Source organism: Melanerpes formicivorus, unplaced genomic scaffold (genome assembly GCF_026170545.1).
Source record: "Melanerpes formicivorus ecotype bairdi unplaced genomic scaffold, bMelFor1.0.p_v2 SCAF_120, whole genome shotgun sequence".
Taxonomy (NCBI): domain Eukaryota; kingdom Metazoa; phylum Chordata; class Aves; order Piciformes; family Picidae; genus Melanerpes; species Melanerpes formicivorus.
In genome coordinates this window covers 148,185-292,363 of record NW_027142472.1, presented here as the reverse complement: position 1 = coordinate 292,363, position 144,179 = coordinate 148,185, and the positions used below count along the sequence as shown (strand labels likewise).

Here is a 144,179-nt window from a genome sequence, read left to right as displayed (position 1 = left end):
TTTCCCTGTACTGTTACTAGCATGTGGAGCTGGTTTTTAGATTGTGCAGTTACATATGCACATATATACAAGTATATTTGTACACATATTGATATATGTACACCTTCTTTAATAGGCAAGACCTTTCCCCACCCCAAAATCCCAAACCCTGCCTGTGCAATGAATTGTATCATTGAAATACTTTACTGAGACCCAAGTATGTAAACTTAGACCTCACTAATCTTTTAAAACATATTGAAGAAAAAGGATTTAAGTATGTGGAGTCATACTGTGTTTTGATACATTTGTATAGGTTACACAGATTTTCTACAGTCATTGCACACTGGTGGAGGATGGAGGGAGTCCCATTGCACCCCTAAGCCGTGAAGGAATTCCTGGACTAAGCCCAAGGACTGCTGCACTTCAGGATCTGCTCAGAGCACCAATGATGCCCAAGGCCATGAACTTCCCAAAGCAGCAAGAAAACTACTTCGATTTTTTTTTTGTATGTGCAGCAAATAATTTGAGAGATTATTTACTGGAAATGTGTCAGTTTGTGCTCATCCAAATCACAGATGTGAAAAGTGCTCACAGGTCATGGCAGTAGAAGAGCCTGGAGCTGCCTTGGACAGAGAAACCAGAGACACCACACTGGCTAAGCCAGCAGGACAGGGTGAGCCACAGCCAAAGCTGCTTTCAGGAACACTGGTGTAAAAATGAGGTCTTGGGTGGTCCTTTATGGTTCAAGTAGTGGTTTATATATTTATTATAATTATACACAACCTTGACAATGTATATTGCCATTCAAAAATAAATTGAAGTATTGTCCATTTGCACATGATCTGTCACTAATCAGAATCCCATTTACATACAGAGGAAACACTTTGCATACTTAAAACACTGCTCTGAATTGTAACATGCCCATCTCTTCCCTCCCCCCCTCCTGTGGAGATATGTTTAGACTATGTAAGTGAATTTTTCCCACTAGGCAACATTCAGGGACTGCCACCTTTCTTTTTGAGTTAATTAAACCATTTCAGGACTTTGGAGAGGTGTCCAGTGGGTATACCTATTAATTGCATTTTTGTTTAAAATGATTCTTCACAGATGACAGTGCAGTGATTCCTGCTTTTCATTGCTGGATACACTTCCTTCTGACCAGGAAGATGTAGAACAGTTTACTATCTGTATCAGGTAAGTCACAAGACAGCAGTCCTAGTGTAGCATTCTGCGGTGGTAGTAGTCGCACTGAGCTGGTTACTGTTATTTACATGTGCAGTATGTGGCTGAAGTCTTCAGCTTTCAGCTGTAGAGAACTAAGAATTCAGCCAAGAGTTTGGCCACCAAACACTTTCTCTGTCCAACTGAGAATTTATATTGATGCTCCAAGTGGTACTTGGGGAATTGAAAATTTACAGGGCATTAACTGCCTTTAGTTAAGCATCAGTTTTTACTCTTTTGTCTGGGATAGTCTTCTGGTGCCTGAGAGGCTACAAAACTTAACAAAAAACCAAAGAAAGAATAGGAAGGTAATATTCCTCCATTAAGTTAAAGAAAACTCAGCCAGTAGTAGCTTATGTAAGCATCCTTCAAGTATGTGTACCCTACCCTGACCCACAACTATGAGCACCTAAGCTTCAGCCTGGAAGGGCTCACACCACTCAAATGAATCAATTTATTACAGCGTGGTAACATTAAAATGAAAACTCTGCGTTGAGAAACAAGGTTCATGCTGACACCAGTCTATAGGAAGTGGATTTAGCTTCCTTCTTACAGCAGCTGGCTTGGAGCTTTAGCACAGCCCCTGCAGTGTGTCAGAGGGTGAGTGGTTTGGTAAGCGAGTGTTGGTGAGCTGAAAGGCATGGACAACTGAGAGGTTTTGCTAAGGCTGTAAAGCTCCTAAGTACTTTTTGACACTAGTGTGAGGACAGAAGTCTCCTGCCAGCTTCTTGCCCCTTTCCTGAAATTACACTTAAATGTAATCCCTAAAGCATAAAACCCAAACACTTAAATATGGAGTATTTGAGAGCAGTAAGGAACAATAAGCATCTATAATTGAGTTCAGAGCACTGGCATGTTTGAAAACAGTATTAGATAATTTCAAATGCTGAAGACATAAAGGAATCTTGTCAACACACACTAGCTGCTTTCGAGTAACAGCTTTCACCTTTAAGTGAAACCTCCAAAACCTCCCTACTGCAGCACAGCAGGCATGCAGAATGCTGCACACTTCAGCAGCAGCACTGAAGTCTCAACCCACCACCCCACCCCCTCCAGCGCTGCAACAAGAACAGCTTCTCCACCTGCCCTGTGAATCCCAGCGGTAACACAAATTGGGTGCTTCACCTCAACTGCTAGGAAGGATTTGTTATGCAAGTGGCTAGTGCAAAGTGTTGCAAGCATGCCCCCCAAGGCAATATTTAAATGGTGAAAAGAAGGACACTGCCAGAAGGCAAGAAGGGAAAGGATTCTTCATTCCAATTCAGACACACATTCAAAGTCAGACCAAAAAAGGCAGGCAGCTGTTCTAGGTTATTTTGTCATGTAGCACCCTTGCCCATTTAAAGAATGAAGATTATAAAAAGTTTAACTTAAAGCAAGTGCTAAAAGTATTTGTTACATCTGAATGAAGTTCAAAGAAAATCCTGAAGCAATAAAAAATGTGGAAAGGAAGCCAGGAGTCAGTTGTAAACCAGCAACTTAGTGCAGTAAACTAATTTTGAAGCCATTTCTTGAGCAGGTCCATTAATACTTGAGAAAGGAGAGAAGTGTCTTCCTTAAAGAAATGAAGAAAGATGTCACTGGTAAAAGAAAACTGAAGTACAGATGCTGTTTGGTAGCTAAGCTTGTAGATTATGTTGTAGACTGAAAAACCTGACCAACCAGAAATATTTAAACTAAACTCCACTGCCTCTACAAGGTAGTGTTGCTTCCCAGTTTTTCTTTTTAAGGGCTAGAGGGATTATCTTCAAATGTTGGAATTATATCTTGCTCTCAACAAAAGTTTCAAGTAAAACACTCACAACAAATACCCACTTCTAAAATACAACCCACAGAATAGTGTACTACTGTTGGTTCCCTAACAAAACTCATTTATGTGGCAAGATACTTAGTCTGGTGCTGTCAGGGTAGCCACAGGGTAACACACTTTTTGAGTCCAACACACAAAACATCCCCTTCAAGTTGTGCATAGCTTTTGCAAGTACTCGAGAACTCTGAAGGCCCATTTGGCCTTTCCAAATGGAATTCTTAACATATCAGCAGCCAGTTGCTATGGGCAGCCTGCAAGTATCATTCCTCTTCACCAGGGATATGAGACAGAGCAGATGCCCAGGAAAAAACCCAACAAAACAACAACCCCTATTCTATTAAGAAAGCCCTACTCTAGTCACTTGTGTTAACCCCCTCTGCTTTTGATCTTGCTGTAGAATTATTCCAGCCTTTATGCACAAGAACTGCCTCAAACATTTGTAATTTAGCATTAAGCATCTGATGACCATCAGCAGAAGGCTTACACATGACCCTGTAGCTACTGGAGATTTCCACTGCTTGAGCTCTTCTGCCAAGTATCAGGAAGTCTGCTACACCAATTACTGTATAGACGGGTTTTAAGAAGCCAATATTTATGAATGTCATTCATTATACTGCTGAAGTGAAGCCACCAATGCATTCATGATGTTAAAGCCTATGGGACCAAAGCTGGCTCAGTCATGTATGACAAACTTAGGATAATGGCCACTGAAAGGCAGTCACCCCCGCAGCACCAGTGGTTACAGTGGCAGAATTCAAGACCAAGGTTGCGAGTAGCTGCAGTTCTATTCAAGGTCACGAAGTTTTTGTTCAAGGACTTCAAATACGTCAACTCAAGGTGCTAAATCGTCCCCCATTGACTGTGTAAGAGTAGGAATAATAAAGTATGTGCAGCTTGGCCACTTGCTATCAGTCATGAAGATGAAATTCTAACACTTGGGCTACTTGAGCCAGCTTATATACAGCTGCAAATGATGCTGCCTCTAGAAAACACTTTCCACAGCCAAGAGTAGCCCAGTCCTGTGCTGGTAATGGAAGAGCTGTTTCAAGTCAGCAGCAAAGTGACTTGCTTGAGCAAGTGCTTCAGCACCTCAGTGACTGACAGGACCATTCAGAATGTATGCACAGACACTGGACCTCAACAATATATAAGATGTATCAAAGAAAAATAGTGACTCAGCTGTGTAGTATGTTATAGACATTTTCATTTGATGAAGTTAATGACCAAAGGTAACTGGTAAGCTATGCAAGTTTCTCAAGTAGATTCCATCTTTGGGTAATAATATCCAGTTTGTAAGTATTTTGCTTCTATCCACGACAAAAGTATTTATGTGCTGAGTATTAAGGCCTAAATAAGCTCTCAGCATTTTCAAGTTTGCAACTAACAGCACAGACGCAACCTCAAACCCAGGGTGCTAATATCCAGGTCGTGCAGCACAATTTCTGTTGTTTCTCCTCCCCAGCTCAAGGTGTGATCAAGATACAGATTTCCTTCAAAACAAAAGCAGCAGGCATAGTAACACGTGCAGTAAGACATTTTCAAGGCAAAGCTATGCAACAGTCCTTGGATACTTCCTACCATTGCCACTAGCATCATCCTACCATAAGCAGAGTACCTTATGTACAGCGATGTGTGCTGAGACCTTGGATGATTTCAGCACAAGGCAGAGCCATTACGCCAGCATTCTGTAGCTAACATATTAGTGGTATGGGAAACTAAACCATGTTTAAGCTTGTATTATTCACTTTCTATGGAAAAGACCATACAATTCTCATGGTACATCAACAAGATGGACTACGTATGCCAACTAACCTCTATTTTAATATTTAAATTATAACAATACAATAACTAGAAAAGGTCAGTGCTTCAAGTGACAAGTTTTGCCACTTCAATTCCAATATTTTTCCAAAATAAAGATGCAATTAGATCTACACTTGAGCATCAGTAGTGCAATACAGTATCCTTTCCTGAATAAAGGAGCTGAGGTTTATCCACAAGAAAAGCTTTAAATAAGGTAGATTGTTGCCATTTATATATCAATTCTGTATGTTTGATATAAAATATATTGGGAAAGCTCAAACTGACTTATACAATCTACATTTGGCTAAAGCTCCACATAAGCAGCATCAGTGGAAATAAACATCAGAGGTGTACTTAATATAAAACACTTTCAAAACTACTCAGCAACAAATGACAGAAGGTTGGCTAAGAGTAACTGAACATCTGAGGTGTGTACCAGACAAAAAGAATGGACCCTGTGGTTACTTGCACTATTTTGATTAAGTAAAATAAATGCAAGGTTTAGTCCACTTCCATTTCTCCAGGGGGTTTGGTCTGCTGAGAATTGTCCTTCGCTGCTTCAGGTTTTGTTTCAGCACTGCTCTGTCCGTTCACTGGTCCATTGTGTTCACCATTAGCTTTTGACTGCCCATCGTTGGGAGGTTCTATCTTCGGCTTGGGCTTGTATATAATGGGATTACAGAAGCTATCCAATTCCTAGTTGTAACAGAAATGAGAGAGCAAGTTCATTTGGCTGCATAGTAACTGCACTGAACTGAACCAGAATGTCTCAAATTTGGTTTGGGTTTTTAATGACCTGCATTTAATTTTCAAGGGCTAGACTTCTCAATTCTATCCAGTCTTAGGAAATTAAAATAAAACCTTTCACTACCTAAAGAAGCCTAGGTGGTAACCCATTTTCTAGCCAGCCTGGTGCTCTAACTCAGGCTATTTTAAAAAGGGTTTGTCAGAGGCGCTGCTGTAAATCAAGAGCCAGAACTGAACATCAATACAACTGCAGCTGCCTCTGTACGAGTCTGTTCCGAGCTTTAAGATCTCTGCAGGTGTAATATTCTAGCTCAAGACAAAGGCCAAAACAACTTACTAAAATGTGACACATGCAATAATTTTTTGGGTTTACCTTAGATTTTGACATGATTTCTGCCACTTTGACAACTGGATCCTGAGTTAGACTTAGTTTGTTCTGAGCATTCATTTTGCTGTTCAACCAATTCATAGCCTCATTGACATATTTTTCAACTTTTTCCATCTCAGCAGGATCAAGGTGATCATACTTTTCATCCTAAGGAGAGAGAGATTACATCATCAATTAATATATACTTCTCACCCAGCTAAGAATTTCATGAACACCCAAATAGAATAGGGTAACACTGCCACAACCTACCAGAAGAGGTTTAAGCAGCTTTGCGTATAAAACAAGAATGTAGAACAGGACAGACAGGACATTATCTTAAGACATTTGAAATTTTGATCAGCAGTCTACATTGAAGCAGCACAGATTAATAAGGATGTTTGGGGGCAAAAAAAAAAGCACCCCAAATTTACTGTAGTTTTATTAATGAACTCCAAGAGACAGCTCTACATGTTAGAGAAACAATGGCAATAGCCATAACCTGGGATATCCATTTCAAGAGGTGCAGGTCGCCATAAAAATGCGACTATGTTCAATTCATGTCCTCATGCTAGCCTTTTATGCTAGCAATCCAGAACAGTTTCAGGAGCAGAAGCCATTTTACAGCAGCTTCACAAGTGTGGTGGGTTGAAATTTCCCCACCCCAACATTAAATTTTCCAGACCAGCTCAGTTGGAAGCAAATGAAAGCTGTATTGACAAGCAAAACTAAAATGGCATGCAATGAATATGTACAAAATGCACAGTATTTACAACACTTACAGCTATTTACAATTAATGAACAGCACAAGGACCCCCTAGTCAAAGACCAGGAGAAGCTAATAGCTTCTCCCACCCTGCCCCCCTTTACCCACCACCCACAAGAGAAAGGAGCAGAGAGACATTAGACTTAGACAAAACAATGCAGCCAAGCTCAAGCAGAAGCGAGTTAGTATCTCTCCCAGAGCTAAGTTGTTTACATGAGCAGCTTAAGTCTATTATCTTTCCAATGGGATTGTTTAGAACTGTCATTATTTGCCTTTTTATGCCTAGTATTGATTTATTTACATTTCACTACTTTCTGTTCAAGAACTGTAAAAAGTTTTTAAAGGCACAGCCTGAAACTACCACAAGAAGTAATCCTATAGGATTTAAACACCAAAAACCCCACAGCCAAATTCCAACACTTGTAATAGTTTATTCCTTTAGTAAATTGCCTATACCTTGTTTTTGTATGCTTCTACTGCTTTCATAAGGAGCTGAATCTTCTTTCCCAGTTCATTTAAAACTTTTGGTCTCTCTTCATGTTCCATGTATCTTTCCTGAATAGGCTGTCCAAATTTCTGGAAACATAAGCACAAAGATCTTGACAAATACAAATTTACTTCAGTCTGGCCCATTTGAATAGAAACAAGTCAGGATTTATATGGATGGTTTACAAGGAGTTCATATGAAAACATGTTGTTTTATCCATTGTCTATTTTTCCCTTCTCTTGAATACTGGCAACTACCTTCTTGCTTGCATGCCAGGATCTACACTACTGTTTTCATCCATTACTCTGCCTCAAAGGGAACCTGACTTGAGGGAAAGCAGTTTGAGCCCAAGAGCTGAAGACAAGCTTAAACTTACTATAGAGCAGTCATTCATAAGAATTCATGTTTTCCCATGAGCTTATTGAGACCTGGATTAATTTTTTTTTTGTCATTACTAGTAAATTGTTACAGTAAAGGTACTGTGAAAGAACCTTCAGCCTTTATCATCAGATATTAGACCAAAATATCAGTTTTACAATACAGCCACAAAAGATCTCTGAAAAGAGAAAAACCAGAGCAGCTATTTTAGAGTCTAATATTGAACACATGGGAGAGCAGTTGGACTACTCAGAAGCTTCTTTCAGATTCTAGCAAGACTGACAGAAAATTCCCAGGGCAATTAATCCTATTTGTCACCAGTGAGTCTGCTTCATTTTAAGTATTTCCAAGTTAGGAACATAACCGACATTGAAACAAGCTACATTTCTGACTATATTCCTAACTAAACTGCATCCAGATACAACCTGAACCTCCACACTTGAAAGTTCATGGATTTACACAGACAATTTTCCTAGAAATTTAGAACTTACTCTTAATTCCTGAAGTTTATCCATGTACACTTGTTTTGGCTGGTCCTCTCCATCTTCATAAAGCCAGTTTTCTGTGTCCTCCAGCATCAAAGTCAGCTTATTTGAATCCTATATAGCAAATGAGGAACATACTAGTTCAGATGGGAACACAACAAATGAGACTTCTCCTGCCAGCACACATAGAACACCCCCTACTGAAAGATGATGATTTCAGCAGTTTAAAATACTCACAAGTGACAGTGAAGTAGTTAACAGACTTTAAAGTCAAGATTTTACAGAATGGAAAAGGGGCTGGACACCCCCACACCTCCAATTTGTAGGTGAAGCTTATGGGACCTATTAAAACTGCTGCCTGACCTTTGTTCCCTCAACTGGTTGCTTGTGTACCAGCCACTTAGATGGCTATTGTGGAGAAACGATGACAGGATAAGTGTTCTTTCAATACTGCTTTTGCAGAGCCCAGTGTAGAGCTTTCTTCATCACCTTGTACTTGGAGTTCAATAGCATGCAGTGTTAAAATTACTTCTAGGTGAGGAAAAAAATTCTGTTCTTGAAAGTTAATTAAATTGGACAATAAAACAGAGCTACACCCACTCCCTTTCACCTCATTTTCATTTTATTCTGACCCACTCTTGCCATTTAGTGGCTCATGGTGCGTTGCCCTGCTTTCCTACCCCACCATAGGGTTTTGTGGCTACATCCAGAGTTTCTCCTTAGTACAGAGCAACTTCTTGGACTACAAACTACATATTTGCATGACAGATGCCAGGTCAAAGTGTACTTTGAACTTCACTTCTGTGAAGACAATTCTTGTCTTACTCTGAAATTACTCCAAGGGACCCCTGCAGCTTCCACATAACCCACACTCAAAACTTAGAAAGCAATTTGTTCCCACAGCTAACACACATAGGTGAATCTTACTTCTTCAGTGATGAATTTCTCAAAGACTCCACACAGCTTGTCTCTGAAATCATACACATACTCTTCAACAGCATTTTTAGCATCATTTCTTTCTTTCTCAAGTTTGTCTTGCATCATCATCTTCCCCTAGAGTGAAGAAAAACTCATTTAAAACTAAAAGCATATCAAGGGTCACGCTTAATGGATACTGTCTTGAAGCTCCACTGCAGAACTCTGCAGAAGCCTCCTACTTCAGTTAGTGATCAGGACTTTCACCTTTGGGTACATCATCTACACTGCAGGCAGAACTGCAATGGGGAGAGTTCATATTTGGGAGTTGTTTGGCAAGTGCTTCAGCATAAATGGGGCAGGTATCAATTATCATCTGACCACAACAGACAGGACTAGAAGTAGGCATGTCTCAACTCTGGCTTGGAAGTCATGAGGAATCATTCTGCCCTACCAAAAATATTTCCTACTTTCTTCTTCATACTGACCATCTTTCAGAGAAGAGCTTATGCGGTGGGATCTTCACAGACATTATACCTAGGAAGTTCAGAAAAGATTCTCTAAAGGCCAAGTTTTCTACATAATATTTTTCTGCTTATGTGGGACTTGGAAGGCCAAAAAGTGATAGAATCGAGGAGCCAGCTCCTGCAAAGCACCAGAACACAGGCAAATGCTACTCCTGATCAGTATCAGATCAGCCAGTAACCATTGGCATCACTGGAACATACTATGCAGCCTGTGCTGGCAATTCTCAGGTCAACATCAGACATGAGTAAGTTAAGCCTACTTAAGCTGATGAATTTCACCAAAAGACCTAAACAAACCCCCTTACAATTGAAGGCAAACCCCTCAAAGAATTCTCTATTAGACAAATGCGTTTACGGTTGCAAACACCTTCTGGACAATTATTTACAGCACCATTAATTTGAGTGGTCATCTGCTTATAATGCTTACCTCATTTTCTATATAGCAATTAATGAGATCTTGTCCCAGTTGTCTATAAAGGCTTGCCTGTATAGGTAGGTCAATACTCTTCACTTTTGCTTTAGCCTTTGGCTGGGCTGGATGATCTTGTTTGTCGCCTGAAGCAGCCTATAGAGATTACACTATTAATCTTTCAAGAAATGTTTCTACATTCATGCTCAAAAAAGACAAACAAAACTAGTAAGACAGCTACAAATAATTCATTTGTAAATGAAGCACCTAATTGTTGCTCTGCTGTTCAGAACCACCACTACTCTAGTTTTGATCTAAACTGGTGGAATTTAGTGTCTTTGAACATAACACAAAGAGCTTCTGAGAAAAACCTGTTCAAAAGCTAAAGGCACTGCATAGTGTTCTTGATAATGTTTCCTAACATTACCTAGATTCCATCTTCTCTGTAAAACTACATTACATAACAGGAACATACTTCCAAGACATTATCCTATTCTGTTTTGAAAATCCAAGTGCTAAGCTAGGATTCCTAACGTAACCATTTCAGTACAGCTGGATTATCTAAATACAGTCAATGTCTTTCAGCTAGCAAGAGTAACAACTTCAAGAATACAGGACAAAAACAGTCTAAGGGATGCAACAGGACATTTCCTTATCAATACTGAATACAAACTTTTGTTTCAGTTCCTGCATTTTCAGTTTCCTCATCTGCTTGGTTCTGCTGTTCAGCTTGATTTTTCTGAATACCTTCATCTTGATCAACCTGCATTTTATCCTAGAAAGAGAGTTACATAACTGAATGCAAAGGTTGGCTTTATGATTTTAGACTCAATCACAATAGATCACAGATAATATATGGACTTGATTTTTGATCCACCATTTTGAACAGGCATTTTGATACAGTACTTGCATTCATCTTTCTCAAATTAAATGAGAATTCCGTTTTGCCTGTCCCCTTGAAACAATCACAATGTTGCCATCTGTACCCAGTAGAAGTACACTAAGCCTTGTGAATATTCCATTTCAAATTAGAAATACATCTACAATGTATGCTAAGAACATTCTACAAACACACTCCTAACACAAGCAGTAACAATAGGTTCTCTGTGGAACAGCCAGAACTTCAGTCTCATACCATTTTTCATCTGAACCTTTGAAGTTTGTAAACCAAAGCAGAAGTAATTATCGTCATTGTTATCTGCATCTGTCTCACACAACCCTAAAAATTTGTTTCTGTACTAGTCTTAGAGCACAAAACCAACTGTCTTCCTTCCCTGACACCCCAAAGTGAGAAAGTTTCACTTCAATTTATCTGTAGATCACCTGTGCCTTGTTCTAAATGTAAGGATCTTGAAGACATCTCTAATTGCTACTGCTGATCACTTGATGTAGTTTAAGTAATACAATTCCTTGTATACATTGCAAAGAGCTTTTACTAACATTAATAGTGGATAAGCCTGAAGTTTTCAGGATGACTCCAATACTTGGACATCAATAACTAGTGAGCTGTAGCTGAGGTCTGAAGGGCCCAGGATTACTTCCATCACAAGGAATGAAGACTCCTGGATTCACTAACTCCTTATGCATGTAAAGTAATTCACTGCTAGTTCAAACTCTGGGGCAGATGCAGGTGTTGCAGTTTAGCTGCTGTAATTGAATCAACAAGTTTTTTAGATGTTGGAAACAGAAGAGCCACTTTTACCAAATTTAAGTTTTGTTACTTCAGAGGAGAAAATTAAAATTCTCCTTTTTACCATTCTTACTGTTCACACAGAAAAAGAACTGGAAGGAACCATTTCACCGACACAGAACATCTAGAGGGGGAAAATACATTATACACCACAAACCTCTTCCTCAGAGTTGAGGGTATCATCCTCAGTAATGAGAGGTAATTGCTGACAAGCACCATTGTAAGAAGGAAGATGTGTTAGATGGATGGAAGTATCACACTGAAAGCCTGAGGGTGGAAGTAGTTACTCTTGTACTGAACACAGTATACTTCCTAGTAACCTCCACCTGCAGTGTCCTATTGCACTGAACACCAACTCTGTTAACTTCCAGCTGTTTTCACTTACAAGCATCAGATGCAGAGCACATGTCTATATGGAACTACATCATGTCTGTATTTTCAAATACACTCAAAGTCTTTGAAAGCAGGGTAGAATGTAAGGAGTGGCTTCTATCAATTATGTAATGCTAATTGTGTAACCACTTGCCCCAGTTCCCAGAGTATATTTAACTGAAGTGGGAAAAGCTGCTGGGGACAGATTTTTGAAGACAACGACAAGAAAATACATTCACCCCTTCCTCCAAATAAAGCCACAGAGTGTTTGCTTACTTCCCAGTCTTACTCCCTAGGGAAACCTCCCTCCTCGGTACATCTGACAGCATGTGAGACCAGTAGCTCTGCTGACTACTTTGCAAGAGTGTTAATCACTAGCTTGTCCACTCCTTCATCCTCTTTTTCTCTATGCTATCATCTCTTTCCCCTGGGAGCTGTAACATAACCAAAAGCCCAAGCTATAGAAAGGCACAAGGAAAGGCTGCCAAGGCCAGCACTAGTGTGCTGGTCCTAGCTGCAAAGTGTTCCCTGCATCCAGTCCTCAACTGCACAGTGTCAAATGTAACAGCTGCACCTCACTACCTCAGTGATCTGCTTTCAATATGCAGTGCACTATCAAGAAAGGTGATCCTCCCTGCACTAGAATGAGAGAACATAAAATTTATTAGACTGCTCAGTATTAACAACAAAGCTGTTGCATATTTATTACCAGTCATTTCCCCTATGGACTTACAAGGCAGTTTGTAAGAACCACCGCTTTTGAAGTCTATGAAGAAGTGCCCTTAGTGAACAGATGTTTTTTTGAAGAATAAATTTTCCATACTTCGAAACATCAATTTTTTTTACTCAATGAAAATGCAGTACTTGAAGGAAAAACAACCAACCAAACCACTCCCCCACCCCCACCCCCTTTAGAATATGTTTGTCAACTCACTAAATACGCTGCCATTTGATAATAAGATTAGGTAAAACCAGGGCTAGCAGAGAGATGGTAAAGAATGAAAAAAATCACTTTCCTTTGCAACCAGGTGTTACACTTCTCTTTGCTTTCTTAGTGTAACACGTCACCAGTACTTTCATAATAAACATGAAGAAATGTTACATAACTGAAGAAATAATTTAAGGGTGGAGAAGCAGTACTTCTCAGAAGCCATACACTCTGACTTAATCTCCAGTTACTGGCTCTCTTGTCAGGATTATAAGGAGTGTAGGTTTTACAAGTTTACATACCAGCTCTTCATCTCTGCCTTGGTTCTTACTTGATGATTCAGTGTCCATAGGTGTATCATTGTGATCTCCCTCGACGTTCTGCCTCTCGATGATAGAAGCATTGGCCACGCTGAACAGGCCGTGGATATTGACGCGCACTTTGACCTTCACTTTGGAATTGTCACCATCGTGTTGGGGACCAACATTCTGAATAGTGAAACGCCCTTAAGAAACAAAGATGTTTTAATTGTTACTCCAGCAAAACAGTCAAAGAGGCAAGAGAGAAAATACATTCCTGGAGGGGTGTCAATTTAAATTGGGACTTTTAACGTAATTCAAGCTATCTGAACTTCCCACTTAGTTGTCAATTCTGCAACATAAAGCAACAGCTAAACCAAACTGATGCTTAAGTTCAGGAAAATGTCTGTCTTGTATGTTGAGTAGCAGAGTGACATGACAGATAGCTGCCTACTTCCAACAGCTCCTCTGATCCAATTTCTTTGAAATATCCAGGCTGGCAAGCACGTAAGATCCTTATCCATTTTATAGAGCTTGAAAGAAGCAGACAATAGAGAAGTACACTCTTTGTACCTCCTCATTTTTAAAGCATTCAGAAATGGTGCAGACAGAGTGAAAAAAGTGCAGTTTTTAAGGAGCTGCCAGAAAGATTATGTTGATACTGTTTGATCACTGCATCTAAACCAAGATGACTGTGCTGAGCCTAAGGAACCTAGGCTTTTCTATACCCTGGGAAATAGGGAAGTAACAGATCTTAAAACAACAAGAAACACTTTTCCCATTATCAACACAAGTTGGGTATGGGTGTTTTCTTCACAGAGCCTTACCTATTCTGGAGTCAGGATAAGGCACTTCATGTGGATGTGTATAGTAAGCTTCCAGGTCAAAAGGCTCTTTCTTGTGAAAAGTAATTACTTTTGAGAACGGAGCAGCATGGTTCTTACTGAAGACTTCACACTCCCTAAAGCAGTAAAATATTAAGTAAGGTTAAACTACTGAGTGTAAGGTAATGGATAATCAAAACCAAGGTGTGTTAAGGATCAGCAGCTGCAACACTAGTTTAAGTTAGGCTATAATAAGGGTTGCAGGTTGAGGGCCTTTGGGTCTCAGAGCTGGACTACACATTCTGTGTTACACATCTTAAGAGGCAATTTTGCACCAACATTTTTAAATTAAATACATTTCTAATTATTAAGCAGTAACTGGAAATCAAGAGGTATAATGCAAAAAAAGACAACTGAAACCATTTGACTGGATGAGAGCTTCCAGATCTGAGGCCTGGTCTTTTCCATAGCTCAACGTTTTTCATTACGTACACATACACACATTTTAGCAGTCACCATACAACTTACCCTGTTCCTTCTTCATAGGATGATTTCCATCTCAATGTTATAGAGTAAGGAACAACATCTGTGATGGAAAATTCACGGACCTTAAAAGCTGGGGAAAGAATTGCACACTAGAAAACAAAGACAAAGTTTTATTATAAGCAGGTAGTTAAACAATAGTAAGTGCTACAATTAATAACCAAGTGTAAAAAAGGCTGCAATTCCTATGAGGTCACATTGAAGTCACTGCATTTTTAACAGAAACTTCCTGTTCTTAGCAGAAAGTTAACTGAACTGAAAGACTCAACTGAAGTAATAGCAACAGATGCTAATTCCCCAGTGACTGTCAGTGAAGATATCCAGCAATGCTTCCAAATGACTACACACAGCACAACAGTGCAATTTGGGTCATCAAATCTAACAGCTCTCTCAACAAGACCATCCTTCTAACACGACACAGCAGCAAATAAACAAATGTAATGCAGTTATTTCTGACATGGCCAAAGAACAAGACTCTGCATCTTGTCTCAGCTGTAGCACACTTTGCCTTTGGTTAGCTGTATTTCATTAGTACATGATGTTAAAGAAGCAATACTCAAGTTTCATTTCAGTAACTATACCTGCAAGGCACAGCCTCTTGCAACAGCTTCATCAGCATTTAGCGTGGTGCTTATCTCTTTACAGAAAAAGTTAGAGATCTGTTCCTTCACTGCTGGAATTCTAGTAGCCCCACCTACTATTTCTATACTGTAGATATCTTCACGCTGAAGTTCTAGAAAAGAGAATGCATGGCCTTCAGTTACCATAGAGATACCAAAAACTGCCTTTGGACAACCAAAAAACAAAGATAAGGGTTCTTTCTCTTATGATCTGTGACAAGCACTGAATATATTCAATGGCTGACAAGATCTTTAAAAGCAGATTTGTCATGATGTGACCCAGTCAAACCCTTTGTCCCTCCTGCAGGCCAGGAAGTTTTCTAGTTGCATAATCCTGGAAAACGCAGAAACCAAGCATCAGTGAGGACAGCTGTTCTTAAAATGAGGCCCATGTGTATCCCCTTTCTGGTGTGCATAAACTCAGGGATAAAACTGGGTTTTCTTTGGCAGCCCTGCGCTGATAGACCCCTCCAAAATGAAAGCAAAATAAAACCTCTTACACCTCATTTTATGTCTGGTTTAGTTTTGGTTGCCAAAGAAAAGCAAACCCCTTAACTAAATGTATATACTCAGTATTAAACTGTTCTTGCAGGGTAACTCTAATTCTGAATCCAGCATATATGTATGAAATGATCTCAAACAACTGCTCTGCTCAGCATTCAGGTTCTTATTTCCCCTATTAGCTATCTAGCCAAGTCACAAGCTCAGCAGAACTCTTCCCTTTTAGTTGCAGGTGCTGGAATTTGGGCTAAAACCTTTTCCTGTGGAAGTCTAATTCTCTCCTTTATGCTACATTAGGCAAAAAATACATTAAAAAAGAATTGATTGTTATTGCACATGCTTCAGATAACTTATTTCAAGAATATACTGCCAAATTCTCAGGTCAGTGAGGACATGTATGAATTGTGTATGGAAAAGGCTGGCCAGACAGCTGCAGTAAATAATAGTAGTTTTTCCCATCGTGGTTTTGGCTTGGTTGTTTTATGTTTTTAAAGAACAATTTCAGGGCACCAACCTTTTCCATGACACAGGGTGAATTAGGGTCAATAAACCATGGTTGCAGAGTGGTATGTGCGCTCATGAGGCAGGAATGGGATCATGCATACATGACAGGCATATGAATGGAACTTACATTTAACTTTTCAGTACTTAGCTTTGCAATTCTAATAAATACAAAAATATATTGAAAAGATTATCATTAAAGAGATCTAGGATAACTGGATTACTAGTTACTTTCTTGAACCAGAAGTAGTACCTAAATTAACTTCTACTTACTAGCTTGATCCATGGCTGCTCTCAGAGGAGGTTCCACTCTGGACAGAAGGGCAGCACACAACTGCTCGAACTGAGCTCTGCAAGAACACAATGAAGTGTTTCACATTACCTGACAGCTCAGAGACCATACTTCATTTGAGTGGAAATAAGGCACAGTACCTGTTCATCTTACTGGAGACATCAAGGTCATTCATGAAGCACTCAATATTGAGTGGAAGGTCAGAAGCGTTTGCACTCATAAGCTTCTTCAGCTTTTCACATTCCTGATACAATCGTAACAGGGCTCGAGGATTCTCTTTTACATTCAGTTTGTATTTTGTCCTGAATTCTTCAGAGAAGTAGTCTACCAAAGCCTCATCAAAATTCCTACCACCTACAAATGGGTCAAAGGTAGTAGCCAAGACCTGCACAGAGTTAAACGGTATTAGACCATGTTTGTTTAGATACAGGGATAACTTTCATAAAGACACCAGTTTAAGTTAACACCTTTAATGACAGGTTTGATGTGAGAAAGTTCTTTGATTTTCCCACTATTGTCTGGTGCAGCTGCCAGACACAATGACTTGAAAAGACCACTGCTCAATTATTTAGTTTCTGCCCTCCCCAAATAAAATACTATCACATCTACCATGTTATTTTCTACCATGCTATAGCCCCTACCCTCTTTACTAGCTCCCAAAAGAAAAGGCTGAGTAGGATAGCCATTTCATCATCTGTTACTAGCTCAAACAGAAACATTTACCATCACCTTGCACATGACTTCAGACAGTTATATTTTGCTACCAAGGACAAGTTCACAAAAAACATTCAGCTATCAGTAGCTCAGACAAAAGCCTCCAAACCAGCAGTCAAGACAGTTCAGTTTTACTTCACATTCTATTGCAGTTAGGTTTTGAACCACCATGGGCAGCAGGAAAAAAAAAAATAATCCAAGTGCAGTTCCAGAGAGTTCAGCCATTTCCCATGAGTCAGCCGCACAACTACAATGCTTATGAGACTACCAGAATATGCCAGTATTTCAGTTACATAGCACAAAAATTGTGCAGTATGTTTAATTGTCAAGCACATTCCAGAACACACTTCGGGATACTTCCATTTCTGCATTGCATAAAAATTGCTTTGCTGAAACAACCGAAGAGTAACAGTTGTTGTGTTCAAGCATTTCAAAAATATTTGCTACAGACACTTACTGGTTTGGGGGGGTTTAAACTAATCTTTCCACACAACAGCATTCCAAGCATTGTTCACCTAAATACATAAGGATATTCAGGTATTTTATTGTACAGCTAAAAGATTACCTTCAATTTTCCCTTGTTAAAAGCACAGATTGAAACCTGATAAGCAGAATGCCCCATATCCACAAAGACCACGTTTCTTGGCTTCTCTTCCAAGGCTGGCAGATCTTGCTTGTATATTCCATAGGCCAGTGCAACTGAAAAACACCAACCCACAGGAGTTAGAACACCCCATACAGCTGTAATGCATGCTTTGAAAGTGCTACCTGAAGACAGACACTGCTTCTGTTTACTCTTTCTGAACACCTCCTTTACTCTGCTCAAACAGAACATAAGGATCAGGAGGGTCACAAGTTTTAGACCTTTGTAAGGTGCCGCATTTGTCCATTTCTTGCTGTTTCATTTCTAGCTTTACATTATCTCATGGTCATGCACACAACTGACTTTTTTGTATGCTGTGTAACTAGGCATCTCCTTCCAACAACTGCATGCTGTGCACCTTCAAAAACACTAGCTTACATTCAGCAGCATATGCACCACCAGAAGTTTAAATGTTTAGATCCTGGATTTATAAAATGGGTTATCTTTGTTTCCATTTAAGAATTACTGTTCATATATGAAGTAGCTCATTGCAAAGATAGTTATGTTGAATACATTTTTCACTGGCAAGGGAGGAAACAGATCCTGTGAAGATTTACTACTACTGAAGCATCACCCTTGTATTTCAGCTCCATTTGTAGCCAAATGAACATCTTAATTTGTGAAATACTGAAGTCTCATGCCTGCCCCACTCCTTTGAAATTCCTTACTTTTGGTGTTTTTTAGCTCAACTTGGCAAAATTCAAGCACATTCAAGAGTTCAAAAACTGTCTGAGAAGACTAGTTTATGCAAATCTAAGGTTTCAATATCAGCACTTGCTCAGAAGGTTGGTTTACACTTTCTAAAAGGAAAGAGGATTTAAATTAAAAAAACCAAAATGCTTTAAATGACTGCAGCCTTAGCTCCTGTGAAATGTACCCTGCTTTTGCACTCTGCCCTAAAATTCACCAAAACCAGAGGAGGGCAGTAAACAGATCATTTGACAGAAACAAGAGTTATGCTAATGCTACAGCTAATAGGACTGCCACAAGTTTAAACTGTCACTAACCTACAGACTCCTGCTTGACTTCATTTGGGCATTCAGGTGTTTTTTAAATATGAGGAAATCTGCTTTCAGAAAAAGCTCCATGAAAATGCAGTTCATATGAAAGCACACATTTAAGTAGTTACAAATGGAAAAGCCTTGGATTACACACTAACATTTCCTTTCAATGCATTTCACTTCAAATAAAAGAACTTCTCTAATACTTCCATAAAATTTTCATTTATTCCAGCACACACATCTTCCAGTAAGCTGGAAAGAAAATTAGAAGACCCCACTGCACACCAATGATAAATCATGTATGGATTGTGATCTATCAGACAGACACAGGATTTAATACAGCACTATACTATTATTTAATACAACAATTGAGAATTTAGGTCAGGTGCACACTGCAGCTGGATCACTGTGAGATTCTGGAAGTATTTCAGGGCCTTCCCAAAACAGCTGCTGTAGCTCCAGCTTTATTACAGAAGCACAGCAGCTATTTTCAAGTGGTGTTCAAGTTGGCAAGTCAAACTCTCATCTCAGTCTTGCAAGTGCTGAGCACCAGCTCACCAAAACAAGCTGCTGTGTTTCCAGTTTCCAAGCTGGATTGGCAGTGCTAGCCTGGGTAGCTTTTCCCAAGCTCCTGGTTGTGTAACAGGAATATGTCACTCTCAGAATGGGGTGGGGGGGGAAGAAAAGAGAGGTTGCTGCCCTTGCCCTTTACCTGCTGTAGTTTCATTCATCAGCTTCAGACAATTTAATCCTGCAATCTGTGCAGCTGCCATCACAGACCTCCTCTCAGCATCAGTAAAGAAACTGGGTACCTGTTTCCACAATAATAATTGCATAGGATATTATGAAATAGGAACTTTAACAAAAAGCAGCAGCCTGACTTACCCATGAAGCAACTCTGCAATTTAAACACCGTAAGGAACTGTATAAGCTAACCTCAGATGATTAAAGCAGTCTCAATGAAACAGCTAGGCAATTTTTAGTGCATATTTTGATTTAAATTTCAAAACATGACAAAACTGAAGTGACATCCAGAGTTGTTTTAAACAGAGTTAGGTTTATGTATTAAATAAATATGTATCTGGAAGTGTTTTCTCAGTCATTGATCTTAGAATTGTCACCAGTTTCTGAAAACATTTGTGCAGCACAAAATCAGCACAATTAATATTCAGACACAACTCCAAAATAAACGACTGCAGAAGCACTAGAGTGGTGCTGGAACTACACTTTGTGTTACAACTGAACCTGTAGCCATGTTTCAATTATCACTTCTACCACAGTGCCAGCTCACAGTCTGCTATATATTCACTTGCACCAAAAAAAGCCAAAGCACAATCAGAGCCCACTTAGAAACTGGCTGCAATCAGCTGGCACATCTTCAGCCTCAGTCAAGCTTAAGACACAGAACTACATTCATAGTGTATTTCATTAGCTACCACTGTGGCATATTACCAAGGATCCTTGTTTGTGTGGGAGGTATTCTCTGCATCTTTGTATACCATAAGGAAGCAAGGGAAAAGATCAAAGCAGATTTCTAACAGCTAAAGCACACAGCTTTCCTGTTTCCATGTCTGTCTGACAGAGAGATAACCACAATACTTCATGCCCAGACTTCTCACCACAGCTAGAGCAGAATTGAGTAGTAAACAAAGTCTTTGTGAAAAGAAAGCATTTAGCATTTTTTCATCAGGAACAAAAATTTCCTGTTCAAGATTCCCCCCATACACTCTCACCATGGGTGAGGTCACTAGCTAAGAGTACCTGACACAAGCAAACCAGCCAAATAAAAAGAACTTTATAAGAATGCAGGTAGTTTGGACTTCTCAAATTGCTGGTATGAGCCTCAGTGCTGTAAAGCTCAGGCAACTCAACTATACCACAACCCAACAGTGTTCAACTGTGAAGACATTTGGGAAGGTTCTTTGGAGCTGAGGAAGATAATGTTCACACACAGGACAGTTCCCATTTCTAACAGGAACTGAAGTAATCTGGGTTACTATACACAGCACTTGGTGTAAACCACTTGGGATCAGTTCAAGAAGTACTTTCTTTCTGAAAACATTCTTGATTTCACCCGTTTCCCATCTTCTCACACAGGATTACAGAATGGTCTCATTTGTAAGACCTACAATAAAGGCCTGTTTTGGGGAGGTGTGATTTCTGTCCACTACTTGTATCTCTTACCACTGCACTAAGACACAAGTGGTACCAGCTTACACAGTTATCTATGGAAAACTGCAATCAATACATCGCAACTCACTGAAATCACACAGTCTGCCACTGGTTTCTTCAAAGCACTTTCTGAAGTCTCCTTAAGCTTGGCCAGTAACATTCCTGTGATCTGTTCAATGGCAAACTGTCTCTCTTCATCTAGGTATCGCACCTGGAACAGAATTGCAGGGAAGAAATTGTTCTTCATCTCTTGGTAACAGCACATTTATTACACAGTCAATTGACTGTATTGAAGGTGAATTAAACAAACCCCTTTTTGAAGTGAGGGCCATTAACATTTTATAGCATGGGAGACTGTTTTATACACTGTGTTATTACTGGATGACATGAGTATGTAAGGCAGAATAAGTACTCTAGATCTTGAACACTTAAAGGGATTGAATTACAAGGACAAATGAAAAACATAGGTAACTATGCTACAACAGGTTCTGTGAAAACTCTGCTGCTTATCACCTGACATGTCTTTTAAAAATGAGTAAGAACACATGTAGAGTTTTCTTAAGGAAAGTAAGTCAGTTCAAGTAGGAAGTCAGGTGACAAAAGTCCAGAGTGCCCATCTCTACCACTAATGGTATTCTGCATACAGTTCTAACTCACCTTTACGCCTACAGAGCCATTCGGCATCTTCTGAAGTTCATAGGGAAGTTTGGCCCTTTCAGCTTGTATGTAAGGATCTTCAAACGCTCTTCCATGCAGTTTTTTGAAGCCATGCAATGTATTTTTTACATTTGTGACAATCTGTAGAAAGATTATTTTACTTTTTAATTACCCATGACATGCAGATTATAGAGGATCATCCAGAAAGGAACTCTTGTTACATTGGCCTTAATGCACATACTGAAAAGCCACGTCAAGCCCCACAGATTTACTGGAAAGCAGAGAGTAGGGTGAGAGAGGTCTCTTCCAACCAGATACATTCTGTAATTATTTTATTTTGTGGTCTCCATTAGGAAAAAAAAAAAAAAAATTAAAATTTCTCTCCCCTTTTACTATCCATTAGATTGCTGCCAAAAAAAAAAACCTATCACTGCATTTGTTATTTTAGAGGAGCATTCTGACAATGCAATATTTGAGACTGCACTGCCTACTGTTGCAATGGCTAGCTGAAGGACCAAATTAAGTTATTACCTACATTAACCTCAGCTGAAGTGTCTACATATTAACAAACATCACTTTAAAGTTCCCCTCCTCAACACCTACCTATTCTCTCACCACTGTTTCAACTTAATTATTTTAAGGACAGACTTTAAGTAAAGAACAAATACCAACACATACAATATTTAAGCTACCAAAGAAGTTACTCCAGAGTTATCCTCTCCAAGCTAACCTGGTCTAGTTTACTAAACAGCAAACTTGATAGATGGGAAAAGCACTGATGGGACACCCTCCCACCAGCAGAATTCAGGGGCTGACCTCACAGAGTAAATGTGAAGTTTGAGGACAGCAATGCAGCCTTTGCATATACTGACTGCTCACAGTGCTGCTGCTGGGCTCCATTACCTTGGTATCCGCCAAGCCAACTTCCAGTTAGCTATGCTCCACCCTACAGGGAAGGAAGCCCTCAGCGTGCCAACATGATGCATGGATGCAAAGAAAGAGGGTAACACCCAGTCTATTTGGAGTTTGTGGATTCACAGTGGCTATTATGAATTTTCACGCATTTTCCTTCCACAGGAAGGCTTTCCTAGGATGCAAGTGAATTCACAGGGAATAGAGAAATCTGACTTCTGTTCACAGTTTCAAATTGAGAGAGGAAATGGACAAGACACTTTTCTCTCACATTATCAGCAACGGCCAGTATCCATACCAAACTTCCACTGCTCAACTTCAGTTTTGACTCTTCTAAAACATAAGCACAGTACTCCTCCCCACCTCCAATGGAGATTTAACAATGAACTCTAGTCTTACTGTGAAAGAAGAAAAAAACCACCCTTCTGTTGAACAAGAAAGGTTTTCTGTTTCTTCCCATTCCTTACTCTTGACAAAGCAAAGCAGAAATACAGCTTCAGTTTTAGTACAGAGTATATACTACTGAAGCAATAACTATTATTGTGACATGTACACTTACTGTAGAAAAGCCTTTTTTAAAAACAGAAAAATACCAAAGTTATTCACTTTTATTTCCATAGTTCAACAGGAGAGAAGATATGCAAGTACTGTGCGAGTCTGTCATCCACTTACCTGGCTCTTTGCTGCATTCCCGATGGCCCGGGTCTTGGATCCTAAGGATATACATGCTCTAAGCAAAAGCAGAAAAAAAGAAGAGAAATTCAGCTTTAAAAGAAAACATCTCAAAATATTTCCATGGCACTTGAAAACACAAAACTTTACAAACATCAAGAAGGTATTTAACAACATTATTGCATGAAGCACCAGAGCTTCCAGTGACATTCCCGTAATTTCGGTATTTGCAAGTTGGTTTGGAAAGTGCAAGCAATCACAACTGCTCTCATTACAACTGCCTCTAAGGAGTTCTCTAAAAGATTGCACATTCTACAGGTCTTACCATGAAGGTAAGGCTTTCAGTTGCTTATAGCTAAAGAGGTCTGTGACATTTATTAAAACCACCTCAACTTCACCAGTCAGGTTTTCTTGCCTCAACAACCCCAAAGCCTGATACTACCATGTTCACACTGTAAGAGCCACTAACAATAAAGCCCATCTAAGCCCACAGTAGCCAAACAGCCCAACTCTACCAATGGATGAGCACTTCCTGTGACTGAGGAGTAACAGGTACATGCTGCAAACAGACAAAACAAGAGATGTCTGGGAACAGCTCCCAACCACGAAGGGCTTGGAAAGCTCTGGAGTAGTCCATGGCTCTAGCAAAGGCTACCCCAGTTTCCCAGCCACCATCTGTCCACCTGACTTACTGCCCTGGAAAAGTTGGTAGGTTTTTTTGAAGTTACTATTACCAAACCTTCATTTGAAAGATTTGAAACAGAACTCTCTCCCCAGAAAGGAAACCCAGCTGGTTAAACCATTCAGTAGTAAATAACAGTTACAACCCACATTTCATACAGTTGAAGTTGAATTGTTAATGAATGCATAAAGGTCACTGCAGTAGATTGCTTCCTGCCTCCTCTCCATCATCACCACAATCAGGGCACTGGATGCAATTTGATTGTATTATCCAGCAACCACCTCTGCTCTACCACCAGACTGAATGTGCACAACCTTCTCCAGATTTCACTGCTGAAGGCAGACAATGAATGCATTGCCCTACATTTGCCAGTCTGTACTTCAGCTTCCACAAACAGCTTTGACCATTTCTAGTGGTGCTTAACACTACAGCTCCCAATTACACTTTGTAACAGCAATTTTAAAAAATCAGATAGAAGAGCAATTCATAAAGGGTGCAAATGGTTTAGCAGACTTTACTTTATGGATTGTATATATACTTTATCACACCTTTCTGTTGTCAGAATTTGACTTTGCTGACGGACAGCACTACCTACTTACACATACCCCTCTGCAGAAGATGAAGCATTGAGTCAGAAGCTACTCAGCCCAGAGTTCCTGCTGTGACTTATTTCAATCACCCAGTGCCAGCGCAAGGAGACAGATGGTTCCTCTCTCCCTTGGCTGGGAAGCAGAGATGTCAAAGAATACGACATGCTCTCTTTGGCTCCAAACACTGCAGTTGTATCCAAGACAGCCCTTTAGGAAGCACAGAAGCCTGACAACTGAGCTGTCACCCACACTATGCTCAGCCTGCTTTTGAATGGTACTCTTCTAAAGGTAGCAACTCTTTTGACCAGAAAGACATTTTAGTCCTCTCCATACACTGGTTCTGAAGAAGATGCCACCTCAATTTTAATGACAGCTTGTGTTTACACTAATTACACATGGTCTGGAAAAAAGTTAGTAAAAAATGATGAACTATCAACAGTCAACTGCATTTTCACAAAATCACAGCACCTGAAAAGGACATCTGCCATGAGTTTAACACTCCCAGAACACTAGGAACAAATACAGCAGACTTGCTGGAGGTCCCAGCTCAGAAAAAGCCAAGTCTCAGTTAACATCCAAAGAGACACTAAGGCCAGAAGCCTTTTACTGAAATGGGTGGCTACTAAGCAGAATCTTGTTCCTTTCCTTCCAAAACACTTGTGCTAAAACATCAAAAACTATGCACATCTTACACTAACAATCCCATGCCTTAGATTATGGGATGTAGGCTCTAGCAAACAATAGCAAAGGATGACCTGAATGTTTTAACAACAGGCACACTGGATTTATGACTTAAGAATGCTGGTATTAAACTGTGATAAAACCCATCTTCTGCAAGTCTACACTGCTTTTGTCTGGAGCACTGAGGTATGTTTACACTAACGCTGTCATCTTCACAGCACTATCACTAGGATAACTGAACCAGTTCCAAAACTGGAAGCTGGCTTCACTAATTAGCCTTGCCCAGAAAGCACAATTAGCCCTGTAGAGCAGTCAGGACTGTCCTATCTTTAGGCCCTAACGCAGTATCTTTACATGGCTTAGTAACAACACACTGCACTGAAGTGTACTATCTTGGCCAGGGCTAGTCTGAGTATTTTTATACTGCACTACACAGACAACAAGCATTAACACTTTGCATTTCTGGGAGTAAGTGCCAAGTATTTGGGACATATCCAACCACTGTTATCTACTGGCAAACTTCAAGTGTCTCAACGGTGAGCAGGCACCTCCACAGAAACATATTAAAAAAGAGTTCATGTATTGTGTTGCTACGTGCAACAAGCAGAACTGACGATTAACAGTTAGATCTGCCTACATCACTCAAAGCCTGTTTGCAGTAAGGTTTAGTTACTGTGATACACTTTCCATAACATTAACAGACCTGACTTATTTCTCTTTACTTCTTCGGTTTGATTCAAAACAATGGCATTAGTAAAAACATTCCTTATGTTCTCCTATGTAACATTTTGGAGACAGGACAGAAAATAGCCAGGAAAATGTCACTTTAAGTGAGATTACTACTGCCTTTTAGTATCTGTGCAATCCAGCTGTGCCTCAAACTCCTATCATAATCACTTTGCCAACGTCTCCAAAGTACAGTTCCTCAGCTATTAGCATGGAAAATATTAAATGCAGGGAAACCTACATGAAGCCCACCTGCAAAGAGCACACTCCAAGAACAACTAAGAAATGGGAATGCTCTTCGTTTTAAGGGGAAAGGAAACTGCAGCTGCCTGAGAAGTCTTCAGGCAACAGTCTGAGGGAATTCCTTGCTCAGAATTTAAATGTTTCCGTTCTCACAACACGTGCACACAAATTGAAAGCCTTGATAGTTAACATAAGAAGTGTGTTTTTTTAAGTCGTGAGAAATTAAAGAGTGTTACCATGAATACAAAACATGCATTTCAGCAGTCAGCTATGCATTTCAAAACTTTTTTGAAAGCAAACCAAAACCTACATCTCTGTGGGATCAAGAAAACAGCAATACTGAAGTTACTATGGCCTCACAGCACCGAAACAACTTCTTGATGCTGGCTACAAATTCCTTTTGTACAAAGAAGCACCATCCAACTCCCATTTTTTTATGAGTATTACACACATTTCTGGGTTCTCCTTGAAAATTATGCACAGATGGAGCTCTAAAACCCCTAGACGTATCCCATAGAAACAGAGGAGAAGAATCTCCACCTACTCTTGCGTATCTCATCATCACGGACATTGCCCACTGCCCCCCCTTTCTTGCAAGACCTCGGTATTTCACGGGCAGCAGATGCAGGGCGGTGCAAGTAAGAACAGGTTTAAGAAGAAAGAACTCATCGCGCCACTTCCCTGTTTCCCCGGTGAATCAACGTCCTCCTCCTCCCCAGTCTCACCGCCACTCCATCACAACCTAGCTCGTGAAAATGCTTCGAGCCCTGGCAACCGGTCTGGAGCTCGGGAAACACATGCACTTAACCGAGATCTTTGCTACAAGAAAGTAGTGTCACAAGGACAGAAACATATTTCCATTGTGGCTCCAGAGCCGTGCGGCACATCCAGCACGGCGCGGGATTTCAAGGACACGCAAGAGTCAAAAGCCGGCGCGGGGCTGCAAGTGTTTGTCGGTCAGCCTCCGGCCCCAGCACACGCCTTTCTGCGCCCGCTCACAACGCTGCTCCCGTTACCGGAGAAGGGGCACTGGCCCGGCAAGAGAGGTCGCGCACGGCTCCGGAACGCTCGCCAGGCCACAGCCGCTGACCGACTCTCAGTGCCGGCCGGCAGCACCCCACACCTCTCCAGCTGAGAGCCGGGGAAGCAACCGGCGCCGGGCCGGGGCGATAGGACCGTGGAGAGAACAAGGCCCTACGGGGACACATACACGACTCCACCCGCCCTCCAGCAACCGGCCGCCTCGGGGAAGCCTGTACCGCCGATGGCAAAGGAGGAAGCAAGGAGGGCGCCTGGGTTCGCCGGTACGGCGATGGAACGTGGAAAAAGTGTAAGAGGCCAAGCGGCCCGGGAACGCCGGTACTTACGGGGTGCAGCGGTCGCTGTACTCATTGGCGATAGTCTCGATACCGCCGCTCCGCGCCACTCCGATGTAGCAGTTGAGGAAACCGAGGTCAATGCCAACCACGGACATGGCTGCACTCGGTACTTTCCGTTCCCCTCCGACCTGTGACTGCAGCGGCGAACGCCTAGGTTACTAGGACCCGGCTTCTCACCCGTCTCTCCCCCACTGCGGAGCACCGGCCACCAACCGGCAGCTACACTCCTGTGCGCAGGCGCGCTGTGCCGGCCGGCGGGGAATCCGCCAGGCGCCGGCTACGTTTTCGGCACTTTCCGGAAGGACTCGGGCTGTGCCGGCTGCGGGCGGCGCGCGTTCGAGAAGGATCTGGAAGGGGAGGGAGAAGACGCTCGCGACAGCGACACCCAGTGCCATGACGTCACAGCGCGGCGGGCCTCCCCTTAAAGGAGCCGGGGCGGCAGCGGCTGCTGCTCACCTGGCGGCAGGGAGGCCCCGAGGTCGTCTTGGAGTGCGGCGCCTGCCGTTTTTCTGTAACATTTGCTTGCGACACTCTGTAATTTAATGTGATTATAGCAATCTAGGGTAATCACCGCTGGGCGGTGGTTAGACCAATTAATACAATCATCCTCAGCAGCTGTGAGTGAGGGGTGGCCATCCTGCCCCCGAGGGTCCCTAGCCTGCTGGCCCCGGGCCCCGTCCGCTCAACACCATGGCAAGGAAAGGGGCAAAGAGCCCCAGTTCCCGGGAAGGATGGGTGACCAGGGCGTTGTGGAAAACCCTCAAGACTCTCAAGGCCTGGGACTTGCCTTGTATCGGAAATCCTAACGTGTTCAGAACAGATGTGGGGATTGTGCCTGGTGCGAGGGACAGGCAGAAACTGAAGGCCTACAGGTTCTTTCTCCTGCCACATACAGAAAAGCTGTCCCAGATTTGTGCCTGTGTATTCCCAGAAGTGCCTCATTTTGGTCATTTTTCTTTCCTAGAAAAAAACAAACGATGAAACCCGAATACTGCAGTTACACCACTTCCTGCGGGTGTCATTTTACGTATGGAGGATTGAAACTACAAAAGTTACCCACAAGCTAGAAATCTCTGTGAGTATTTGCTTCTAAAAACGACATCTGAGTTTTACACAGCAATAGGACATCTTTCTGCCACAGCACATGACTTTCAGCTGCACAGTTTTGTTCCACTGGAGAGACTAAAAATAAGCACTAAACTAGATTTGCATCCCTGTCAAAGAGTTGTTATTATCTCCCAATACGTTATTGTTTCAATGGTCGACTTCACAACTGGAATTTTCCTAGTGAAGACAAATTCAAGAAGCAAGAGAAGCCACTGTCATATGGCGTTATTTTTTAGAGTCACACAATGTTTTTTGTTTGGAAGGGAACCCTAAAGGTCACCTAGTCCAACTCCTCTGCAGTGAGAAGGGACATCTTCAACCAGAGCAGGTTGCTCAGAGCCCCATTCAACCTGACCTGGAATGTTTCCAGGGGTGGGGCTCCTGTCAATTCTGGACCACCTGTACCAGTGTTTGACCACCCACACAGTAAAGAATTCTTGCCTAATACCATATCTAAATTTCCCCTCTTTCAAGTTTAAAACCATTACCCCTTGTCTTTTCACTACACTCCCTAAGAAAGAATGGCTCCCTACTTGTCCTGTAGTGCCCCTTTTAAGTACTGAAAGGCAACCACATTTTCCGTGGAGCCTTCTCCAAACTGCACAATCCAAACTCTCTCAGTCCTGCAAAGGAGAGATTTTCTAGTCCCCATTCATAACACAACTACTATTTATTGGTAGAGGCAATTAACTATCTAATTTTCCTCATTAGTATTAGGATCAGAAAAGCATAACAGGTCCAGTTCCACCTGTAGTGTAGCTATGGAGACAAATCCCAGCTCAGGTTTCTGCTGTGCTGTTTCAATCCCTGTTACAAAACCAATTCTTTGTGATTCAAGGAATTGCAGCATTCCACTTCTGCAGTACCACCTGAAGCTAACTCCTGACTGAAAAGGAACCTTGGGCCAAGAGATTGTATGCAAATACTTCTGTGTAGCTATGCAACATTACTAAGCCAGGCCCAGAAATTGTGCAACCTTGGAGCAGGGGCACAAGCTGTCACTGCAGAAGTGCTGGCGTCTCACATCTCAGCAGGATAACTCAGTCTGTGTGCAGCTTCATACTGCCACTGCAGTCTTGTTTCTGGCAACCAAGCCAGCTGGTTTCAGGCTGCAGTCAGGAACACAGATGTGTGTAGATGTTCAGGACATCTACAGGTTCAGTTACAAGAAAGTGCCAATGGACTTTTTATTTGCTTTGTCAAGAGCAAGGCTGTTAGGAGATAGAGATGAGATTGTAAGCAGGATAAGCGATACTGTAGAGTATTACATACAAGTGTTACTTGCCTGCCTCAGTGTCATACTGACTGCCCAGTCTGCCAGTATGAACAAAATTCAGTCAAGCCAGATTAGTCACAAACTTGCCTGAGCATATCCCACCACCATTATATGCTTGCCACTGTAGCAATCTTACAATTGGCCTTGTCAGAGTCTTTCCAATTCTTGGCACGTGGATCACATCCAGTTCTTTAGCAGCTAAAAAAATATTTATACTAACTGGAGTAGTTTAGGTTTTTGTGTGAAACTCACTGGTTGTGGATAAATGTTACAAATGCTGCTAGCCTTAATTTCTTTGAAACCAAACTTCTAAATACAAGCCTCCTATATGCTGTCATTGTCCCTAAATTATCAACATTCCACAAGGTTTGTTCTCTGTCTCCTTTCCCCATTGAAAATTATGACATCAGAGTCTCATTTATGTATGCATTAAACCCTCAGTCATTTAAAATTTCCTCAAGAAATAATGTGGTAAGTGTTCTGAGGCTCTGGGTGCTTGGGTCTCCAAGGTTTTGGGCTATGTTTTGGCTTTTAAGTGCTGCCAGCCAGAAGACAGTTTTCTTGTTGTTTGAGGGATAGGTTAGAGAGAAAAGTGAGCTCCTGTGTTTTTTAACGCCAATTAAAAAAGCCCAAAGCCCATAAACTCCTTAGCTGTCTTGACTTGTGCTACTATGAAAACACTTCAATAGGCTAGGAACAGGTTTTGTTTTCACTGTGGTTCATGGCTGGTATATGCACATGCCTACAGTGGGCTCTGCTGTCAGGCCAGGGAAAATGCTGTTACCAAAAGATACTCAGATACATGCTGGAATTCCAAATGCAAGCTGTGTGGCATTTAGTAGGAATAAACCAGAAAGACTAAGAATTTTAAACAAGAGGCAAGTATTTCCTTGGATTAGTTTCCTGAATGAAATTGAAATAGTGCTTGCTAGTTCCCTGAAAACAAATTATTTCGTTGAGTACATGCTTAGCCACAAAAATATCCAAACAATTTCTTAAAAGTATTACTTGTATAGCATCCAAACTAAAAATAGGCAGTGAGAATTCTATCATGAGTACTGCACAGATTGTTCACTCACTATTTTAATCAGATTCTCAACTCTCTGAAACACTGAGATTTAAGATGTCCTTTCTTTTGTCAAAAACACTAAGGCTCTTCCTGTTCCATGAAGGATGTTGCAGGATGCTTCAAAGAGGAAAGCACTAAGCCCCTCTCATTCATCTGTGTTCATAAAGCAGCCAGTGATGCCTTTATATTGATATTTGGTCTCCCAGCTCTGCACACAAATAAAGACATATTATCACTGCAATGAGAAAGAAACTGAAGATGCCCAACCAAATTTGTCTTTCTTCAGTAAGGAACACTAAGGAACTTTCCTCATGTTTCACTTACTGCACAGGAGTGATCATTTAACTAATAAATATTTATCTGACGTAATGCTCTCTTAGCTGGTTCCAATAGCTAAATTTAGACAGGCTGTGATCCTTCTTCTGATGCTTCTTTTAAGCTTCACTGGGCAAGTAAAAGGCTTAGGAATTAAATCAGGTCACTCCAGTCCTAAGGGTGAACTGAATTGTTTCAATGCTATTAAAACTTTCACAGCTCAGTTTTCTCCTTCTTTAGTACCGCTGAAATATTTTTATACCAAGCAGATTTTGGTTCATTAATGATCCAGAGTCCCTTAAAAAATGTTAAGGCCTGCCTAGCCTGATAATGTATAAACATGGGAAGGCCAAGGAGCACAGTTCAGGTTTGATCTAGCCCATCTTGTTTCTGAGTGTTAATTTGATTGACAAACAAAAAACAAACAAAAAAATGGGATTTGCTGGAGACCTCAGCACCGTGGTCACTAAAACTTGCTTCAGTTGCCTTCAGGTGAAGGAAATAAAGGATGAGAGGCAGTGAATGCTCACATGTGCCCACACCACCAGTTTTGTACAAGTCAGAGCTGAAGTGCTGAACTCTCCCTTCAGCTTTTTCCAAGTGCTCTATGACTGAAAATTGTGCTTCCATTTTGAGCAGGGACAGCCCAGAGGAACATTGTGTAGCTGTTCTCTGCACAGCAAAGCAGAGGAAGAACTGAGGAAGTTCTCCTGCCCACTGTGGAACTTCACGCAATGATGACAGCGAAGCTCTCAGATAGTGCGAGTAGCACCGCAGCTCTGACAATGCAGCTCTCTGTGGATGTGCTTGGTGAGCTGTCAGATTTTAACTCCTGTGCTGGAACTGCAGTTGCTCCAGGATTTGAGCATAGTGTTAGGAACTGACACTGGGTTTTGTCTTCACTAACAAACACCAAGTACACTTTTTTCCTGGGAGAGATGAATCTAAAATCCCAATCTTTATGGGAAATTCTACTGGAAAGAAGACAGTAGCTTTTTTAAATGTTATGTTGAAGATTTGACATGATGCTACATCTTAAGCCAAATCCACCTGCAATGTGAAGGCAGGGTTCTGAACCATAATGGCATAGTTTTGCTTACTTTAGGCCTTTGAGGTACACTCTGCAGCTCAAATAAAGTGAGGTTTGAATTTTCTGATGAAGACAGTGTTGCTTTTTGTTACACCTGTTAGGACTCAAGGGTATGAGATCACAATAGTTTTTCTGAATGCAATACATGCAGGAAATACATTTTTTTTTAACATAGATCATATGCAAGCACAGTAACATAGCTAAAAATGCATTTAAGATAGTTTGGCTTGAATCCACACAAATGTGTGCAGAAGGGATATTTGGTAGTGGCTACTACAGCTTAGCTGACAGAAATCAGCTTTGCTGAAAGCAGTAACTGTACCGTACTCATTATTCCAGAAAGTTATCCCACCTGGCAATTATGCTTTTAATTGAAGAAATAAAAGGTGCTGCTTTCTGGAATACCAACACAAAACAAGAGACACCTGAAACAGAATGTAGAGACAGTTCTTTGGAACCAGCAACTCCTTTCTATTATCAGATGGCAAAACTTCCTCAGGGAATATAGGGAAGAATGTCTTGATTTTTCAAGGGCATCTTTGTGTTTATTTCCTGTTTGAGGATGATCTTCACAGCAAGAATTTATATTATTAAATGCACTTCAAATGGTACTGAACTACCTAGCAAGATTACCAAATAGCTAGCCACAAAATCCAGCATTAACTGCTAATAACACACTAGTGTGCTCACCACCTGAAGAACAGCTGTGTGCCATGAAGATCATTTTTCTAACTGCATTAGCTGGGCTAATAGGGGATATTATTCTAGAAACCTTACTCCAAATATCTGGCTTCTGAGTAGGAAAAGGAAAACAGATCTCGTCTTTCTACTGAAAGCTCTCGCCTTGCTGTGAACATACTTTTACCAGACTCTCACAATCCTGTTATTTGATTTTTCTTCTTATCTTTCTGGAGCTGTTTCCACTTGCTCTCTGAATAGTGACCTGCTGTAAGCCTATACAGTGCTTCCATTAGCACAACAAACTTCAAAAATCTAAGGAGTTTTGAGGAAAGGATTGCAAACTAGACTGTACCTGCATCATTCATCTCTTGACAGTGTCAAAAGGATAAGACAGCATTCCTGAGCAAGCAGTCACAAACCTAAGCAATGGGAAAGGAAGGCATAAACGGAGTTTGGCTTGGATTTGGCAATAGTCTCTCCAAAATAAAACAAAAATGGAAGCCTGTACAAATTCTTAAAAGTGCAGGTCAAATCCAACAACACTAAGTATAATTTTGACCTGTTAATCTTACTCCAGAATGACTTGGCTCCTCAGTAATAGCTTCTGCTGACCACAAATAACTGTGAAGACAAAACCTGTAACTAACACCAATGTTAGTCCATAAATACATAAAATACCATGACAAAGATTTAAAATGTGCATTTCTGTTTCTCAAAGTTGCCTTGATGGTGTTCTAACACCCAAAATAGAAGGTGTGACATACAGGGATTCCCTGACCTGAAACACCAAAAGCTTGGTACAGGCTGGGAAGCCCCTCTGCCTTTGTGGACAGCCCTGGAGCTCTCATGCAGCAGCACCTGTTATAAAATAAAGTTATGCACACCGTTATGCTTTACAGAAGCCCTTCTCTTTAGTGCAAACTGTTCTGTGTTATGGAAACATTTAACATTATCAAGATTACATGAAAACTGGTAGATCACTGTTTCCTTCACTTATGAAGGAAGCATAAAGAAGAACTCAGGACACAAGGATGGATCAAGACAGTTCATTCAGGTAGTGCTATCTAGTTGCTGAAATGCTTTTAGGTCAAGTAACTGCTACTCCAATTCTGACCTCATTCATCAGAACACTTAAGTCTGAATTCTCTTACCCTCTGTCTAGAAAGAATTTTTTTCTACATGCTTTCACTTCCTCTCCACAGATTCTCACTCAAATTTATTAGATGTGTTACTCATTTCAGCCTTTCCCCATAGTAAAACACTAGCCACAAGCTGTGACAGAGTTAAAATGTCCATATTTAATATCACATCTTTTGAATCACTTTCCATGTGCCACAGGGTAACTACATCCAAGCTCTTGGGATTCTGTACAGGTGCCAGTCTCTGAAGGAAGCACTACAAGCTGTGCACCTTTTTATATGGAAGGTATCAGAAGAATATTAATCAGTTTCAAGTGCAGGGCACAGAAAGCACTAAGTCAAGCAGCTAAGCAAAACCTAATGCGTGCAACCATACTGTCTTCTCCATTTCCTATCCTGCACAAAACATGTAAGAAAGCATCCAAAGACCCTGCACTTCAACAATGGCTATGCTGCTTTGCTAAATGCTGTGTTTCTAAAGAAAATTAATCTTGAGTGCTATTCATGGAATGTTTCTATAATTTCAGTCACAAGCCCATACAGATGTAAGGCATCTGGAAACATTTCTAGGAGACGGAAAGGAGATTTGAAGAACTATAAACACTGTTTACATCATGCATGTTTCACCTTTTCCATTGTAAGGACAAAGAAAACATCAACCTTAAAATCTTAACATACAAAATGACTGTAATTGAAAAAGGAGTGCTTAAGAATTTGCATGCAATACAAGCACATTAATCAAACTTTAATTTGACTGACAGCATTCCTCCGTGCCAGCACCACCAGAAAAAGGCTGTGGCAAGAAAAGTTTCTGGCACAGCAGTAAAAAGCTGTCAGCAAGAGAAAGCACAGAGCACTGGATTCTTGTTTAAATTTGCAAAACTTAACTAAAGAAATCCTAAAACAGATAACCTAAGACAGACACAAATAAAGCAGATTTCCCAGCTATTTTCACATGAAACCAATTAGATCTGAAGAACATACTTTCCATTCTACTGATAGGAATAATTTATATGTAATTTGTTAAATGCCAATATCAACATTTCACATTCCAAGACCAAGATTTCTTGTAATTAATTGCATGGGTGTAGACTTCTGTGTCTTTTTCCAATCAGTCCAAGGTAAGAGCCTTTTCCCAAGTACACAGAATGGCAAGGTAGGGCAGCAGAGCTCAGAAGTGTTATGGCCTTTCTGAGCTACAAACTGTCTCCTTTTCTGGTGCATTGTACAAAACATTTGAAATGCTTTAACTGTCCATAAGGATGTTTCTAGCTTAACATTTAACAAGAGATCACTTCTCAGTATGAAGTATTACTTATTTACAGCAGTAAGATGCATTTTGCTATCTATATTTTTTTCTGACAGTTGCATACTAATGGTTATCAAGAAAATAATGGGGAAAAAATGTCAATGGGACACAATGCAAGAACTACACACATTAGGAAAAAAAAATAAGGCAGCTGTAATTTCACCTGAGTGAAATTAATGAACACAAAGGGGTCTGAGATGAAACTACAGATTAATGCAGCCTCAACTGCGAGAATGTTTATTGAGGGTTTTGACCAAGCCCAGATGTCTAGGTCCATGATTTTTAATATCCATCTTAATGCTTGCAGCATTTACCTCTGAAATAATTACATAGCCTGAATAAAATGTTGAAAATTCTGACTGCAGTTATAAGCAGTTATTTACATGCGTGTCACAGAGTTATTAATCATTAAGTATCCAGCTATGGATTTTATTACCTTCAACAATAAGCTCCATAGTAAGCCATGCTCGCTGTTCCTCTTGTTACAAAATATGCTCATTATAAAATCTTATCAATATAATACCACTAATTACCAGTCATGGTGAGAGAAAGAATTGCACAGCCCTTGATCAGATCTGGTTCCTTCATAAAGCAGAATGAATATGCAAGAGAGTATCTACCCGTTTATCCACCTTTGAAGATGCAAATGCATTTGTATTTGTCCTTGAAAGCAAAGTTCAGAGTCTGCACTGGGAAATACTTTATAAAATTTGCCCCAAATGCCATGCCAAAAGCTGAAAAATCCTATAGAAAAAGAAATGGATCTTTAGAACACTTCCAAAGTGCATACCACACAATTATACAATATTTATCCTATTGGTTTTAGTTTAGTATGAGCTGTAACAAAGGCCCAAAATATTCACTTTCAGGACCTGTATTTTTCAGATACTTGGTGTTGGAATACCAGGGTTTATCCTGAAACCAGTTAGCACAAGAAAAGTCTAAAACTGCACGTGAAACATCCATAATGCTGAGAATGAGGTAAGATCTTTCAACTTCCTTCCTACATTTCTAAGATTAGAGATACCTATGTAAGCTGCAGTCAGGAAACAGAATGGTGTGAAACTGAACTGTAGAAATTGTTTTCCTGAAGGAGCCTGCCCACACATTTTCTTTTCCATAGGGGGTGCTCAGACTCCACATTACAGCAGTGATGAAGGGCTGATACAGCTATGAGACACTTGGTAGGGCTTTTGTAACTGTTCTTCTTCTAAATAAATCCCTATCCCTTTGGACACTAAGATAAATGCTTAAGAACCTAAATGGGGCTGAGGAGGAAGTGCAGGAGCAAGTCTAACGTGGATCATGAGGCAAAAAATCTCTATGGGGATTTTAACAGACATTGGAGACTGCTAAGCAGTGAGCACAAAATGATCTCTGTAATGTACAGCCGTGGTATTTAGTCAAACATTTTCATTTTCTTGTATTACCATAGATGAAGGGAAAGACTCCTTGAAGACAATGAAAACTCAAGCTTGAGTTTTCCTTGGTTGTTTTGATCATGCTTTTCCTATGCATTTACATGAGAAGACAAAGAAACACTGCTTTTGTAAAAGTAACAAAAGGAAAACACTGAGGATATTTCACACTGTCCATAAACACCGACATTTGCTATGACCAAATAAACCTAAAGAAGTACTGCTGGGATATCCCCAGCAGGTCCCTGCTTTGCTCCCTTGCTCCTTGTCCCACTCAGACTCACCTGCAGAAGGCCTGGACCTGGAGCAACAGTTTTTCACTTGCTCAACAGGCACCAGTCCCATGCCATCATGGAGATGGTGGCCCCCACACCACCCACTACTAGGAGAGGGGGGCATAGAGGTCTATGCCCTGCAGGGCAGTCATGGCACACAGCACTAACCCAGCCAGCCCCCCGTCTCTTTCCCTTTCTTCTCAAAAGCACAGGCTGGCAGGCACTGAAATGGCTTTTTTTCCTCAAAAGTTAAAAGCTGGTGGGTACCAGGAGCTCAGGGGACCAGGAGCTGAGCTGCCTCCCTCCCCTGCCTTGCGGCCAGGCCCAGGAACCCTTACATTTGCTTTATGATACATGGATCCCTTCAGAGAGGGCTACCATCCCTGAGCTGGCAGAAAGCTGTCAGAGCCATCAAGAACTTCTCAGAGGCTGCTGTAAGCAGCGGGAACTGGGCCCTCTCCCCCAACAAGCAACTAGAGAATGGAAAACCAGGTAACGGAGTAGCTGTTGGTCATGTTGAGTTATGAGTGAATAAACATATGTGACAAGGAAATGAATTTCACTTGTGTTATTTATACCCATTCCATTGCAGGTCAGAAGTACCACTTCCTTCTAGAATGCTGATAGCATTTATTTCTTTTAATTGCTTTACCTCCTCTACATCTCCTGCCCTCATGACTAATGGAGGCATGAAACATCCTATTTGTTCAAAGTGGTTTAATTGTTGATGGTTTTAAATGCTAACTTTTGTTTCTTGCATTCCCTTGACATAAGTAGTCTTAACCCTGGTGCTCCACTGGTTTGTTGTACACCATGTTGCTTTTCTAAGTTTTTATAAGTAATAATATAAAGGCAAAAGAAATCAATTTATTGTGAGACTCCCATCTCGAATACTGCAGCCAGTTCTGGTGTCCCCATAAGAAGGAGACAGAGTTGTTGGAGTGAGACCTGAGGAGGGCCACAAAGATGATCCAAGGGCTGGAGCACCTCTGCTAGAAGGATAGGCTGAGGGTGCTGGGGTTGTTCAGCCTTGGGAAGACTCATTCATGGGGGATCTTAGAGCTGCGTTCCAGTACCTGAAGGGACCCTACAGAAAGGCTGCAGAATGACTTTTCGTAAGGATGCCTAGCAACAGGACAAGAGGGAATGGTTTTAAGCTGAGGGAGAGTAAGTTTAGACTGGATCTTGGGAAGAAGTTCTTCAGTGTAAGGATGGTGAGACTCTGGAACAGGCTGCCCCAGGAGGTTGTGGATGCCTCCACCCTGGGGGTGTTCAGGGCCAGGCTGGATGAGGCTTTGAGCAGCCAAGTCTAGTTGTGAGGCCTCCCTGCCCACGGCAGAGAGGTTGGAGTAGATGATGTCTACGGTCCTTTTCAATCTGAGCCACTCCCTAAACCTGCTCTATTAAACCTGTTAAAAGCAGTGCAGCAGAGTGCTTGCTTTTCTGTGTTCCTTCCTCCATCTGCAACCAAATCTAGTACTCAAACTCCACATTCTTTTAGCCTTTTAAAAGATGCTGTTCAGATGTCATCCATACTATTAGAACATACGTTGTACCTCTCACATCACTAGATTTACAGATGGGAAACAAATCTAAATCACTGCTGATATAACTCAGGTTTATCTAAGTGAAATAGCGTCTCTCATCTTCTAGGAACCATAAATTCTATCTTGGCTGGTTAACATAACCTGAAATCATATGCTTAAGCTTCAGACCTAGGACTTGTACTGCTTGGAGTTAAAGCAACTATTGAGTGAATCACGACAAGCTGTGAATCACTCTGTGAGAGTGGGCAGTTACAGGCATTTGACTATTTTAGAACTACTCTAAACAGTGTAATTTACTAGTGAAAACAAGATCTAAGACTCCATCAGGAGAGCCTATGGAACTGGATTTGCTTTCCTGCATACTTAAAACTTTTTGATCCCATTGTTTAAAGTGCAACTTTAGTCATGCATTTTATGAAAAGCAATCATGACAAGCAAGTAGAAACAGCAGGAAGGAGAGAAAAATAAAATTCAAAATGCCCTTTTGACAAGGAGCACAATGAAAAGCTATGCAGGTGACCAGAGCTAAATGTGCTGGCTATGTGTAAAAACACTCCCCCAGATTCATCTGTTTTAAAGCACACTTTAAAAAGAACAAAAAATTCAGGAGCAGCTGGTCTGTAGGTCACAAACATTTTAATGATTTGTAGGAAAGCTAAATTGTGTAGAAGAAGTTTCATTTTGTAAACATCTTGCCTTACATGGATGTTGCTCTGTATTTTTTGTAAGAACTAGCTGTAAAGTATAGAAAACCTAGCTAAAGAAATACTGTTTAAATAAACAAAAGAGAAAATAGGCTAACCAAGAAAAGCAGACTAATGCTTTACTGGCCTTTGCCAAAGGCACTATTTTATTAAGAAATGATGAATAAAAAATTAGCTGAGTCCATGCACAGGCCTTAAAAACATCATCCCCTTCCCCCGCCTTGTCCCTCCCATCTTCTTCTGTGCCTTCAAAACTGCTTTTTTACAAATAGAAGTATTATTCATAGTAAAAACTCATGAATTAAAATGCCAACTATACTATTTTGCTTGAGTGTGCAGGAGACCATACTGGCAAAAATGGTTTTGTGTGGCTAAGTGCCATAAATTGGCTAAAAGATTTCTTTCTGTTCTGACTGGAAAAGAAACCCCACAACTTGTCTCTATCATCAGCTATCAGGTTTTCAGAGAGTACTTTGAAGATATCTACTTCAAATTTGACATTGCATATTATACACTGAACAGCAGTACAAATTATGTGATGTTTTCATATAGTAAAGTTATGATCAGGATAAATAAATTGACAATATATAAAAATAAGAACTTTGGTTGTCTTCAGTTGATGAGATCACAAAGCTGATCATCCCTGTGTCATACCACAAGGTAGATCTATTTCTTTTCTGAAAGATATACCATGGGTGGGCGCCACCACTGGGTTAATTACTCTTTATATTGAAGTACATCAAAGAGATGACAACACCCCACAGGATGGTTGAATGTTCAGGAAGTTCATCTATGTAGCTAAGCCAAAGGAAAGTTTGAAGGCCAGTTCAACAGCAGCTTCTGTGACTGAGTCATGAAAGCAGACATAACACTCCTGAGGTTTTGGATGCAGAATGAGTCTCCTGGAGACAAAAAAAAGAAGAAAAATAGAAGAAACAATGGGGAAAAAAAGAAAGACTCATCATCATAGGTGTTAGCTTTTTCTTCTCAATTGTTTGATACATTCTGGTGGCACTTTGCAGTTTCAGCAAGATGTCAGAACAACTGCTGTACAATACAGGTAGCAAATTTCTCCTGCGTTATTTTACTTCTTTCAATACCTCAGATTTTTAAATCTCTGCACAGTTTTCTCAAGAGTGTGTATGGAAAAAGTTCTTCAGGCTTTCAGGATCAGTTTGCATGGTAGTGCTATGTTTGCTGTAATCCAAGTTTCTTGGCTACAAGGTGCAATCAAGGCACTTGGGAGCAAACCCCAGTATTCACAAGTTTACTGATTTTTAAGCTTAGTGCCATCTAGGTATGTACATTCTCACACAACAATCTAATAAGCTCTTTTAGTGTTTCTGTGATGTGCTACTTAAATTTATTCTTAAAGAATATTCTATAAGGAAAACTTTGGGACAAACATTCGTTTGTCTTCAAACTCACCCCACAACCCAGTAACTCATTGTTGGTGGTGGTTTCTTCTGATCGGTCCAGTTATCAGGAGAGCACTCAAACAAAACGCCATGTTCTGTTATCAGATCCTGGTCCTCAGCTGCCTTACTAAATTCTGAAGTCCCACTGCCTGCTTTTTTCATTTTCTGTAAAACAACAAATGAAATATTAGTATAGACTGAAAGATTTTTACATACACACTAGCAAGTTTAAGTATGTGATTTCTTCAGGAATCTCTGAGCAATGACACTGCTGACACTTGGAAGAGAAAACTTGCTTACGTGATTCTCTACTCCACAGTTTTGTTACTTTGGCATCAACTGCCTTTCCCATTCTTATACAACTTGGAGGGAGACATGCTCCCTTTTTTGATTTTCTTTTTTCCCTCCTAGCTGAACACTGTTTCTCTAATAAGACATCTGAGATAAGACATCTTCTTCAAAACAACAACTAAAGGTTTCATCTTTCTTTGTATGCTTCTCTAATTAAGAACAGTGATGGTAAAGCCTGTTGAATAAACTTGGCCAGGGAGGAATTTCTTTTTGTAAATACCCAGATGAAGCACTTTGCTCACTGCATTTCCTTGCTCTTACTCAGTATCAGTGCGTAAGATATACAGAAAATAAAGACACATTCAAGTTTTGATGAGCTTTTAGGGCTATGTTTTGCCCAGAGCCTTTGAATAAGCCTTGCAGAAGTCCCAGTCATTTCTTAACTGAACTCCTGGTACCTGTTTGATGAGGAATCAAACTGCAGGCACTAAAACTACTTTTCTGTCTTAGCTGCCTTGGTGCACAACAGTGCATGAGTCCATGAAAGCCATGGTATCTTTCACCAGAAAGGGGAGGGGATAAAAGGCCCTTTGGAGATCAACACAGGAGGAATTTCAAAATTCCTTCCTTGCTCCTTCCCTACTGAAGTCAAAGGCAGTTCATTACCTTTTTGTAAATGTCACTGTAATAATGAATACCCAAAGCTTCAAATCTTTATTTGCTTTTGGAAGTATGAGAAGTGACATGAGATTATGGAAAGAGGCGTGGAAATCCCTTTGAAATAAATCTTATTTCAAAAAAATAACTAAGCTGGGGCATCTCTGGATCTATCAAGGAGAGTTCTGTTCCAATCAGTGGTTTCAAAGGTGAAGGAGAAGTTTTTTTACAAACTAAGTCAGTCAAGGAACTTCTGTCTGCCATGTGCAGAAGCAGAAACCACATCTCTCAATCTGCCAACAATACTGAAGATACGGTGCTGAAGATCTAGGGCCAACATGCAAAATACCCCAAACTTCTCTAAAAGTCAAACTTTGTTCTGTAGCACATGTTCATCAATTCTTTCTGATTTTCAGAGCAGAGGGAACCCAGCAGCTGCCTACTATACTCCCATCTGAAGAAGCCAGAAAAGCATGTGCTGAGGTAGCCATGGCCAAACCAGAAGCTGAAGTTCTGACTTTCAAGTGTGAGTTTTTCACTTTCTTTGAGCTAGATCTAATAGTAGACTGGTTTCTTTATTCAGTTCTTTGCCTTGAACTATAAGCTATTTAACAGTTGTCAGCATCAGAGGCAATTTGATAAGAAATATTTGTATATGCTCTCTGCTTGCTTTTGAGTTTCCACATCTCCCTGCAGAAGTGCCCAAAATACATGACTCACAGCCAAAGTCTACTCAGCCAAAGCCCAGTGTTACAAGAAGCTGACAAAACAATCCACTAAATTAACCTATTTTTCTAACACTTACAAATTCCTGGATGATTTACAAGGCACATCATTCTAACCAGAAGTGACATCTTCGGTAACTTCAAGAAAACATTAAGAACAATTATACTGCTATTTGCAAACTGTGTTCACTCAATTTGTGCTGCCATTCCCCATTTGTCATTTAATTCGCTTGGACTGTCACTTTAGGAGCTAAAAAATGGAACTGATAGGCAGTATTCCACTTTGGTTTATAGTTAATTATTTCTCTTCTGTTCCAAAATGATAAAACAGGTCACAAAATTAACAGAGATGAAACGTGACCCTAATTTGGTTCATGTCAATAAAAATCAGCTGTGCAGTTAACAATCCAGACTTTTAGCACCACACAGCGTGCACTGGACACAAAATGTCTGATCTGAAGAGAGCATCTCATGGATCTGTTCTTGTACCTATTGTTTAGATCTCTCTGGTGTTACCAGCATCTCACTCCAGATGGATTATGTGAAATAAACAGAAATCTGTAATCTAACAGAAGGCAGTACAGTTGCTGATATTAAACTTGAAAATGGACAGATCTGATCTAAATACGAAATACTCACATAAAGCTCTGGCACCTGGGATCAGACTTCAAGCCAAGCCTAGAACAAGGCTTGAATTAGTATCTTTGTAAAGGGAAAAAAGCCTTACCTGTTCTGGCATCCCACCTAATCTAAACTCCAAGAGATGTGGTAGCATAATTAAAAGGAATTGATCATTATAGCCAGTCTTCTGTTAGACCAATATCCACATGAACAAATGACTACAGACATTAGTGGACAGCCAATGTACAAGCAACCTTGGGTAGCATAAAGATGAAAGGCACTAAGAATGAAAAACTTGCCCACTGTCAGAGGCCCTCTCCAACTCATTGTTCAGACACACTGGCAGCACAGTGAAGGGTGACTGCCCTGTGACTGCTCATATGAAACACTTCCTGTGAAAATAAGGCACCCTAAATTCCCTTCTGCTGTCAATCTGAAATCCCCTCCCAGCAATTAAATGGTTAAAAAAATAATTTCCCTCTTTTGCTCCTTAACAGTTCTTGAACCCAGCACCTAAATCTTTTTGCTAAATGCTGCCCAGGGTGTGGATGATTCCTCCCTGGAGGTGTTCAAGGCCAGGCTGGATGAGGCCTCGAGCAGCCAGTTCTAGCTGATGTGGGGAGGTTGGAATATATGACCTCTTAAGGTCCCTTTCAGCCTGAACCATTCTATGAAATTGCAAACAAGACTCCCAATATGAAACAGACTAAGAAAATACTCTACTGGACACATGGAGTATGTACTGTGTGAGCATTTTTGTTGGGAGAGAGAGCCATCATTTCATACACACTTGGATGGACAGTGAGAAAAAGAACCTGCCCGTAATAGTAAAAATATAAGTAGCTTTAAAAACAACCAGACACATGTAAATGCTCCTGTTAGTGAACTACTTAATAAAGTGAAATACTGAGAATGTAAACAGAAAACAAAGCTTTCATACCTCTTTCCTCATGGACTGCTGAAAAACAGAACGAATCGAGAGACAGCAACGATAGAAATTCTCAATCAGCTGTGGGTGGATGGAGCCACCGAGCCGTGCTACTTCTTTGTGAGTTGGAGTAATAAAGATCCCTTGCATGGTTTCCAGAGATAGGTAGTGGAAGAGGGTATTCTCAGGACCAGATGTCAACCTTAATAAAAGAAAAAAACAGCAAAACCCACAGAAGAATTCACTTAATATTAAAATTATATGGAAAGAAGTTTTAGTTAAACAACACTTCTCTTTCTTACTCCAGAAGCATTTTTCTGGTAACTACAAAACAGCACAAAAAATGATGCAGACAATCAAAAGATGCTTATTTCTACAGCAAGGAAATACTGCTGACTTGGACTGCTCATACATTTGTTTTTAAAAGAAAGAAAAGTTTTTTAATCAGAGCTCAAACAAAAGACCAGAGCAGACTCTGCTGTCACAAGCGACAAATGGGAACTGGGCAGATCATGGCTTCTTGGTCCTTTGTACACCTGGGAGGTACAAGGTGTAGGTGTGGTTCAAAACCTCTTTTATTTGAGCTTCCAAGGTCATATAGATGTGGGACATGTGCAAGTATTCTACTGATATATTCTGGAGAAACAGTCATTTTATCTAACAAAGCTCTCCATCTGAGAGCTTCACTTCTGAGAAACTTTGCATAGAACAGTTTTAACTAGAATAAAATCATGCAGGAACTTCTGCAGTCTGTGCCTTTTCTAAACAACCCCAAACAACACAAGTGGGGCCTTAAAAAGAAATACTTAATGAAAAACAATTTCTTACTTGATAGCATTTAGAAGTTCTGTATCTTTCTCTGAAAGGTTCTTTTTGAGGCTTCCTAAATGAAAGGGGTTTGGTAAGGTATGTTTTTTCCTAGTGGCCTGAAAAACAAGCAGCTGGATGAGGTAACAAAGAAAACATAGCTCATGAAAAAACAGTCAAATCAATAAATCACCTACTCAGGAGAAATAGCATAGCAGTTTTAAAAGGCCCTAACAGTTGCATCAACTTATATACATGTGTTTTATAGCCTATTTTAGACTAAAATGGGGTAGAAGCAGTTGTACAACTGTAGAGCAATCTGTTCTGGCAACTTTTGTTTACACTGTTATTATTTTGGGGATATTTTCCACTTATTTCTGCTTATTCCAAAGCAGCCATATCCCCTTCACTCATGTGAAAAAACCTACATATTTACAAGTAATGATAAAATTTCAGAAGTGATGGCTCTGAGGCTGACCCAAAGCTTCCCAAGGCGGTATAGTTGTTTTCTACTGAATTCAGGAACTAGTACAACTATTCTTACAAGACCCCAAACCCACCAGGACCTTATCACAGAATATGAGGGATTGGAAGGGACCTCCAGAGAGTCCAACTCTCCTGCCAAAGCAGGATCACCTAGGGCAGTGTGCACAGGAACACATCCAGGCGGGCTTTGGAGGTCTTCAGAGAAGGAGACTCCACAACCCCTCTGGACAGCTGGCTCCAGCGCACCGTCACCCTCACTGTAAAGAGGTGTCTCCTCATGTTGAGATGGAACCTCCTGTGTTCTAGCTTGTACCTGTTGTTTCTTGTCCTATCACGGGGTACCACCTAAAAGAGCCTGGCACCTTCCTCTGGATACCCACTCCTCAGATATTTGTAGACATTGATGGGATCCCCTCTCAGCCTTCTCTTCTCAAGACTATCTTTCTTTAAAATCAATTTATCTATTTTTATCAATTATCTTTGTTCTCACACCTGATCTACAGAAGACTGTGGATTACTGCTCTCATCTTCCACAGGAGCTTCATTACCGTGGTCAGGTCCTCCACTGCTTCTTGTAGGGCTTGGCTTACGTGCCGTTAAGGAAGAGTCGCCAAACAGAGTCCTTTTGCTTGCTGGAGTGGTTACTGATTTGGAAGTACTTTGTAGCTTACTTAGGATGGGTGAGGTGGTCAAGATCTCCAGTTTGTCACGTGCAGCAGGAAGGAATGAGTCCGCACAAGCTAAAGGTGGAACAGAAGGAGAATCCAGCCTTTCCTCTATGCTGGCTTCTATGCCTTCCAGTTGAAGTATAGTGGCTTTGACTTGATCTACGTATATACAGTCTGGTCCTGGATTCCCAACAGCTTTTGATGCGCAGCCTCCTGCCTCCAGCAGGACACACAGCATGAAGTGTCTCTGAAAAGATGGAGGTAGCAGCATTAGCCTTTTGTTTCATGTACAGCACATGGTGTATTATATTTATGTCTCATACTTGGGCAAAATACAACACTGTATTTAACATTGCTGCCTCATCTCCAGAGGAGTCAGGGTTTTGTCCTAATTACTTCAGTTAATCATGCAAATGTAAAAGCTACACGTTAGAACGTTTTCAACTGAAGTGACAAGACATAAAAATAAGAATGTATACTTAAACTTTCAAGCTTTGCAAATGTATTAAAAATGCCACCTGCAGAGGTGTTGCATCCCATGAAACAGTTGTAATAGGAATAGTTTGTAAAAATTAGTAAATAAAATGCATGGAAACATTCACAGATTCTCAGATTGCATCAGGCTGGAAGGGACCCTCAAGGGTCATCTTATCCCACCTGCCTTCAGTGGGCAGGGACATCAACTAGATCAGGTTGCTCAGGGCCCCATCAAGTTTGACCTTGAATATCTCCAGGCATGGGGCACCAACCGCATCCCTGGGCAACCTGATCCAGTATTTCACTACTCTCATTTTGAATAACTTCTTCCTTATATCCAACCTAAATCAACCCTGCTGTTGATCTTACTGAACAATGGCAAAACAGAGTATCAGAGAATGAGCATACAGCAAACATGAACTCACCAAGCCAACTATCAGTAAAAAGTATCTTGCTTCAGGTTCCCTGTATCCTGTAAAACTTGAAATGTCACATGGCTGGATGTGGTGCTGTGGAAACACTTCTCGCCATATCACTAACTGACCAATCTTCTGCTCTGCTGCCAAGGGTAACAGACAATAGTGCCGACAATACAAACCTATATCAACAAGGTCTTCCTTTGGCAAGTGAGTGCCAATCAAGTAACCCTTAATACAACACAGAAAAGGAAGTGTATTCAGTAAGAAATACAACACTACCACTTCTCATTTCAGAGTACTTTCCATACAGAGGTATCTATGTTCTACATGCATTGAGACTGTAAAGCTTTCTGGGCAGAAAGCATCTTTTGGTATAGAGCTGGTATACAGGTAATAACCAAGCTTTTGAATCAAAGTACTGAAATATAACATCAGCATATATCAAAGTTATCAAAGGTGAGCTTTAACAGCTTGCAAAACAGCAACAGACTTAAGGTGCTTTAATTCTCATTTAGTTTTCTCTCAAAAACCACTCAGCTTTCACTGGAATTAGTAACACTTCCAGAGAAGACAGACAGTACAACAGTGCCTCTGGCACTAAGGGCATTACAGTTAGTGGTAGATACTCTGCAGTTCCAGTTGTGCTAACAGCTTAGTTTTGTAACACTACCAGCATAAAGAACAATTGCATGATAAAACTTGTTAAAAGATCAGTTTCCTTAAAGCAAAGCTGTTACCTTCCTCTTTATACTACTGAATGCACCATCTACTTTTAATGACAATACATTTACAAATGAGGCCAAGGTGAGGAAAGCTCTCAATCCAATTTTTCAAGCCTTTCATTTAAAGACAGATTCAAAACACATCACCTGTTATCTTTATTAAAAATGGCAAATGAACAAAATAATCCCTGTTAGAATATAACACAGTCTCATCTGAATTTACTCTTATTACACTCTTATTACTGTCTCTCTCCAGTCCTTGGATTGTACACCAGTTTCAAGCAAGCATTTTTATGTAGCTGATTCTCATTCTTAAATTTGCAGAAGACTTTTCTTGAATTAATGAACGTGAATTAGTGTACATCAGCTGTTTTACATTCCTTCTATGAGCTGAACCACAGCAATCTTACCACAGAATTGATGCTTTTGTTCAGTCTGAGGACAGCATTTTCCCCTTAGAATGTCATTCTGACAGGTCTTAAGTTATTATTTGCCATGTCAGATGAAGAACTCAACATGAACTCACCCACCACAAATCACTTCTGAGCATTAATGGTTTCTGTTACATTCTTTGAGTTCTAGGTCTGTTACTATGTATGCACATTTAAAGCACTCATACATCTTCATAATTGTGAGGTTCTGAAAAGAGTTACTCCATGCCTGGGTCAGACTTCTAGATAAATTTCCTCATCTTTAGGCCTTCATGGCTAATATTACCTTGTAGAAGAGACAAGAGCCCATAATCATATATAATCTTCTCATGTTGTAATAATCTTCAGACTGTGGGGGGGAAAAAAAGCATGACTTAACTTTTAAGTCAGATTTTTAATTTACCAAATGCAAGTCCACCAATTCCAGTCAATTTTAATCAATATCTTAACACTTTCATTTTTGACTACTTCTTATCATCAGTAGAGCAGATAATATGAACAGTACCAAGTTTTCATAGTTTCATAGTTTCATTCAGGGTTGAAAGGGACCACAAGGATCATCTAGTTCCAACCCCCCTGCCATGGGCAGGGACACCCTACACTAGATCAGGCTGGCCAGAGCCTCATCCAGCCTGCTCTTAAACACCCCCAGGGACGGGGCCTCGACCACCTCCCCGGACAACCCATTCCAGGGTCTCACCACTGAGTGACTTTTGAGTCACTAAAAAAAAACCCCAACAATTTTCACCTCAAAATAACAACTTGCTATTCAGTTCTTATCTGTCCATGACAGGTAACTCTCAATTGGTTAAAAAAACAAATGGATGAGTTTGAAATCAGTGGGGTTTTTAAGTCCTGAAAATGGCACCAAGGCAAAGAGATACTGTACAGTGCAAACAACAAAAATGTTTACCAGCTCTGCAAAGTCAGCTGCTTCCAGGTCACTCAGTGCTGTGTCAACTTCCACCTGAAATATTTAAGCAGTACATTTTTGTAGAGACTGCCAACACATCAACTTAACACTAACAGCAGTTCACTCTTGTCTTGCCTGTCTCAAAAGATTAGGGTCCACAAGTATAAAGTTAAGGGATAAAAGTTTGCACATGCTTTTTAGTAGCAATATCAACTATCAGGGACACCTCAATTCAGCAGAGGAAAGAAAAATCCTTCTTAATTGCTGTGTATTTCCCTCCTCTTTGAAACGGTAACAGTTCTTTGCTTGTGTGCCTGCTGAACCCACTGTTGGGTATAAAAGAGCTGTCACTCTTACTTTGTGTGCTTTAAAACATTGGGTCTAGAGACTGCCCCTTGAAGGCCAGAGACAGCTCTGAAATCTGGCAAGCTACTGTATCCAACTGAGTTATTAGAAAAATCTTTTTCACAATGGATTTAGGTTTTTGTCTCTATGGAAATTGCCAAAACTTTCTCACACATTTTCTTTGTTCTCCTGCACCACTTTCAGCTTGCCAATTTCTCTGTTAATGTAACTTTTACTAAAACCACTAAAGAACATGACACTGCTTAAAGTTTTGCTCTAGTGCTCTACAAAATCATTTCTTGGGGATGCTTTATTTATCCAAGTGGCTTGGACTGTCCCCCAAGCACTGGGCTTTCTAAGAAAACAGAAAAAACAACAAAACCAAACAGAAATAAACAAAATACCCACAAAAACAAAGAGGGAGAGATCTTTAATCTACTCTGTGCCAGAAGGTCTGTCTGATGAGAAACTTAGCTGCAATCATTTACCAATCATTAAGTCCTGAAAGTTCAAAAGCACGTTCCCATGGGAACAACTGAGCAGTTCCAAACTTAAATAAAGGATCTTGTAGGAAAATGAGTGGTCTGGGGTGGACAGAGCCCTTAGGTCAATTAACACAGTAACAGCAGAAGACACCTGCATCAATTTCCTGGCCTCTTGTACACACAAGTTTTTCTAGAGAGCTCTGAAAATGACATGACCTTGATTTCCTGAGGCAAGGTCAGCCAACGAAGGCCAGGCAGACTGTCACAGAATAAGGCACTGCAGGTATCGTAGTGCTGAGCGCTGGGGCTGCCGCTTGACCTGAGTCTCGCAGGCTGAAGTGCACGCTGGAAGAACAGGTTGAAAAAATGATCCAGGCGAGAAACATTTTCCACCTGGCAAAAGGCACTGAACAAACATGAACTCCAAGTTAGAATAACACTGAGAAACTTGTAGCTTGTTTAAATAACCCTCTGTGCCGCAGAAGTCTCTACAGCACAATACTATGGCTGGATTTTTTTTAAACGTTCATTTTAAACACGTAAACATGACAAAATCCACTAGGCTAACATCCAGGCAGTACCTGCAAACAAAGGAAAAACTACAGCCATATAGTATTACAGCAGGATGTCCTACAGCAACTTGAGACAGTGATCATCTTCATCCTTCTGGAAATGAACATTATTCTTTTTCTTTCTCTACAGCCTTCTCAACTCAACCCTGAATTGAATGCAAGCATATGAGTAGCCTACCTAAGCAATTTTATTTAGGTTACAGTCAGACAGAGAATTTTCTGTGCAATTTCCAACTGCAGAGAAAGACTCTGCCAAGCAAAGCTGAGAAGTCTGGAGTGTTTATTAAAATTACAACACTGATTCATATGCATGTCCTACAGGCTTGAGCACAAAGGGTAACATTTGCAGAGTGCTGCTGTCATCCACAGTGACTTAGGTTATGTGAATGATTTAACCTACTCAAGGACAACACTTTCTGAAGTAAAAAAGACTGTTTAAAAAAATATTGCTGGAGTTAAGACAAACAAAAGGCAGGAAGAACAGAATGATGTTTTTCCAATCATAGAATGGCTGAGATTGGAAGGGACCTTAGAGATTGTCTACTCCAACCTCCCTGCTATGGGCAGGGATACCTATCAACAAGACTCAGCTGTTCAAAGCCTCATCCAACCTGGCCTTGAACACCTCCAGGGAGGACACATCCACAACCTCCCTGAGCAGCCTATTCCAGAGTCCCACCACACTTGTACTGCAGCACTTCTTAAGATCCAGTTTAAACCTGCTCTCCCTCAGCTTAAAACCATTGTTCCCTGTTCTGTTGCTAGACACCCTTATGAAAAGTCCCTCTCCAGCCTTCCTGCAGGTTCCCTTCACATATTGGAAGGCAGCTGTAAGGTCCCCCTGGAGTCTTCTCTCTTTTTGTGTAAGCATAAAGGAACATTCAAAGGAATTCCATGTCAGGATTAAAATTAACACTACTAGCTCTCTTCTTCAGTGAGCATCAATGGAAAATTAGCAACTGAAAGCACTTTTGAAAGAACTCACATGTCTAAAGAACCATACATAAACTTCAAGGTCCTGACAACATCTTCAAGCATGTTCCTCAGCTGAGGAAGCGGAACACTGAAAAATAAAGAACACAGAGCTGTGGTTATAGCATCTTTAACATGAATAAGCATTTTCACTTTCTAAAGAGCTCTATTTTTAACTTGTTTTAGGCCAGAGAATACAAATTGAGGATGTATAATAGGAAACAAAATAAAATTAAAAGGAAAACAAAGCATTTTACTTTACACTCACTTTTCTTCAGGAAGGCCAATTACAAGCAACTTGTCAGATTCTTTCCAGTAAACAACTTGAACTAGTTTTTCGCACAAGAAAAGGGAGGAACTAGAACAAACAAACCAGAAGTACTTCTGTTAACACTTTGAAGTTGTAAAAGACCCCCATCATAAGCCAGAATGATTTATATGTTTTATATGCAAAGTCTCCTGCTCTCATGTATAATCATGTGCATGCAGCTAGGGGAGGTAATTATTCATTGTAACAGAACTCCAAGACTGACTGATTTCAATTCCAAACAGATCACACCAGTAGTAATATTTTCAAGGACACAAATATAAAGGATGAACAATCGCTACTGAAGCACCACAGTTGTCTTCTGCATGATTCAGATGCTCTTTAAAGGTCTTCCTGTCTAGCATTTAACACAGTCAGCTTAGGAAATGAATGCCATTTCAGATCACAGCGAGGTAACCGGGGGTACTAATGAAGGGTCTGAGCACAGCAAAATCTTTTTAGAAGACTCCAAGGGTTATTTGAAGATAATACCAGAGTAAGAAACAGACCTGAACTCTCAGGCTGTCTCCTTTTACAGAAACTCGCCCTATGAAGCTCAGCAATCCCAAAAGGCACAGAACTTTCATTTGAGCCGTTTAGTGGAATAGAACACGAAACAGAATTAGACTCAATGTTCTAATTAGCAGTAAACCATACATTGCACAGCAGATTATCAGATTAAAGGTACTGGTTGCTGCTAAAACTAAGGTCTGTAATGGTCTCAAACACTAAATTTATAGCAACACTTTCTTACTATCATGTAAGGGTGAGGACTCTAGTTTAAGCCTGAAAGATCAGCTTCACTGATTCACTCATACTGTAAAATTGACAGTACTGAATAAAACAATGCTGTCATTTAATTGCTTAAAAAATACCTTAGTATGTCCAGAAAGTTTTTATCCTTCACATAACCAAAGCTGCTTTCCAAACAAAACAAGTGATGGTTTTACAATGCAATTAAGTACAAAGAAACAAACTGCCATCCCAAGCCATACACAATACATGTGCAGACACGATCATAATTTACTCTCCTGATAGGAAAAGCTTCATAGGAGGCCTGGGCATTAGCTATTAAACTTTTTGAAGGGATGAGACAATTCAAGACCAGCAGAAATGCTTTTGTGTCTTAGAATTCAAAAATAAGAAAGTGAGAACCTTAACAGGGAAGGTGAATCTAAGCTATCAAGGATTTCTGTGTTGTTTTCTGATGATACCACAAACATAGTTCACCAAACAACGGATGGATTTGTCTGTTGGATGTTTTTAAAAGCTGGAGATGTCCAAAAATGCTTCTGTATGAGAGAGTCACCCTGGTTTTGTCTAGAACCTGATGCCTGGCCCATGTATGTACTTATCTATACAACAATAAAAGTAGGAATACATTAAATTTCAAACACTTTTACCTGATAATCTGGGTACCAGTAACACTTTCCAGTATGTCAGAGAGTGTGAGAAATATTCCTCTCACACTTTTCAGTTTTTGGGATGCTTCTGATATAGGGTACTGATAAAGAATTTCTTGCTGTGAAGAAAGTTAGCTGTTAGTTCAGTAAAGCAAAAATCAAAATCACCAATTAAGCCCAAGGAAAACAAAACAAGGGAATTTTTTTCCCCTGGCACCTATATGTTTTTTAAACCCCCATGAAAGGTTCTATCACATTTTCTGCCAAATCATGATGGGCCAGAAATAACGCATGGAGTACTAAGCACATCAAATGCAAAGAGTATAATAAATTATCTTTCTCCTCCAACACAAGAAATGCAGACACGATTAACTTTCCCATTTATGTCACTAAGCACATCCCTCCAGTGCCAACAGCAGTCAGAAAATTTTCCCTCATCGTGATTAAAAGGCGGCAGACTTTCAGTACAGAAGGACCTGACAAACTCTTTATTCTTACCCAGTTTAATTAGCTCTATTTTCAAATACTCATTAGTGACAAGGATTTTTTGCTTGAATCAATCCCTCAGCTGGAAAAAAAACTCTGCCATTTTCTAATTACAGCATGGCAAAGAACTAGAAAGAGCCTTTTTTTCCCCCCCCTTCACTATGAACTGGAGCCTTCACACAAAATTCATTTGAGAATTATCTGTGCGCTTTCCCAGGGAAAGAAAAGACAACTGTAACGAAAGGTCATAGCTGTATCACATCTATATATTAATGAGTTAGCAATGCTCAGCACAAACCACCACCCAAGTTCAGCTGTCTTCAAAGCAAGGTGAAAGTTCATAGGCCAGTAACAATAGAATTAATAAATGAGAAGTAGCTCATTTCTTACAAATGTAAACCCTCTTCCAACCCCCAAACCTGGAGAGACTCTCTAAACTATTGGCTTAGTGAACAGCTTCCCTTTTCTATTTTACTGATTTCTCAAACTGAACCTAAATAAGAGTTTTGAAAAATGAGTTAGTGCAGTCTTGACAACATTAAAAATGGCTAAAAGAAATTCAGTCCAAATGATGCTGACCAGGTAAAAATCTCTGATCTTCAAACCCAGTGCACTGACAGTAGGGGATTTTATTTGCAGCTTTCATAAGATTAAAAAAGAAACAGGAAATAAAGGACAACCATGACTTCTTAGAGATTAACATAGAAATCATAAAAACAAGGAGGAATGCTACAGGATGTGCAAGTCAGTGTCAGTATGAGCCAAGCTGTGAGCAGCTACTCAGCAGTGCCTGCTTTGCCAGGATGTTCAACACATGCTTCCAGTAACACTATCAGGTAGGAGGAATATGAACACAACTCCTTTTAGGACATGGCATCACCAGTATCAGTTCCAACACAAAGATGTTCTAGCTGTATGCTGGTACAAATAGCAGATGTTATCATCATCATACCCACCCTGATCTAAACCATGAAACCGACAAGTTCTACCTTACTCACTGAAACCATTACCACATGGGACACTCCCCACATGCATACAGACATTCCAAATGACTCCCAGTACTGCTTTCCTTTAGAGCTGACAGACCTTACAAGTTTCACAGCTCATTCATTCTATTTTTGGGTGCCAAAAGCCCACAAGTGAAAGCATTAGCTACTAGTTCTAGCTGCCATTGTTTACACGGATGCCATCTGCACCTCCTTTGGAGATGGGTAAAGAAGCTTGGTAAAGGATCATTACTGTTTATTGTGCAATATGGCATAGGTGTTTAATAACCTCACTGCTATTTTGAACTGCAGCTGTAAACTTAATCTGGAACAGTACATCTTCAGGAGAAATGTGGCTTACTGTTCACCAAATGAAACTAAATACAAATGCCTTGAAGAAGGCAACATTCTTTTGTTAGGAATCTTAACAAAAAAGCTTGGTTACATCAGCAAAGTGGCTCTCAAAATCAGAGACTAGGGGCCACATAACTGCCAAGACTTCTCAGGAAACAATTCTTCCATGGTATGAAGGGAGAACAAGTGCATTACAATCCCTCTTTTTACCTCTGCTCAACATTCAGGGTTAATCCTCTTTCTTGGGAGAGTGTAAAGAAATAATGGGGCAAGAAAGCAGTACTCCATTTACTCTGAAGTGCAGGACTTGTAACTAGATATTTGCATATCTATTCTACCAACAGAGGAGTCACAGGCCCTGGATTAAACTTTTCTTTTAGTATTTCATAAAGTTTGTATAAGTGATCAAGAAAACATTGGCCTTAAAGTCTGCAGCAACTGTCCATAGCTTTTCTTATAGTCTTGGACAACACAAGTGAAGAAATAAAGAACTATTTGCAATAAGTGAGTGAACCTTGAGAAAGCATCTTGTGTTTATTTGAAAAAACAAAGGAAAAAAAGAAGAAAAAAGAAGAGACACTTATATAAACTAAAGTTTTGCTGAAGGTACCTTCCATGAAAAAATGTAGTCTCTTAAATAGGCCTGGCAAGAACTGAAAATCAAAGCTCAGTGTCAGTATGCTTCATTGTGTATTACAGCAAGATACATACCTTAAAAAAATATATTAAAAGAGCATAATTCATATTACAAACTCAAGTGCTCCAGAATGATGAAGTACTGGATTTTTGGGTGCCTAATAGCCCTTCCTTATCCATACCCATCAGCCCATCTCGTCCTGGGCAAATATAATGCTTCAAGATGCCAGCCTATGCATGTACAAAAGGGCTGAGTTCAAGTTGCCCCAGTGGCCATAAATCTGTCATTTCCTAACTTTCAAGCACTTAACTCTGCAAACCTCACAACATTTTTAGCATGGTATTATGATACCATGTAATTTTCTACAGTTCTTGTCCCCAGTCCCTTCTACAGGCAATAACCTCCATTATGTGTAGCTGTCATATTTCACTGTACTACACATCACCAACAGAGCACTACAGACTTCCAGCAGTTGAAAAATAACATTAAAAACATAAAGACATGTCAGAAAAGGGATGGAGCATCAACTGGATCCAAGGATTAATTTCACGGGAGAGAAAACAAACACTTTCTTCTGCTCCCCACTCCATCACTGTCCCACTGTCCCAGCCCCTGGCAAACTAGCACTGATTCAATGTCTCTGCATCACAGATAATCTGAACCATGGGGGCACTGTGCTGTATCTAAGGAGCATTCACAGAAAGGGAAAAGAGTCCTTTTCCAAATATCTCTTCCTAAAATGTCCACTTTGTCCATTTGTCACTTTCAGATCAGGCAAAAGGCCAAATTCCGCTCTCCACTGTTCTGTGTCTTCCCTGTGTTCTGAGTGGAGTATCTGTGGCTATGGCTACATCATGAATAACATCTGCACAGACTTACAGAGAGTTATACATCCACTGGCAAAACAATTTTCTGAGGAACACAGAAAGGAAAGAGATGTGAAAGGAAGCTTTACAAGACAAAGCAAAAGTACTTCAGTAGCTCAAAAATGTTGCTCAGGCAAGAATCAACAGCTGACTGTGAACAGCAGACATGCAGAGTCCTCAAGGAAAGGCACATTAGCATTACACACCAGGAGGGGCTAGACAGATTGTGGATGGGGACTGCCAACAGCTCCTGCTGGGTAACATTTTCTTGGCTAGGCAGATTTCATAGTTCAGGTTTTAGAGGAGTATTGAAAACACCACAGCGAGCATCTGAGAGAGAATAATGAACATCTGATTTTCTCTCTGCTTTGTCTGTTAACACCTCTAGCCTGTTCTTCATGTAAAGACAGACAGCAGTACTGAATTGATTTCAAATCCAGTAAGTTTGTCGGCAGTGGTGCTAACTTTTTCCCCCCCTGGAATTTCAGGGCTTATTTCTGTCAAAATTTTACAGATTTTACAGACCAGTAAGGTTTTTTGTTTTGTTTGTCTGGGTTTTTTGTTACCTCAAAAGGCACAGCAGCTGCTGTTCTCAGTTGTTACCTTTCATCTTCAGTTGTATTTAGTTAGCCACATACCTCATCCTTAGATGTTTCCGAGTCCAGCTTCATTGTGAGCAACATAACAATGTGAGGCACATCTTGCACAGTGTGTTGGAGCTCTGTCCTATCTTCTCCCCACAAGAGCCGCACCAGATTGTTCATGCTTGACTGCGCCCGTTTATACCTTTGCTGAGAAGTTTCTTCCAGCTCAAATATTGATGTTTCGAGTGTGAGTTTAACCTATTAAGATATTGAATTATTCTGAAAATGAGACTGCATTTACAAATACCTTAGCTGAAACAGATGCAGTTTGAGCCCTTTAAGAGATTAGGTTTCGTTAGCTTTACTGACAAAGATGTAAGCGTTCCGAAATCCCTGCTGCTTCAAGAACGCCAATTACATATTCAGCATTACATAATCACCTATTATTAAGGACAAAGCCAGCTATTACATGCTCTGTGAACCATATGAGCAAGCATGTGGTTTGGTGTGTTTTCAGACTAAATTCTTACGGTTTTGAGGATGGAAAAAAATATACTTACTCTGCTGGGTTTGTTTGAACACAAACCCTATTACCATGCTTTCGAAACACACACACAATACTCAGCTTCTTTCAAAACCTCAGCACTTTCCTGAGTGGATATCCTCAAGGCTCTTCCATGAGAGCACACTGACAGGTACCTTTCCACAGGAAAATCAATTCACCTTAGACTGCAGAGGTCTGTTAGCACTCAGTAATTCTTTCAAGCTGCCAACACTTTAACTCTGTTAACTGTTCTTAAAAGTCAGCAAATAAGAGTTTTGTTGCCGTATTTAACAACTGGGCAGAGCTAGCAAGAAGCATAAGACTTTTTTATATGCCTTGCTGTGCTATGTCTTCAGAAGAAAAGAAAAAATTAAAATCAGAAGCATAGGCAGAGCATTTTCTCTTAAAAAGCAATTACAGAACAGAACAGAACAGAATAGAATATTCAGACCAGGTTGGAAGAGACTTTCAAGATCATCACATCCAACCTATCATCCAACACCGCCCAACCATCTAACCCATGCAACCAAGCACCCTGTCAAGTCTCCTCCTGAACACTTCCAGCGATGGTGACTCCACCACCTCCCCGGGCAGCCCATTCCAATGGGCAATCACTCTCTCTGTGTAAAACTTCCTCCTGACCTCCAACCTGAGCCTCCCCTGGTGCAGCCTGAGACTGTGTCCTCTTGTTCTGGTGCTGGCTGCCTGGGAGAAGAGCCCAACCTCTGCCTGTCTACAACCCCCCTTCAGGTAGTTGTAGACAGCAATAAGGTCACCCCTGAGTCTCCTTTTCTCCAGGCTGAGCAACCCCAGGTCCCTCAGCCTATCAGTTTAGATAATCAAGCTCACTTTGTCAAAAATTTGCATGTTTACTGTTACTTATTTTCCAAATGAAATTACAAAATGTGAATTTTAGAACAAATACATATATCCTGCTTCACAAGCAACACAAAACCCACATCTGCTGTGGAAGTGTTTCACTATTTGCTTTACAGACCTTTTTAAGAGCACTGCCTTACAAAAATTGTGTTTGTTAGTTGTGCCAGCAGTGAACAACTTCTTGTGAACGAACACTTCATCCTTAGTATGAAAGAAGGGTATGAGAGAAACACCTAACTCTTGACTAAGCATAAAGTTGTCATATCTGAGGAGAATACATTGATTTACTTCCTTGGCTGATACCTGATCATTGGTCAAGTGACTGAAAATACATCTATTTGAACTAAGTAGGCATGCTCTCAGTTCCCTCTTTCTTGAGTATGTTTTTGCTCAACATTGTCTGCCTTGAAGTATTCTTTATGTGCCTACTGACTGAGAAGTTCTAAACAGAAAACATCACACCAAATCCTGCTCTTTAAAGGCAGTGAGAATTTAGCCCAATGATTGATGCACCAAAAAAGGTTTATATTTTCCCAGTCACAGTAAGTTTTGAGAGCCCAAGCAGAGGTAATTTATACATTTAAATCTAGATCATTTACATGTCTGTAACTGTATGTGTATACACATACTTGAAGCGAGTAGTTCCAGCAAGCACTGATGCTTTTAAACACCCACTGCCTGTCAAACTAGATCAGAGGGAGAGGTGCCATCATCAGCTCTTCCAGCTACACTATGTCACTGGCTGTCACCTTCCCATTCAACTCCCTCCCAACACTTCTCAGCAATCTTTCCCTCTCCTATTTTGGCTGCTATCAGCTCTTTGCTCTTTTCTCTTCCTGTTCACTGGAACAACACTGCACTCAATCCTGCACTCTTGCCATGTGCTACCGCTTTCTCTTCTGACAGTAATTCATCCCTCACTCTCTCCTCATCATTTCAGTTTGAAATCATTACACTGCATATTAACAGGATTTGAGGAGCAGAAACACCCTGCTTAGGAGCAGTGGCTTTTTAAGACCCAGTAACTTGGTCATTCACAGTTTTATAGCTGCACATTTTCTTCTCCAGCACTTTGTGACCCAGTTCTCTTTCTTTGTCACGCCATCTGCATAGATTTCAAAGGATTTTCCTTGTACCCTCTTTAACTTTTTGCAGATTTCCTCAAGGCTCCAGTTCTTTTTCTTAACTTCTATTACATCTTGTCTGTGGACACTTACTGATGACACTTCAGCTACAGCCTCTACACTAATGATGCACAGATGTAATTCTTGCTGCAGTCTATCTTTTATTCTATTTAAAAAACAAATCCCAAACTCAGTCTGTCTTGTCCTAGAGATACAACCATATGGCCCTCCAAACAAGAGCTCAATACAAATTGGGCCAAACAGAACTCCGACTCTCCCTCCCCCTGCAGGCATCTGTGCTGCCTCTCACATCACTGTGGGCCAGACCACGCCACTCAGGTGTGAAGTCCCTGTATTTTGAGAAAGATGTCTCTACGTGTTCCTTTCCAAATCTTGATTCATTCTGGCAGCCTGAAACAGGACATTTTTGTGGTCCCCTTTACTTTTGTCAAAGTTCCAATATATTTCCTGCCTTAAAAAAACCCCAAACTGTGAAAGAGACCATCTAGGCTGGAAAATGCTGTGACAGAAAATTCCCAAGAGATTTCAGTTCTACATACCCTAAAATCTACTATGTTTTTGAGTGGAGGGGAGATGAGCAGTGCACAGGATCTCGTTAAATATGTGACTACTGAATTATCTTTTTGCAGACATCTTTCACAACTTCAATTTAATTTCTCTAAGAGGAAGATCAATTCAGTGCGCAGCAGAAAAGAATAGCAAAAGCTTAGAACATGTTTGTACTGCACAGCAGAAAAGGAAAGCATTTGGAGACACAGAAAATGTTTGTTTTCCACTCTATAAATACAGAGCATGAACACATTCTCCATACTCGCAACAGTTCTCACAAAGAATTTAATCAGAGTGCAAGAAGGCACTGATGAAGGTGACAGTAACAGCAAACTATGAGGTACACAGATGGGGATTTTTCCACTCAGGAAAGTAGAACATTTTGTGACTTTCCATAGTCACGAATTTCATGACTTTCATCCATTTCATGATTTTCTAAGGTCATGCAATGCTACAAAGAATAAGACATGGACAGTTAACTACTCATAACATAGACCTTGGGAATAACTCAAAATACTTAGTAAGATGGCAGTTTGAAAGCCAACTACAATGAATTTAGCACAGATCAGTTATGTAAAACACTGCCACAGAATGCTGTGAAGGTCAAAGGGATTTTAAGAACCAGACTTAAAAAGGAGAAGGTACAAACCTGTAAGTAATCCAACAGGACCTCAACTACTGACCACTGGAAGTTGGAAAAGTATGATGGGAAGGTCACTCTGTATTTATTTCTCAGTACTCTTTACTTACACATTTGTCAGTGTAAGAAACAGACAATGTGGCTGTTAGACTCTGGGTCTGCCCCCAAAGGCAGCTTTCTGCTTATCTGCAAGAAAGCTGCATGGCTTAGAACACGGATTTTATTAGGCAGAGCTGGTGGCACTGCCTGCCTTTTAAGATTGCCTGCCATTTCCTGCCTCGGGTCTTTGTTTTCCATGTGCTTATGGTTTGCACAACTGTAACTCAAAATTTCAGGCTGAGATATCTGATTCTGAATGCCTGCCTCACACTGATTACTTTTAGAAAGCTTTGGGTAAAATAGTTCTGCAACTTCCAGCTCTCATGGCAAGGAAAAATAATTTCTTTTAGCATAGTCCATCTTCTCTGTCTTGTGGTGGTAGAACACAGCAGCAGCTCTTTTGATTGCAGAAATGTAAAGCTGTATGGAGAGCAGAATCTAAGTTTATCACACTACCTCAGGCATTGATTGAGGGGCATGCTTTGGACGGTCACATTCACTGACTGCTATAGAACTGGGACTTTTCACTCATTAGGTGACATGTAAGCACACAAACAGAAACAGTTCTGCCATTAAAATGCTAAATGCCTGATGTAGCATTTGGACTGCTATTGCTCAATAAATACACTGAACTACCCCTTATATCCCTAGAATCTACAGCCTAAGGCAAGAAAACCAAATTCCAGCAATACAACAAGGTGAGATGTTACACCACTTGTTGCAACTGAGAGTATCTAGGTAGTTAGCTTTTGAAACGACTTCCAGTCATTTTTAGCACTGAACCCAGAAAAGCAGAAACTTCAGCCTATGGTAAACCAGCATCAAACTGCACCTTTTTTGATGTTTTGCAGTGTAGGATGAATGACAATACATTTAGAATTCTGCTGTCCAACAGCTGTCTTCATTTCTAAATCTCAGAAACAACAACCCTCTGTTCCTTCAGCAGCGTGAGCGCAGTGTTCCACACCACAAAAAAACCCTGAACTCTGTATTTAAATTCTCCACTGGCCTATTTCAGCAATCACTCTTCTGGCTTGACTCAAACTGCACAGTAAAAAAGGAGTAATTGCACTTTAATAAAAGGTTTTGGAAAGCCAACATGACAAACAGTTACACATTTCAAGTAATTGCTGTCTACTTGACAGATTTACTGACAACGTAAACATTAAATTTGCATTAAAACTAACTGCTGCATAAAGGTTTGCAATGCATTTTAGCCATGAGTAACATGCAAACGCTAATCTAGCAAGGATACAATTAAATAAACTATATAATCTCTGCTTTTTACAGAATTCTCCATTTAATAACAGTTACAGCAACTCCATATTTAGTCAAAGACAGGCAAGAGAAGGCTTTTCTACCATGGAGCTCTGCCAATACCTGACCACAACTCTGGTAGCTTAGGCAAGCTTTATACTGTCAAGTATCTTGGACAGCTTCCTAAACTGACAGACTAATACTGAATCTTACTGCAGCTGCAGATGTAGTTCTGCAGGCACACTACCTAAGTTGTGAACAGAAGCATGCTTAACAGAATCCAAAATTTCCACTTCTTTTTATCTATGGACAGCAAAAAAAAATCCTCTTATTATCACCTCATATATTCTACCTCAAAAAAACCCAACCTAACTACCCAGAGGTTACATACTGTAAGAGTCACCCTAATTTAACCTGCTCCATCTCATATCTATACATTGCAAATTTTACCTCATCTTCCTGTCCACCAGCCAGTGGATTGAAGCAGAATTACTCAAAATGCTTAATTTTTATGCTGCTGACATCCCAGACCATTGACACTCTCCTAGTTTCATTCTGAAACACCTAGCTAATTCTTTATTGGTTATTTAAGTCTTCATTATAGCTTCAAAATTATTATCCAGCTATAAGAAAAGAGAAATGCAGTAGATTTTGGGGAAAAAAAAAACATTAATCATGTCAGTTTTGAGGGGCTTTATGTATCAGTTTTTACTGCTGTCTACTGTCAAGCTTCATCACTTTGGTTTTGAAAGATGTAAACCATTTAAAAGCTTTTAAATAGTCAGTAATTATTTTTTCTCTTTAAATATGAAAGTGGTACCAACTTTTCTATTTCAATTCCCTGAAACAGCTTTATCAGCACTACTTGCTAACTCAGGCTTCTTTTTACTCTCTTGTGGTTTGTGTGTCTTTTATATTGATGGAGAGAGAATGATTTAAGTATTTCTGTAGTAATTATGACTGGCTTAAGAATGGCAATTGCCAACAAAGCCACTACTATTCTGTGGCAGGCACAGTCAGTATCTTACTTCTTACACACTATTGCCAGTTTGCACATCTCCAGCCCAACAACCCACACCATCAGAACATGACATACCTTGTCCTTCAGTTGCTGAGAACAGTGTTCAAAAACCCAACCCTCAAAGCAATCATACCTGCCATCTTTACCCACAACTACAACTACTGCTGCTTAGGAGTTTGTTCAGGTCTCAGAGGAGTGACTTCCCCGTATTCAACAGAAGTAATTTGTTTTGATACAAAGGTTACCATAACAATGAAGTTGTTTTCTGATCAAGAACAGTAATAAAATAGTTTTTTTCCCCCACATACATACATAGCAAAGGTCTCTTCCAACCTCAACAGTTCTATGAGTCTGTGAGTAGTTCTTATAGGGAGACATGAATACTCAGAATTCTGCAAGCATGAATACCTTCGTTCTCACACTGGACAAAAAGATCAGGTGTTACGGTTAGTCTAATCCTACAAGCATGCTGCTACCTCTTGCACAATGTTGAGTGTGTTTTCTGACTCTGGCTGATGACAACCCAAGTATAAAACAGATGGGCTGTACCTCATGTCCTTTAATGGGACACTGGCTTTTTGCAGAACTTCCCAGAATTAAACTCTGAAATTTGTACTCTGACTGACATCAACCAAGGTGTTCAAAAAGTAGATGAGGAGGTTCTATGAAAAAGATCACCTAAGTTCTGTTTCCTAAGGAAATAGGCTAGAAACAAGATGAATTTTTTCCAGAGGACATTTGAAATAAATGTTCAACTACTATACCTGCATAGGGCCTGGAATGCAAGACAAAACCCTTTCTATGTTTTCAGAATTCACATCAACATCATTTACAGCAACTAGAGCATCTCCTGGAGATAAAACAGACAAAACCAAGAGAAAGTTAGCTGGTATTACACCACAACACAAAAGCAAAGAGTGTTTTGTTTTACAAATTAACATGACAATCAAACAATCATAATTGTCATTTTGTTACATTACAGTAGGCGGTTTCTGTTATGTTGAGAAGCATAGCTGATTACCTCAGTGCTCTTAAGGCCTTACTGCTACAGTTGTATCATTTGACAAAAATACTTGTCAAAGCTACTCCCCTCCATCCAGACATATTCTTGTTACTTGACTGGAAAACACAAACTTCACCAATCAAGTTATGACCAAGAATTAGCTTTTTTCCTTCCAAAACCACTTCTGTTCACTTGTCAATCCGCTTCTCCAATACCACCTCCACTGATGCAAACACTACTGCTTCCAAAATCACTCAAAAACTCACTCTTCCTATAGCAGCTTACAAATTCTAAGCCATCACTTACACCAGAAGTTTCAAGCACTGGTTGAGTCTAGCCATCCCTGAAGAATCCCACTATCCCTGAGCCCCTCTCTTTGAACTTGCAGGGTTCAGGGAATAATATGAATTCTAGAAGCTGCAATGCTGACAGCCATCCTTTTCTCCTGCATCAGGATGTGAAAAGCCAGAGGAAGCATTACAGCACCGTTCAACTACACCTGCAAAGGAGAAGTCCTCAGCCAGGCAGCAGCAGTGACATCACTCTTTCAGGCAGTGAAAAGAGATTAGAAAAAGGATATGGGTTCACAGCAAATGTGCATGTTAGTGTAACTGTATTTCAGCCCTTGATTTGGCAACAATAACGTGCTCAGCTGCAGGACAAAAGCACTGAACAACTCTAAGGTTCAGTATGTATTTCAAGCTTTCTAGGGAGAAGACTTGCTCAGCTCTAACTAACAGTGGTGATAATGACGTGCATACCAAGGAAAAGCAGAATCTGGGTCTTTAAGATCTCTCCATTTCCTGAGAATCTAGTAAAGACAAAGGAATCTGAAAGTTTAGAAGTCTGACGGTTTAGCATTATTTCTCTCTTCTACCTTGTTAAATACCATCAAAACCAACTCAAATTCCTCCCAGGCACCAGGTCAGCTGCTGAAAATAGTTGCAAAAGACAATTAAGGCCAATGAGAGAAAGAATGTTAATGACTATCAGCAAGAAAATACTGGATCCCCCCAAAATGCAAGTCATATTCCTCTTTAACACACTAAGCAACAACCAACTGCTCACTTTTTTACATTGAAGTTCATCCCTACTCTTTCTCACAGCAAAGCCAAGAAGAGGTTAAGTTTGATTATACGCACACAGAAACATTCTTCCTTGGAATGGATTACATTGTGGTTTTTTGTCTATTTCAAGTAATTGTGGCTCTCTCCCTAACTTCTTTGTTTCCTGGTACACAGCACAGAGACGTTTTTGCCTATCAAATCTTCAGCACAACAATAATTCAAGGTCAGGAAAGCTCAGTAAGTCCACGCCAGAGCCCCAGGACTTGAAAACTAGTAATCAAAAGCAGAGAATTCACACTAATGTAACAAGGAATTACAAACAGGATTACTATGTCCTTTGTTGCAGAACACTACAAAGATCATCATCACAAATAGAAGACAAAGCATAAATTCCTCTTGTACTCATCTGGAGCACTGTCCAAACAACATTTGTTTGTGTTCTATTTGTTTTTCTAGAGACTTCCCAATTCCATTGTAAAGGCAACAGCTGAATTACCTACATGGCAAAGCCATTCAAAGGAGCTGCACACATGTTGTGAAGACACACAGTGGAATATACACGTTGAAAGGAGAAGATCCATCAGCATTTCCATGTTATATACTTAAAGTGTTTTATTTATTCAGTGCTTAATGTGCATATGTAAAACTTTCATTGCAGCAGTAAATATTTATTCCATTCAATTTGTAAAAATGTAATCATCTACCATAAATGGAACAGCTTTCCAGATGCCACAGCCAAAGCAGTCCTGCAGGGCTGCCTTCACTGTGCCAGAAAATGCTCTATCTTGATGTAAACTGAGAAAATGTACATGTAGCAGTATAGAATTCCCAGAATTGAGGGCAGTGTTTGTATTTTTCCCTCCTCCTCTTTTTGCCAAACACAATGGCATTCAGAGCATAGAGACTATGAAATAACAGGATGAAAGACATCACTGGCACAATAGGAAGTGTGTGAAATGATGAACACAGAATATCTTAAAGTAGAACATGACCACAAGATTGATCCAGTGTGATAATTATTGTCAGTTGATGTATGCAAATGTTTTTTTGTTAGAGTGACACACAGAATCACACAATGTCAGGGCTTGGAAGGGACCTCAGAAGATCCATCTAGTCCAACCCCTCTTCGAGAGCAGGTCACACACACTGGAAGGTAGATTTTATGTGTCTCCAGAGGAGATTCCACAATCTCTCTAGGCAGCCTGTTCCAGTGCTCTGTGATCCTGACAGACTCCTCCAAGCTAAAGAGACACAGCTCCCTCAGCCTTTCCTCATAAGGCAGTTCACACCTACATTTTCTTTGAGAATTGTTTGTTCCATTTTAGCAGTGTGAAAAACTTACAGAAAATGAGCTTGAAATTAAGTCCATCCAACAAAATAGTGCCAACGTACAAAGTTTAACCTACTTTCATTTGCTTAATACTCAATCAATCTAGGTTAAATGACATAAAAAGGGTAAATGGTGTTTGTAGTTGGTTAAAGCTGATCTAACTTGGTGGGCTTGCAAAAATCAAAATTTCCCAGGACTAAAACATTGGTGACTTTCATGTAGAGAGACATTTCACTAGCAGTAGAAAAAAGCTGAACAGATGGTACTGCACATACGTTTTTCAGTCATCCTTGTGCTCTATGAAGTGGGTGAAAGACCCCTCAGACTGGCTTTTCCTAAGTACAGAGATCAAAGGGAAGTTCTTCCTCTTCTCTGGATTAGATGTATACACTTACAGAGACAAGAAACAGCCTTTTTTCCCAAACCTGACATAAAAGAACATAAAATTATGCATTTTTGAAAGGCTTTTTAAACAAAACAGTTGCATACAAAAATTTTACTGTGTAACACTAGATAGAGTAACACTTGATCTTCTCTTACTAGCTGGCTTTTCTACCACCTATAATATCACTATTGTCTGTCATTAGAGTCACCAGCATGGAAGTTAAAAGATTAGAATGTCTCACTCGGTTCCATTTTTAGTCATAGTCAGCAGCTGCAGTAGAGGAAATTAATTGTCTTCAGGCAGCTCCAGGAGATCAGACCTTGAGTCAACATATTTATCTTTAGAAAAATATATGTGCTCTTCTTTTTAAGGAATAAAGTTAGCTTTTTATTTTTCTTATATTTTCTCTTAAATCTCACAATGATAATAAAGCTTTTTAATTCTCCCCCTTGTTATAAAGACTCTCAGTCCACAAAGAAACTGTAAGATGTCCATATATGTTCTCTAAACACTGAATTTTACTGAAGGAATTCCTTCATATTTTTCTTGTTCTGTCTTTGCCTCCTTAGAAAAGACTTCTCACATCCAGTCAGTAGTAGCTCAGAACAGTGTATATTGACCTCAAACACCTAGTTTGCACACAACTGAGGAAATTCTTCCTGCTTTTTAAAAGACACAGTTTAGAAAGTCTTTGGGACTGCTGGCATCCCTGAAATGTTTGTTTCAGAACTACCTATGGCTTTGCCATGAGGCACAGGCCTATTGCTTCTGTTAAATATTCATTCCCTAGAGATAAACCTCCAAACATCATTTCTAAAAGCAGATCTTTGCATTAAACCAGGAGAGACTGACTGATAAGTGAATACCACATCCACACTGTGAGGGGATGAGAACATTTTTGGCTGAATTAAAATCAGAACCACAGTGTTCACATGGGAGAGGACTGAGGGCACTTTTGCATGAAATCCTCTGTTCTTGGTAATGATTTGGTGGGAGTACTTATAAATGCTCACATATTCCTTTCCAAAAAAGGCAAAGTATGGAACACATTCTACTGAAAAAAGCCAGATCAATTACTTGCTTTCTATGTTAGCAGGCTGCTTTTACCCAAACCAATGCTGTTAAGCTTCAAGAGGAGATTAAAAGAACATAAATGACATCCCAAGCACCACAGTGAGAACACAGCAGAGCTTACGCAAGCTGTTTCTGTCTTGCGTGCCCAACATCTCGACTTTGGAAAGCCTCCTCAACAACTACACCATATGTGGTCATTCTTCATGAAAATCTCAAATTCTGACAGTATTTTGGTCCTTTCAGGGACATTTTTTTTCTGACAGGACTCTTAGTTCTATGGTTTGCAAATGACAAAAGCATCATTTATCACAGAATGGTTTAGGTTGGAAGAGACATTGAAGATCACCAAGTTCCAAACCCCCTGCCATAGGCAGGGACACCTTCCACTCGACCAGGCTGCTCAAGGCCCCATCCAGCCTGGCCTTGAACGCCTTCAGGGAGTGGGCATTCACAGCCTCCTTGGGCAACCTGCCCAGCTGGAGCATCTAAAAACCCCAAACCACAAAACCCATTGTCAGAAGTGGAGAAAAGGTCCCAAGAAACTCAAGGTTCAAGAATCTGGTGGGGTTGGTTTGAAATCAAAAGCTTTTTTATATCCTATCCTGTCCCACAAAGCTGTGGCTACTTGGTCTATAACTGCAAACACAAAATCACCTGGAGACACCTCAGAGAAGGAGATGCTTGGATCATTTGAATGAGAGCTGGAAGATGACTGCAAGTTGTTTCATTTTGTGAATGGATGACTATTTACACCACCGGTCAGTGCTTTACCACTCACTTGGCTTCCCAGCAGTCAGAGCCTTGTTTATCAAAACTACAGAATTCCAATGGCAATATCTATGTTTTTACTGTTAAAATTAAAATGATTGCTACTTAAACATTTCCTTATTTGGGAAACACAAGCAAATAACTCTCCCACATACAATCAATAAATTACTGGATCAGAAACCCTTAGAAAACCATTTGTCAGTAAATGGTGTTAGGGTCCAGACCTTTCAACTGAAGCTTGTAACAGCAGCCTGTGTCTCATGTGTACTTGTTCAAAACTGGATTATTTACTCTCATCTTGAATATCATCCAAGATTAATCCCTGTTCCTGGATACTTTTGAAAAAAAATTGACACCTGTACCTGCTGATCAGTTGAGAGAATTCATATAAAACCTTCAAGATGTTTGGTGACAAAAGCAGTAAGAACAGAAGATAATTTCAAAGAGGGCAACAATACAATGCTCTGCTACTGAAAAGAGCAAAGTCATTGAAATTACTATTTCATTTGTGCTACATTTTAATGAAGTATCCCCTGCTATGAATTGGGTAGGATTCAATGTGAAGAGAAGAGACCAAGTTTCGCATATTAGAATAGAATAGAATAAACCAGGTTGGAAGAGACCTTCAAGATCATCATGTCCAACCTATCATCCAACACCACCTAATCAACTAAACCATGCAACCAAGCACCCTGTCAAGTCTCCTCCTGAACACCTCCAGTGATGGCGACTCCACCACTTCCCCGGGCAGCCCATTCCAATGGGCAATCACTCTCTCTGTGTAAAACTTCCTCTTGACCTCCAGCCTGAAATTCCCCCGGCGCAGCCTGAGACTGTGTCCTCTTGTTCTGGTGCTGGCTGCCTGGGTGAAGAGACCAACCTCTGCCTGTTTACAACCCCCCTTCAGGTAGTTGTAGAGAGCAATAAGGTCACCCCTGAGTCCCCTCCTCTCCAGGCTAAGCAGCCCCAGCTCCCTCAGTCTCTCCTCATAGGGCTTGTTAATAAAGAACTCAAGCAAGGAAAGAATTTTGCCAGAAGTACAAAAGACCCTTAAAAATCCATGAGATAAAAGCAACTGTATTTCATTTTAATCAAAATGAAAGTGACAGCAAGAATTGAAAAATCAGTGAGGGCTTTTTAATTTTGCACATGTCAAGATGGATGCTGCACTATTAAATATAAACCAAAAAGAGCAATGAACTGATAACACAAGGATAGAGAGGCATCTTTTTACAGTTACAAAGAGGCAGGGTTTTTTTTTTAGCTTGCAAAAATGTTGTATTTACTTTCATCTGGTCAGTGCCTGCATTCTGCTTGGTTAATAAAATACAGCAACAAGGCTTATGACTTCCATATGCAATCTTAAAACAACACACCATAAAGTGTAGTGCATAAATAATAAACAGATGTTTTAAGTGTTCAAAGCTGTAAGGGAATCACATTTCAAAATAAATTGAAGAAGCCACCTGAGAAAAAGTGATTATTCAGGGAGGGGGAAAAAGAAGTTATTTCTGCTAAAAAATGTTTAAGCAATAACCACTTCATAACTGTTTATTCAGAGGGGAAAAAAAATGCAGAGAGTTTAGTCTCCCTTAAACTTGAACCTTGGTAGACACTGAAATGGCTACAGATTCACAGATTGCATTGGAGTGAAAGGGACCCTCAAAGGTCATCTTGCCCAACCCACCTCCAGTGAGCAGGGACACTACCATACTTACCACTGCCAAATTAACCAAGTTGCCAATGAAAATAATCAATTGATAATTTGGTTATTGTTTAGCATATTTCAAATCCAAGTCTTTGGAAAAATAGTATTAGTCAGGGTTGGAAGGGACCACAAGGATCATCTAGTTCCAACCTCCCTGCCATGGGCAGGGACACCCCACACTAGATCAGGCTGGCCAGAGCCTCATCCAGCCTGGTCCCAAACACCTCCAGGAATGGAGCCTCAACCACATCCCTGGACAACCCATTCCAGGGCTTCACCACTCTCATGGTGAAGAACCTCGTCCTCACATCCAGCCTGAATCTCCCCACCCAATAATCTAGGGAGCTCATAATCTAAATAAGATGGGAGAGTCAGTAAACTCCATTGGGCATAACCAGCAGGGTTTCGGTAATAGGATGCTGCAGGAGTGACCTGCATGGCAGGAGGTCATGAGCTGCCTTGTGCTGCTCATAGCCAGTTCTGAGGCTGTGTAAGCCACTCAACAGTGCATGAAAACATCACCATGAGATCACAACACACCATTTTAAAGCATGTATTTTAAAAAGGAAAACACAGTATTTGTTTGCCAGAAGACCACTGCAGAAAACAGTCTGCACCACTGATGGCTATTAAAGTATTAAAAAGCACCAGAACAGGTTAATTTCTATGCATATTCAGGTCCATATAGATGGACAAACTTATAACCAAACCAACCAGCAGGCATCACGCAATACTGATCAGCTGTTCCTCATTTATGATGGCTCAAGAAGCAGCTGAATTTTGTGCAAATACTTTAATTTTAGTCTAACCACAGGAATACTTTTTACTGACTGTTTCCACAATTCACAAGACGATTCCTAAAACTTACTTTGAAAACAACAACAACTAGCAAGGTTGTACTGTATTTTTGTTGAACTTTCTGTCCAACTTCAGATCACATAAGGATGTGGGGAGGCTATCTAATAAACCAGAGTTGCTGAGAGTTGCTGAATCAGGCTTTGGGTGTATACCATAGCTATCCCCTCCTCTGATGTACAATACTGAAGCAGTAAACCAGAGTGTTTTGACCAACACAACTTATTTTGTTTTTTCCTCTATATTCTTTATACAAACAGCACTGAAACCTGACCATCTAATTTATGCAATGCATCCCTAATTCTAAACACCACATAAAACCACAGAATACTCAGTGTTGACTACAAATACGTAATTGGAAAGTATTTTTATATGAAAATTATACATCTCATGCTGTTGGTACAGAATAGAGCTGAGGAACTGCAGTGTGCTTAAAGTCTCTGTTTCCCATGTGCATAAAGAGGGCAATACTGGTTGATGAGAGCCTAAGGCATGTTAAACTGCTAGACTCTTTAGATTAACTCATATGTTCTTTAATCTAAAAAAAAAACCAAACCAAAAACTCCACAGTTTTTGCCCTCACTAGTTTCAGGATGCATGAAGTGCTACAGATGAAGCATCATCTACAGTTAGAAAATTAGCCTTATCTCCTGCAATTGACTGTCCTGACGCCACACCTGCTTTTGCAAACTTGCAGTTGTGTGCAGATTTGTGTCCAAAAATTAACTTACAGGTTATAAATACCCACTCTCACACTAATGAGACTAAATACCAGTAAGCAGATCAAGCTGAAACTCACTCCCTCCTCCTTCTCTTCTGCCTCCTCCTCCTTCTCCTCAGTCTACGTCCCCTACTTCTTGACTAATCAGTTCTTTCTGGTAAAATCTGAAAGTTATCCAGCTCTCCCTCTGGAGTATTCTTTAGCATCCCCACCAAAAACACATGCTAGAAGAATCAGCTAGTCAAAGCACGATTTGCCTTTTTACACACAGAGTGATGGAATTTGAAAAGCACTCATGCTGACTTTGTGGGATCTGCATTACTACAGTGTTAAGATTTCCATGATCTTCTAACCAACATCACATCTTTGCTCTCTCCCCAACTTCAAGAGTAACTAAACCACCTTCTACCCTTTACAGATGTAGGCTAACTGTCTTACATTTACTGTCTCTGAGGTTGGAGTCTTGTGGGTACCAAGTCCTCTTACTAGCCTCTTGATGTTGGAAGTTGGAGTATTTCTGCTCCTTCACTACCAGCCACAAAAGTTCATTCCCCTCCACTCCTCATGCTCAGGTGCTTGTCAGACCTTCTCTGATCCAAGTTTACCTTACTACACCAGCAAAAACTAGAAAGGCAGCTTTTCTTCTGTGTTAGTTTTCTGCCAGATTATTTAGTTGCATCAGCTCATGGAAGTGTTTGACAACAGCCAAGTCAACAGAAAGGAGAGATGGTCAGCTGGCTCACTGCCTCCTCAAACTGCAGCCCCTCTACTATGCATTTGGAGGCCTTCCGATCATAACTGCTGAAGAAGCAGCTGTTACACTTGCTAAACAGAGGAATATCCAAACAAGGCTGTACTTAAAATTTCTAACACATGAATTTATCTCACTCAGTATTTATCTCTCATTTTAATGCTAAAAAATCCATTAAAAACCTTTAGAGTAAAGCTTTTATCTAAAGAGGATGGTGTGGAAAAGGATGGAAATAAAATCCAGTATTTGGCAGACTATAGCTTTTCCCCAGTCCCACTTATCTACTGATCAAAATCTGCATTAAAAGTGGTGGCACTGGGGCATTTGCTACTTCAGATTCAAGCTGCTCACTCCCTGTATGCTTAAAGGATTGTCATCTCCTTGCTCTGTTAACACCTCCTCCTTCATGTCATGTTCTTAAACCCACTAATACGGTAAAACCGAATAGATAACAAAACACCAGATGCAACGGCCTTTATTTCAAATAATTGCTCAAAAACTGACAAAACAGTTGCTATAAGTAATTGCTTCTGTCTTCCTAGAAATATTCCTAGAGTCAGCTGAGGAAAATAAAGAAGAAAACCTCTTCATATTAAAGGGAAACTCCAAAGGTAACTGTTCATCTGATTACTTACCGATCAAGATTTGACCTGTTTTCATCGCTGAACTACCTGGCACCAAGCCATGAACAACAAGCTTCTCTTCACTGATTCCTCTGGTGACTTTATCCTTCCTGCCTTGTTTTTCTGCCCTTCTGCTGTTCCATGAAGACTGATGGACAATCCCTACTAAAGCCTCCAGCAGCCTGTGCTGCTCATCTTCTCCAGCACTGTTCAGTTTTCTGGGATTTACATAGACACACACATCTTTGTATTTTTGTTGAACAGTCACACCCATTTTCTGAGTGGACTGGTGTTTCAGTATGGAAGTAGGGCCAGTGGAGTGCACATTACAGCTTCCACTGCCTTTCTTACCAGAATGCTTTGGCAAAAGATTCTTCTTTTTTAATATTTGGGTCAATTTCTTCAGTTCATACTTTCTTTCTTTTCGTGATCCCTCTTGAATAACTTCAGCTTCATTTTCACGAAACCTGACATGATTCACTGCTGGCAGTCCTGGGCAGCTGTTCTGCAGCAGAGCCTCTTCTTCACTTTCACTCAATTCTAAATAAAATAATTCTCCATTTTTCTGCACATCATCCAACCATTCAGGCTCAAGGTCACTGGGAAAGAAAGAAGAATGATAAGTGAGAGCTCTGATAGGGAGGCTGCTATACAAGTGACATCAGATTACTTCAAGTAAGGAGGGGATAGGGAGAGTGCAAGAGGAAAAAAAAAAGGTGAAAAAAATAAAAGTTGTCTCTTGAATGCTGAAAGCTCAACTGCTTTAGGTTTGCCATGAGGATGTGAGCTCTCCTAAAGCATACAATGGATGTGCAGGGAAAGACATCCCTCCCACATGTTAAAAGAGGTTCTTCACACGCCTTACCCGAAAACAGCTATTGCAAAAAGCACTACTGTCTTGTCTGCAAACACCCAAAAACTCAAACCCCAAACCATTTCTTCCACATACAGGTTTTAATTAATAATTGCATTCATAGCCATGACAGGGCTTTCTCTCACAGAAAAACTGACATCCTATTGGCTCATTCCTATTATTTTTTCCTTTACATATGTATAAGATGGATTGTAGTGCAAGACCTTTGGAAAGGCAAGATAAACATTTTAAAATCACCTCAATAACCAAACCAAAACAACAAAAAACCCCACCCAAGACAATATCTAGCTAACACTTATTAAGACAAGTTAAGACAAGTTCAAAACAGCATGCTCAAGTCCACATGCAATAAGACACCAAAAAAGTGAAGAGGCAGCACTACTACAACTCTTCCTGTAGCAGCTGGACTGGCTCACTAAGTCACTATCAACAAGCTGCTGCAAAGAAAAGGCAGCTACATGAGTACCCACTGCACAGCACAAAGATTTTGTCCTAATTTGGCAACAGCAACGTGTCAACCATATCCAGTTTTGCACAGTATATTTTAAGATGTAAGAACTGGAACAAGTCCACAGCACAAAGACAAAAGTAAGTACTTCATAAACACGTTTTAAAGGGAGACTGAAGGAAATTATACTCTTTTGGTTGAGGAAAAAAAGCCCAGATAGAAAATGCCCCAGATGAACAACACCATGTTGCTACAGAAGGATGAGAATCAATATGGTCAAAGCAGGAATACATAGTGGTTTAATTTACCTAAGCATTTAAGCTAAATATTAGGAGAGCTCTTTGATCTCACACACACAAAAATAATTGCCTTAGCAGGTGATGTAAGGAATACCTAGGATGTTCTGTATGCAGATTTTTAGGAACAAGGTCAGCTCATTCTTCCTGATGAGCTGACAAACAGAGCCTCCCTGAGTGTGCCTACACTGATAAAAATCAAATGAAGAAAAACTAGAATGGAGACTTACATGATAATTATTATAATGAATTGTTTGAAGCTCAAAGAGAGGACCTGGCTGGACTATGCATACAGAAAACACTGGCATTACTCTCCTCCTGGAGCCCCAGTGACATTAGAAGTCTACAGACATTAGATGCAGAGGGGAAGAAAGGTCAAGCACTTTCTCTGCATTTATTATTTTCCCTAAGTTGATAATTTTAAAAGAAAAGCCACCACCAGTGATAATTGGGCTATTCCTGATGGCCATGGCTAATACAGTCTTTGCATCTTCTACAGAGTCTTACTCAAGACCTTGAGTATCTTACTCAAGAAAGTGTTAGCACGACATCAACACCTAAAGGTTGTTAGGGCAGTTACCTGATTCAGCATCTCTCAAAATGTACAAAATAACTCTTATATGTACAAAATAACATGACAGCTTTTCCTCCTTGGTTTGTTTCTTAAGAAGTATTGCTGCATTCTGGTGCATGTAAGCAAAAACTCAGAAACCCCAAAGCTGATAAAGGAAACAGTAAGCAATTTACAAAGAAATAGCACTTGAGTTACCAGAAACTCCTGTGATCTCTGTTAGCCTTTTTATTTACCCATTGTAAGGGATTGTGCTTTTTGGAAAAGCTCTCTTCCTTGGGGTAGAAGTCCAAATTTCAGCTTGGATGTCAGTTCATACATCCATGGTCTCTAGCCTCACTGTCTATTTTTATTAGAACTCACTATATGGAGCAAGGGTAAAAAAAGGGGAGTCAGAGAGTAGTGTTTACACTGGCTCCACTCAAACAGAAGCACTCCACAGAGGTGGCTCCTCCTCGAGGAGGAGTGTGCATAACAAAATCACTATATGTAAATAAGCTTCCAAGGACAGAAGACTACAAAAGTGTCACAAGGACATGAAGTGCTCTCCTTGAAGGCATTTTCATGAGCATCCTGTAAAGGACCTATCACTTCCTCAATACAGATCCATACAGATATCTAAAAAAGTCAAATCTGAAACAAGAAATCTGCACTTCAGGGTGACAGGTTTTTTTTCCCTTAATGCAGTAGTTGCACAACAGATTTAAAACAAGCTTAAAAGAAAGAAATAATTAAAATACCATTTCCATGTCACCTCCCTTGTGCCTAAACAAGCATTCACACAATAACTTGAGCTTTTTATAGGCCTGGAAGCTTTAATGAAAGGATTGAATAATCTGGAAGACTCACATTCATCTAAGTGCAGTTCCACTGATCCCACACAAACACTTCTTTGCGGTAAATGTCTGAAAAACTGTGCCAATTGAACTTTTCCATGTATGGAAGAAACATACACTAGATATAAAGGATCCAAGTTCTGATTCTCAAGCAAGAGAAGCCTTTTCTCTCCCAACCATACTCAGAAACAATAAACAGTTAACATCTATGAGCCTTGCTTTAAAGCAATTAGAAAACAAATCAAGGGCTAACTATTTCATAGAATCACCAAGGTTGGAAGAGACCTCAAAGATCATCAAGTCCAACCTGTCACCACAGACCTCATGACTAAACCATGGTACCAAGTTCCACGTCCAATCCCCTCTTGAACATCTCCAGGGATGATGACTCCACCACCTCCCTGGGTGGCCCACTCCAATTGCTAACAACTCAGTGAAGAGCTTTCTCCTCACCTCGAGCCTAAACTTCCCCTGGCACAGCTTGAGACTGTGTCTTCTTGTTCTGGTGCTGGTTGCCTGGGAGAAGAGACCAACCCTCTCCTGGCTACAACCACCCTTCAGGTAGTTGTAGACAGCAATTATATGATGAAACACCACTCACATAAGTTTTTTTAAAGAAGTCAAGATCATAATATTTACTTTTCCTAAACTTTGCCTTCACAACAACCAAGTACAGCTTCAGACTGGGGCATCAATTCAGTGCAGGCAGAGCTGCCATCCACTGAATGGCTGTGGCAGCCTGGAGGGGTTCTGCCCCATCACAATTAGTGAAAGCGACAGCAAATGTTAAACTCTGTTAAAACAGACACAACTCTAACCCCCCAGCACACTACTTTTACACTGACATATGTAAACATTCACTTAACAGCTCTCTCAGAAAATAGACCTTGCTGACAAAGCAGCACTCCCAGCACACCCCTATTTCTACCCTTGCATGAATGCTCCTCAGTTTATCTGGGGTTTGTCACATTAGCTGCAATATCTAGCACAGTTTCAACTGTCAGATGTTTGTTCTGGTAGGCAGTAAGCTTTAATTCAGAAACCCATTCACAGGTTTTTCTCTCTTTAATAAAACATAGCTCATTCAAAAACCACACAGATTATCTAGACAGGCACAAATGCTATTATCATAAAATGGCTACTTTTCAAAACTGTCCTGCTTCTGCCTCCCTTTTCATTACAAGACACATCTTAACCTCTTGTATCTGTACGCAGAAGGTTGGAGAGTTATAAATCCAACAGAAGTTACTTGGACAGCAAGTGAAAGCTTTGCAGTTCTGTTGAGCTTCACAGCGATAGAAAAGCTGGATTTCAGTCCCTCCAACAGCATCATACCTTGTGTTCTGTTACGAAACATGGGACATGGTTTTACCCCCTGAACAAGTATAAATGGTTGCCAGCAAATAGGCATTTTAGATGAAAGAAACGGATAAGGAAACCCAAACTTGCAGGTGAGTAGGGAAAAGCATGGTTTCAGGCAGACGTGTTACAGTCGAGGTTGGCTTATAAGCATAGGAACAGAATAATGCAGGTGTACGTCCAACAGCTTTGACTCTCACTGAGCCAGAGGTATAGGAAATTACAAACTGAAGAGTACTTAAACACACTTCAAACCCCACTTGAGCTGAAAGCTTTTTCTTCTTTGCCTTACCTAACAGAAACAACAGGATAGATAAAATGCCATAGATTAGACATCGAAATACACACTTGAGGTGTCAAGCGGAGTTGCTTTAAGGTAGAGAACAGAGAGCAAATTTTTATACAAATTAAAAAACAGGAACAAAACACACACACCCCACCGCCTCCCCCCCAGTGGCTGCACGTCTGACTTTAAAACATTCTTTGGCATTGCAGAGCTGTCTCCTCACCCATCATCTCCCAAGAACCAGGCAGGCTGCAGCCCCACTGCTAAAACATTTGGCACATAGCAGACAAGTCCCTCTCTGCGCCGAGCAGTGCCCAGCTGGGGTAGGGCACTACCCCAGGCACTGCCTGCCAGCTGAACTCACGCTGCCGCCCACCACCTGACTTTCAGAGTTCTGTCAGAGAAACGCTTTTGAGAAAGCGACCTGCAGTAGGAAGCCTCGGCACTGGGCTGCGGCGAGCGCCCCGGGGAACCCCGGCCGTCCCACCCTCCCCCGCACCTCCCTGCCCTTACTCGGAGCTTGCGGACAGCGAAGTGGCACACGAGCAGCTCTCGCTACTGCTGCTTTCGCTGCCGATGCCGGCATGCTCAGCGCCTGCAGGGTCAGCGTCTTTCCCCCTGGCCGGCTCCATCCCCTCGGCGGCCACGATCCCGCCGAGCCCCCCGGACGCCATGACAGCCGCAGCACAGCGCGCCTGGCGGCCACGTGACCCGACCCTGCCCTCCCCATTGGCGGGTGCCATGGACACGGGGGAAGCCTGGAGGCGCCCCGTGCCCGGGCGGGACGGTGCCGGGCTCGCCGCGAGCTCGCCTCAGCACAGGCCTCCGTCGGCGCCCGTCGCGGTACGGGGAATACCCAGCCCGCCTGCCTCCCTGGGCTGGAGACAAGAAACATTTCCCAGTGCTCTCAAAACAAACAGCTGAGCCTCCCCAGTCCCTTGAAAGCCTTTCAGTAGGTGAGTCTCAAACATGTAATGGAGGACAGACGATTTATTTAGTGGTTGATATAAAGGTGTCAGCAACGGTCCCCCCAAAATGCGACTCATACTCCTGAGGGGAGCCTCAAAGCATTGCTTATAGTCAAAACCTGATCTGGAGAAAGAAACGTGAGGCAAACAATGATTTTCAAGTCAAATAGCTAACAGTGGAATACTCCTGTGCTTTATGTTATGCTCCATTATAATAAGAAGTCCTGAGAAATAATTCATCTTTTAGCCTGGAGAGCTGTTAGGTTAGGAAGGAGACCCAAGGATGTGAGACAGACACAAATAAGCTTTATTTGGCACCTTAAAGCATTCAATACAGTCTACAAATGCAAAATCATGCACAGTTGGGAGAGGGGGGAAAAAGTCTGCTCAGTTTTCAGGACTTAAATTATTCACATCCATGAAAAACAAGACCCATGGCAACCCTGCAGACAACTTGCTGTGTAGCTATGTCAGTAAACCTACCAGGACACGCATGGTGAATAAGGAAAGTGATGGAGAATCATTGTTGGAACATTTTTAATGCATTGGATTTAATCTCTGCACAGTGGGATATTTGCACAGCTTCGGCAGCAAGATTTTTACAGTGCTGGAGCACTATGTAGGAGTCCCTGATTGCTGGTATGCAACTCCTGTGCTTGAAAACTGTTTTAGGGCAGTGTTTCATCAGTAAGTGTGATTTTTGAGTCAAGTAACAGATGGGAAGGTTTTGGACTCCTGTTGATATGATTAAGGCTTCAACTGGAGTAGTTAGAGATACCTGTTTTGTGTGAGAGAGACCTTTATTTTGTGGTCATCCTCAGGTGCCTGTACAAGATGTGATGTTACAGATAAATAATGGTTGCGTAGATTTTAAGACTAAAAACAGGAGACAGAATAAATATTTGTTCCAACATGGTTTCATTCAGTTTAGGACAGGATGTGGCAGATAATTTAAGGGGTTTTCTCCCTATCCTAGCTGGCAACAACCACTTCACATGAAGTATACAAATCCATGCATGAGAGACAAAAACCCCAAACAAACAAAAAAAACCCCAATCAGATCTGTGGTTGCTTCCACTTGTCGGAACCTTAACATTTGCACCAAATTCCAGAAGAACAGGTGGAAAAAATACTGCTCAAGTACCTCACCTACCAAACAATTTACTTTGTAGAAACAAAATAGTCTGCATAAACAGCAGTTCCTAAAGAGTTATCTTTTCCTAAGAGGAACATTGCATGAGTTAGAATTTTGATAGTGGTAGGTGAGATACTCTGTCCCATCCTCCCTAATTCTGTTTATATTTGCAAGCACTTTTAACACACTGAGCAGCACACTGCAATGTTTCTGAAGTGATTGTCTATGCCAGATGGTCCTCTATTAGTTATGTTAAATTTCACCAAGTTGAAGAGTTGGTTGATTGTTTCCAGTTGTTTGCTCAATACGTGAGAAAGACAGGCTCCCTAAGAAGGAGGCAGCAGTCTTAGGCTACTTGCTATTTTATAGAGATCACTGTATCACGAAGGAGAGGATGATGGAAGATTTTGGTCCACTGAGAGAAGTAGTTGGGAGCCACCTAAGTATTTTCCTGAATGTGGAATTTTTGCTGCTGTGGGAACAATTAAAGATCGCAAGACACAATATATCTCACAGCAGGATTTTATTTTAGTGAAGACACAGATTTTCCCACACAATCCCTCTTGAGAGGAAAGCCTCTCATTTCTTGTGCATAAATATTAGGAAAAGACTTGAAATAATTTGTCTTCTGGCAGCGTCTTTACACTTAGTACAAGTAGTTGGGCTGATACTTCTTTCTAAGGAACCCATAAGCCGTCTAAGCTAGGTCGCTATTCTTAACAAGCACATGGTAAAAATTTGCCACAGGGCATCACTGGCATCAACATTACTGCTCACACTGGACAACTGGTTAATGAGCATTTAAAAGTGGATAATTAAAAAGCACTCTCTTTTGCCTCAAGGTTCTTCTGATTAGCTGTTCCTGCAAGGAACTAAATCCATGTGTGGAAACGAATTTCAGAACAAGAGTTCCTTGTTACTTTCTTGGCTTAACCTGCTTTGAAAGCTATTGTGCTTTTAAAATCTTGATCCACGTTTATATTCAGGAGTAGATCACAGTCAAAAGAGAACAGGTATAGGACACACCAAAGAAATATACTAGTCCTTTCTAATAAAAGAGGAAATAACCAGGGCATAACTCTTATTTTTTGGTACTGTTTCATGGATACTTATGAACCCCTACTCCACTGTCCAATGGAAACTACTGACATTTTTTCCACTGTTACACACAGCTGATTTTTTCATCCTGATGATGAAGAAATGAGGCTGGAATTACAGTCTTCCCAGCAGCTAGATGGAAAAGCAGAGGGAAATTCAGTATTAGTGTTTATAACTGACTTGTCGTGTTTAGTTTTGTAAAGCCAGGCCTGATCTTAGCAATTTTACCAGGACCCATGATTCACTGATGATATGCCAGATTGCTTTCACTGCCTCACATTCAGCAGGTGTGCTGGGTGAGTCATGGATGTAGTTGAGCTCTTCTCAGCACAGGAATGAAAACTGGGACAGTGTTATGCCTCTGGTATACTGGGGCACTCTGCTCTAAGCGAGTTCTGCCTGACACTTAAAGAGTACCATGCTATGGAATGACTTGAATAGTCATAGTAGACTGGCATTTTAATTGGGATATTTATACATAAAGAGGCTAAATGGAGAATGGAGGTTACCTTTATGACCAAAGGAATAGATTTTTTTTTGAGAAAACACTCCCATGCTCAATAAATAAAATAGACTGAGCTTTCTGACTTTTCAAACTTCCCTCTATGCAACTGGATCACAGAAAGCATTTTAGAAGGCAAACATAAAAGCAACAGAAGACAGCCATAAAGAGTTTGGGAAGACTAGGTTCAATCCATCTCATTCTTTTGCAAGCCAATCTTACCAAGTTAAGAGTTCCCTCCAGCATGAAAGGCTGATGTGATTTCAGATAAGATTTTTCTTACTGTTTTTACTTCATTTGACATCTACAGGCTTTTTGTAGGATCACCTGATATACATAGCAGGCATGTCAAGCATGAAAGTAAACAATTATTTGCAGTCACTCAACATACAAATGTTTCCAGTATGAACAGCACCTTATTACACTGGGAGTGTACTAATATAAGCAGTACCAAAGCATGTTTTTAATCCAGCTTTGAAACGGAACATTTTCTGTTAGACCAGTGGAAAAGTGCAGGCATAGGGTTCTGGGTACCAGAGGGTCCCCTGCTAGCACCTGGGCACATTTGTTACTTATAAAGTGGCTTCAGAGCAGGGTGCAAGAACAGGCTGCTCCAGCACCCCCCCCTTGCTGCACTCAAGTGTTTCCACCCTCAGTGTTCACAGGAATGGATTTTAAGCTGCTATTCAGTTTGATGCTTAGGCTGGAGAGAAGCCGAGTTAATAATTAGTTGCTAGTTTCCATAGCAAGAGCTGTTTGGAGCTGGCATTGTGAGAAAGCGACAGCTACTTTTCTTCTGCAGTTGGAAATAAATCAATGTCGTTGAGAAAACACATTAGGAAACGGGCACTTTACAGAACAACTGGAGATGAGCTTCTGTTGGGTACTGCTGAACGTGATCGTGTTTTCCTTATAAAATTTGAGCAAATCTCAGCCAGGACAAAGAAAATGGCTTTGAAAGTCCTGTATTTGCCTGTTGAGTAAGGTCTTATTGGCGAGATTTCTTTGTGGGGTGATACTGGGGAGATGGTGAAGGCAGGGAAAACCTTCTGCTCGTGCAGGGTGCCTCCTGCACATCCCCTTCAGAAGTGCTCTTCTTGGGGTTAGGTGTATTTCCCCCCCTCCACTTAAAGAAGGGTTCAAAGTGCTGATAAGAGTTGATGCAACAGTTTCCCTCTGTCAACGCGTCTCCCTACAATGCAGGATGTAGGAAATGCACAGGTAGCCAGTGGGCTGCCGTGCGGGCTGCAGGGAACCCTGCGCTGGGGGAACTCTCTTCACCTGCAGGGCTCCCGCTCCTCAAGGAGGAAGGGGAGCCCGAGGGCCATTGGTACCCCGCGGGCACACGCTCTTTTCCTTCCCGAGCGCGCCGGGGCAGCCCCGGTTCCCTCCGCCCGGGGAAGGTGCGGGGAGTCCCTTTCGCTTCCTGCCTCCACAGCAGGCTGCCGCGGGGGCCTGTCCGCAGAGCCGGCAGCTCCTCGCCGGCGCTGCGGTTACCTTCTGCGCGGTGAACAGGGACGTTTCTCCCGCGGCCGTTGCTGTCCCGGGGTAAGCGGTCGGGAAGCGAGGGTGTGCCAGGTCTCCCGTCTGGGAAGTGAACTCCCGCCGCCCGCTTGCCGCGAAGCCCGTAGCGGGCCGGTGCAGCAACCGCCTCCCCTGTCCCTGCCACTGACCTGTGCAGCAGGACGCTCTGCACCGAGTCCAGGTCCTCCAGATTCCTGGTGACAGGCCGCGGGATGCTGTACCTGCCCGCCCCGAACATCGCGGGCGGGCGGCCGCGGCCCCCTCATCGCCCGCCCCAGCTCCGGGGAGTGCGGGCGGGCGCAGGCAGGTGGGAGCGCTTCAACCCGCCCGCCTCTGCCGCGGCCCGCGCGGTCCTAGCGCCCGCCGGCGCCACGCCGCGGGCACTTGGGAAACGCGTCCCACCCCCGCGGGATCCGCGGCCTGAGCCGGGGACGTGGAGAGTGAGGCTGGTCCCGAAGAGTTGGCCCTCTGCTGTCCCAGACCTCGTGCGGGCTGCCGTTAGGGGCTCCCGTTGTTTCTCGCAGGAGCTAACAAACCCTGAAAACACCAGTTTCATATAAAAGCAGTAAAATCATTCCTGACCGCAACCCTAGGGTTCTTTCCCAGAACTGCATCCACAGCTCCTGTTATTTGAGAAAGTAGTTTTTTCCCGACGTATTTTCCTGTTGCTTAAAATAATGGAATTCCCCAGTTGATTCTGTTTCCTTAAGTATTAATATGAAAAATTATCAATCCCACAAAATCTAATCCAGTCTTTGTTTCTCTCTTTTACAAAGCCATAATTACAAACACTTTCAGATGCTTACTGACTCACAGGACTGCTTACTGGTTTCCCATCAGCAAAATTCTGGAAGCATACTGAATAAACAGGGATGTGAATATATAGAAGTGGTGTGATCCACATCTTCACCATTTTTATTTCCTACCAATCAATTACCATAATTATTTTCTCTGCTCACTTTTACAAAGGCAGCATTTTTCTTTAGAATTTTTCAAGATGTGCTCATCTCTTCCAGGTTGTCTTTAATAGGTGGTTGAGTCATCGACCCTGGAGGCGTTCAAGGGGAGATTGGACGTGGCACTTGGTGCCATGGTCTAGTCATGGGGTCTGCGGTGTCAGGTTGGACTCGATGATCCTCGAGGTCCTTTCCAACCTAAGTGATACTGTGATACTGTGATTTAAGATCACCTTGCTATCAGTTACTGAAAGCATGAGTTTTAGTTTCTCTGTCATTGTGCCTGAGATAATTATAGCAGCACAATGAAGTAATTTCCCAGAAAGACCATCAAGAGGAGGACCATTATCCTCTGTCAATTTTCTCCTTTCTAAAGTTCTACTTACTTGCTTTTTCAAATACCAGATAGAAATGTTATGAGATGGACAACCTCCTCTGAATTCTGCTGCTGGAGAGGAAGTGAGAACCACCATTATCCACTGAAGTGAGCAGTGCATCTAGGTGAGCAGTACTGTATCTAGGATTATGACCATAAAACCTTTATTATGAACTTCAGCACCAGGACTATGGTACCAGGGAAGTTGAAGGTATACCAGGATTTTAGGTCTAAGTTACAGTAGCTGAAGTGGTTTAGGATGTACAGTGTCACAATAAACAAATGCTTCTGAGGTGGGTGCTGAGCAAAGAACATCTTGCAATACATCTTGATTTCAGGAAGCCGATGGAAATTGCATGGTGGTCATGTCCCCATTGCTCTAGAAAAACATTTAAGCACAATCTCTGTTTCTAGGTGACTGTGCCAATGGGCAAAGTGTGACCTGAAGCTTACAGTGTTTCATATACAAGTGGTGGTGGAAGTATAGCTCAGATGGCAAGGTCAGAAGTTCTCCTCCTGTTCACAGATACAGCTACTTTTGTGCTTTCGCAATATATCTGCTATGGTGAATAAGCCCTGTGAAAGTGGGGAAGAGACAGTACAGGTCCTTTTAAGCTATTCATTCTTATCTGCATGCCAAATTGGAAACAGGAAAAAAACCCAAAAAAACAAACAAACAAAAAAAACCAAAAAAGGGAAAGATTAGTTGATGATGCTTAAGATAGCATTGATTAATCCAAAAGCATTTTGTAATTCCTCTGACATAACTGGCCTTCCACAGCTCAGCATCTGACAGTAGTATGATCAGGAGCCAGAGCTGCGAGCACTGTGTGTATTTTCCTCAAGCAAATAAGAGGTGAAAGTTCCTACACTTACATACTGAGACTATAGAATTTCATGTAGATCTGGGACTTCAATGGCTTATCTGGAATGCTACATTTCCATCAGTCCTGTATAGTGTGCTTTTCAGAAAACCATTATGTAGCACCAGAAGAGCAAAAGCTGCAGAGATTTGCTTTACTGTATTTTTTTTTCTTACTACTATTTTTATTCCTCAAGGGAGCAGAGATGTTTAATTTTGCACACTACAGGGGTGTGTTTTCCCAGTCCACTTAGGACAATGGCAAAACCACTTCTAGGGCTGGCATTTGTTGGTAGAAAACAACAAAAAACCACAAACCATTTAGAATAAACCAAACCAGGTTGGAAGAGACCTTCAAGATCATCGCGTCCAACCCATCAACCAATTCAACCCACCTAAACAACTAACCCATGGCACCAAGCACCCCATCAAGTCTCCTCCTGAACACCTCCAATGACGGCGACTCCACCACCTCCCCAGGCAGCCCATTCCAATGGGCAATCACTCTTTCTGTGTAGAGCTTCTTCCTAACATCCAACCTAACCCCCCCCGGCGCAGCCTGAGACGTTACTCTTAATAATACACTACATTGCCAGAGGGCCTTTCCAAGAAGCTTGTCAGTTTTTCTTTGTCCCTGGGATCCTTCTGACAGGAGACCCTTTCTTTGTGCTTGTTACAGCTACTGACCTAATGCTGAGCTTGAAGATAGCATCACCTGCTACTAATGTTGTGCTTGTGCATGGCCTTAAAATCGAGTGTGAAGGTCTTTATTAGAATTGCTTATAAATCAGCAAAAGTAGAGCACAGAAATGAAAAAACGTAATGTAAGATTTGATGTAGCTTATGAAATGGCAGATCCAGCAGCACTATGCTGCTGATAAACTGGCAAAATTGCTAATTGCAAAATCAAATAGAGCACTTTCCTAGATATCAGTTACAACTGTTACCATATTTAGCCTGTCTAGGCTCAATATTTATGGATGCCACAACTGGCAAATTACAGAGGAGCTGAAATTTAAAAGGGATACAGTGGAAACTTTGAGTTAGTGTTAATACTCTAACATAACTTTTGCAAATCTCCCAGCCTTTGACCTTTGCAAGGCTTATTTTAGTTGAGTTTTACAGATTGAAGTTTCACTAAAGTACAGAGTACAGTTCCATGTTGTTTTCTGCAAGGTTTTAGCATGGGTACATAAAATGGAAGGTCCCTATTCTGTGTGAAGTCTGTCAGCTCTTGTATTTGACTACACATAGAGAACATGGCATTACAGCATATTTCCGGAATCCAGTCAAATACGTGCAGCTGGAGAAAGATTAAACAGTTCTGCAATGCAGAGAAACAAAACCATTAGGGATTGGGGAAGGAAGAAATTTAACCAGGTTAAAAACAGAGCAATGATAAAAAAAATATAATATAATATAATTTTAACAGGCACACTGCCTACAAAATAATTGTTGTATGCCTCAGCTCCCCTTCCCTTTGTGGTACTTTTACTGCCAGTTGAACTGCCTTGGGAAAGCCTTTCTGCTTTGTTAAAGAACAATTCTGGTGTAAAAAAAATAATAAGAAGAAACTGAAGTATTATGATGCTGTGCTTATGAAAGAGATCTCTTTCTGAGATTGTATTGTGGCTTTTTTCCCTTAAAGAAACAGTTGTTAGGCTCTTGATCATGAAACTATTTCCTATGCTGACAGGGTCAGAAGTTTTTGAATCATAATCCTCTTTTGGAAAAGACTGAAAGAGGTTATAAAGCTACTTTTGCTATGTTCAAAGACCTTTGAGTACCTTGAGTTGGGTGGTAAGTCAGCACACCTAGGGATCAAAGACTTACCTGCTTTCATTTGTTGCACAAGATGGAAATCAGGTTATCATTCCTTCATGTGTATCATTTGTTATTTATACCATTAGACATGAGAAGTTAGCACTTTAGGGGGAGTTGAAATCTGTCAGAAGAGATTCGATTCCTTCCACTGAATGTGGAGAGGGAAATACTTGATAATTGTTAATCAGTCCTTTCCTATTGAGGCAACACATAGTGCCTAGGCCAATATGCTGGCAATAATCAGCTGTGGGCTATTGTTGCCTGCTGATCCAGGATGGGGTTAAGTATGAGGCTTGAATGAAAGTGGGTTGATTGTGACTCCATCTGGATAAGACAGAAGTTGTGATAAGACTGTAAGAATTTGATGGAAATGAGGAGTGCTGAGCAGGCAGGATTTGGAAGATTTGTCTCTTTTAGATCCACTTTTTCCTGTAACACTTTTTGTCCTGGGGATAAATTTGTAGAAAACTACTTTTTTTCTCTCTCTTCAATTACACCTGTGAGTGAGGGAGACTGAGACTTGCTCTACTCTGTTCCCAAACTAAGGGCTACAGCTAATTGTTGCTTCTGTGCAAGGTTATTTTCCTGATTATGCTGTTCTTCCTCACCTCTTTGCTTATGAAACTACCCCTGTATCACAGGCAGCAGAACAGCTGCAATTTGTAGACCAGCATGTTAACCTAAGCCTCCATCTACTACGATTTATTTTCTTATGCCAGGCTATAAACTGACAGTGGAGTTTTAAGTTCATATATCTGTTGCATTAAGCTGTGGTAACCAAAGGAATGATGAACCACATTTTCAACTCATCTGAAGTCACAGAGATTTGATAGCTTAATGATTTTTTCCCATCTGACTGGATTGTGTGTACTTTCCCTTCTACTTTTAAATTGGAGGTTGTTTGTCTTTGGAGGTAGCAAGTCAGCAGAGGCTCTTAGCACAAGGGGTGAAAACCCATAAAGGAAACAGATAATTTAGCATGGCATTGTTTTGTGCTGTGTTACATTGCCTTTTGCTGCTAAGTGGGTTCATTACAAATGTGCTTTTGCTGTCTTAATATTATGAGGCAATACTATTCTTTCCCTTCTGACAGGATTGAATATGGCCATCTGCCTCTGGATTTGTTTGTTATCCTAATTGAGGCTAGATATGTTTTAATATGTGGCAAGGGCTGATATAATTAGATTTTGTTAAGCTGAAACTGATAAAGTTCTCATAAATTTATCTATAAATATGGTTTCTGACCACCTGGTCTTCTGAGAAATAGATGAGAACCGTGAAAATGGGCAACTTGTGTTTTATATGAACATCTGGGCAAAGTGTATCTGGCAAATATGCTAAATAAAAAAAAACACTCTTGAAATATGATTTATTTTCTAGAATGGATTTTAAAGCTCTCTCCCCCTCCTATCCTCACCTTTTGGACTTGTCTGAGTTTCTGGAGGCAAAGTCTTTGGTGTTCAGCTCGCTCACTCCTACCTTTATCCCTTTCTCCAAACAACACGTAGGTTCTGTTTGCCTGTCTCATCCTGGGCGAGCAGTTTGATCTTGTTGTATTATGGTTTTGTGTGCAAAAACTTTACTTGCATATTTGTTCTCTTTTTATTTATTTTGTTGTTGCTGCTGTTTTGTTTTTACAGAAGTTATAATTTTTTCCCAAGTCCGTCTTCCAGAGACAGGAAAAGTTAATTTTATTTTGAAGAAAATCATTCCTATACTTAATTCTAGTAGAACATCAAAATTCAGCTTTCCTGGTACTAGGAGGACACAGTCTCAGGCTGCGCCAGGGGAGGTTTAGGTTGGATGTTAGGAAGAAGTTCTATACAGAGAGAGTGATTGCCCATTGGAATGGGCTGCCTGGGGAGGTGGTGGAGTCGCCGTCATTGGAGGTGCTCAGGAGGAGACTTGATGGGGTGCTTGGTGCCATGGGTTAGTTGTTTAGGTGGGTTGGATTGGTTGATGGGTTGGACATGATGATCTTGAAGGTCTCTTCCAACCTGGTTTATTCTATTATTATTCTATTATTATTATTATTATTATTATTATTATTATTATTATTATTATTATTATTATTACTATTATTATTATATAAGAAAGCAAACCCATACTTTTATTATTTTTAAGACCTCACTATTCAAAAGAATGATTTAACTTATGCTAATTAATATTTGGGGCTGGCAAGGCAGTGTATACATGTGTGTATATACACACACACATACACAATCATTGACAGTAACCCATAGCAATAAAACAGGGTCATATGTTCGCATAACAGCAGGGTTGAGATTGTTTATTAATCTTGTTTAACTCTGAAGGAAAGTAAAATTATGGAGCATCCATTAGACAGTTTGTCTGTGATTTAAAGAAGTAAAAGCATATTCTCACCTCACAAACAGTGCTTTTGGATTTAATACTTGTGTTAGACTCTCAAAAAATGCACATATAGAACTTCTATGGATTAAACAATTTAGGTAGTTTAATCATGAGGTAAATAGGATTGTTTTTGGTTTTCCTATCAGGTGTGCTGAGAATTCTCTGCTTCTTAGGATAGGATGGAATGGAATGGAATGGAATGGAATAGAATAGAATAGAATAGAATAGAATAGAATAGACCAGGTTGGAAGAGACCTTCAAGATCATCGTGTCCAACCCATCATCCAACACCATCTAATCACATAAAGCACTGAAAGCAGTCACGACTGACTTACAGCTTGACAAAATGGATAATTTAGTTTTAATACCGTTTTTAAATGTAAATATTTTAGTGGCTCGCAAGCTTTTTTTAAAAAAAGCAGAATAGCACCACCTGGTGCTGAGCAAAGAATTTACGATCAATTCCGATCCCTTTTTGGAGATTGCTTCACAATCACAATTTCAGGTCAATTCAGTAGGTACATAACGCTTTTTCTGCCTCTATTAATGCTTCCTGGCCCTTCTTTCTTATAGGCACTTTCTCCCCTAAACCTTTATCCATTATTTACCGTGTTTTAGGGACTTTAAAAGAAGTTGTTCTAATTTAAACATTCTGGGCATGTGTAAAAAGTTATTAAAAGCTGATTCCCAGACTTTTTTCAGCTGCTATAGGTTTAGGGATGATGAAGAACGATAGCTTAAAGTGAATTTCACCACTGTGTGTCTTTGTTTCTATCTCTTTGTGGGCTTCCTTATAATGTTCAGAATTGAAAGCATAATGGAGGCTAAGACCTACATTCTGAAAGAACTTCAGATGCCTAAAAGCTGTCAAAGTCAACAAGAAGTTACATGCCTGAGGATGGATCCTTAAGAATTCAATTTTAAGGCATTAAATATTTATTTCTGCAAATAAAAAAACTGAAGATAGTGTCTTGTATTTAAGGCATCTATATCCTGCCTGATACTTATTCAGTCCTCAGCTGAAGCTCACAGCAGTATAGAAACAATTCTGTTTGTGGCATCCCAGCAGGAACCCTAAATTCCAGCTACATCTTGAAGCTACCTAGAATCTTAGTTTAGATTACAGTCTCCAGCTGTTCTGTCAGTCTGGAGGCTTCCTGATTTTGAAGACAACACAAACAATAGAAGGAAACCCACATCTCATCATTCAAAGTGCAAAGAAAACCTTTCCCCCAAAGCTTAGTTGCATTTCTCCTAACCTGCCTTGCCCTTCAGCAGAAAATAAACCCACTGATACTAATTTTGTTCCTGCTGAAACTATTGGATGCCAGAGCTACTGTGTGACAAACTGCCACAAAACTTTGTGTATTGGCAAAAGGGTTAACTGGTATTGACTATTGCTTACAGTGAAGCACCTGGAAAATCAAGGAGGTTTATTTTTTGCTGTTGTGTTTCTCTGTGTTGCAGTTTACCATTTTTTCCTCCTCAGTGACCAGTACTATCCTTATGATGACTTTATCTCATATGCACCACTCTGTGTCACTGTTTTGACTGATACTTTTTAAGGTGACTTACATATGATTTTTCTTTTGGGTGAAATAACATTGTTTTTATAAAACAAATGCATTCATATCATAAACATCAATACATCAATAAAATCAACAAGCCAGTTACTAGGTTAACTGTCATAGGATCATAGAATCATTTGGTATGGAAGAGACCCTTCAGGTCATCAAGTCAACTGTTAGCTCAACACTGCCAGGCCACCACTGAACCGTGTCTCTCAGCGCCACATCTACACATCTTTTAAATACCTCCAGGGATGGTGACTTGACTTCTTCCCTGAGCAGCCTCATTCCAGGGCTTGACAACCCTTTGAAATCACAAATCTCATATATGCCTAGAGATCAGTTTGTGATTTTGTCACAAATATTGGTTTAGAATTTGTTTGGTTTAATGTTATGTGTTTGAAGTATTAAAACCAACTAAAATTGGTATTTTTAAGATTAAATAGGCACCTTTATGTTCAGAAATTGCTGACCAGGAGCTGATGTAAAGAGATACTAAGGACATATCATCGTGAGTAGTGTACACAGCAGGAGAGTAGAGGTCTCTCAATTACCAAGCAAAAAAGTTCCATAACAAGAGCAATATGAGATAGTTACTTGACCTTAAAGGTATGAACAAAGCTGGTTAGCTCGAGCCTAGTGCTGTAATGATACATTGCTGCTGCTGTGCTATGTATCAGGAAATCAAAGCATTCAAAGCTCTAAAAATAATAGTTGTTTCTTAGATAGTTGCCAGCTAGATGACCAAATCCTGCTGTTAATGTGGTCTTTGATGTCTGTCATTTGGGAGAGAACTTTGTAAACACATTTTGTCATGACTTGGCTCAACTACATGTTGTCTTCCAACATCCATGCTATTTCTCACTGTGGACACATAACAAGCAGGCCAATCATGGAATTGTTTTGGACAGGACACTCTTTTACTGAGATAATACAACTCAAGTCAAACTATCATGTAATTTTAGTTTCTTCTGGTCTCTGAAATCTCAGCTATTAGTTTGCTTTCCACCTTATCAAGAAACTTTGATCTGATGTAGTCTTCTGTTTCTTCAATTTCTTCCATGTAGCAGATGCAGTTTGGCATCTTTTCCAGTGCATAGGATCACAGAGCTGAAAGGACACCATGGCACTGCAGGCACAAAACTATCTAATCCTGTGCCCCCAACCTCAGGAAGATTAACTCCTTAGCAATAGGTAGTGTCATGGCTTCTTTTTCACTGTGTGACTGTAGATACATCACCTTTCTTGTGCCAGCACATCCTGAATGCAGGGGTTTACCAATAAACAGGGTCTTACAGTCTGCAGGAGGCGGCCTCCTATTTGCTGTTTTTATTTCAAACACTGAAAACTTTCCACAGCCTATCTCCATTGAGGACAGTTTTATTTAATCTTCTGTGAAATGGCTGTATTTACAATGGGTTTGTTTTCAGTACCCACAGAGGGACTTAAAAATCCAACTAACCAACCGTGCTCAGAAATTTTCTCTGACTATAAATTTTAATTTGCAAGCAAGAAACACTAGAGGGCATTGAAAGTTCTGTGCACATACATCTGGTAACTCCACAGTGCTCTCTTTAACAGCAGTCCTCTCAACTTGATTAACAAGTAAAAGATTCCTAACATGATGGAAAAAGCTGTGGAGGCCATGTGCAGCCTGAACAAAACCACTTGTGGCACTTAAATGGCAAGTACGATAATCACTTTGGTCAGCAGGAACATGCAGCATACACAATACAAACCAACATGATATGAAATTTCACATGGATTTCTCTGAAAATGGAAGCAAAACAGTATTAAATGCAGCCATTTCTGTAAATGGAATGGTATAACTTGGGACTGCCAGCTGGTAATGTTATATATTCTAGTTTGTCTTTTGTCTGAGAAATAGAATATTTCTTTTTCCCTGCATGCATTGTACAAATTCAGTTCAAAATATAACAAAGATAGTGATAATTGCAGTGAGGGTTGTGAGTTCTAAATTGTATGTGTTCTTATGAAGAGAGAAGGAAATTGAAGACAAAGTGAGTATGCACACAGTGGAGATTTGTAAGAATAGTTTAGAAGTTGTTTGTCAGTAATAGGAGCAGAATTTGCAAGATGGTTCTTTGATTTTCCTGAAACAAACAAGAGCTCTTCAGAAACCTCTATTTGTTTCTGGAAATAATAGTGCAGGAAAAATTCAAAGGATGCAAAGAGTTTCTCAGACAGAGATGCACATATGGGATACAATAGAGGAATGTCTTCCTCAGAGAAAGGTTGCTTACTCTCCCTTATCTCTCTGTCTGGTTTAGATGTCTGTATGGGTCTGAATATGGCAGACTTCAAAGGGGGCATTTTTTTTAAGGAAATTCAAATGCTGCTACAGTGTCAGTGGGAGTGATGCAAAGTGGTGCAGGGAAAGGCAGCCTCCTCTTGCTTGTCTGAATCCCATCAGCTTTGTAAACCTGCACAGAACTATGCACCATCACAGCCCAGGAGCCAAAATACTGGCCTTTATTGCTGGTTTACTTGTGTGTAGTTCTGTGTTAAATCAAAATTGATTAAGCCTGGAACTTTTGTTTCACCATTCAAACTATTAAACATTGGAATAAACTCCCAAGGGGTGGTGGCAGATTCTCCTATGTTAGACAGTTTCAAGGCCAGCTTGGCAGGGTGCTGGGCCATCTCATTTAAACTATATTCTTACCCTAAAAGGTTGGACTGGATGATCCCTGAAGTCTCTTCTGATCTGGTATTCTGTGAAAAGCCTGGATACTTTTTCCTTAGCCATTTTGCATGTTGCTGAACTACCCACCCCATGTAGCTATTTAACATCATCACAACCAAGCTGTTCTGAGTGGTTTAGAGATTTCCATATCATGAAACAGTCATTACTCATTTTTATGACTGAATTTTCTCTGTGAAAAATCAGAGGAAATGAAGCATACTTCATCCAGAGCTTGGGTACATGCACACATTGATGTCATTATCAGCGATATCACTGCAGTGAAGCAGAGAAATAGACAGCTCCAATGAAACTGCTGTATCCATGACTTTAAACCAGTCCCGTTAGAGAATGAAGACATAATAGATGGGAGTGCAATGAAGTGTGTTCTGCAATAAGAAAACAAGTAGACAGGTCATCTATTCCATAAGGGGAATAATTGTCTGTTGCTATTTTAAAGCCTCTATGCAAAATCCAGTGTAGAATGTAGTACTTGGCCTGCATGTAAAGCAATGGCAACTAAAATTGTGCTTTACCAAATAGCAAATCAATTATTTAAAGGTCTTAGTTCTGTACTATGGCTACATGCAGGTAATGCTTTCAAAAAAAAAAAATGTTTTGTATGTGAAAGAAAGAGAAAGATTTTTTATCACTGGATTAGTGTTTCAAGTTCACTTTCAAAACATCTGACCAAAGGAAAGGTAAACACAGTGAAATATAACCACAGCGCAAGGTTATGCTATACTGTAGACTTGTCTGGTAGCAGCATGAATAAAGAACAAATTTTAACAAGGGAGAGCATCAAATGGACTTGATCTACCTGTCACAAGTCTTTACAAAACTAGCAGACACTTCACTGTATCCTTCACAAGTTGTCAATATAAACGTGCAAGGCTTGAGGTCACGCAAAAATGTTCTGAGAAAACACAGACAATCTGTGGTGGAAGATTACAAAATGAAGACCAGAACTCCCATAGTGTTTCCCACTGAAGGAGCATCAGATTTGTGTTCTCCAGTCCAGGCTTTTCTGAATAGCTTTTTATTTCATTATGACAAACTGCTGGAGCTGCCACTAGCTATACTTTTCACCAGAACAATTGCACCATGGGATTTGAAAATGTTTCCGTTCAGAGTCTCAGATGCTGTGGATTCTGCTTTTGCCAGCAGCTGTTACAACTGGGAATTTAGATGTAGGCAGATGAGCTACAGCCCCATACTGGTGAAAGTTACTAAATGAGAGAGCTTCAGGAACTGAAACAGAGTATCTGTACCTTCTGCACCAGAAATACCATGTGTTTTCTCATTATATTTATCTTTAAAGCTTTCTTTACCAGTTCAATATTTTTAATTTCATAATCAATTGTTGTTAAGGACTCATGCAGCTTATCAGTGCTTGGTTGTCCATTTCAGGGAGTGGTGAATGATACAATCTTATTTCTTGCTATGTCTGATCAGAAAATTATTATGGCTTCTTTTGTCAGTGGGCCTGCCACAATGATCCATGCAAGGAGGGACCTTGTAGCTGCCTTCCAATACCTGAAGGGATCCTACAAAAGCTGGGGAGGGACTTTTCGTAAGGATGTCTAGCAACAGGACAAGGGAGAATGATTTTAAGCTGAGGGACAGTAGGTTTAGACTGGATTTTAGGAAGAAGTTCTTCAGTATGAGAGTAGTGAGATTCTGGAATAGGTTGGCCAGGGAGGCTGTGGATCTTCCCTGGGAGTGTTCAAGGCCAGGCTGGATGAGGCCTTGAGCAGCTGAGTCTAGTTGAGAGGCGTCCTTGCCTACGGCAGGGAGGTTGGAGTAGGTGATCCTAAGCCATTCTATGATTCTATGATTATGTTTAGCTAGAGCTCTCTTAAGCACAAGTGGTTTATATGAAGAAAAAATCACCTTCATTACAGCATAGCACATCTCTTCAATTTAAAACAGCATGCCAAAATAATACCAATGCATTCCAGAAACATCTATAAAGGCAGCTCCATCATAACAGGCCTTCATGATGACAATAAATCAATGACAAGGTATGCAGTAAAAGTCATGCTGTAGCTTAGGGTTATGTTTTCTGATTGGTAACTGATGAAGTCATGCTATGAATTTACTGGCATTTGCTGGAAGGGTAAGGTGCAATCATATTGTTTAGATTATGCACCAGTTTCCATCTTACAGTAAACTATAAAGTACACCTATTTTGTTTCTGAAGTATTATTTGAAACATTGACTGTATTTCTGCCTGTATTACATGTGGACATTGTTTTTAAGAATACTTCTGGAAAAAAAAAAAAGTAATCTTATATACACATAGTTTAAAGCTCCCTGATCTTAACTGGCTCTCACACTTCTTTTGGTATTGACAGGTACCATAGTGGGGCTGTGCATATCTTTGGATTTATATTTGTTACAATATCCATTTTTCCACTTTATCTTGCTAAATAAGAATATTCAGAACATAGAGAAATAGCCAAAGATCTGTGAAAACAGCTGCTGGTCAGACCTTGTTAAACTTGGAGAAATGGATTCTCAGCTTTAAGGTCTGTCATGAAGAAAGAAAGAAACCTTTGTAATTTATATATCTTCAGTTCCACAGTAAGTAAATTTTTGGAGCGTGTGCAAGTTTTTGAGGAATCCATTAGAATCTGACTAGAAGAATTTATCTGATTTCCTCCTAAGCACTGAGGAATGGAGTAAGAGGGTAAGTTCAGGATGTTCTTCTGTCCCCCCTTCCTCACAAGAACATAAAATACTAAGAAGTTACTTTTCAGAATCCTTTTTAGATGAGGTTGTGCCTTGATTACTTCCCTCATTCTGCAGGGCAACATGTGCATCTCCTTCAGCTCTGTGAAGGCAGAACACTAAGAATTGCCCTCTAGCCAGTTAAGGAATTCTGTAAAGGTTAAAGAATTATATTTCTGGAGGGAATCCCAGTTTGATCTCCTCCACAAAAGAGGCCAACAGTAACAGCAGGGTGTTCTTGATTAAAGGCTGGAAAATGCAGACAATACCATTTTACAAAGGACTAAAGAAAAAAACCATATTGTGCAATTTGAAAATATACTAGAGCAAACATTTACACCCAGCACTCATTTCATCACTTATAATAAATGATTTTTAATTTTACAAATGATTCTCTGTAACAACAGCTTATAGTATAGCTAACCTTTAAATTATATTTCTGTTCTGGAAAGCTTTCGTGTTTTCATCTGATATAAAATCTAGGCATTCCAGCTTGTGCTTTGCACCCAATATTACTGTACTTGTCAAGTAGAGGATTTGATGGAGTAAATGCTGCTTTATCTGCAGATATCATTGAAAACAGTCCCACTTAGTTGCTTCCCCAGACCCTTCCTGGGAAGCTTGCTTGAGTACTGAGGCCAGGAGAGAGGACAAGAAACAATTAACTGCAAATTATTTTGTATATTGTTATTCAGCAAGAATTGTCTGGAATTATTTTACACTTCATATGTTCAGGCATATTTTTGCAATACTTCCCCTAAATGATAGGAGCCAGTTCTGATTCCCTTCCTCTATACTGTGGGCCATTAAGCAAGATTTAAAACAGCAGCTTTCACTGCTGTTGCATGGACCAGTGCTTTCTGAGTGAAAGAAATCATTATCTGTCTGATAGCAATACTAAGATGGCATCCTCTGGAGTCATAGAATCATTAAATGGTTTGGATTAGAAGGGACCTCCAAAGGTCATCTAGCCCAATCACCCTGCAGTGAGCAGGGGCATCCTCCATTGCCCAGAGCCCTGTCAAGCCTGAACTTGAATATCTCCAAGGATGGGACCTCAACTACCTCCCTGGGCAACCTGTTGCAGTGTTTCACTTTCTCCTAATGTCTGACATAAATCTACTCTTCTCCAATTTTAAACCATTGCCTCTTGTCCTATCACTATGGGCCTCTGTAAACAGCCCCTCTCCAGCCTTCGTGTAGGCTCCCTCTAGGTACTGGAAGGCCACTATTAAGTCTCCCTGCAGTCTTCTCCAGGCTGAACAATCCCAGCTCCCTCAGCCTGTCCTTGTAGGAGAGGTGCTCCAGTCCTCTGATCATTTTCATGGCCCTTCTCTGGACCTGCTCCATCAGATCCATGTCCTTCTTGTGCTGAGGGCAGCAGAACATTAAAACACATATCCTTTTGATATAAATATGTAAAGTTGTCTTAACTCTCCTAAAGTATCCTCCTAAAATTGTTCCAAAGCCAAATATGAACCACAGAAATTCTCTGTATTGCACTGCTATTTTTAATTTGTATTTTTTATTATTTGAGTGTGATGGCAACTTTTCAGTTATATTTGTATTTTCCTATTCGGAACTTATTAGGAACTTGGGAGCTTAACCCATCTCAATTAACTTGAATGAGAGGAAACTTTAAAATATGAATTCTTATGGATCAGCCTCTGCAGAGTGAGTCTGGATGCAGGACATCATGGGGCTCAAAATAACTGGAAATCCTTTTTATTTTTGAGTATTTAAAGTTTTCATCAGAATGCAAAGAAAAGATTGATGATTTTCTCTCAGTGGGTAATTTGGTCACCATCAACAGCAGGTTGCAAAAGTCAGTCCAGATGATTTATTACAAGCCAAATTTTATTTTGTGATGGTTCACATCTTGTTCTGGCTGCACTTGGAGTTGTTGCAGCATGTCCACAGGCACTGAGTTTGATTCTTTAAGAGACAAATACAGTTCTCAATTTTTACAAGTTCATATATTCATTTTCATGATGCTGTAGTAAACATAATGGCTTCATTAAAACATATATGTGCAGCATTTGATGACATAAGCACTTACGTCTCCCCAGTGCTGCCATCAGATGTGGAGAGCTGTCAACATGCATTGGGATCCTGTAACTTCTCAGCATTATCTAATGAAAAGATAATCAGAGCACCAAAATATTGAATGGTTTTTTTATTATTTGGAGATGCTCATAATTGCTTTCTATTGAAAAAATACACACCAAGTTCCAACTATGCTCTCCAGAGGCCTGGAGCAAGAATTCCCTTTGCTAACTTTCAGCTATACTTCTCTGACTGCTGGCTCTTTTGTTTTAAATTACCCCATCCAGTCGTTAACTTTTGCAGATTTTTATATTAAATGCAACAGTTACAAATGCTTTAATTTTGCATTTTCTTATTCAATAAAACCCTCCAGCTGGCCAGATTCCTCCTCTGCAAACATTCTGACACTTTTGTTTAGAAAATCTATCAGCATGTGCAAGGCAGTGGCCAATGAAACCTCCATTCTCTCTGTTTGACAGGGAATGTTTTGAAAGGCTGTGTATTTTTAATGAATAGGAAAAATCAAAGAGAGAGGAACATCTTGGGCCTCTATGCATAACCAAAAGGGCATATTTGTTAACTCATTAATACCAGACTGTCATATTGCTTTGTTGACAGTTGGCGGTCTCATGTGTGCCATCACCTACAGGGAGTATTAAATATAGAGTAAACAGCTCAGTGTAAACCATGGGGCCATTTTTCTATCAGAATAGTGGGTGGATCTATTAAGTTAATTTATTAACAGCGAAATTCAAGTCACAGAACCTCAGACAAAATTCCAGGCCATAAGTCATAATTTTATGGCTTTCTATTCCAGATTATTCCCTCCTCCCCAGTCCTTAAACATATTTTTTTTTCTACAAAAAAATAAGCTACCTTTCTTTTTTCTGTCTCTTAGCCCTTCCTCTAGACTTGCTGTTGATTCTATTTCTTCTCTCACTTCCCTTGCAGAGTTTTTAATAGCTTGTCTTCCTCCATTTTGTTCCCTTCTTGTACTGTACTCCTAACACATGCATTCCTTCATGTTGTTCTAACACTCAGGACTTTTCCTTAGTGCTCCCCTTTCTTGCATGTTAAGATGACTCTTTAGAGTACCAGGCTGTTACTTTTGTCTGTGTTCATCCCAGTTGTCCACTGGTAACTGTTTTACAATGTTTCTTTTCACTTTAAATCACCAAAGGAATAAAAATCTCCTCAGCTTTGTTTGCTTGAGCATTTAATCTCCCAACAGAACTCACAGTTGGAAAATATTTCTTTTATCCCATCCCCATTTTTCTTCTTTGATTTCCAAAGAGGAAGGAGTCAATGAAGGTTGCTACTACCCAGATTTATTAACAAAAGGCAGAGCATTTCACTAAATTTGTAAGTGATTTAGAAGCACATCTATATCTATACAGCCAACACAGCAGTGTGCCTTACTGTCACATTTCCTTTGTTTTTCTTTGCCAGCCTCCACCACATGCTATTCTCACTTGTTATGTCTCCTCTTCAACACCCAGTCTGATTGAATAGGGCAAGGACCTGCTGTGTCTGGATGGTGTGTAGCAATTCAGCTTCCTACAGTTTAAGGCAGTTAGGTGTTATTATAAAAAACAAAGAATATTAATCCCATTGCCCTGATTTGTAGTGCCTTGAATTAACCTAAACTCTTCCTATCCTTCTTTGATGTTTACAGTGTCTAATATGGGTGCATAGACATCTGTCCAAACTGTAAATACTATTTTAAATTTCCCAGTGATATTCCTTGTAGGGCAATATCCTTAGTTCTCAACTTGTCAGCCTATTTTTACGTTAGGAGTTTCATGAAAGCAACTCCAAGAAGTATGGTTATCCTATATGCAAAAGAAAAGCCTTGTCCTGATTGAATTGTTAGTAGAGAAATACAAAGGCCCTGTATTTTTTTCCAAAATGTATGTGATCTCTTTTGGTTCCACTGGGATATCAGATCAAATTCTTTATGCCCACAGAAAAGCTGATCATGTCTGAATTGAATTTACATAAATAAGCCAAATTTCCTGAAAAACAAAGGAGAGAAAAACATTAGCTCACAAGTTTTTTACGCTCCGAGACTGTTTGAGTTGGATGATTTTATGGACATTCCTAAACTGACCATGGAGAGCTCTTGGATTTGTGTATATAGAGTAATGAGACCTTAAATAGCTTTAAGATACAAGTTGTTCATTAGAACCGACCATACTTTCTGATTCTTGAATGTTTTAAATTGGACTGGGACAAGATAAGAGCAGACGTGAACAAGAGATTTATATGGTGAATGCTATGCCCATGCAGGTGTTGGCAGATGTGGAGGATAAGGGGTCAGGTCAGGACCCCTGTTATGCACTGCATACAAACTAGTCAGGATCTGACTAGCTATTAACAGGCCAGGATTAAAATCTTCAGTATGAAGAAACAGTGAATTGAAAACTTCAGTAGTATGGCCTCTTGCATTGGTAAATAATTCCCCCCTCCCGCATCTATTTAAGCCCACAAAATGTTCCAGGACCTCATGAGGATTTACCAAGACAGAAATGGACATAACTTATCAGAACAACAGCAATTAACAGTCTGTTTGATACCCTAAACCAAAAGCTCCAGGAAAATCTATCCTGCGGTTGACCCTATGATGTCAGCAGCCACTCCATGTGTTCAGGGGTACTCAGCTCTAACACTTATTTGATCAGAGGCCAGGCCTGCTGATTACTGAATGTCAAAGAAAACAAGAAAAACTGAGCAGATAACACAAAATTGTGCAGAGGAGGGATTGTTGCTGAGACAGTTCAAAAAGACTATTTTGGATGTGAGTCAAGAAAAAGTTGAGATTATTTGGAATAGAGTGCAAGGCAAAAGGATATGCCAGCGAAAAGGTCAAAAAGGAAGTTTAAGGGAAAAACAACTTGTCTTAGATATTTGAGAACCTTGAATTAACATACTAAAGCTTGATGTTGTTGAACGAACCAGCAGCAATACTATCAGGCTGTGGTGTTTACACATGGAATGACTAACAAATTCTGAAGTCCTTGCTCAGATGCAGCAAGTCTTGAACAAAACCTGTGCTGGATCCTACAAGGTAGTTACCGAGCTGCATCAGAAGAGTAAGATAGGTGTAACCAGACAGCAAATGTAGTATTTGTGACGATTTGTGCTCTAGTGTTGCGATTATTTACGTATGGGTAAATAATTGCTTAGCTTTAAAATGTTACAGGGCAGCATGGTTGGTTGATAAAGGGTAATATTTTGAAATAAAATTATGCACTCATTAGTCATTTTAAGCCTCTTCAAAGTGGTCAGGAACCCCTTTCAACCCAAACTATTGACCTTCTGTTTTTCATGAACATGTCTGCATAGTTACCATATGCAGAAAACAAATCTAGACTAGCAGTTTGAACTGGACTGCCTGAGAAGCAGATTTTAAGGGCTTGTTTAAGCTCCAGACTATCACTACGAGATGGTGTTGGTACCTGGAAAGAAAAGTACTGTAACTGGCTGGGCTTTAAATACCAAACTGCGTTCCTAATGGGTAATGTCAACAATGGATGCTTGCAAAGTGCTGTAACTTGCTGTGCTTTAAATACCAAACTAGTTCTTAATGGGTAATGGCAACGATGGGCATTTTTGGTTAACTGGCTGAAGACAAAGCATTCACTCAGAATAACCCTAGAAAGTGGTCATTCAAATAAATGCTTTTCAGTTGTGCTCTTTGGAGCACAGATTAGTTTTATTATATGATGGTGTGTAAAAATCTATCAAACGTGTCTCAGAACAACAAAAGAGATTCCTTTGAAGAGACTTTGTCAGATCAACTCTACAAGCTTGGGATTAATTAATCATATTAAGCAAGGCAACTTTTTATTTTTTTTAAAGTGCACCTCTGAAATTGTACTCACTTTAAAATGTCAACTTCTGTAACTCATTATCCTCTTCAGAGATGCAAGCCTTGGGGCTTATTCTTTCACCAGTTAAGTAATAGCGTACTGTGCTCTTGTGGAGAAAATGAAATTGGAGGTTTTCATTTTTTCCTCATTCAAATATTTCCTTAGCAACAAGTCCAGCATGACAATGCTGTAACTACCAGCTGCTGATAGGAAAGGTCTATAGTTTAGCTTAGCCTCATTTGGCATTGCTGAAATAATGCACCCTTCTCCAGAAGAAACCAGCCAGCTCCGCTGCCTCTTTCAGAGGAAAGAGACAGGCACTATCACGTTAGTTTGCTTACTATGACCTGGTTACTTTTCAGTAAGTTTATACCAGGGGTTGAAGTGAAAGAGATGGTAGTAGCAGTTTTTCTGTTGAAACTTAACAATAATCTCTCTTTTGGTGTACTTCTTAGAGCAGCTCTTTTCACTTGTCACCCAGTCACTTAAGCTTCAAATCAGATATTACATGATACCCGTAAGTATTGCACACCAAGGGTTTTTTGTTAGTATTAGTCTGGTGGAGTTTAAAAGCAAAGCAAATGGAGTATAAAACTAGAAATGGAAGGAATTTCTATCCCTATCTGTATCTGACCCTGACTCATCTGTCTCCCAAAGTCATGCCCCATACACTGTGCTTGCACCTCAGTAAAGGTGCTGCTGTAGAAGCTGTGTAATTTTCTGTAAGATACTTTAATGTGTACTGAGTCAGAACTCTTCGTGCATGGATTAGAACTCTTGGTTTATGAGTAAACCAGTTCCTGTTCCAATGATTCTTTGAAATTTTGGTAGTTAAGTGTTTCAAGGGAGCAAGGGAAGTCTAGAACATCCTCAAAAATAGCAGTTGGAGTGTCCCCTTAGGAAATGACATCCCCTAGGAAAATCTAACAAGAGGGAAAGGAGGTGAAAATTCACTGTTGTGGTCCCTTGTGTTTCAGAGACCATCAGAACCTTCTTAATTTTGTTCATCTACCCCTGAAAAGCTTCCAGGTGAAGCAAAAACAGGCAGCAGGAAAATTTAGGATGACCAAAGCATTATTAGATAAGTAATCTGTTTCACAGGACAAATCACTGAGCTGTGAATACTTCTCAGTGAAGAGAGAGCCATACATCAGTAAGTGTAATGCAACCTCCAAATTTTAGTGCTGCACCAAACTAAAGCTCTGCAGAAAAATGGCTCTCTGTATTAATATATGTATTTTAATGGGTTTGTACTGTTTCTCAAAAGCAAAGTAAAAGCCATGCATGGTTAGTATGCAAGAGCTCAAATGCAGGGCAGAAAAAAAATGAATTAGCTAACATTAAATGTTCCCATTTTCCAAGATATTTCCCCAGACAGAATTATATACAGAAGATACAATCACTAGAGCCACAGCTTTGCTCTGTCAAAAACTCCTTCAAAATTCCCCTTCTTGCAGGTACAGTGAAATGGTACCACACCTCCCTTCACAGTCCAGAAACATCAGATTGTATCTGGAGAAAATCATGCTGAAATATGACTTACAACAGCCTAACAGCTTCAGTTAAGTATGGTTTGATCAGATCTAGAATAGAAGGCAACAACAATAGGAATTCTCTGATAAACAGAGACTTAAATTAATTCCATAAAATTAAAAGTCTCGATTGTGGGACATCACAATGAGCTGTGAACAGAGTCCACTGCCTTGTGTTCACCCTTCAGCTCAATTCTATGTGTATTTTAATATTTATTTGTTTTAAAAACATGGCAAACTGCCTCAAGAAGATTACTAAGAGACAAGCTGGGATATTCACATTTCTACAAGGGATTCTGAACAAGCAACTCAAAGCCACTACCTAAAAATCAGCAGTCCTGTTTCAGACTGAGACAAAATGTGAGGGGCTCCAAGGCATTCTCTTTACCAGGTTTTATAGCTGTTGAAATTGCAATAACAGGGGGAAACCCCAGGTTTCTTTCTTTGGATGGCATTGCTGGAGAAATCCTTTTAACAGTTATAATGAAGCAGACACGACTGTCTTCTATACACAGGCCAATTTGCATCTTCCTTGCTGCACACAGAGAAGTCAGTAACAATGCCATTTTCACTTTAGATGCATTAAATATAGGAAAAGCAACCTTCACCTTCCTTTTTTGAAGGAAAAGTATTATGAAATCACAGAAATAATTATTTAAAAAGCACATGGAACATGTTTTCATTAGAATTTCCATTCCTAGCATACACATTTGTATCATATATTAATAATATACCTTAAAACTCACCTTTAGCTGTGTGTCTGGAGCACCTCTGAATGTGAGAAAGGGCACTTTTTAAGCCCATTTACAGCTCTTTCTGTGTAACAGCACAGCTGGCTCACCTCAGTCACTGCCTCCCCTTCTGCTGATTCCAGAGCTCAAAATCTCTTCTTTCCCATTTCCCAGCAGCACCTTAGCCTAGTCCGTTCACTCTTATTTTCTTTCAAAAGAATGAGTCAAATGCTCTCTTTTCTAACACCAGTGACCTCACTGGGACTACATGTGTAACTGAGAGGGGAAGGTGGTATTTTCTTGTTAGGATAGTAAGAAAAACTATTTTGGAGGAAAAGATATAAGATTCTGATTTTATGTGGCCTAGCTCATCAAGAATTAGAGCTGTAAACTGCCTTTACTGAAAGCAGAAATGCAATTCAGTGCTATGCTCACAGTGTATGGGTTGGAGAAAAAGGTGACAGCAGCAGCAGTGTAAACCTGCAAACTGGAACCAAGTAGACCAGAAAGGAAAGAGTTACAGTGTGAGAAAACAGGCATCCACAAGATTCTTGCATAAACATCCAAGTTATTATTAATTTGTTAACTGGTACCTCTTGATTTTATTCCATCAGTGTTTTTGCATCTCATGGAGGAAAGCTGTTGTATAGAAAAAAACTATTTTTTTAATATTAGAAAAAATGTACTTGCTAAGAATTGTTTATATGCACAGTGTGGTGATGGGGTGGACTTCAGCCATATTAGCTTTGAACATTTAATTCCTTAAAGGGGCTGAAATGTTATTTAGCTTTCTGATCAGGTATCAGAAGATGACTGCAATTTGCAGTAGAAGGCGAGTTATCTGAACTTGTAGGAATAAAATGTGGCTCTGTCACATAAGTACTGATAAAGAAAAGGAGGGCAAATGACTACATTAAAATATGAAAACAAATGTTTTGGACAGGGAAACAATAACAACAAAGTTTTAGTTGGCTATTATCTGGGGCTATACATGTTTTTCCATTTGTGAAAACTATTTTCTTTGCCTGTCAGCCTTTGGAGGAATTTTCTTTTTACTTTTTTTAACACAGTGGAACTGTGAAAGAAATGAGGTAATAGCACTATTTCCTATTCAGGAGTGATTTGGATGTAGAGTTTTTATTTCAAGGCTAAGAATAAATATTTTAATTAAGATTTCTGTGATGAACTCATCAGTGACCTGGGTAAATTAAGGAAAATGCACTTGTGATGCTGAGAATCCTCCTAGATTTTACATTACTGAATGCTCTGGAAAACATCACAGGCACAGTGATGAATTAGTTTCAGAAATGGACTCTGCTTTTGTCTGAAAACATTAGGGAATATCTGTCCTTAGAAGAATTAGAGAGTCATAGGTGCAAGAGATACAGAAGAATTACATTTCATCCTACTGATACGAAACTGTCAGTGGGAGTTATTGCAGTACAGTGCCAACTTGGCTAAGAGTGTACTGGAAATAGAAGAGATCTACAGTTTTCTGTTAGCATCTTGTTTAGTCTGCTTCAAAACTGGTGATCAGACACTGCATGATAGCTTTGTGAAGTATTTTGTATTGTTCACTGACTGAAATACAGACTGGAATTTTCTGGATGGATAGCGAGTTCTTGAAGAATGAATGGGTTGTCAGAGGAAGGGATGTGATTGTTTGCCTTCCTGCTTTGCTTTGCTTTTGTTGTCATTCTCTGCCTATATTCATTCTTTCCCTAGTATTATCTTGGCTACAAGATGAGCAGTACTTTAAATCCCATTTTGGTGTACTCCTTCAACAGGGGAACCTGTTACTTCCATGCCTCCCTATCTCAAACCAGGTGGTCCTACACTGGATGCTTGGGTGACAGCATTCTGCTTCCCAGCTGTGATAATAAATAAGGGGCAGAAGATCTGGCACTTGTAAACTCTTTTATTTTGGAAGCTTCTGACCAACATCTGGATGAAATTATTCAAAAACATATTCCTCCAAATGAAATATTTTTATCTAAACAATGGCAAGTGCCACAGATGCAGATAAACTAATGTTAGTCAGATACACTGATTAGCAGCAGCAACGTGAAAATGAAACTATCTCATGCCATCAGTTTGTTTGATAAAGATGCATGGGCTGAAGTAATTATATAAGTTACTAACTAGTGCCTATAATTTGTACATTATCTTTGTGCAGGTATTTTGATCAGGTTGAGATGACTGTTTTTTTGGTACTTGAATAAAACAGGCAATAATAAAACAACGAGTATGAGTCAGATACCTCAAGTGTTAGTATCTAGTGTTATTTTAAGTGCTTTGAGGTGTCCCATCTGGTTTCCAGCTGCTGCTATAGAAGGGCAGCTCTTTCAGCTCTTCCATTTGTCATGTGTCAGATCGAGCCAGGCAAAATCTCTGGGTGCCCTAAGGTACCCAAAATCCCCGTGGCTGCCACCCTTTAGGCACATGGATTGTTCCAATGTCTCTTGCCGGCACTGCTGGTTATTCAGCAAGAGTCTACAGAGAATTGCAAGTGAAGATTTTTTTTTTTTGTTAGCTGAGCTTCCTACTATGATTGGAAAGTTTAATCCCAAATATAGTATGGATGGCTTTGGCAGCATGTCTGGGCAATAACCTAAAGCACTTCTACATATTTTCATACATGCTATAAAGCTGACTTGGCCCAATTGAAATAAACTGGGGAAAAAAATAAATTAAGGATCAAATATGAGAAACAGTTTAAATTAAAGTTCAATTTATAAATAGTCTTTTAATATCTGTTACATGGCTGCCAGATGGACTCCTGTTCTTTTATATCTCATGACACAGTATGTTGTACTTCTGCACTTTCTTATTATGCTGAATTCTCACAAGTGATTCTGTTGCAAGAACTATAAATGGGATGTAATCCAAGTAAATATTTTTTCAAGTATCCCTAGTTTATACCTTTTTAAAAAAGATTATTGAAATCTGAATTCTTTCTGTAATATCAGAATTTTCTTTAGGCATAAAAAGGGCTTCACCATCATGGCTTAAAACAGAAAGAGAAGCATTGTCCCCATCCACAATTTCTTCCAAGGAGTACTATGAAAAGTTTCTTTTGATCATTTTGACTGACCATCTTTTAACATATCCTGAATATTTCCATTTTCTGTCTTTATATGTTTATAGATTTTATCTATATCTATATCTATATATCTATATCTATATCTATATCTATATCATCTATATCTATATCTGTATCTATCTATCTGTACATATATCTGTACCTCTGGTTTATATCTAACTTCCAGACCCATCTGGTGTGATGGAAATAGCATGTTATAATTTCACAGATTGGTCTTGAAGTTAGAGATTTTTAGTGATGAATTCTTTCTTAAATTGGTGAATGCACCTGCCATTTATTAATGATTTCCTTCTGAAAACCCTCTAGATTTTTTTCATCAGTGCCAATGTATGGAACTGGCTTACTTCCTGTTGTACTTTGTCTTTCTAATGAAATGATTGAGTTGCAGCTTACTTTGGTTTTCATTACATTGGTTTTTTTTTTTGCTCATAACAGAAAAATCATTTATGGGGGGTTTAATACTAGACTACTTTTGCCTTTGCTGGTTTGTTGAGCTGATGCTTAAGTCATGTCATCAGTCAAGTCTAAATCTTCAAAATCTATGTTGCTGCCTAACTAAATGCTTATATTGTATGTCTATATTTTCTAATATTGAAATTAATGGCAATACCAAACATGATATCTTGGAGAATACACCATTATTTAATACTAGTTTGTATCATTAACCATTCTTTCAAGTCTATGTTTAACCATACCAGCTCCCCTGTAATGATGGTAATATTTTTTGTTAGAATACAATAACAATTCAAGATGTTCTACAGTGCTTTGTGATATAAGCTCTCCATGTGCTGGAGAAATCTATGAAGTTTTTGCTGAGTGGTAAATGGTTTTTGATGCTCTCTTTGATGATAATACTTAGGGTAAAAATCTGGCCAGCACATGAGATGCAGCTTGTTCTTTTGCTTTACTTCAGCTCTAAAAAGGAAAAGAAAAAAAAAAAGAGAGAAGTGCTTAACATAACTTTACTTACGTCCATAGTTTTGCTCCCCTCAATCATTGCTGCACTGTTACACTCATGTCAGACACTTTTCTTAGTATCTCAGTTTCGAGTGTTGTTATACTAAAGGTTTGTCTTGGTCCCCTATCATTCCCCCACTGCCTTCACTTTCACAGATCTTAACTGTTTGTAGGTCTTCCAGTCCTCACTTTGTGACATGACATGTTTAATGTTTAGTTCTGGGAATGTGGTTTCTTTGTTGAAGTGTTGTGTGGTGCTAGTAGAGGTAATCCTTGGAAAGTGACACTTTTTGTTTCTTTTTTTCTCCCTCTGTGTTAAAGGTGGGGTTTTTTTTTCTGTTTATCCTTGACAACCTTTCCAGATAGTGTAAACTGCCTTGCTGGGACCTTGTTGATCTGATAAAGTGATTTACTATTACTCCTTTCAGCAACGACTTCAACTTCTTTGGCAATATTATCTACATGCTTCCTCTTGCCTTTCTACCTCCACTTTTTATGGCCCTGTTCTTTCTTTTATACACATTTTTTTTTTCACTCAGCTTTTTATCCAGGAAAAAAGTCATCTCCAAAAGTGTTTTTGAAGTGCTGATGCTTGCTTTGGCATGCTTCCTTTCTTTCACATAGTTCCACAGAGCATCTCTTAGCAGGTCTGTAGGTTTATTTCTCTGGGAGCCAGCTGCAGTTATATTGTGCCTATGATACTGTCACGCAAAAAAGACAATGACATATTCATGAAGCCTTCTTATGATGGACTCAGGTCATATAATATCTGAGATCTGCTTTTCAGTTTAATTTGAAATTGCTGCTGTAATGCTTTTTATTTCAACTTTTGGACAGTGATTTTTTGGTGGAATGGCTTTTCATGAGTTATGAAACCTAAAAGCAAGTACGGTTTTGCCAGGCTTTCCACACGCTGATTTTGAGACTGGCCAAGTTTGTCTGTAGCACCCAACTTCATTGTCCAAGTCCCCACCCTTTATTCAAAAGCAGGTTACAGTATGCATAGAATTTCACAATTTAAAAATGATTTATTAACTTCTTGATCAAAGTTGTTGCAATGAGAGGACAGCCACAGTCTTTTGTTGTGTTCCCACAAAAGGCTGTGGCAGATAATCTTTTCTAGAATACTGGCAGTGCTCTTGTGGTCATGGTTGTTGCTATTGTTTGTTTAATTGGAATTAAGAGATGACTGCAATTTGAGAGTTTGATCTACAAGCCAAAGGGAAAAAAAAAAGCCATTTTATTAAGTTTCAGACAAATTGTCTAGTGTGAAATACAAAAGGTTTGGAGAAAGAGAAAGCAATCTGGTACTTGCCCTTGCTTCAGCACATGTTCTGTTGGGTAAGGATGCCTGGGGCTTGCAGGGAACAGACCTGGGACTCTCTTTTGCATGAAATGTGGCAAGTGGCTGTAGCCCATCAGTTTGAGTTAATGTGTTTTCATGTGGAGTTTGTTTTAGAAATAGGGTGAGACTTCAGGGATGTGGAGAGACTTTCACCTGGAACATTGCTTTTCCCTGTTTTCTTAGAAGCTGTTACTTGGCTATTAGCTACACTCTGGCTTGCAAAGAAAATGTAAACTTTTGTACTGAGTTATGTGCTTGTCAGTCATTCTAGAACAGACACTCTGAGTAAAACATTGACAGAACCATTGTATATGTGATACTCCCTGTGTGCAACACTAAAGATTAAAACTGAGCAACCCATATTCATCACCATGAAAAAAAGCATCTCACCCTGACAGATCTTCTGAAATGTGTAAGTAAGCATTTGAAAGGGATTCATGAAGCTGTAGAATGCACTGTCAGATATGCTTTTATGCTATGAAATGACAGCTCATGTCTTTTATTATTCATATAGCTGTACCTTAGCTTCTCATGGTTTCTTTCTGAATATAAAATTGTTTTGGAAATATAATATCAATGGAATATTAAAGTTTTGGTTGCTCTACTTGAGGACTCATAAAGAAGAGATGAAATTCATGGTGAAGACATGCCTGTCTTCACAAGGAAATTATTAACATGAGATATCCCAAGGTCAAACTTGCAGGAAAATAATAGAACAAATAATCAACTAATCTGCTTGCAGTTACCTTACAGATAATTAAGTGTCTAGAAAGAACAAACATGGAATTTTCATGGTAAATCATTCTAAAGCAACATAGTTTTCATCTCTGACAAGATGCCTTGTGTAGATTAGAAGCGGCACGTCACATGCACCTTTATAAAGCTTTTGGTGCCGTCTCAGATGACATTCAGCTAAACAAATGAGTACAAGTTGGTATTGATTAAACTACTACCATGGAAAGACATGATCCATCAAAGGTTCCCAATAAAACGAAAAAATATGACAACTAGAGCTCTTCAGGGGGGCTCTCCCGTGTTCATTATTCATAGTTTCATTAATAAATGGAATGATGGAATGGAATATTTCATTAAAGTTCCTGTGGATAAAGTAATCTTAGATTTAATGATTTAATACTAGAATTAGCTGATAATATGTGAATTTTAAAGTGTTTTGACCAATTGCAGCAAAGTTTTGAAGTATTTAAAAAATACATTTCACTCATGATGTGTAAACCCCACAACATTTAGCTAGGGGTAATTGGAGGCTGTGTTTTTATGAGATGAAGTATTTAGTGGCAACTTATACCTAAGACAGATAAACGTGGAACAGGTCTCACAAAGAGTGTCTGAAGTTTTTAAGAACAGGTTAGAAAAACATGTCTGAGTGATGGTTTATGTGTATCTGATCCTGCCTACTGGCAATGGGGTGGATCAAATAGCCTCCCAAGTTCCCAATCTGCTATGGATTTTATTATCAAATGAATGGTATGCTTGGCAGGAGTCAGAGCTGTGAGGGGCTGAATCTGATCTAATGTCATCTGGCTGTCTGGAGTGGATGTCTGGTCTACAGGAGTATAACTGAGCTACAAGTTAAATCTCATGTGTGAGGCTTTCAGAAAATCTCAGTGTCCAGCTAATTTGCTCTGAACACAAGTACTAAAATGCCCACTGGATTTACTGTGTCTTGACATTAACACTTTTGGAAATCTCACTCAGATTAATTTCAGTTTAATTTATGGATCCACATTACTGAATGTATCAATACTCCCATGGTTTCCACATTCATGACTGCGTGTTAGTACCAGCAGGGAAGACCTGCATTATTCTTCAGGATGCTGGTTGCTACTCTTTCTGTTCTGATGGGTGCTGACAGATGAATTAATTTCCCTCTGTTCCTTTTTTCTTTAGTGGCATACTCAATTAATTTTTTTTTTTTGCCTGTTATTTTTCCACTGTATTCTTTGTTTTCCCTCATTGTTTCCTATTCTTCTTTTACTTTCTTGTGTTATTTTTCTTCCATAACTGAGCTGTTTCCACATTCTCTCTTCAAAGTTGTGTGCTTCCTGACATGGGCAAAGAATATCTGCTGATGGCAATACTCTTAAAAAATTGCTGGTCTTGGTGTGACCAGTTTAGTTTCTCAGGTTGCATTAGAGACAGTACTCTTGTACAAAAACTCCATTTCTATATTAGCAGCTCACAAAAATCACAGCAAAGCAGAGGAAAGGTTGGGAAAGGATTCCAAGTGCAGAATTTGAAAGTGGCTTTGTGATCCATTTTTCCTACTGGGAATCACTTTCCTCAGATATAAAAAGAGCACTGAACTACAATAGTTAATGAATTAGAACTATAAGCTTCTACCAGGTAGAAAAAACCCAACTCTGTGCACCTTTGGTCTTTCATAGTAACACAGCATAAAGTAACTGTGAACAAAACAGATCCATACACTCCAGCAATTTTCAAGGATCTACGTGCCAGTTTATAATCCCTATTGGCATTTGCCTTGAGCATTGAAGTGGGCCTGGAGACTCTTACCCACCATTCATCTGTCCCAGATTCCTTTGAATTTGTCATAACCATACAGCCAACAGACCAGGAACACTGTCACAGGCATTATTTCCTCAATTTGTGAATTAAAAATTATATGAATCTCTGGCACCATTCCTAATCTGGCTGATTTTGCATAAGCCTAACTTCTGTAGCATATGTACAGACACTGCAGAATAAATGCTGGACATAGTTCTTTAAGTGAGGAAGATTCTTTGTATATTACCAATAACATTTCAGCCTTGCAGCCCACTCCTGAAGTTGAAACACGGTTCACATTGCCATGTGTCTTGAAATAGCCATGATGGATGCATCTGTGTGAAAAAAATGCATATTTTTGAGAACTGCAGCCTTCCCTATTAAGAATTTATATGATAAACACCTTCTATATTTGGAATCTAACCTCCTTTTTTTTTTTTTTGCCTTCTTGAAGAGGCCAGCCTTCAGAACATGTGCAGTGAAATTCCTAATATTTACAGGAGTACTTACAGATGTTTGCATTAAATATAAGCCATAGTAATTCAGTTATACTAACAGCTAGATTATGTCAAAAGTTATAGCCAGTGATAGGGAAGGGGGAGAACTGCACAGAAGTGCTTAAGAATCCTTGATTTCTTCCTTTACCATAGACAAGTGATAACTTGACTGGCAGTTGCAGACTAATAGCACCTTCTCACAGATTCCTTAGCACTCAGTACCATACTAAGCAGCACACAAAACATTCTCACATTCCCTTCCTGCTGTGTCTCACTTGCTTCAGTGGGGAATATCTGGGTGTATTGGTGATATTTTGGTGCACTGACAGCCTGCAAGAGTTCTTACTGACTTAAGTCTTGCTGAAGCATTCCTTTTAATGGCACTTAGCCTGTCAGTTCTGTCAGTTCCAAAACAGAGGAACAAGCTTGATGGGAAGCAGAAAAATTGGAAGCAAAAATGAATCAGGGATATTTTAAAATCCCAAAGTCCAGCTGAATTATTTGCAGTCACTGAAATAATTGTTGTCATTTAAAACCCCAAACAGGCTGAAGAGTTTGTGTTTGAGGAGAGAATTTTAAGATGAAAACTTTACTGAACTATTGTGTGACTTAGAGATGGAGCTAATGTGTGGCCTGTGAAGGAATTTCCACTAAAACAGTATCAGATCTATTAACTTTATACATGAGTCATCTGATTTGAAGCATATGGGAAAATTCAGCAGTAAGACCAGCAAATTCTAGTCCGTAGTGGGAGGAGCAGTCATAATATGTGAGTTCAAAAGCACAACCTGTTCTGTTGTTTATTTTACAATTTACATGGACAGGAATGCAGACAAGTTCACATACACCAGGACCCACTGCCCCCATGTCTGAGGAAGCCAAGGATGGGGTTGTGACTGCGCCATATGTTGTGGAATCTCAGGTTATACCAGTTGGCAGTAACAGGAGGCTAAATTTCCCATTGCCCTCTTCCAGTGAACTGGTGTTCAAATAAATCTGACAACTGCATGTTATGTCCTCCTCTGAGAATGCACTATTTTTTTGATCCTTGCAATAATGTTTTTACCTTTTTCTGTGAGAAACTTGAAAAGATTCTGACTCAAGCTGCAGAGAAACTTGAAAGTAAATCTGAATTTATGTCCCACGATACTTTTAAAATAAAAGTTCTGCTTTCCATTTGAAGATAGTTGATTGCTGGTTACATTGTAGAGTCTAGCTGTAAACTTTGGCTTTGCTTTGGCCTAGAGTCATGGCATCTAGCTTGTTTCAGCACAGAATATGTAAAGCATTCAGCTATATAAATCTCTGGTCTCTCAGGAACCATCTTTCCATATCTGACATTAATGAGGTACACCTGCACAGTGTACACACTGATCTCTGGATCATTACATTCATCAGAGCTATCTGGATCTAGCAGTGCACCATAACTAAGACAATAAAAAAGGAACACTTTGTTCATTAGGAATGCAAAAGTTTCAGTGTTTTGGCTTTCATTCTTTCAAACATCTGTTGCACAGCACTAGGTTTGATTGATATCTAAATATCTACACACACATTTGTGAAAATAATAATGCAAATTAAGCTTCCAGTATTGCCACTGGAGAGAGGGGGAGGGACAATTTCACATGTAGTCTGAAAGCTGGTAAAAAGACGTGCCAGGTCAACTTCCTGATTTTGTTATAATTAAAAGCAATTTATTACCTTTGTTTATTTAACCAAGCAAAACACTAAGTTGTTTGATTGAATAGGTGTCCCTGTGAGAAAGAAATTCAGGAGGGTCAAAGCTAAATTTAAAAAACACAGAATAAGAAAGGAACTCAAGACTCAGGGAGCCAGCTGGTATCTATAACGTCACCTGCTTTCTGTTAGGGTGAATCTCTATCCTAATGCCTGGCTTAGGCTTCTATTTGGGCAGAAATAATTTTGTATGGGGCAGAGTGATAGATATGGCATAACTGAAGACCAGCTAAACATTCCCAAATTTGGGAAACTGCAAACTAGATCAAAGATCCTCAATAGTGAGAGTGAAACCGGGTTAGGGCTCCTCAGTGGCACAGGCAGAACTGGGTTAGGGTTCCTCCACAGTGTGAGCAAAGTTCAGTTTTGTGGAGATAGGATTCTGGCAGGAGTGGTGAAAAGCTGTTGGATGAAAAGCTGTTGGATGGGATCAATGGAAGCTGGAGCAGATAAGAAGGGTTCAGATGAGAAGAATGCCAAAGAGAAGAGGGGAGTTGAGAAGGAGAGAGAAAGGGAGAGAGAGAACTGGTGAAGAATTTGAGCAGGCTAAGAAATCAAGGGTATTTTAAGGAGTTGTGAAGGGCTGTAACATTGGTTTTTGCCTCTCCTGCCTTCCTGAAAGTATTCAGCCTTCCCTGCCCCTTGCACCCATGCTCCTTCTTTGGAGTCCTAAAATCTATTTCCTTACCAAAACCCAGAATTCCATTTTCTCCACTATACTTAATTCCTCATACAGATTTTCCTGTACCTGTAAGAATGAGGGAAGGCCAGAGAGCCACAGCTGCCTCTGCAACACCTGGAATTGAGGAAGGGGGGCAGATATGGAGATCCAATAGTAGAAGAGGCAGCCTGTCTCTGTAGTAACAGTTGTCCCATAGGAAATACCTCCCTCCTGTAATGGCATCTATAGCATTGTCTGGCTTTCTAGGGCTCCAATGCACATAAAATGGAGAAATTCTTCATCAGTTACCCACGATAACTGCCTACTTTGCCTTTGAGAAATACTGGTTTGCAGAAACTGAATCAGGGGAAAGAAGGGAGCAGAATTTGATTCAAGCCACTGATCTGTATATTTGTAAGTGCTCAGGAGCACTGCTTATCTGTTGAGGTTCTACATTCTGTACAAGGGACTTCAGATCCCACTGAGCAAAGGCACATATACTATAGAATTCTGCTAAGACGAAGTTAGAGGTTATATCAGAGGAGGTTTAGGCTGGATATTAGGTGAAGCTTCTTCACCGCGAAGGTTCTCTTAACACTTGAATAGGCTCCCCCGGGAGGCAGCTGAATGCCCACCCCTGAAGTCATTTCAAAGACACAGGTATGTATTACTGAGGGACATGGATTAGCTCCAGACTTGGTAGTTAGGAAATGTTTGGACTCAATGACCTTAAAGATCCTTTCCAACCAAAACAATTCTATGATTCTGTATGAATTAATAAAAGAAAATAAAAATCACCACCCCATCCTTCTCCCAAAATAAAGTCCAACATAAAAGCTAAACCTGATATTGCTTGAGAGGCAAAGATGACTATTTTGCATAATACTTCTTTATGTATTTCTACAGGGAGTTAGTAAAAAAGTTACAGTTGTGTAGGAAAATAGACAACATGTTCAAATTGAAAAGTAAATGGCAATGTATGCTGCTGCTCTGGCTCATCAGTGTGTTCTACTTAGAGAAGTAAAGAAATCCCAGGCTGTGTGAACCGTCAGAGGATTGCTGTAGCACTGGATTGCTTTTGAAGAGTCATTTAGGCTGGCACTGGAAAGCTGCATATTCTCCTTTTATTTCTGTATACTTACCCTTGCCTTATCACTTTTCCCCCACATGATTGAAATGGTTGCAACAACTTCTTTTATGTGCCTTTGCTTGAGCTCCAGTCATATTTTTTCCAAGGACAATCTCCATTCCCCTTCTAACATGTACTTGAACTGGTGAGAAATTAGGGGTAAGAATTCCATCTCTCTTTCTTGAAGTTTCTCATCCACCGGAAAAGTCCCTTCATTAGTCTTTCTGATTCCTTTCTCTGCTTCAAATAGAAACACATAGAACTGACTGAACACAGTAACTCAACATTTTGAAAGTAAGATTTTTGCTATCTATGTGGAAGACATATCTCCAGGAGGTAAGGAAGTAGCTGGGGGCACAAGCAAATAAGCATAGAGAAGTGTAACCAGTTAACTTAAGCTTGTTTGCACTCACTTTACACCCAGGTGCAAAGCATTGGCCTATAGCCACAACTAATGGCCTGAATGCCATTTATTTATACCTTCCTTTCTCTGACTGGCTTTAATTTTATAGTCTCGTTCGGCCTTTCTTGTCTGTGTTGACAAACCACTATGGTATCTGTAGGAGTGGACAGGAGCCCACAGAGGGACACTATATGGCTCCGGGCTGGCAGCCAAGGTGGATCAGTTATTTCCACTTAGAGGTTCGGGTTTCCCGCCTCCACAGGTAACAACCGGAAGGGTGAGCTCCCTGCCATGTGGCACATCCAAGACACACAGAGACACTTGAGCTGACAGCAGAGCCTGTGACACACATTCACCCTACTCCAGAGTAATATGGTAGCTTCTGCATTTTAAGTCTCAGCCTGCAGGCTAAATAGAGTGCTTAGAAACAGCAGTTTTGTTTACTCCTGTAGAATGTTTATATCACAGTGTTTCTTATTAGGTTAGAACAAAAAAGGATGTATTTCTGAAAGGTTCTTGCTCCATTTGCATTAAACAGAATTGTTTGTCAACAGAGACAGTCACCATTTATTTATTTATTTATTCATTTATTTTTGGATGGACTGGAAGCCAGCGAAATGTCTGCCATAAAACAATATCCCCAAGAGCGCATGAATCCAGCAATGAAACTGTTTCTAATCAGGCAGCAGAGCACATGGCACAAGCCAAAACTCCATTTCAGCAACTATTTGCAACCTCTGTAACACTCAGGAGGCTGCTGCTATATTACAGCCTTTATTTCCTGGTAATGTCATCCACAGAATGCAAATCAGAAAATTAAAAGTTAGACAAAATTACACTGCAGCACCTTTATAAAAACTCTGATTGCTTTGGTCAAGGGGCTGTGTCAGGAGTTTGTCCAGCACTCGTGACCTTCCAGGTCTTGATGGGGGATTATTTTTAGTAATCAGCTTGAAAGGCAGAGAAAATGGCTTTGGACACTGAAGGATGCTGATGAATGTAACTGAGAGAATGAAGCTACAAACCCACTGACAGAAGAAATGTCTACTGTGTGAAATGATTAGATCTCTCTGTCAGCAAAATTGTTCAGCAAAATAATCATTATTACAGCTGAAATTTACTGAAGAAGGTGAATTTGATTTAGGAGTTGGGTTCCTGGAACATAGCCTGTATGTGCCTTCTCACTGTACTTCTCTTTCTATATTCCCAGTCTGTCTCCATTAACATCAACTGAATATCAATGAGACTATGCTCATTTAATTACACTGAGGATATGACCCTTTTTTGCTCTTTCCATCGAGCTGCTAGCTCAGTTCCTATACTTTCTAAAATGCTCCTTTCTCCTTGTGCCCCTTTCTTTTGCTCCCAGCCCAACAAAGCACCAGCTGCTGTGACCCAGAATGTCTGCAGATCTAACAGTTGGTGTGCACCAAGGAAGAAACTTCAAATCTTGAAGTTTGCTCCTCTGGGCACTATAAATAGTGCAATAGTATTTTTGACCTCTTCAGTACTGTAAAGAGTAATTATTCATATTTTCCCCTCAAACCTGCTTAAAGGAATGTTATCTTATTCATTTTATAACGAGAAGTAAAGCCAAATCCTCAGCAAGGAAATGGTTTCTGCTTATTTGTATGTGAAGTATCATTCAGGCTTAATGTAGTCCAGTATGGAAGTTTAATTCCATACTTCAGTGGAAGGAAAGTTAGTTAATACGTAGACAGAAAATGATGGTGTGATGAATTTGAAGTTCCTTAGGAATGTTATTTTCTGTAATTTGGGGGGAATGGCTATTTTAAGAAGTTAATGGAAGTTGCATATATCCTGAGGTAGAATTCAGACCTAAAACTGAATAATTAATCCAAACTATAGAGATTATAGTGCTGCAGTTGAGAAAAATACTTCTTCCAGCGTGATCCATATGTCTAAAACATTTCTCTCATGTTTACCTTTTTTTGTAATGACACCAACAATGACCAATGATCTACAGGTATTTATGAGTAAGTAAAGGAATTAGACGTTACCTAAAAAGATAACTAAGACTGATTCGGAATCACCAAGAGAAAGTCATAAAGCTTCTTAAGACTGGTGGCTGGACTTAGATCAAAGGAGCAATGTCAATATACCCAGAAAGTACTTGGCTAAAGTGTAGGCAGGAGGAAAGGGGTGCATCTCTTCTTGATGTGTGAACAGGTTGCTGAAGTTCTGAAATAGGAGTCAATAATAAAGGAAATGGAATTGATAAAGCTGTAAGCTTGCAAAATTCTCCCCAAGCTGATTGAAACAGGGATTAAAATTTAAGACTGAAAGGAAAGCCTCCCTTGTACGTGTCCAGTTTATTATTCTTGCCTTTTACAAACACAAAGGGTGTAGCAAAATACTGTTGTGCAGTATCTGTGATGTGAAACTACTTAAAGAATGATTTCTATAGCTTTGAAGAGCTAGTTTGACTGTAATGAACTTGGAAAGACTAAATCTTTCTCCTACCTCTTTGTTTGAATTTCTCAGGCAGATGAGAATTCTTTCTGGGGCTGAATTTCTCAGAGATATAGATCAAGTCTGTTGTTCCTACACCACCTGGTTCTGGTCTCCTGACTCAGCAGCAGAGTGCAGAAGTCATAAAACCACCACTGTCTTATGATCCTCACTAGCGGAATGGCTTTTGAAATTAGAGCTGGCTTCAGGCTGCTTCACTTGCATTGTAGGGGTAATTCCCTCTCTCCCCACAATGTACACATCTGTGCACTCTTGTTCCCCTTCAATGCCTTCAGAAGAGCTGGGACTCTCTAAAGGTCTTGTTCCATGTTACTAGAAGTCTGGAAAACTAATGGGGTGAATTTCCTGTGCTACACAGCCACAACAGGATGTTCAGCTCTCTAAACTCGATGTCTGCATTGCTGAGAAACACATCCAGTTTAAAAATTCAATGAACCAATCAAAAATACACTAGGAGGTCTTAAAGATGAAGTAATTTTAAAGCAGCTTCTCTAAGTCATGGCTGACCAGAAAATCTGCCCAATAGTCAAGTAATTGTGCACTTCAAATGAGTAGGAGCACTGTGATCCTTGGAGTGTAGAACCAAGGGGTTTTATTTCCTACCTGAGCTCTTACCTACTGTAGGTAAAGGCTGATGAAGTTGTTTTGCAAAATAACTTCAGGATTAGGTGCAGACCTGCTGCAACAAAACGAGCTTTTACTGCTATTGTTTTCTGGCATTGCCTTGCGCTAATGAAGTTCCATCTGCCTAACACCCAAATTCAGCAGTCTGGCTGTAGTCTTCGCATCTTGGGCCTCCCAGGAGTAAAGGCAGCAGGGGGCTGCCTCCAGGCAGCAGTGAGATCTTTTCATTGCTTTCACAACTCTCTTACCCTGGACTCAGCTCAGATACATTACCAGATTTATAGCACACTTTTACACATTTTTCCAGCTGGTGTTACTGAGGCATAGGTAGGTCAAATAATTTGATGCAAGGTCATATGGAAAAGTTTAGTGATGATTCAGGAGGGTTTAGAAATAATCTGTGTAATAAGATAGTAGGTACTTTTTTTTTTTCTTCTTCTTTTCTTTGTAACTATTGATTTAAGAAAAAAAAATATTAGTGCTGGTCTAGAATTTGTTGTCAGTGACTTGTTCTGCTAATGCTTAACATGCAGAGTTCTGAAATGCAAGCTGCTGATCTTGCTCTAGGTTGTTGAATGTATCTTGATAATGCTGCCAGAAAGTTCATTACACTTTGTAGTCTCTGAATAGTCTCTGTATCAGGGCAAGAGAAGAGCAAAAGAGATGCAGGGAAGCCACTCCTATTAGTCTATTATTGCAATGTTGAGGAAGACTTCAGTGGTAGTAGAGGACAGAGAAACCTAGAAATACCTTTGCAAGAAGGAACTGAGTATGTGTGTTCACGTCTGGCCTGCTTAATGTCTTTTCATAATCCAAATAGAAAATATTTGCAGAGGCTGGGATTTAGCTGATGAACTAGAAACAAAGGAAAGCAATGAAGCTCTTTTAATTGATGTTGTTTGGGTTTGATTTAGATGTTTTGTGTTTATTTGTGGTTGAAGCAGCACCTCCTAGACCAGATACATTTCTAAACTCTTTTGTGTCCTGAGGAGTATCTCACTCAGTTGCTCTTTTTTTCCAAGAGTGAACACACATCCTTTTATTCTCTTACATTTCTCTGTACCTATTTTCAGAGTGAATGTTCTAGGTAGCCTCAAGGACTTCCATTTCACAGATCAAGGTGTTTTACACTTCTTTTAAGAACAGCCCATTGTGACAGCCTCTTGGTATTTTTTCCTGATGATTAATTTGGTTTAAAGAGCAGTTCCCCACTGACCTAATGATGAAAACCTTTACAGTAGACCTCAAATGAAGAGGAAATGATTCCTTTAAGTCCTCTGCTTTGGGGACTTCAATTTGTTTTTAATTTTTAATCCAGCTATTGGTGTCTCTTATGGTAAAGACAATGATCTGAACTTTTATTCCCTAATATGCCATGTAAGTGAAAGTCCATTGCTATTGGAATGCTTCCTTTTGGAAAATCAAGTCTCTGAAATCTAATGTTTTCTGCTCAGGTCAATCAAGCTGTATTTCAGCCTCAGAGTCAGTCCTATCCAGAGCTGGCAAAACAGAGATTCTTTTCAGAGAAAAGAGATTGTATTGATGACTTTGGGTAAATGACTTGGGTTTGCTGCTGCTGAGGACAAGTAGCAACTGAAGGAAAGTGAGTGCTGCTGCTGGAAGGGTGTGTTCCTTCTGTTTGGCACTAGAGACTTCTGTGCACATGCTCATCCACCCTTTGTCAGGCCACCAGCCATTATCTAATGGTTTTCCAAAGCAAACAGAGCCATCAGAGATATTTTTCTGTCCCTGTTTGTAAGCAACTCTCAGGATCTCTGACTAGAATCAGACTTGGTTAATTTAGAAGTCAGTTAGGAAACATTTAGCAGACTGTGTTATGTATTGTCTCAACATTCCTTTCCAGAGCTTGCCTAATCAGATAGTGTACTATACTTTTCTTTGTGGTACCATCAGAAAAGCCTTTCCACAAAGCAATATAAGTAAGAGTTATGGAATACAATATCTAATACTACATTGACCTTACAATCCAGAATGAATATTCAAAATCAGCAAGCACTGACATATTGTAACCTTGTACTTACCTCACCACATCCAATTTCCACATCATAGCATCTTTTTCTAGTAAAGAAAGAATAAGCAGTAAAGCTGTTTTTGTTGCTAGTGGGAATAGATTCAACTTTAGCAGCAGAAAGCAGTTAGTTCTGAGTAAGAAATAATTCTTATTTTAGAGAACCACTTTTCAGAGAGGAACCACACTTGGGTGATATTGCCAGATTTGCCTGGGTGTATTGGCAGAGTTGAGTTAATCATTCACCATTACGATGATGATTTTTTAGTAGAAGAACAGGAAACTTCCGATAATATGATGCTGATAATCAACAACAATGAATGTAAACCACCACAAAGCTTTCAGGACAGCAAATGGAATTGATGCTTCTCTGTCACATGCTATGTGAAATATCTGCTAAGCAGAGATTTGTACTTGAGCCTGGTGTGGGTTTCTGTGTGTGTGCTTTTTAGAAGCTGTGTGAATTGTTACAGCTCTGTTAATGCCGGAGGCAACCAAACTGACCCCTTGGTGGGTGTGACCCAGCATTGTTTTCTGTGGCTTAAAGCAGTGAAAGACATTCCCTTTTGCTCGTTTTCCAGCGTGTTTCTGGGAAATCAGACCATGAAGTTTGCCTCAAGAAATTGGTTCGATGTGGCTAAGACCCTTGTTTATGTGTTCTCAATTAAGGACCCCTTAATAAGCTATTCCATTTGCACACAGATTGCCCAGAGAGGGTATTTTTACTCTTTGGGAAACTTTGGCAGTAGGTAACATGTTAAATCGTTGGTTTATAGTTCAAGGGTAAAACTCTATTGGAATTGAAAGATCTGATACTCAGAAAATGTATATGCAAAACTCACATCCTGCCATGTTTAAAACAGTTGCTTAGTTTTGTTGAGAAAATGAGCCCCAGTGTTACTTTTGTTACTTTTGGGCACATTAGAAAAAATTGAACTTTTGGGGGGCTTCAGTAAAAAATGTTTGAGATCGCTAGGAAAGAGATCCGAAGTGCTGAGCATTTTTGCTGCACTGTTCTTGGGAGTGGACACTGAATTAGTTGTCTTTGATGTTGATGTTATCTGTTTATCCTTCAGTCAGTTCTGCAAGTTTAGATTTCCTCCTTATACCCTCAGTGTGCTGTGGTGACCTAGCAGCAGTGTGTCTGCACCTCAGCTTATCCTCTATCAGAATATTTTACTATTGTGTTTGCAGTGGCATCAGTTACAAAGCAGATGTTGGTCCAGTCATGACTGGCAGTCATGACATGACTGGCAAGTTACTAGAGCAGGGCATAAAAATATCCATCTGGTTTTGCTTGCTTGCAGGATGTTCGTCATCTGAACTGGGGAATAATCCCTCATTTTCAGTCTTGAATTGTCCTCTTACTGCTCTAGGGGAAGCTGCCTTCCTTGAGTGAAAACTGGTGTCAGTCCATAAAGAAGCAAGAAACAGATGAAGGATGAACAAACTGAAGGACTAAATCTTTTCTTTCTTGCAGCACAGGGTGAAAATCCCCCAAAGTTAACTTAGCCCAGTCTGTATGAGCCTCAGTGCAGAGTGGCTTTCCCATTTGGCCATGATGCTGCTGGAGTTGCAGTGCATCTGAAACAAGGGTGATATGAGCCCAAATCACTAAGAGTGATTGAAGGTCTCTGGACATCATGGCCTGATATCTGTCCCCTAGCAGATAAGTAAATATGTTAAGCTCTGGGACCAGGAGCTCCTGGAAGGAATTAGTCCTCTGTCTTGGCTGCAGCAAAATTAACTCTGGAAGTCTCTCTTTACTTTACTATTTGGTTACTGTTGCTCAATATAGAGAGTTAATTCTATCTCCTCCCTTCTGTATTGTGCCAATATGGTGTTTAGGTTATAAAACCAAGTTAAGTGCTGAGAAGTTTTATCTGAGCTGTGGTTTGCACTTCAGTTGTTTGTGATGTCTGGAATTGGCGGAGATAAAGCATGAGCTTTGTTTTCTGGACTTGGTTACATGAGTGACTTCTGGCAGTCTGGATCTATGTATTTCATTGTTTAGCTCTTAAATATCTTTGTTAGGAGAACATTTAGGAATGCTAGCTTAATAGCTGTAAGATCTCTGTGTATAATAGTCTGGAAAGAAAGAAAAACAAACCCAGGTTAACTTTTTAGTAACGTCTAAAATGAAGTCATGCTGATGATGTCGAACCACGAGAGGGCACTCTGGCTCTTTGATAGCCACTAAATCCGATTTACACGAAGGACTGTAAAAAGGGTAATAAAACCTTAAGAGGAAAAATACTTATTTCTTGTGGAAGGCATTGCAGATAGGCATCTCTTTTCTGGCTTATCAGTAGTCTAATCATAATTTTAACTATGCATATGTGATATGATATGATATGATATGATATGATATGATATGATATAGCACTGTGTTTGAAATACGTTTGAAAAATGTTAAAATGGGAGGGTGCCTCATGCATCTTTCCTGACAGTTAGTTTTGGAGATGATTTGAATGCTCAAGACTTTTCCAGGATTTCTTGTATTTTCCTTGACACTAAGTCTGATAATTCTACCAAGTAAAATATCCATAAGAAACGTTGTTTCCCCCCCAGACATCTGCCAGTAAGCTTTTAGGAGTACTCCTCTCAAAGCACTCTGTCATCTCACCCATCTGAGTTGACAGAGAATGGTGTTTAGGATCTGCCTCCATATGTATTTGTCCCTCTTATTTTAACAGAAGTAGTGTATTAACTGAGAGATCAGAAACGATTGCCTGAAATGTTCATCCACGTTGATGTAAGTTTCGGTAGGCATGATTTATCCAAGCTAGTGATGTGCTGAGCACTGGTCACTATTAGTTTCTTCTAACAGGAAGGTTATTGTAATAACGAACCTTTTATAGTCCTTGTCAATTGGTCAGCCAGATTCGTTCATCTGTTTGTAGACCTGGTTGGACCTCTTTGAGGAGATTCTGCTAATAATGTTTTCTCTGTGAGCTAAACCTTACCAGAGTCCCTAGCAACAAAAGTTGACTTATGTTTCCACTGTTTTGGTGTTTCAGTGCTGTTCTGTCATTTAGATGGTTGGTTGGAGTTGACTAAATGGTGAAGAAATGTCCCCATATCATGTGCCTTTGACCACTGCAACTTCAGAAGTGATTGTAATGAGACTACCACAATCTGATAGCTAAATCATATAGCTGAAGAGGATGGCATTTTGCTTGGTTGTTCCTGCCATTAGGCAGAGCTTTGCCTATGTGACAGAGATGGGCTCAGTAACAAACGCCCAGTCACTGGATGCAGACTGAACTTCCCTTAGTGAGGCTCTGACAGGCAGAAGACTCAGGCAGTTTCTGACTCAGCCCCAGATCCCATCTTTTGCAGATTATAGGCTCTCCTCCTGGCCAGCCACCAAGAAATCCTTCCCTACAAGCCTGATTCTGATTACAGGGGGGCAGAGCCCAGAGCACTTCGTTAACCCGTCCTTGGCCAGAGTACGGTTTGCATAATCCAACACCTTGGTTTATTTTCTTTCTAAACTTGTGATAAGGAGTGTGTGCATGTCTGTCTTTACATATGTCAAATGGATACAGCCAAATGACAGGAAGTTTTCTTTAAACTGTTTTGCAAGCACAGAGAACTGCAGTTTTTGACAGTGGCAGAAAGTTACAATAGCACTTATTGAAGAACTGGTTAAAATACATTGTTAGTGCCTGAAGTTCAGTAAACACAGAGTAGGAACTGTGGGGTTAGGGGGAAGGAGTGCTTTCATGCTCTGTGGAGGGCTGGCAGTTTGAAGTTATTCCCTCTGCATAAATATGGCAACATTTGTAAGCTACTCCAGATCACTTACTGGAATGTGAAGTCAGCAAAATTCTGCACTTCAGAAAATTATTGTAGAGGGGGACCCCTGCGGAGAAAGCATTCTGTGCCTCTGTAAGACTGTGTGTTCAATGATTTAGTTGCTTAAGTTGCTCCTTAAGGCATGAAATGTGGCGTATTTCTCTGCTTTCTGTTCCTTGCTCACAGAAGAGCCCATCTCCTGAGCTGCTTCTCTTCATTGTAGGTGATCCATACACCGTGTGGGGCATATTATTTCACAGGATGGTTCAGTGTTTTTACTATTTGGGAAACATCATGCCTCCTCAAATTTGGTTTCCTCCCCAGGATTCACTGGCAGCCAGGAGGCATAATCAGTTCTTGGACTGAAAACTCACCTGGAATTTGAAGATCAGTGCCAACCTGATAGCTGGTATCTAAGCTGACATCCAAAGCACTGAGCCAGGCAGTAGGATCCAAAACAGCTACTGTGTGAAGCACAGAGCTGCCTGGAACTAGTATGGGGATAAGATAGACAGGATGTATGCTGGTTATGAAACATCATGGCTCAATCTGGGCCTCAAGGAGTTTTTTCTCCACCCACTTGGGAGCTTCACTCAGGACTGATGTCTTTGGGGATGATATTTGGGCCATTTCTGGTTTGTTGGCCAGGATCTTTGGAAACTGGTTCAGTTCCTTTGCCTGTGAGGATTCAAACTTCTCACCCACATGCCTCGGTTCTTTTCCCTGCCCAGGTCCTGTTCCTGTCTTCTATCCAACAACTGTTTTGTGTGAAATACAGAAGACTATCTGGCAACAAATGCAGTCTCTTCTTGCGCTCTAATTGTGCCAAATGCCTTCCATGGGTTCTCCAAACCACAGTAGTTTTAGTTCTCAAAATTCTGATGATACGTAAAGATAGCAGAAAGTAATATAATGTGGTAAATTGCTTTTTGGAGTGATTTCATGGAATACAGAGTACTTAAAGATATAAAATGTAATAAAAACATGTGTCAGACAAATGAGAACACAGGAAATCTGAGGTCATTTCCCTTTGGGATACTGAAAATATTATGGGCTATGTGGCTGAAGTGTGTTTTTCCCCAGGAGGCTACAGTGGCATTTGTGGAACCTCTTCTTGGTGCTCTCAATTCACATTGCATTGTCTTTTTTTTTTTGATGTTTGACACCTTTTTTCCACTCCAGCACTAGGTGAAAGAAACCCGTGAGAGGTATTCTAGGAGGATTCATGTCCTGTACAAGAGTTGAACGGTTGGCCATAAGTGAAGTTCCAATTGATATGTGTTTGACTCACACTTGAGGACCTGGATTTTCTGGTAACTAGGTCACTTTGGCATGAAACTTCTGAAATTGTGACCGTTCTTGTGGCTTCTCTGTTCAGTCTCACACTCAACAACTTATGTCCTATATATACATGCCAAACATCTGTGCCTATTACTTTTTGTGTTGTTTTGAAAGTCTCCCAGTTCTTGACACTGGTGTGGCAGCAGGGAGTCTGGTGAGATCAGTTAGTGTTCTAGCTTCTAGCCCAAACCACTGCTAGTTCAGGTTCATAAATACTGAAAGTACAGTGTTCTTCAAACTAATAAGAAGTGTTATCAACCTTGTGTTTATAGCTAAACTACTGAAGTAAGCAGCAAATACTGGATGATGCTTTGAGGGTACTGTAGACTGTGTTGATTCTAGTTTCTTCAGTTACTGGTATAGGAGACACAGGGATAACCTGGGATGAAGGTCATGAAGCAGCTGAATTAAATCTGTACATTTAGAGGATTATACAAGATCAAAATGTTTAAATGAGACTTTCAAAGGCATCTTTTCCACACTTCCTGAAGCTCTGTCCTTTCATCATAGGAAGAAAGGAATACAATCTTAATTGTCTGCAGTCAGAATACAATTATACTGACAATCCTGGGAGATAAATGTGGCTCAGGACCTCTTGTAAAAAGGGTTGAAGCAATGTATTATTCTTAGGAAGAGAAGCAGTGTCAAGGACCATCAGTGAAATGTGTAGATACCTTTGTAAGACTTCCAAATTTCAGTAAAATTGTTACACCCTGAATAATGGTGGATTCAGGCTTTGCCAAAATGCAGCTGGGCAAATCTGTTACTTCCCATATGGGAAGCAACTGTTCAAGTAAGTTATATAATTATACATTATAACATTGCTTCTGTCCAAACCCCAGGGCTGTTGCAGACACAAGCCAAGATATTTTTTCTTTTCTTGCTATAACTAGGTTCTTGTTGTTGTTATTCAATTAAAGCCATAAGGGAGTAAACAATTCCATTCTTTTCTCTTTCCACCCTCACCATTTCCATATCTGATGATTTACCACTCGCTAGTCTGGAACATGAGTTGGCAGATTTGGCCTTGCTGCTGTATGTTGGTTTTCTGGTTTTGAGACTAATGAAACAATGAGCATTTTTCTGCTGTAGTAAACCCTGAGTTCCCCACCCCTGACTTCCAAATGTGGATTTTGAAGTTGATACTTTAAAGGAATTGATATAAATAAAATAAAACAATTTGGAAAGTCCTCCTCATTTTGAGTAAAAAGCTCTTAACTGTGTTCAGCACTCAAAGCTTGGCTTTTAAGCCTTATACAATACCTTATATAATAGAGGTACACATGAAAGAGTGATACCTCCAGAAGTGAGGAAAAATGTCTGTATTTAGCAGAATGGTGGCCCAATTAACATGGAGTGATCCTAGATGTGGTAATCTGAGATCGTAGTAAGCCCTGCAGGACCTGCTCATTCTCCTGCCAACATATCTGCACTACTTTTTAGATGGTGATGACTGAGAGACCAAAGGACATCTGGGTTTTATGTTAACAGATGACTTGCACTTCACCTTAGCAGTTTTATGAAAACTTTGACCTGACATAATTCTGATCTCAGTTAAATCTAACCCAGAAAAAAACTGGGATTTAACCAGGATCTTAGATAGATACGTGATTAATCCACTTAACTATGCTGCAGGCCAAAGATTTGTGCTGGTTTGAAGGATGAAGCAGCACAGGAAGGGACAAAATGGCCTTTTCCTGTGTTAGGTCCAATTTGTGATGTCTTAAAAATTCTTGTGGAACTATGAATTAACTGAAATTTCAGGTTAAAGCTTCCTGAGCCTCAGAGGTAGTAGACAATTTTACACACTACCAAAAAGCTGTCTTTGGTCAATGGCCCTGGCTCAGCTGCATTTTAGAGGAGGTGAAGAGTTGTGCCATATTGCTGCTGTGTGGAAACTCTGCATTATGGAACTAATGGAGGCAGAAATCTCCCAAATCAATACATACATCAGCATAAGAGAAATTTATCTACATTCAACAGAAAAAAAATGTTATGGGTTTAAGCAATGCATTTGCTGTAGTGTGTGCTGACAGAATATGCAATACCTTAAGGATCCAGGAGTAGCCAGTGCCTTGGAGGACTTGGTATGTAAAAGAAATTTCCACTTTGTACTGAAATGCTTCTTTGCCACAGCAAGGAAAAGAGCCTGCAGAGTTGTTTGGTTTCACAAGTAGCTCACTGCTCTGCAAACCTTCAGACTTAGTATGTTTGAGATGTTTCCATTAGAAATAAAAGATAGGGTACATGGTTGAGAGCCAACAAGCTGAGCAGAGTAGTCTAGTCTAAGACATTGTAGCAACACTGTGCTAATGCAAGGCACCCATTTTGCTGCAGGAAACATGGAAATGGGTTGTGCTATCGCTGATGACAACGCGATGGATTCAAGACATGGCATATAATGTACTTGGAATGTGCCAAGAAGGAAAAAAAGTTGTTTACTAAATGGAGTAAAGCAAATACAAGTGTTTGTATGAAAGAGTGAGGTTGCACTGCTGCAAGTGAGAAGCAGGTAAATGTTGGGCTGTGGTGTAGATGTGTGAATTACTTGGGGAGCTGTATCAAGGAAGTGTGGGAAGTTAGATACAGCAATTGTTTTCAGTTGGAGGCGGACACAGTTATTTTCTCCTGACAGAGACCTCACTGGACACATTTGCTCTGAACAGCTGTGGACAGCTGGAATTCCAAAGCTTCTGCTTAGAGATTTGGTGCCTCTGTTTGTCCCAGTGCTTGTGTCAGGACATTTACCAAAGTACACAGCTTGTTCATGATGTAAAATGTGGTGGTTCCCTTTCCTCCTCTTCTTGGATTTTTCCAAGCTTTGACCAATCCAGTCTCAACTGTGAGACCTATGGGAGCTTCACAGTTCCTGGCTGAAGAGACTCAATCATCATCTTCCCTTCACCTCCTTCCTGAATTCCCAGAATATAGCAGTGAGGTACACTGAGCCCTGAGCTCCTCTGAATGGCTAAGAGACCAGGGACATGGGCAGTGCTGCAGAACATCTTGCGTTGCAGCCTGTACATAGACAGGCATGCCGCTCTCTGCTTGTCTGGGGCTGCCCCAGTGCTACCAAGTACACAGCTGGAGAAAACACCCATGAAGCACTGTGTAGTACTGTTTGCCCTTCCTGATCCTGCACCCAGTAAAACACAAATGGGTAAGTCTGAGGAAGCAGTAATGAATGGTTTAGGGCTGATTTATTTACTTTCAGCAAGACAAATGAATATTTAGGGTTTTTATGAAGACTCCTGTCTTCCCAAGAAAGCTTTTGGTTTCGACAATATTATTGAGTTTTGGTGAGACATAGTTTCCCTCCATTTCAACCACTGTTTTTCATGGGAAATTTAATTAAAAAACATGTATGTTTTACTAAATGCAAGCCTGTCCTACAAAAACAGTGGAGCTTTTCTGAACCCAGTGCTTGACTGGTTCCACCATTAGTAAAGGAATTGCTTTTGAGAGCTCTCATCTTATGAGAGCAGAACAGAACCAGGACCTAAAAATTGAATTTGCTTTAGAACCCCATTATTATTTTTCAAGTTGAATCTAAATTTAACCAGTAATGTTCTCTTCCTAGTTACATGGCTAAGATGCCAGGGATTTAAAACCATCTAGCTGGATGTGTTTATGCTGTACTTCTGTTTGTAGTAGCTGTTCTTAGTAGGACTTCTGATCTCCGCAGAAGAGCTGCTGAGGCTCTCACATGCCTTCAGAGAAGGTGCTGGTGAGGCTGTGTTTTGTTGGAGTTAGTAGAACTGAAGCCTCATCACTGTACTCTGTCCCAGCTAAGCCTGCCTGTGGTACATGACTTGGAAACTCAGGGAAGCCCCACTTTTGCAGTGAGATGGTTGAGGGAAACCCAACCTTTCTGAGTAGCTGTCATCACTTACAAAGTGGGTACCAAAACCAAGATAGCTTGTGTCTTAGGGAAACGTTCTAGTTCAATTTAGTCTGCTTCTTGTCCTCTTCAGCATGTGCATTTCCCCCAAAATGGCCTTCTACAGTATCAGCAATGCAGTTCTGCTTGTTTTATAAAGGTTTGATGTTACCTGATATAAGTGACCTTGCTTTATTTTGTATTTTACTTCCCAGTTATTTGTGTGTATTTGGAATTAAGTAGACTTCTCAGCTGGAATTTGGCTATCAATAGGAAAATGAAGCCTTAGACTTTTATGAATCTTTGAGAATTATTTGACTTTAAGAATCTTTAAGGTTTTTTCTCACTTTTTGTTTGTTATGCTACTACAAACTTAAGCTTCACATTGCATATTAATCACAGACTGACTGTTTCCTGAGACTTGATATTACTCCAGCATACACTTCATTATCCTCTGTCCCTCTAAAATTACATATGTACATAAAGATTGGAGAAAGATGGTTGACCTTATAAAAATACACAAAGTGCTGCATAGTTCCCTGACAGCAGGGTCATTTTCATTCTAATACAGGAGGTTTGGAACTCCAATTTCCATGTTAATATATGCTTTCCAGAGGTAGTGCTGTCACCTCCTAAAAGGACACTGTATTTCAATTAAATGTTTCTGTCTATCCTGACAAGAACATGGACTTATGGCTTAGCTCTGTGAAAGCAGTGATCTTCCTCTGCTTCAGAACGAACTTAACCTAGTGGACTTTTCCTGGGATGCTTCCCACCTTGTCTGCAGTCCCAGTGGTATTCTGGGTTGTATTAGAAGGGTGTGGTTTGTAGGTTAAGGCAGGCTCTTCTCCCCCTCTGCTCTGGCCTGGTGAGGCCACATCTGGAGTATTGTGTTCACTTCTGGGCCCCTCAGTTCAAGAAGAACCCCGGGGAACTGTTTGAAACAATGCAGTGTAGAGCCACAAAGACTGAGTGGAATATCTCCCTTATGAGGAATGGCTGAGGGATCTGGGTCTCTTTAGCTGAGAGAAGAGACTGAGGGGTGACCTTTTTAATGTTTACAAAGATGTGAGGAGTGCGTGTCGGGCAGATGGAGCCAGGCTCTGCTCACAGATGTCCAGTGATAGCATAAGGAGTAATGGGTGCAAGCTGAAACAGAGGAGGTTCCACATGAACATAAGGAAAAACTTTTTCACTGAGGGTGGCAGAACACTGGAACAGGCTGCCCAGAGAGGTTGTAGAGTCTCCTTCACTGGAGATATTCAAAACCCACACAGGTGTGTTCCTGTGTGACCTGCTCTAGGTGATCCTGCTCTGGCAGGGGGTTTGGACTAGATTACTTTTCAAGGTCCTTTCCAACCCCTAATGTTCTGTGACTCTTACTACATTATCTTATCAATATTAGGGTGTCTTTTAACTTTCCTTATGGAAGAAGGCTAACATAACTCCTATATGCTCATATTTATATTTTTCTCTCAAACAACACTGCCATTTGTTAGTTTTCAAAGCAAAAGCTTCTTTCTTTGAAAGAAAATGCCATGGTATTTGAAATAAAATATGTAGAAGTAGTTGGTTTCCCAGCTGCTGAACAGTTCTGAGGGGCAGTTCTAAAAAATGACTTTTCCAGTAGCCAAGATCATGAACAGTTCCTTTTCAGGCCTTTGAATTATTCTCTGAGCATTAATCACTTTTAATAAAAATTCAAGTAAAACCTTTTTAATTGTTGGAAGCACAGTTTATAAAATTTATGCACTTAACAAGTAGAAGGCTCCCATGGCTCCCACCATTGCTGGGTCTTATTTTTCTTTAAGGCAAGTTTTGACACTTTAAAAAGGTCACTGTTTAATAAATTAGGGGTTTTATTAAATCTCTTAACAAAATATTAAGTTTTCATAATTTTTAAACCTGCAGAAAATGAAGCTGGTTTAGCACAGACCACCACTATTCATGCTGGTCTGGATGGGAACTGTCTCACTGACATCATGGCCTACTTGTTCCTGAAGGAGCCTCCTGGAGTTCCCTCTTGCCCCTTGGCTCCTGAAACTCTTTAGTGAAATTCAGTTATTGTTCAATATTTGCAATTCCAGGACTTGTCTGTAACTGTTGTCACAGTCTCATTGAACTGGTGGATTTAACATGGACACTTTCCCTTTTCTTCTACAAGCTGCAGGATCTTTCAACAAGTACTTTAAAATATCCTGATCATTATTTCATTCCTCTTTTCTCCCCAGACCTTCCTGAAAATTACATTTTTTTTAACACAGACCCCAGTGTTGTCCAGTACTGCATCTTCTTGACAGTCCTGTCTGGACAATTCCTGGTATGCATTCCTTCAGATTTTGTCAAGTTTGAAATTAGATATGTTCATAGTTCTAAATAACTCTGTGGGTTACTTAAATCTGCTAGGGTAAATAATTTTCTTGTTGTAAACCTCAGAGTATAGTGGGATATGACTGGAGTTGTCTGGAAGTTTGTGCAGCTGAGCAGGAATGACAGAGTGCAACCCTATGGAAATGAAACAGTGTATGGAATGGATGCCATAGTGAAACAAAAAAAGGCAAGGGGGCTGGAAAGCAAGGAATGGGCAGCTCAGAGGGAGAGACTTTACAGGAAGAGGAGTGTGGGCACTCAAAAGGCGTGGGGTATTATCTACCATTTCTGTGTCCATCTGTATCATAAACAGTTGTGTTTAAGTAACTGTTTCTCAGTTTCCCTAGCATTAGGCATTCTCTCCAACTATTGCTTCATACAGTCTTTGTTATTAGGACAGAAATTGTGTAACGATTGTACAGCTTTAACATCATTAGAAATATGTGGTGCTCAACATAAATTCATCCTGAGGGTCCTAGACTACAGCATGTGATGAGAGACATGATCTGTTTGGAGAATCCAAACCATGGAAAGAAAATAAGGAGACTGAAACTCTTGCAGACATGAGCAGCTTTCCCACATTGTATTTTTTAGGTTAATTATTTTTTTTCACTAAACAGCTTTAGTTGAGGTTATTTTTTTGACATTCTACTCTGTGTGTATATTTGTGTGCAGAAATGCAGAAAGTTTCTTCAACTCTATTCTTTCTCCCCTCCTCCATTGGTTTTATTGCAGCTGTAAAGCTTAAACAGGTTATTATGCAACTTATGCCTCCTTAAACACTTAAAAGCACTTGAAAGAATTTCATAGAGGCCCAAAATCATGATGTTGGCAATTATTGCTAATTAATACTTTCTGATCTCTGAAATTCTAGGTCTTTTTCCTCCCAAGCTTATCAAGGACTTCAAAGTTTAAAAATCCCCATAGGTTTGGATAGAAACCTTCAGTCTGGAATGATGACTGTGTAAAACATTAAACTGTGATGCTAGGTTTCACAGGAACATTGGTACACTTGTCAGTAACTAAACCCTCAATACTCTGATCCTTTTGTAACTCATCAAATCCCTTTGTGGAACTCAGTCCAGGCCCTCTTTCTCCTGATTGCTCCAATTCTCAATCTGTTGTGGGTTCCCAACTCTGCCCTTGATCACCCAAAACTGCTTCTGCTTTTCGCCAGATTTATTCAGCTATGTCCATCACTTGAAGAGAACTGGAGCTCCCAGCAAATACAGAAAGAAAACCTGAGCTTTGGGGGTTTTAACTATTGCTTGGCTTGATGTCTGGTGAAGAAGCAGGAGAGCTTCAGTCACCATGCAGGATCAGAGTACCAAGACTTTTTAATGTTAAATCTAACAGGTTTTTGGATGTCAGACTTTTCCAAATGAAAATCATTGTAGTGATTTTATTGGTAGGTACTTACTATTGCCTGGGAGTTTGTGTGCTTCCAAAAGGGAGGAAAGCTGTGAAATGCTTTACAGAACAGGGACATAACATCTATGTTCTCTTGGGTTTTCTTCCTCTTTCCCATTATATCATATAGTTTCCTTTCGTGGTAAAAGTTGTCTTCCAGCTTTGCTTTTGTGAACATTGAGCACTGTTCTGTATCCCTGCACTGTTCTATGGTTGTTTATCTTAATACTATCAAATTAGCTGTCAAACATTGTTTGGAAATGCTGAGATAAATGATCTTCCTGCCCCTTATTGATTGATGCCTCACAACAGAGAATAACCAATGTGCAAATAATTTAATTATTTACAATGAAATAGTTATTAAAAGTTGGAGACAATACCGAAGAGGATAATTGTGAAACAAAGCCAGGGAATGTAAAAGAAAAGCTTTGACTTCATTCTTGCAGAATCTGTATTTCAGGAAGAAGAGATGACAGAAAAAGAAAGTTTAGCCTGACACAGGCAGGCTTCTCCCTTCCCAAGAGAGGGATTGCATTTTTGAGGCGGTGCATGCAAATTTAATCGTTATGAATGTTTTTGCTTCTCCAGCGAGTCAAGGTGTTCCTTTCAATGCATGTTGAAGATTAATTTATTATGGGTTTTTTTTAGGATAAAATGTTTAATATTTTTATTCTATGAACTGAAAACATTTTCACTTCTATCAAGTGAAAAGATACTGTCAAGTACACCACCTGAATGTGGACTCTTGTTGAGAATCTCTTTGGATAGATAGGGGTCATGCATAGTTACAGCAGAGACATATGTGTATTTTTTTGGTCTTAAATTAAGACACTTGCATTCCTCTTTTTAGATTGTTATCCTAAAACACTCAGCTGGATAAAAATCCCTCCTGATGTAGCACCAGTCTTTATAGATTTGCTCTGACTGAACTGTTGGATAGTGTTACTTACTTTGATTAATAGCTAAAACCACAATGTAAGGTTAGTAATTAAATTGCTATTACATATCATAAATTCACACAATGAAAATACTTTAGAGATTATAATTCATTGTCAGAATGACCTGGTAGAAGTGATAAGAGTGATTTGGAGATCAAGAAAATTACTTATTTTACAGAATAGGAAAAGTTCCTCTGAGGGATTTTTTTTTGTTTGAGCAAAAGATTCAGGAATGCATCGAAGACTGTGAATGTTGAACTCCAGGTACACACAAGCTATCACAGATATTCTCTCCTGTGCTGTCAAAATGACCTGAGTTTTGAGATTAGTTCTTAATTTTTAATTTAGGCACAGCATGTATTTTGCCTGATGCATGCAAATTACCTGGACATCTGATGTGTGGTTGTCAGTTAACGGGTTAAAGCTGTGTCTATTATCTAATCTGTGATTACTCTCCTCTTCTGCTCTCCAAATGTTTTGCAAGAAGCCATACAGACTCTGTACACTGACTTCGTGACAAAAGATCCTAGACCAGAAGTACAGAAACATCAGAAATATAAAGGATATATGACAAGCTTGGTGAAATTCTCATAGACATAGTAGGAAAAGTGAGCTGCTTATTCTACAGCTGTTGATGTGACACTTTGGCATCTTTCTATCAAATGCATGAGGTTCTAATTTCCACATGATAGGAAATAGATCTGCTGGTTGCTTTTTCCTGCCTATCAGAGAAACATTCAGCTTGCTATTCCAACTGATTTACAAACAAACTCGACCTTATCTTTCTGTAGGAATATGAATTCTCTTCTAAATGAATGGAGCACTGGCAGAGAGAAAGCCTCCTACAGGGTGTCCCTGAGCTCACGAGGAGCTTGCAGTCACCCTCATGTACAGCTAAGCGAAGACAGCTGTGGGGGCTGGCTATTGCAGTGACTGGTTTATTCACCAGTCCAAAGTGTTAGTTTTTAAATGCTGGTAATGGCCCATGATTATGGAGGTGAGAGATACTGAAAACTGCCAGCAAGACACTTTTTTTTTTTAATGTGCTTGGTATTTAAGAGGTAAGAGCACAGCTGGAGCTGGAGCACATGTGTCAGAAGATCATGTTCCCCCTGGCAACTGAGAGCAGCTCATCCAACCTGTGCAGGCATGGGAACACTGACTCCCTGTTCTACAGACCAGGGCTGTTGAATATGGGGGTCACAGGGCTTCAAAATCTGAGACCACTATTCTCAAGGCATCTGATAAATCCTGTGGTACTGCAGTACACAATGAGTTAGTATGGTGTATGAATATATGCTGTAAGAAATCTGGGCATTTCTCCATTTCAAATCTATTTGGCTTTGAGCCTCTGGATGGAACATAACCTCCCTCTTCCCCTTCCTTCAAAATCAACCCAGGTCAATGCTTTCTTTGTGGAGGTTAAATTGCATCATTTAATTACCTCCCTGAATTCAAGGCAGCCCTAGACACAAACCCTTTGGGAATAAAACAAAAAGAAAAGCTATAAAACACAATAAAGAACAAATATGAAACACATTATTTGTCTTACAAACATTCTTAATATGTAAACAATTCAGAGGCTGTTGTGAATAGTGGCTGCAAGTCTGACAGTTACCCTCTGAGGCCACAGATTCCTCCCAGGCTTCCTGCTAAAACACAAGCAGGTTAGAGAAGTTCTTTTAGTTCTTAGCATATAATGGTCTATTGCTCTAAGTTTCTGTAATCAGTTGGGGCACTTTGTCAAACATAGCCTTTTCTGACAGATCCAGGAACAAGAAAGTTCAGATATGATTTTTTTTTTTCCCCAGCTCCCTTTATGGATGGTGCAAAATGGACCATTTTCCATCCATTTTGCCAGAGCCTATGGTTTTCTTCACATGTGGATTAACACTTAGGAGACCCCAATCATCTTTTGGTGCAACAGAGAACATGTGGCCAAAGCAGGATGCTCTGGTTCTCGGAATGAGTGCCACAGCTGGTGGCTGGGTTCTGTGCTGCTGTGCTGAAGTGAGGGAGTAGGTGATTATTTTTAAGCACTCCACAACAAGGCCTCTTTTCAGTCTTACTGGAACTCCTGTGTATTTAAAAGAGTCTTGAAATTTGTCACTTTCAGTCTGTAACATTTTCCTAAAACAGCTAGTGACACCTTAACTTTTCCTTTTGCTGTGAGTTCCCAGGACTCTGCCTACTATGAGAAGTGGTTGTGTCTGAAGTCCTCATTCATGATCTCTTCTGAGTAGCATGTGTACTGGGAGGTGGGAGAGGGTCAGAATTGGAATAAGTCTGCTGTATAGATTACAGTACTGTTGCAGCCTGCTTCCAGGAACCAGTGATATTCTTAACAAGAGTCTTATTTTAATGTTTAAGATAGCTTTTCTGCTCTGTCCTTCTTCACATGTTTCTATCTTGCTGATTCCAGTTTTGGGAGAAAGCTCACTGCAGTAAGCTGCAATGCTGAAGTGAATGAAAAATAGTGGCTAAGGATTTGCAGGTTTAGGGCTCACTATTACCAAAAAAAACCCCAATGCTTCCTGCTGCTATAAGGTTATGGAGTAGAAACTGCACAATGAAAATCCCACTTGTATAAAGGGAATCCTGAGTTCTAAATACCAAGTTCTTGTTTGCATAGAATCATTTAGGTTGGAAAAGACTCTTAAGTCTAATTGTAAACCTAGACTACCAAGTCCACAACTAAACCATGTCCTTAAGTGCTAAGTCTACATCTCTTTTAAAGATCTCCAGGGATGGTGGCTTGACCACTTCCCTGGACAGCCTGCTACAATGTTTGGTAACCCAACTAACTTGAAAAATAATATAGGTGTCAAAAAAGCCAAACCAAACCAAACAAACAAAAACCCCAAAACAAAAACACCACCAAAAAAACATGGAAACAGATCAAACTCCTCCATTTCCCAGGCCATTTCATCAGTACTGCTTTGTAGTGGGTATCAGTCAAATATTTAGTCTGTGCTGTCCATCTTTGGCAAACATCTGCAAGACAGTTTGGGGAGCTTCTCTTTGGGAGAGTTACCATTGTATTTGACTTAGGAACAAATAAGAGTCAGTGGAACCAAGCAGAACTTGTCACACCTTTGTCAAAGCCTCTTTTCTCCCTTTTTTTAGTCCTTGTACTTTGCTACCTTCCTTTACCAGCCTGAGAGGAACCTGGAGGGAAATCTGCAACTATTCCACTAAGCTTGTGTCATCTGGTCTTCCACCCTAATGAAGGAACTAATTATCCCCTGGGGGTATTCATCTTGTTTCTACAGAGTGAAACTGCTGGAACACAGCCCAGAATTTGGGCCAGTGCATCTATTTAGGCATAAATATTTATGTACAGATGAAAAGGCAAAACTCATTCCTCCTGTCACACCATTCATACCTATGGAAACACAAAGGGATTCAGCTGACTTAAGAGTTGCACTGGGGAGAGGTGTGGTGAAGAAAAGCTACCAAAATGGAAATGAAAGTAAAAAATCTCTTCTATGCTTCCTCTTCAGATGTTTCCTTGTCTCTCTTAAGACTCCTTAAGTTATCCCCTATTGTAGGCAGATTAATCAGAAATAGCTGCACTTTCCATTTCTGTTCCAACAAATGCAACTGAGTGAGCTCTCAACCACATTGTCTGGTTATTTTGGTGAGAGAAATTTTAAAAGTTACTAAAACCCATCAGCAACTAATCTCATGCACTATGAAGTACCATGAACCATGAGCAGCAAAACTGTTGTGAAGAACTGTCACTTAAGTACAGCTTTGAAGTGTCACACTAAGCAAGAGCATAAATTCCTGTTAGTAATGTGTCCTGTTTTTATCTAATTCCCAAGGACAATGAAAGCGGAAAGCTGGGAAATATATTTTTGCCTCCTTTTAAAAATTGTATTGTTAAAGAAAGTGATTTACTGAACAGTAAAAAGTCACTTTTCCTACATATATTTAATTTGTGTTGTTGTCTTTAGGAGACTACAGTATCATATATACAGTCCAGTAAGCAACTGGGAAGCAGGCGTTTTGGGGGACTCCAGTTGTATTATTCTCTTGCTGGTAAATAGCTGCCATGTCTACTGTTCCTAGTATCTGTAGGAGCGAATGGGTCTCGTGTGTTAGTGGGGCAGGAAATAGGCATGACTTCATATGGAAAAATAGTATAGGAGAAACAAACCCACGTTGGATCATTCACACAACATCTGTCTTATGTGTTTGGTTAGTAAAATATGGCTGGTCTGCTTCTCTCTTGTCAAAAGCCTATGAATTGACTGAGGTTTGCTGTTGCAAAATCTGAATGTTAGAGGGACCTCTAAAGGCAGAAATAGTAGACAAAGCCTGGTGTCTGTTACTGCTTTGAACACATAGAATCATAGAATCAGTAAGGTTGGAAAAGGCCTCAAAGATCATCAAGTCCAACCTGTCACCCAAGACCTCATGACTAGGATGAAAGCAAATGACATTGTCATCATTAGCTGTATTATACTTTATTTAATGGCACTGGAATATGAGTGCTCTTGATGCTTTCTGAAATACTCAAGGGACTAGATCATGGATTGGCATGGATCAGGAAAGGCAGAGTTAGAACTTCTGTGTTCATGGCTTACAGTTCAGATTTTCTGCTTTACGTGCAATGAATGGCAGTGTTTGGCATCTTCTAAATGCAGAATACGCCGGATGGGAAGTTTGAAGAATGCTGGAAATTTGGTAATGTTTCATGCTTAGATAAAGGAATAAGCTTGGAAGAAGTCTTAATAAAGAATAGTTTTGAAAACAGTGCAATGTAATACCTTAGAATTAGCAGGTTAAACATATGTTCCTTGATTCATACCATGGTCTGACTGTAGTGTACATAACCTTTCAAAATCAGATGTAATACACTGGAACATAAATCCTGGTCTTGAGTATTATAAATGTAACTCCAATTGACGTCAATGGAATATGGAATCTGAATCACTCCACCAAAGATGTAAAAAGGACAAATGAATAATGAAATCAAATTAATGTCTGCTTGAGTTGGCTGTAGAGCTCTCCTTTAACCACGTGTCTTTTGAAATGATTTGTAGGAAGTATTATGGTGCTTTGTGGATTACAAAACCACAAAAGGAGGCCAAAATAGAGGTGGGGATTTTGAGTACATCTGCCCAACCTGACATGTGGATTTGTGTCTCAGTTGTAGAAAAATCCACACAATCTATGCATTGTAGGAAGTCACCCCAAAATTTCCTCTTGGGCAACTGTCAGTTGAACCAGTGTAGGTCAGGGATTACCTGTGACTCTTAAGGACTTGCTAACAAGACAGTCTCCTCAGCTCAGTTCTTCTGAATATCCGGTCATACCTGGGAGCCAGATTCTTTCTGTCCTCTAGTGAAATTATATAGCTTTCATTTGCCACAACAAATGTCTGTTCTCATCTACTGATAGTTTTATGCATAAGATGGTGGTACACAGCTCCAGTTCAAGACTGAGGTGAACTGAACACTTTATAGACTTGCACGTGGGTGTCAAGCATTGGTAAGTGTTGTAGATTTGTATTATCTACAGTGTAGGCAGTGATTAAAATACTTTTGAATCTTTCCCATTTTCATTTGTGTTCTGAATACTCTGTTTCCTGCTCCAAAATTTTCAAGTTTAGGAGTATAAAGTTACACAATTTGTTCTAAGGGAACACTCCAGTCTTAAAGTTTTGTGCCTAATCTACCTAAATACACAAAATCTTTTTGGGATCACTTGCTGGGACATGCATGTGCCAAATGGAAACGAAACCCATGATATTTCTGTATCTCATCACTTCTCATATACCTTTTACATATAATCCATTATGAAGAAACAGCACTTGAGGTCAAGTCTTACATAACTGGTGTCCACTCTCCATTAACTGTCACAGATCAATGGCAATCAGGTAAATGTGAATTACTTGAGGTCAACATAAATTCCAACCTCTTAGTGCAAGTCAGTGCTGTGCAAGCTTGACTTACTTGATTTTGGTGTCAGAAATCCTTTAAATTAATAGAACAATAAACCAAAGAGCCAGCTTCTCAACTGCTGCAAATCAATTTATCTGCATTCCCTGCAGAAAAGAATTTCTTCTGCACAAAGTGTCTGATAGATGCCAGACAAAGCTGAACAGTGAGGTTCTTCAGAGAACAGCGCTGAGCTGTGTAACAAAACCATCCTTGATGCAGTTGCTGAGACAAAAGCCAAAACAAAGCACTGAGAGCAGTTGCAAGCCCTACTTTCAAACTGAAGGGCACCTCACCTTTTGGGAAAGGAGGTCAGCTTCTGCCACAGCTGTTTCCTAAATAGAATAGAGATATATTCAAGAAAGATTTGAAGTCTAAGGGATATCTGTTTCTTTACCTTTCTGACTCTTGAGACAATGTCATGCTTCTATGCTTGCAAGATTCTGGATCACAGAATCACAGAAACATTCAGTTTGGAAAAGACCCACGGGATCACAAAGTCCAACTGATAACCCTACTCTACAAGTTTCACCCCTAAACCATATCCCCAAGCACCACATCCAAACCACCTTCAAACACATCTAGGGCTGGGACTCAACAACCTCACTGGGCAGCGCATTCCAGTTCCTGACCACTCTTTCTGTGAAAATCTTTTCCGAATGTCCAGTCTAAACCTACCCTCCATTCCCACTAATTACCTGTGAGAAGAGAGCAGCACCAACCTCACCACAATGAGAACACAGTCTGAAGGTTCTGAGGCTCATTATAACCCTGAGAACCTGGTGAATAGAGAAGAAAGGAAACGACATGTATTTCTTGAATGAAGTGGCTAAACAGCCCTTTTGAGTCATGATATGAAAGCAAATAATTTGAATTAGGTGAGATGTGCGTGGCAGCATAACGGAAAGAAAGTCTCCTCTTTTTCATCAGCTAATCATCAAAACAGTTTGACACTGCTTCCAAAGGAAGCCAAAAATATGGAAACAATTACTTAGAGAAGAATAAAGCAAAGTGATGTATATGCTTGTATTTTGCATGTTAAGGTAAACTATACATTTGAGTTCCCAGATGGATGTCCAAGGCAAGTATACTGACCTTGAAAAAGAAGAAACAAAGTGAGACCTCCGAGTGAAGTAAACAAGCCTATGTGGAGAGCCATATTTTCTTTAGTCACATAATTAGTGACCATGTTAATTCCGGTGCTTAACAATCGTGTTGTGCAACTGAAGAGCAGAAGAAATGGGCTTGTCACTTCCCTGAAGAAGCTTTCTCATGTGGAAATGTCCATGACTTCTTTGTGGTGTTTGGCAGCCATTTTGACCTGAGCATTTCTTACTGATACAAGAAGGTTTCCATGTCAATGGCAATATTGTGTAAATAACAGGTTTTAAATATGAATTAGTTTTTTATTCAAAGCAGCATCACCTGCCAAGTTTGAGGCTTAAAAAACCTCCCAGACATGCATATATATATATATATTTATCTGAGTAAAAAGAGAAGAGTATTAAACTGTGTTGTGATCTAGTAACTTATAAGATGTCTGAATCACATTTTGTCATACTTGGCAAAGATCTCTTCAGACTCAGACCAAACAAAGAAGGCTTCTGCCCTGAAAAAAAAGTTGCCAAAATTCTGAATGATTAGAATTGGATTTGTATAAATGTGTAGTCATATGAACTTTACTACTATTTCTTTATTAATTAGTCATAATTTTTGCTTTTTGCATCATTTGCTGGTTGGCAAAAACATTTGTTCAATGAATACAGACTTTGAACCAAGCAGAACAGATGGGTAATGTGTTACTGCTAATTTAATACGACACACTGCAGACAAAATACCATCGGTGCAGAGATACATTTCATATTCCTTCTGGGAGCTGAACACAACCCTCAAAGTTAAAGTTCAGTTACTTTTATTACTAGCCCAAATGGTGGTTGCTGAGTCCACATTTTTTCTCTTCCTAGGTTACAGGCCATAAGAAGAAATACTTTTGTGCATGTTAAATATCTACAACAAAAGGCAACCATCCAGATACAGCAACAGCCTTGTATTAATACTGCAAATTGTGGGCATG

At 40.1% G+C, this 144,179-nt stretch overlaps 2 protein-coding genes across 5 annotated transcripts; both read right to left on the bottom strand.

Moving 5' to 3' along the window:
• Positions 1 to 714: 714 nt before the first annotated feature.
• On the bottom strand, positions 715 to 27,643 carry HSPA4L (heat shock protein family A (Hsp70) member 4 like). 3 transcript variants are annotated; one of them, XM_068167584.1, is made up of 20 exons: positions 27,519 to 27,643; positions 23,230 to 23,287; positions 21,646 to 21,786; positions 21,077 to 21,199; positions 19,529 to 19,628; positions 17,738 to 17,871; positions 16,599 to 16,843; positions 16,440 to 16,516; positions 15,126 to 15,277; positions 14,530 to 14,636; positions 14,005 to 14,138; positions 13,181 to 13,383; positions 11,736 to 11,783; positions 10,562 to 10,663; positions 9,907 to 10,044; positions 8,965 to 9,090; positions 8,044 to 8,151; positions 7,144 to 7,263; positions 5,931 to 6,092; positions 715 to 5,506 (listed from the first exon to the last, which is right to left on the bottom strand). In XM_068167584.1, the coding sequence occupies exons 1-20, from the start codon at positions 27,623 to 27,625 to the stop codon at positions 5,312 to 5,314; spliced, it is 2,580 nt and encodes an 859-aa protein (XP_068023685.1). In that variant the 5' UTR covers positions 27,626 to 27,643; the 3' UTR covers positions 715 to 5,311. The 3 variants fall into 3 exon arrangements, with proteins under 3 accessions (XP_068023685.1, XP_068023686.1, XP_068023687.1); XM_068167585.1 differs by lacking the exon at positions 11,736 to 11,783; XM_068167586.1 differs by lacking the exons at positions 10,562 to 10,663; positions 11,736 to 11,783.
• An 11,732-nt stretch (positions 27,644 to 39,375) lies between these two features.
• Positions 39,376 to 83,605, bottom strand: INTU (inturned planar cell polarity protein). 2 transcript variants are annotated; one of them, XM_068167583.1, is made up of 16 exons: positions 83,486 to 83,605; positions 73,452 to 74,038; positions 63,919 to 64,004; positions 57,075 to 57,278; positions 53,108 to 53,226; positions 51,666 to 51,755; positions 51,411 to 51,488; positions 50,070 to 50,259; positions 49,024 to 49,077; positions 48,397 to 48,459; positions 46,964 to 47,185; positions 45,886 to 46,308; positions 44,929 to 45,026; positions 44,113 to 44,302; positions 40,889 to 41,043; positions 39,376 to 40,362 (listed from the first exon to the last, which is right to left on the bottom strand). In XM_068167583.1, the coding sequence occupies exons 1-16, from the start codon at positions 83,572 to 83,574 to the stop codon at positions 40,251 to 40,253; spliced, it is 2,760 nt and encodes a 919-aa protein (XP_068023684.1). In that variant the 5' UTR covers positions 83,575 to 83,605; the 3' UTR covers positions 39,376 to 40,250. The 2 variants fall into 2 exon arrangements, with proteins under 2 accessions (XP_068023684.1, XP_068023683.1); XM_068167582.1 differs by lacking the exon at positions 83,486 to 83,605 and adding an exon at positions 78,623 to 78,783.
• Positions 83,606 to 144,179: the final 60,574 nt, after the last annotated feature.

Excerpts from the sequence above, each read along its gene's own strand:
- HSPA4L (XM_068167584.1), bottom strand. The coding sequence starts at position 27,625 with ATGTCCGTGGTTGGCATTGACCTCGGTTTCCTCAACTGCTACATCGGA. Across the intron at positions 21,200-21,645 it reads ATGGCTCTGTAGGCGTAAAG|GTGCGATACCTAGATGAAGA; the intron begins GTGAGTTAGAAC and ends ATTCTGTTCCAG. Across the intron at positions 7,264-8,043 it reads ATAAACTTCAGGAATTAAGA|AAATTTGGACAGCCTATTCA; the intron begins GTAAGTTCTAAA and ends TTATGTTTCCAG.
- INTU (XM_068167582.1), bottom strand. The coding sequence starts at position 78,783 with ATGGCGTCCGGGGGGCTCGGCGGGATCGTGGCCGCCGAGGGGATGGAG. Across the intron at positions 51,489-51,665 it reads ATTGGCCTTCCTGAAGAAAA|TGTTCCGCTTCCTCAGCTGA; the intron begins GTGAGTGTAAAG and ends TTTATTTTTCAG. Across the intron at positions 47,186-48,396 it reads GCTCTTGTCTCTTCTACAAG|GGTTACTTGATTGGCACTCA; the intron begins GTAATATTAGCC and ends TGTTGTATTAAG.